The sequence below is a fragment of the Lonchura striata genome, chromosome 32 (genome assembly GCF_050655825.1).
Source record: "Lonchura striata isolate lonStrDom1 chromosome 32, ASM5065582v1, whole genome shotgun sequence".
NCBI classification, from domain to species: Eukaryota; Metazoa; Chordata; class Aves; order Passeriformes; family Estrildidae; genus Lonchura; species Lonchura striata.
This window is the reverse complement of record NC_140734.1, coordinates 4746101-4888066: the sequence shown is the minus strand read 5'-3', so window position 1 is coordinate 4888066 and position 141966 is coordinate 4746101. Positions and strand designations below refer to the sequence as shown.

Genomic DNA, 141966 nt, shown 5'->3' with positions numbered 1-141966 from the left:
CCAGACTATCACACTTCAGCTGGGAGAGTATAAAAGCCCAAAGGTTCTTTGTTCAGGATCCGCCAGAGGCACCAGCTCAAACTGCCACTGTTCCAGCACAATAAAATTGTTTTAAGGATCCAGAGGTCCAACACTCTGCTATGGAGGACATTCCACATTTCCAATCTTTCAGGCACTTGGAACCTTCTGATTTTGCTTTGCATGCAAGACAAATAAACCCCCAAATGTGCACAAATCACTCCTTTAGCCTTTCCGCCTTTTATTTTCAGCCAATTTTTACTTTGTTCTCTGCTATCATGTCCTTATCTTCCCAAAATTCCTGTGCCTATTTAAATCCAGCCACCAGGGATGGTGCACACATTTTTTTTAGCTCTGCAGAGATTTATCCCCAGCAATCCTGCCAACCACACACACTTCAATGTTGCAAAAACCTAACTCTGGGCTGCAGTATGTGAATCCCACTCTGGTGTGTGAGATGGCAGAGCACCAGACCAGGCACTGTAGAAGGGGCATTCTGTAGATTAGTGAAGTCACTACCAGAACTCAGTCTAGCTCTTAGAACTCTGGCACCACACCAGGAGTGGGGAGCTGCCTCGGAGCAGCACAATGTTCTGTGTTGGAAGGCCTCCACCGAGCCCAGAGGCTGCCTCAGCCCCAGCCGCCATCCTGTGCATGGTGGCAGCGCTGAGGGCTGTGGCAGGGACACTCTTCCCCAGAACTGTTTCCCAACTTTTCCTGTCCCAGCAGGGGACTTGGAAATGTTTCTTCTGTCCTGACTTACCCTGTTTCCACCTTATCAATACACAACTTGCTGTCTTACTCGCTTTATGCTTAGAAGGTTCTAAGAAGAAAATGAGAAACATACTGTGATTATGACACCCAAAAAGAAGGCCAGAAAACAGTACTCCATGGTGTAGGGCCTTAGAGAGCGGCTATTTGGTTTATTTGACAGCAGAGTGAGGGCAACAGCTCCACCAAAAACACACTTGTCCATTCCTTGCACACTACAAGCTTTTAAACTTTTTAACTTAATGTACACATTATACTTTCCTAACCTTCATATTGCAACATGTATACTAATTACATCATTATATGAGCCCTTGTAGCACATGTGCAGTTTCTGCACGAGGTGGTCATCTGTGGATGACAGCCTGGCCAGAGAGGGAGACACGACATTCATTTTTCACAGTGGCTTGTGAGACCTTTTAGGGAGTTGCAGAAACGATGATAACTTGTTAGTATAAACAACCAGCAGGTGGTGTTTTTCTATTCTGATTTTCTGTTCTTCTTAAGGACTGTTTGTGAGAAAGATGTTTTTGTTAAATAGCCAGTCAAGTAGAAGGTGTCAAACCTGTCTATAAAAGAGAGAGTTTCTGTATTAAACTTTCATCTTCTGCAATTCAGTCTCCTGGTGAGCTTGTGTAACTCTGGGCTTAATGATGACAGTTGCCAGCCTCCTGCTGGTCATTTTGGATGAAGGCTCAGAAGGCTTCCTCAGGCTTCAACTTTTTTACCTCTGTTTCTGCACATGCTTTACAAGACTGTCTGCTCAAATAGCCAGTGGTTAATTAGCCTTTTGCAGTTAGCTTGTTCTGCTAAATTTGCTGATTTCTAGAAAGTGCTTCATTCCCATCCCCTTGTACAAAGTAACTACTTCTTTCTGCACAGCTTTTTGTGGAAAATGACAGGAGACAAGCACATTTTATAATGTTCAACAACTCTCAGTTTATTCCAAGCACGTATGTACAGTTATACCCGTTATAATCAAGCTCATACACATTGCAAAATTTAAGCTCCTTATTGGTGTATCTAAAGGGGTCAACCCCGCCTTTGGGAACTTTCTATGCTTGCTTCGTTTTTTTGGGGGGACTTTCTACGTTCAGTTATACTTATCTTTTTGCTGACCGTTTTGCTGCTGGGAACTAGCTTACCCAAGGACATATGATATTGTTGCTACATCCACTATTGCTGCACTATGCAATTTTCAGCTATTGCTTCACTAACTGCACATAGTCATGGCCTCTCTCCTGAAGACACTTATCCACAAAACTCTCCACACTTCCCCTGTTTCTGTTTTGAACCATTAAATTAGTTGTCCACATCTTTGAATCTACTAGATGCTGAAGACAGCTAAACAGGCAGGGCAAGATTAACAAGAGCAGTAAAACAACAATCAAGATTCCCACTGCATACATAATAAAGGTTCTTAGACAAGGACCAATTCCTAAGCTTTTAAGCCATTCTTCTATCCCCAGACCATCTTCCTCTTTTAATTGATGAAGGCCCTGTTGTAGTTCTTTAATCTTAGCATGTATTGATACAGAATTGTCAGAGATTCATGCAACACATACCTTCAAATTCCTCACATCCATGTCCATGGGCCAATAAAAAATCAATGGCTGCTCTGTTCTGCAGTACTGCATGATTTACACTTTGTACATCCATAGCAAGCATGGCTAAAATCTCTGATGTTTTATTAAGTTCATCTTTAGCCCAGCATCCCAATTGTTCAGCTAAAACCATAGCCTTTCTGGCGGCTCCTCCCGGTAACAGGGTTGCCACTATTACCTGTTTAAAGGTACTCCAAAACTGAGGTTGTCCAACCTGATCACATTGTAAGTCGTGCACGCCACGCTTTTTTCTTGTCTTCCCTAACCTGTCCCATTGCACTAGCAAGGGCATATTAGGATGGAACAGCGCTAGTTTTCCTAGGTAACAGGGTCCCCCTTGTGGTTTTACCGGTATTCCATTCCAAGCTCTATCTCCACAGATCAAAAATACGCCTTTTGACAACCTTAAGGGTTTGGTTATCTTGGAACCATCACAGTTGGAATATAACTGTGATGCTACCCTACCTTAGTCCAGTGAAGAGTCTAGAGAAGCCCATTTTTCTCTTGGGTTATTTAAATTCTGCAAGTTCAATGGAACAAAGCTAAACCATCCTCCTGTCGAAACATTTCCTAAACTAGCATTGGCACTTCCAAAGAGATCTAATTCTTCTGGTGGAGATTGTAATGTTTCTTTAAGTGAAAGTACCAACAAACATTGCCTATAGCCATCTCTCTGAGCTTCTGTGTAACCCATGCTCTTGTCTGGCCCTTTCACCTTTGCAAAGTTCTTGCAAAGCATTTGGTTCTTTATCAACCCGCAAAATTCCTCTGGTCTCCAGACAGGAACACCTGTTAAGCAGGTGCGAAATGGACTTGTCACCCCTCCCGAGCTAAGGCATAGCAAACTTTGATTAGTCATGTTAGCCAAGGTTACCCAAATATTTTCTCTGGGCTGATTAAATTGCATTATTTCACAACAAAGATTAGTCAAAGGAACAAGATAGATTATCCATCTTATCACCCTCATGATTACTTCCACTTTGATTTTAATTTTAATGCCTGCACATTTTCAATAAGCCTATCTAACTCTAGGTCTGGATTTCCTACTATTGGTCTTCTTAAATAAGGTCTTATAGAAACCTTCACCTGCTTTTGGCACCTTGTTGATAAAATTTTTGAATTTGCCTGTCTAATCAACCTATCACGAGCGTGTTCTGCTTCCCACCTAGAAAAAGCTAATATATTTTGTTCTGGCACTTCAAATAACTGCAAAGCTAAAGCAACTCCTAAGCTTGTATCTTGTATTAAATCTTTCTTCCAAGTCTCTCCCTGTGTTGAAAGGCACAATTTCTACACCACAAATGTAGTTTCAAAAATACTTGGTCTTCCCAGTACGTTTTTCCACAACCCCCACAAATAAAAGCAACCCAACTGTTACAATTAAAACTCCCACAACCAAGGCACTCGGGATTCTTTGGTCCCGGTATATGAGCAGTCTGTAAAGCTTCAATACTCATAACAATTGCCAGAAAAGTTGACTCTGAAGGCAAAAGTTGATCGATCACTGGGGAAAGTCCTCTTATCTCTTGAAGAAGGTGTCCCACTATGTGGATCAGCTTCTCTTCAATTCTCCTCTGATCCTGATCCGCCAGGGGGGCTGCGAGATGAATCATCCAGAGCCAGTTTGGTCCACTTCGCTGGCACCCAGAGTGAACCTGTAGGGGTGGAAACACAAAGATATCCCCTTCCCCAATATAGGACCTTTGCTGGGTTCTGCCAAATACCTGTTTTAGGTCCCTATACCTGACCCATACTTCCTTGTCCTTTTTGCTCATTTCTTTTTGTCCATAATGTACCATTGCAGTTGGTACCTCCGAATCCCCAAATATACACAAATGATTAAGAACAAAGAGCACTTTCATTAGCCTTTCCTGCACATCTCCAACTTCCCTATGTTTTTCCAAATATCTCTTCAAAGTTCCATTTGCTCTTTCTACTATTGCTTGTCCAGTGGGAGAATGTGCTATTCCTGTAATGTGCTTGATCCCCCATGATTTCAAAAACCTATCCACCCTGCCACCAATGTATGCAGGACCACTGTCTGTCTTGATCTGCTTTGGCACTCCCATTACTGCAAAAAAACTACACAAATGCCTTATAACATGTAATGCCTTTTCCCCAGCTTGAGCCGTTGCCCAGAGATATTTGCTATATGTAGCTATAGTAACATGAACATATTTTAGGCGACCAAAGCTATTTACATGAGTAACATCCATCTGCCAAAGTTCGTTAGATGAAAGACCTCGAGGGTTAACTCCCCATCCCATGCCATGACCCCCATTATGATGACTACATATAGGACAAGCTCTCACTATAGAAGTAGCATCTGCATGGGATATTCCAAACTCCCGTTGTAACCCTTTTGCATTCTGATGTCAGGGTGTCAGACCCAGCCAGCAGGGGTTTAGGAGGTGTGAGTCGTGTTTGACCAACCTGGTCTCCTTTCATGACCAGGTGACCCTCCTGGTGGATGCGGGACAGGCTGTAGATGTGTCTATTTGGACTCCAGCAAGGCCTTTGGCACTGTCTCCCACAGCACACTCCTGGAAAAGCTGCAGCCCACGGCTGGGACAGGAGCACTCTGTGCTGGGCTCAGAACTGGCTGCATGGCCGGCCCAGAGAGTGGTGGTGAGCGGTGCTGCATCCAGCTGGGGACAGTCACCAGTGGTGTCCCTCAGGGCTCTGTGCTGGGCCAGCTCTGTTCAATGTTTTTATTGACGACATGGATGAGGGGATTGAGCCTTTCATTAGTAAATCTGCAGATGACACTAAGCTGGGAGCGTGTGTCCATCTGTTGGAAGATAGGAGGGCTCTGCAGGGAGACCTGGAAGGGTTGGAGGGATGGGCAGAGTCCAGTAAGATGAAGCTTAGTGAATCCAAGTGGCCATCCCTGCATTTTGACCACAAACACCCCCTGCAACATTACAGGCTGGGGATGGTGTGGCTGGTCAGTGCCCCGGCAGAAAGGGACCTGGGGGCACTGGTCTAAAGCCGGTTAACATGAGCCAGCAGTGTGCCCTGGTGGCCCAGAAGGCCAATGGCTCCTGGCCTGGATCAGGAATGGTGTGGCCAGCAGGAGCAGGGCAGTGATTCTTCCCCTGTGCTCGGCACTGCTTGGGCAGCACCTCAAGTGCTGTGTCCAGTTCTGGGCCACCCAGTTTGGGAAGGTCATGGAGGACCTGGAGCATGTCCAGAGAAGGGCAGCAAGGCTGCTGAGGTGATTGGAACACAAGTCCTGTGAGGAACAACTGAGGGAGCTGGGGTTGTTTAGCCTGGAGAAGAGGAAGCTCAGAGGTGACCTTATCACTCTACACTCCCTGAAAGGTGGTTGCAGTCAGGTGGGGGTTGGTCTCTTTCTCCTCATAGCAGCTGACAGAACCAGAGGACATAGTCTTATGCTGCACCAAGGGAAATTTAGATTGGCTATTAAGAAAATTGTTTTCTATGGAAAGGGTGATAAAGTACTGGAATTGTCTGTCCAGGGAGGTGGTGGAGTCAGCATCCTTGGATATGTTTAAAAAAAGACTGGATGTGGCACTCAGTGCCATGGTTCAGCTGAAGTGGTGTTAGGGCATGGATTGGACTTGATGACCTTAAAGGTCTCTTCCAACTCAGTAATTCTATGTTTCTGTGATTATGTGACATCACAGAGAAGGCTCTGACATCGCAGGATGCCTGTAGGACATCACAGAGCAGGCTGTGAGGTCACAGAGCAGGCTGTGAGGTCACAGAGTGTGCTGTGACATTATACGGTGGCTGTGTTACATCACTGAAGGTGTGACATCAAAGGATGGGTCTGTGAGGCCAAGAGGTGCTGTGTGACATGATGAGTTTTGCCATCACAGAGCAGGCTGTGACATCACAGAGGAGATTGTGATTTCATAGGAGAGGTTGTGATGTCACAAAGTTGTCTGTGACATTTCAGGCTGGCTGTGTGATGTCACAGAATGGGCTGTGAGGCTACATAGGAGAATCTGCCATCATAGAGAAGGGCTCTGTGACATCACAGAGCAGCTGTGTGATGTCACAGAGAAGGCTGAGACAATAGAGAGTGGGTTGTGACATCACAGAGCTGACTGTGAAATCACAGAGCAGGCTGTGACATTAAAGGGTGACTGTGACATTAATGGGTGATTGTGACATCACAGGTTTGGCTGTGACACCACAGGGCAGATTTTACGACATCACAGAGCAGCTGTATGAAATCCCAGGTGGCCTGTTACATCTCAGAGTGGGCTGTGTGACATCACAGAGGCTGTGTGACATCACAGGAGCTGTGTGATTTCACTGAGGAGGTCACTCTGCCCCAGTTCCCCCCAGAGAAGTCCAACACTGCTCATGCACAGGGGGGTCCCCTGTCCCCCCGGGCCCCCCCGCCCCCGTCGCCGCAGCCTCCCCCAGAGGATGTTCCACGAGATCGACCCCAGAGCCCGACACAGGGACGGGGGCTGGGGCTGTGGGGGGTGGGACGGGGGGACACGGACCCCCTGGCAGTGTCCCTGTGTCCCCCAGGGCCAGAGCCTGGGCCACGGCTCCTTCACCCTGTTACCAACGAGGGCTTGAGAGCGCTGAAAAGTCCCCGGCAAGGGAGCAGCAAAAACCAGATTTAATATTAAGCGACAGCACCACAAAGTTCCCTGGCAAGAGTCACTCTGCTCCTGACTGAACACTTCACACTTAAGGAACACCTAGGAAACAAATCAACCACAAATCCAAACAAAATTCAGGCAATCGAACCAGAAATGATCAGGGAACTGTCCCTTTATGCGGCATAGGGACACATAGAACAGTGAGGGCAAGGATAAAAGGAATATGGCCCAAAACTGAACAGAGGTCAAATTTAACAGGACTTATACCTTAACCTTAACTTCTACCTTCAACTTCAAAATTTAGCAAAAGAACAGATATGAACAGCATTTAACATAACTTTTAACCTACGACTTTTCAATTTAACAGAGGAATATCATTTAATACTCTTTAGCTCAGCTTATAACTTATAGCAAAAGAACAACTCTTAGCAGCATTTAACGTAGCTTAGGCTGCATCACTTGACCTCACTTACAGGCCTGACTGGCTCAGCTATCCAGGGCACTCAGAGCCCTCAGAGAGCAGCATTTCTGCCACATTCCCCAGCACAGGCACTCCTGTGTGCACACAGACACAGAGAGTCAGTGCAAGGCACCTGTGAGAAATTCCCCTGAGGGCAGGGAAATGCTCCCTGAGGATGCTTTGGCATCTCCCCAGCAGGGAAGGGTTGAGCCTGGAGGAGTGGGGGGATCGGCCCAGGCTCCCTCCTTGTTCGGGATCCCCGAGTGCAGCAAACGGGAGAGTTCCCGGCTCGGAGAGGCCCCACTCAGAGGGAGTCGCTGGCCCAGGAGAGCTCCAAGGGCTCCTTTTGGAGCGTTGTTTGTAGGGCCCCAAGAGAGGGGCTGCAGTCTCAGCCATGTTTCATCCTGGCCGCACTTGGCATCAGCAGCTTTCTTTGGCAGGGTGAGAACAGGGATGTTGTGCCACTGAGGGGACACAAACAGTTCCCAGGGCTGCTCCTAAAGTAACCAGGAGCTGGCTGGGCAGCAGCAGTGCCTGGAGCAGAGCGTGTTTGTGATGAGCTCCAGAGGAGCTGAGCCCAGGGGCTGCTGGCCAAGGCCGAGGCCCAGTGAGGATTTCTCAGCTGGCAGGGCGGCCTGAGAAGGGGCGGAGGGAATGCACCAGCACAGGAACCATGGAACCAAGGGAGCATTGTGATATTGTGGGGCCTGTGAGACCTAGGGACCATTGTGACACTGTGGGGCACCATGGAACCATGGAACCATTGTGACACTGTGGGACCTGTGACACCAAGGGGCCATTGTGACACTGTGGGACCAGTGACACCAAGGGGCCATTGTGACACTGTGGGGCCTGTGACACCAAGGGGCCATTGTGACACTGTGGGGCACCATGGGACAATAGACACTATTGTGACACTTGGGGGACAGATTGGATCATGGAGACCATTGGGATACTATGATGCCCAATGGAATCAGCAAAGCATTGTGACACTGTGAGGCCTCATGGAACCAGTGAGACCATTGTGACCCTGGGGTCCCCACAGAACCAAGAGGACCATTGTGACACTGTGGGGCCTTGTGTCATCAGTGGTCCATTGTGACACTGTGGAGCCAAAGGAGACCATTGTGACACTGCAAACCCCCATGGTCCAAAGGTTCATTGTGACATTGTGGGTTTCATGGATCAGAGGACTCATGTGTCATTGTGGGGCCTGGGGAACCATGGAAACCATTGGGACACTCCATGACCTCATGGAATCGTTGGAACCATTGTGAAACTAGGAGGTCTCATGGAACCCAGGGGCTATTGTGACACTGTGGGACCCCATTGAACCAAGGGTCCATTGTGATACTGTATGTCTTCTTGTAATTAAAGAGCAATTCTGACACTGTGGGGCCCCATGCAACCAAAGGAACACAGAACAGGTCTGGCTGGTTTGGCCTCCCTGGACTGCCTGACTGGTCCAGCTGACCTTGGCATGTTAAAGGTCTCTTCTCCTCTGCTACTGGGGCTCACTGGGACAGAAAACACTGGGGCTCCCTGCTTTCCTTCCAATGGAAAAGAACTGTCCTTCTCCTCCAAGTGCCCATGGCCAGAATTGGGATTTTACGTCCAAATGTCCTTTTATCCAGGGATTTTTCCCATAGGAATATTGCCAGGACAAGTCTGGTTGACAGTGGTTTCATGAGGGTCACCTCTCATCTGTGCCCAAAACACTGGGGAAGGCTCCATGCTTTCCTTCCTATGGGAAAGAATTGTCCTGTTGTGTGTTTTTCTTTAGTTTGATATTTGTTCTGTGTATGTTCAACCTCCCCCACTAGTCTCCTCCTTTGCCCAGTTGTCAATCTTCCCAAGCTCTTCCCTACCCCCCTCCTCTCCAAGTTGTCAATCCTCCCTTTCCCTGCCCCTTTCCCCAGAACATTCCCTGTCACTCCTCGTAGCCTCCTCCCCTGCTTCCAGAGCATTCCCTGTCTATTTAGTGAGGCTCAGCACCCTTTTGGTTACTTTGTGTAACTCCACTGCCCTGTTTCCCCTGATAGTTTTGTGCTATGTTAGTTCCTCCTTAGACTCTTCCCCAGGCGTACCCTCAGTGGTTGCTGTTCCTATACCCCGCCTCTTGAGTTCTGGTATAAAACCTTTGTTCGCCCTCCCCAGAGGGTCTTGGGGCTCACTGAATAAAACCTTCCTGTTCGCCCCCAAGTCCCGTGTCGCCTCCCCATGCCAAGTGGGACAGCAGAGCTTCACAGGGGGAGCAGCCGCCCGTTCTCTTCCCTCTCACCGCCCAGCACTCCACTGCTCGGGGTATCGCGGCGAGAGAGGCTGCCCACATTACAACACTGTCCTGCTTCTCCAGGTGCCCATGGCCAAAATTGGGATTCTGTCTCCAAAATTCCCTATATCCAGAAGCTGCCTGCAGACAATCTCCATTCCTGACAAGTCTGGCTGACCTTGGCCTTGTAAGGCTCTCATCTGCCTTCCAAACACTGGGGCTCTGTGCTTTCCTTCCTATGGAACAGAACTCTTCTTATCCAGGTGCCTATGTCCAGAATTGGGATTACACCTCCAACATTGCCTGGTGTGAAAGACTGGAGGAGATTGTTGGCTGGGAACATTTTGTGTGTGGGGGAGGAAGGGGCAGGTCCAGCCCTGCCCGGCCCTGGAACCCCAGCACTGCCCTGCCCTGGAACCCCAATCCCCCCAGAGCCTCTATCCCAGCCCAGCAGTGTCTTCCAGTCCCTGGCACAGTACAGGCAATGCTCCACAGTCACCTCTGGAGCTCCCAACCCAGCTCCTGAGTGACCAAATGACTCCAAGTCCTCCCTGGGGCTGGGGCAGCAGAACTCAGAGGCACCAGCAGCTCCAGCTGTGAAATGGAGTGTGGGATGGGGCTGTGAAAGCCCTGCCTGGGCTGTGCCAAGCAGGACACACAAGCCCTGACGCTCATCCCCCAAGCAACTCTCTCAAGGAGACATTTAAAAGGAATTACAATAATTTGTGTACTCTGAGTTAGATTCACTAGAGAAATAGTGCCCCAAAGCTCATTAACATTCAGAATACTTGAACAAGTCAAGCCTCTGGGAATAATTTGATTTAAGTTTTAAGTCCTCATGCAGTTGGAATAGATATGAAAATCAAGACCCTTGATGGCTGACAATCCATCAGACGCTGTCCCTACCCCCACCACACCATTTCCCCCATCCAAGCCCTGGCACTCAGAGCAGCCTTGTGCAAATCTGAGCTCCCTCCAGCCCAGGCTGCACCTGCAGGTTTCAGCTCCTTGGCTCCAACCCCCACCTGCTTTCCTTGGAGTAAGAGCTGCCTGAAAACACAGAGGGATGTTCAATTCTTGTCAGCCAACAAAGCCAAGGGAAGACACAGCTCCATCAGATGCAGAAGTCATTCCTCTGCTGGCTATTAAATCCACTTTGCACAGTAGTCAGTATCAGAGCAATGGAAAACACTTTCTGTGCCCACCACAGATCCCAAGGTCCCCCCAAACCCTCCCTGCCCCGATTCTGCCCAAATTTGCTCTTTCCACACACGAGTCACGTGCTGAAGTCAGGAGCTCCCTCCATGCCCAGAGGGGGGAAAAGAGAGAAAGTGGATGAAGAGCTCTCCTGTTCAGAGCCAAGGTCCCAAGTGCCCCTGCAGTGGGAGCCACAACTCATCAGGTTTGTGTCCTTTGGGCTCAGGGATGGTGACACTCAGAGGCACAGAAAGGTTTCTTGCCAACAAACAGGAGTTGAACATTTGAACAATTTAATAACCATCACAGACTTTCCTTTTTCTTGGAACTGTTTAAACCTGCTCTGGACTGAAAACCCAGAAAAACACCAGCAGCTCACACCTGTGGCCCACCGAGGTCTGGGAAGCTGCATTCCAGTGCCAGAGGGACTGAGAAGAGACCGAGTGAGCCAACTACAACCCACAAAAAGGACTTTCTGAATTGCCATCTCTTCAGAACTCTGAGGGGGTTTATTTCATATTATTCATGCTTGTGAACACTATACTTGTTAAATAAACTGATTTTTTCCACTTTTCTCCAGGGAAGTCTTCTCCTGAAATAGTAGGGAGAGGGGCCGCTTGAACTTGATTTGTAGACGGACTCCTTTTGGAGGTTTCCTCACAAAATTTGCCCTAAACCAGGACAAACAGTCACAGTTGTGCCACTTCACCAGTGGCACAACTCCCCAGCCCCCCAGGAAAAGAAAGGACATGTAAAGTTCTCCAAACATTTGGCCTGCTTTGCTGCAAAAGTCGTGCTGCACACACAGTGCAGTGTGGAAAGCCAAGAGAAGCTGCAGCAGGTGGCAAATCTTGGGATAGATGCTCGACCTTGTTCTCCATGAGAGGTTCTTGTCAAGAGCAGACAGGAGAAGATTCCTGGAGAAGTGGAGCAGCTTTGCAGAAGTGCAATGAAAATGAAAGAAAGTATCTAAGATGTTTTCCTCTTTCTTTCTATGCTTTCCTTTGCCATGTTGCACGACTTCTCCATGCCATGAATTCCAAATGGATCTCACCTCTAAGATGGGCCACTTAGCAATGTAAAATACCATGAGCTACACGCAGTTTTCCTTCCCCTGTTTTTACTGGAAAGCAACGCTGGAGACATAAGTGCAGTGCTTGGGTCAGGTAGGAATCCTACAGCAAGGGAATGTGCCCCAAGGGTGTTTGAGCCTCAGCAAGGACAATGCACAGCAGCGACACAGCAGAGGGGATTCCTCTGCCAGTGTGCAGGAGTCAGGACTCTGGATCTGGGCTCCACACTGCAAAGTTCCCGTGTCTGGACAGACGAAGGGGCTGTCCCCGGGGCGCGCGGGGCTCGGCCGTGGGGCTCGTGGGGCGAGCGGGGAACGGACACGCGGACAAACGGCCTCGGTGCTTCAGTTGCAGAGGCAGCAGCGGCGGCGGCGGCAGCAGCGGCGGCAGCAGCGGCAGCAAAAGCAGTTTTTCTCTCTCTTTCTCTTTTCTCTCTCCCGCTGTCGGACACCTTCCCCTCGGTGTCCTTCCCCGGTGTCCCTCTCCTCTCCCCGCCTCCTTCTCCCCATGCCGGGCCGGGCCATGCCCCCGGCCCGCCCCCGGCCCCGGGCGGGGCTGCCCCGTCCCCGGCCCCGCCCGCCCCGCCCGCCCCGCCGCGGTCTCGCCTCCGCCCGGCTCTGGCCGTGCTGGCGGTGGCGCTGCCGGGCGGGCATCAGTGCCTGGGGCTGGGCCGGCATCGCCGCCCTTTGGCTCCGCCTGGCCCGAGCCCGGCCCCGGCCCCGCCGCAGGGTCCGGCCCCGGCGCCGGCGCCTCCCGGGCCCCGCGGAGGACACACGCGGCACGGCCGCTCCCGCCGCCCCCGCTGCGGCTTCCCCGGCCCGAGCTCCGCCGCTCGGCAGCGCGGCCGCCGGCCCCGAGCCTCCCGTGTCCCGTTGCCGAGACCGAAGGCCTGGGGATGGCCGGCCCGAGGCGCTCGGGGGGCGCTCGGGGGCCGCTCCTGGCCCCGGGCCGAGCGCTGACAGCCGCGTCCCGCCCGCAGGGAAGGCGCAGGAGGCCCTGCAGGAGCGGTACCGAGTGGGTTCGCTGCTGGGGCGCGGCGGCTTCGGCAGAGTGTTCGCAGCCACGCGGCTCTCGGACGGCGCCCCGGTGAGCGGCGGGGCCGGCGGCGGGCATGGAGGAGGAGGAGGAGGAGGAGGCGGAGGAGGAGGAGAGGGAAGCAGGAGGATGGGGCTCGGCAGGGCGGGCGGCGAGCTCAGCCCGCTGCTGCCTTTGGCTTGCAGGTGGCCATCAAAAGGGTGCCACGGAACCGCGTCCGGCGCTGGGGCGAGCTGGTGAGTGAGCGGGGCCAGCGGGAACAGCCGGGCCGTGCCGGGCGGGGATGAGGCGAGGCCCGGCATGGGGGAAGCCACCAGGACGCCTCGATGGGGAGCGGGCGTGGGGCCAGCGCAGGGCGCAGAGCATCCCGGGCTGGCTGAGGGGTTCCCCTGCCCTGGCACGACATCAGTCCCACTGGTGGCACCGTGGTCCTCCCGCAGCCCGACGGCACCAGCGCACCCCTGGAGATCGTCCTGCTGGACAAGGTGTCCACCGGCTTCCCTGGTGTGGTCCAGCTGCTGGAGTGGTTTGAGCTCCCCAACAGCATCGTGATGGTGCTGGAGCGACCGGAGCGGTCTCAGGACCTCCTGCATTTCATTCGGGCACGGAGGTTCCTGTGTGAAGAGGTGGCACGGGAGCTGTTCCGCCAGGTGCTGGAGGCCGTACGGCACTGCACCAGCCGCGGGGTCCTGCACCGTGATATAAAACCAGAGAACATCCTGGTTGACCTGGCCACTGGCCAGGCAAAATTGATCGACTTTGGCTGTGGCACCTACCTGCAGGACACAGCCTACACTGACTTTGCAGGTGAGCCCGGGCAGGGGTGTGCTCCCGGTCCCACCATCTCATGGCCCAACATCTCACAGGCCAAGCTGGGTGTGGCAGCGAGGATTCTCCCTTTTGCTGCCAGTCAGGGTACTGAGTCTTTACCTGAGTTGCTTTTGAGCGGGGCTGGGTGGGGAGGCATCTTCCAGCCCTGCTGGCGGCCTTTGCCCAGCACTCTGCCTGGGGCTGGGGTTGGAGCAGCAGCTGCCAGCCTGACAAAAGCACCCATGGGTGGGGGTAGCAGAGGAGGGGGCCAGGACCAGTGCACCAGCCAGTTTGGTGTGCAGGCAAGAGGAAGGGCTTGGACTGCTCCACTCACCTTGTTTTCATAATATTTTATGAAAACATAAAATATTGCCTTCATAATATCTTTGGGGCACTGCAGGTAGGGAAGATAAGGACCTGTTTTTTTCCCCCAGCCCTGAGTGGGTTTTTTCTTTACATGTCATGGTCAGGCCTTGCTGGGGCTTCTGCTGCCCTCTTCCAACACCAGTGGCTTCTTGTCCAGCCCTGAGTTTGTACACAATCCCAGGTGCTGGCGAGAGTGCAGCAGTCATCCCACGTGCCACTGGGGCAGCCCCTGCATGCCCAGGGATGCTGAGGCCAAGCTCTGGAAGCAGCAGCATCCCCCTGATGAACTCCATTTGTATTCCACAGGAACACTGTCATACAGCCCCCCAGAATGGACCAGCTTGGGCTGGTACCATGGCGAGGCAGCAACGATCTGGTCCCTGGGCATCCTGCTGCACCAGATGGTCTGCGGGCAGCACCCTTTCAGGAGGGGCCGGAAGATCAGCTGGGACCATCAGCTCTCGCTGCCACAGCGGCTCTCTCCAGGTGGATCCTCATCTCTGGCCACGGGGGAATACCAGTGCTGGGAGACAGCAGCGGGCTCGTGAGCATCTCGCTCTGGCAGCCGCTGAGGAGGTGGCACATGTCCTGCTCTCCTGCTCTCCTCCACAACAGGGAATTGATGGGAAAGTTTAGGCCCAGCTGGGAGCACAGAAGCAGCATGGCCTGGGCATGGGAAGAGTGGGGCAAAGCAGACAGGAGCCTTCTCTAGCTGACTGGTGGTTTCTGGTTTCTCTGCCCAGAGTGCCAAGAACTTATCAGGTGGTGCTTATCCATGCACTTCTTGGACAGACCTTCCTTAGAAGACCTGTTCTGTGAACCTTGGATACAGGATATTCACCTGTCATAGATGAAGGGAGAGAGCCTCATGCACACTTTGCTGCAGGGCCCTGGTAAGTTACAGCTCCACACATGCCCTGGCAATCAGAAGCAAGGAAACCCAGACTTTTTTCCTTGCCTTTATCAATGCACTGGGGTTGTTTGGTGGGAACATGCAGCCCTTGTGCTGGAGCGGAGCTGCTCTACCCAGCACTGGTGGCTGCCATCCAAGGTGGTTTTGCTTGTCCCAGTTGCCTGACAGCTGGGGCCCTGGGCAGAACCCTGACAGCCTGGTCTGACCCCCAGGGAAGGAGAAGGAGCCCCTGGAGAAGCTGTACCAGGTGGGGCTGCTGGAGACAGCAAGGACAACATCAAGGATGATAACCTCTTCCTCAACTTGGCTACTGGCAGCTGAAGATGATGAACTTTTGGCACCTTCTCCAAAGCCAGGCTCCACAGTGAATTTGCAGATGAGTCCACAGCCGGGGAAATGCTCCCAGATTTGTACATTGCTCAGACTGGCTGGGAACAAAAGGTTCCCCCTGTGCTGGGCAGATGCAACTTCAGTCGGCTGCCCACCTGCTTTTTGGCAGGGCTGGGGGCATGGGTTGGGGTGGATACAAAATGGGAGTTGGCTCCTGGCCCTGCTAACAGCCCCCACCACCCAACATGGCCTGGGCTGAGGCTGGGGCTGGGGCTGGGGCAGCCAGCCCGACACAAACAAACCCCCATGGTGGGAGCAGAGGTGGGACTCCAGAACCTGTGCAGGGGCTGCTGTGCTTTGCAGGCAAGGAATGGCTTGGGCTGCTCCACTGCCCTTGTTTTCTTTGGGATCACTGTTATTTTGGGAGGCAGTGCAGGAGGGAAGAGAGAAAGTGTGGGCTTCTCTCCCCCATGGGTGGGATTTTCCCTAGCATGAGGGGGTTGGGCCTTCCTCAGATCCCTGACAGAGATAAGAGTTTTTTTATTGCTTCCCCTTGTCTCTAATCACTTTTCAACAGTTTGTTGTTTGTTTTTCTCGAAGAAGCGTTCTCTGTATGGTCCAGTCAGGATTGGGAAGCGATTGGGAGCAGCTGCAGCGTGGATGGGCCGTGCCCTTGGAGAAGGCTGAGGACATCATTTGGGACCAGCTTTTCTCCCAGCGGAGGATGGCGTGAGGTGAGTCCCGGCCTGCTTGGCATGGTGGGATCAGAGCTTTTGGGAGATGGCAACAAGCACAAGGAGGCTCCTGCTCTGGGCAGCTGCTGAGGGCTGGATGTGCTGTGGCTGGCTGCAGGCTGGGAATGTCCTGCCCTCCTGCTCTGCTCCCAAAGGCAGCAGTGATGGGCAGCTCTGGGCACGGCTCTGGACACAGCCAGCATGGCCTGGGCTCTGTGGGCAGCTGGGACAAGGGGACAGGAGCCTTCAGCTGACGGGTGGTTTCTGGTTTCTCTCCTTGCAGCCGGGCTCTGCGGGTGCTGAGGCTGCTCTGGGCTCTGCCAGGGCTCTGCTGGGCTCTGCCCTGGGCACAGCTGGGCTGGTTCTGCCCTCACATTGCTCTGACAGCTTTGCATCAGACGAGCCCATTTGAGCACAGTGCCTGAGCTTTCTCCTTTGGCAGGTGAGTGAGACTCCCCTGCAGGCCAGGAGATTGCAGCTGGGGACACACATCCAGTTGGCAAGGACCCAGACTCTCCACAGTCCCAGCTGAACCCCTGAATCTCTGCAGGAATGCCTGGATCTCCACTATTCATTCTTCATTTCTTTTTGGCTGGAATTGTGCAGTTGCACTTTCTTCCTCCTCTAGAAGTGCCATGAGTGGCCAAAGCTGGCAAGTGAGCCGTGTTCCTGAGGCAGTACAGTCTGGAGCTGATGGATGGAGAGTTGCCCTTCCCACTTCCAAACCAGAGCAAAAGGCCGTAAGTGGGATTTTTCATCCGTAAGAAACCCCTGACAATTTCAGAGGGAATGTGCAGCTCATTCCCAGAGTGAGAAGGAAGGTCATCTTCTAAAGGATTTGGGGTTTGACAGAGTTTAGATTCCCAGTCCTGTCTGGAGTTGGAAGGGCCCCAATCAATTTCCTATTGCTTTGACCACAATTTAAAATAACAATGTTGGAAACAACCCCCAAAAACTTTAAAAAAGGCTGCTGAGGTCAGTAAGATGGATCCATGCCATCAGCACATTTACAATGTAAATAACTGAGTTCTCTTTTTAAAAAGATCATTTACCTCTTAATGCAAAGTTACAGAAGATGTTTCACTAACACTTGGATTTTATTTTTATCTTTTACAATTCATCTAATTGTTTTTTTTTTTCTTTTTCCTTTTTTTTTCCCTAAATAGAGGTCCTGGCCCTCTTCCAGCCAAAGGGGAAAGGGCCCCACCAAGCCTTGTTACCCACAGATAACATGGTAAAGCTGAACACTAAAGGACCTTGTGGGCATTATTCTGGAATTAAAAAGGTGCCAGCTCCATGGACAACAGAATTATTGTTCCTAACTTGAATGAGATTGAGCAAAAAGAATGAAGAATTGTGTCACTAAAGTACTACAGATGTCTGTAATTTGTACCTTGATAGTCAGCCAGAACCTTTGTTTGCCAAAACACTACAGAGTTTCACCAAGGGATCAGTCATCAAAGATGTTTTGAAAATGTAAAGACCAAGGTAGCCAAAGCAGTCAGTGTCACTAATTGCTGGGTATGTTCTCAGCTGAAGCTGGGAGGAATGGGGTTCCCTTGGAGGGCTCACCCTGTGGGGTGGCCAGAACTCTGTCAATGGGCTCTGCCTCGTAACGGAGTCAATGAAGGGACAGTTACAGAAAACTCTGCTGTGGGACACAGGAATACAATGATCAGTGAGACAGGATTCACTCAGATTTCCCGTCAGGAGAAACCCAACCCTGTTATAGTTCTAGAGGCAACAGTGTCAGAAGATTTCTGTGCTTTACCATCACTGCCAGTGTCAGTAGAACTTGGGGTGCTGCAGCTGGTCAGTGTCAGTGTCACACCACTCCCAGCTGCAGGGCCACCATTTAGGCTCCTTCAGCAACAAGCACACGGAAGACTTAGGGCCCAGAGAACATTTTCCACTCAAAGAGTGTCTTGGGTTTCAGAAAGCAAAAGATTCTGGTTCGCCCTGCGCCCCATGTGTGCTGCCCTGTCCTGTGGAGTTGACATGAAGGAGCTGAATGGATTATTAGAATAGGTAGCAAATGATGCTGTTAAAATGTCCAATAGCACATCCTATGAGCTCCAACAAACACAAATGGGGACTCCAGAGAACTACACGGCCTCGGATTATCTACTTGCTGGCCAAGGAGGAACCTGGGCTATCAGGGGATGAGGATGTTGCACTGCTAGCCGTGATGGGTTTGAAGGCCAACAGCCAGGAATCACCTTGGCAGAAAGAGCAGTAGAAGAGTGGCAGAAAGAAGAAAATTCTTTTTGGTGGGATTGGCTTCATGGCTGCCAAATTAGAGGCTGCTGTGAAATGCATTCGTGGCAGGGCCTGTCATCATTGAAGTGTGTGCACTTGGTGAGTTGCTGGGACACTTTGTGCTGGGAAGTGGAGTATTGAGACCTTCCTTAAAAGATACAGTGTCAAGAAAAGAGAGGCATTTGGTAAATAAGGGAGAATGGCAACAATTTAGGCATGTTTTAAAAGGAATGTGAATAGTTCTGAGTAATAAACTGCACTTAATTGTAGAACAAGAGGAGATGCCTTTTTGCTTAATACTTAAATGTAAGCTGTGTTACTGAAAGAATTGTTACGAAGGTTGTAGTTGATTGTAGGTCTCAGGACCAGTCAAAGTACCAAGGCCTGAACAGGCTCTGAGGCAAAGCTCACCTTTAGATGAACCTTCCAAGCAAATGTTGTATTTGTATCCACTCATTTAAGAAGCATGATTAACAACATGATCAATGTATGTGTTCCTTGATAAAACATGGATTTATCTTTCTGTATTTAGAAACAGACAAGGCCCCATCTGGCCTTGTTTGGGGGTGAAGGATCAAAGTCAACTCCCTTGGTTCCTCCTTCAGCCCTGGCCAGGCTTTGGGAGAAAGCAGTCAGGAGAATGAAAGCAGATGTTCTCACACTAGCAGTGATGCCAGCTTGTTTGTTAAACAGTGTAAAAGCTGTGTCCTCTCACAGCTTTGGGGTTGGAGCTTCATTGGCTGCAGAGGTGGAGGCACCTGCAGGAATTCCCAGTGTCTGGGAGTGGCTCTCCAGTCCTTGGCTTTCCCCAGCTGATGTGTGGCTGTGGATGATGCTAAAACCTGAGGCTAACTGGTGATGGATCTTTCCTTAATCACTCCAGGCAATCTCTGGTAACAATGACTGGATGCATTGCTGAGCTTTTTTGTAATGCTTTGCTAATGATGATGTGCTTTGCTGAGCTTATCCTTTTGTAATTCTTTGCAGCTGTGCATGATATAAATGACACAATTCCTTCACTTGGTGTCTGTGTCTTTGGTGCTGACCCTGCCCACTGGTGAAACAGGGCCCCCTCCAGCCTAAGTGTTACCTGGGAAGAGAAAAGCCATCACTCCAAATGTCCCCCCTTCCTCCTTGTTCCCCCCACTTTATACCCTGAGCGTGATGCCCTATGGTCTGGGGTATCCCCGGGGTCAGTGGGGGCCACCTGTCCTGGCTGTGTCCCCTCCCAAGCTCTTCCGCAGCCCCAGCCCCTCTCCAGCGTGGCCAGAGGAGGGGCAGGCCAGGCTTTGGCTCAGTGGGAGCTGAGCAAGAGCAAAAGCATCTCTGTGTGCCCAGCCCTGTGCTCAGCACCCGGCCCAGCAGCGTCTCAGTGCCAGGGTCTGTGCCATCAGTCCCTGCCAGGGGTTTCCATGGCACCTGCCAGGCCAGGTGACCCAGGTGTGGTGTCCCAGTGAGGGCTGCCATGCAAACAGTGCCCAGCACTGCCCCTTTCTGTCTGCCTGACCCGGCCTTGGCCCTGGCCCTGGTGTTTGCTGCTGGTTCCGCGGCGCCTGACCGGCCCGCGCGGCACAGGGCAGGCGGCCACGGCACAAACCCACAGCAAGGGCTCCCCTCTGGCTCTGGGCAGTGACAGCAGCCCTGAGCAATGGGCTGGCGCAGTGGGGTCGGTGCAGTGTCCATGGCAGCAGTCCCTTGCAATGGCCAGTGCAGGTTGGGATGATGATCCACCCTCACAGCCGGCCCAGGGCAGGTGTGCGGTGCCCTTCCCCACAGCCTGTCTGCACAGAAGCACTTCCAGGGCTCTCTGCATTTCCCTTCCCTCACTCCTGAGTCACTCACACACCTCCCAAGGACCCACTGGGAGCTTTGAGCTGCAAGGAGTGCAAAGCTGGTCTGTCCTTCAGGAGTTGCTCTCATTCTGCCCTGAGCCAACTCTGGATTTGTGTTCATTGCAGAACTTCCTGTGTGTCTACATCATTCCTTGCAGGGCTCTGCCTTGGGGAAGGGGAACCTCCTTGAGGTACCTAGGGCTTGGGACACACTTGAGGAGTGTGTCTGTTTTAAATGGGGAAGCTTAGGAGTTTTAGATTGCTTCAAAAAATAAAAGAAGAAAACCCCTCTTTGCCTGAGTGCAGCCATTTCTCCAAGCACAGCAGGTCCCAGGTGACTGAGCAGAGACAGGACGGGCTTGGGCTATGTGGAGCAAGGTTGTCCACACTGCCTCAGACCTCAAGGCACAGCTTCTCTGACTAGGCCAGACATCCTCAGGAGAGTCCCTGGGCCAATATCAGTCGCTGAATGCTGCAGCCACCTCTGCTCTAAATAGAACAATCATAAAATATACTCTTCAAAGAGGAATGTGGATTTTTTGGAAGCTCTTGCAAATAGTTTTCCATCAGTATTGTAGGAAACCTTCCTAATGGACTGCACTAGAGCAGAGGGAGATCTGGGCAGAGCCATGGTTTGTCAGGACTTGCTTGATCCCAGTGAGCCCTGTGGTGCATTTAGAGCTGAGCCCTGGAAGCTCAGGGCCTGAGAGGAGATTGCGCCAACCTAACCAGGAGTCAAAGTCCGAGGGAAAACCCAAAGTGTCTCAAAGCATGAATGGGTCCCCTGAGGTCCATCCACAACACAGACCCCTCATGGACTCGTTGGAGGAGAGAATTGGAGGCCAGGATGGCACAAACCTCTCAGAGACTCAGTGTGGGAAGGAAAACGGGAAGTACCTTAAAAGAACTGCAGCACCTTTAAGCATTATTGAGCCCCATTGAGTGTTGTTACTGACAGAGAATCTCCAGGGACTAATTCCAGCAGATAATTGGAGGCCATGGTTGCACAGAGCTCTCAGGACTCCAAGGCAAAGCCCAAGTCCTTGGAAGAAGCTGCAGTCCCTGGGAGCATGAAGGAGGGCCCAGGGCCATTGCTGCCCAAGGCTGCCCAGGCCAGGAGTGCAGGGAGGCAAAGGCTCTGTGTGGGCAGCTCAGCTGCTGAGCAGAGCCTGGGCTGGCTGGAGGCAGCAGAAAGGCCAAGGCCTGAGCCCCAGCCCAGGGAAGGCAGATCCTGTCCCTGCCCGCTTGCTCAGGGCTCTGCCGGGAGCACTGGCACATGGAGGGGTGCTGAGGGCAGGACAAGGGATGGCAGTGCCCAGCCTGGCTGGGGCTGTGCCAGGAGGCCCCAGTGCCTCAGGACAAGGTGTCTCCTCCTCACAGCCCTTGGTGGCAAGACGCTGCTGGGCCCCAGGGCACCAAGGCTTGGCTTCTCCTGGCCACTGCCAGCCTTGCCAGGGCCCTTGGCCATGTCCAGCACAGCTTGTCCTGCGCTGTCCCACAGCTCTGCTGTGTCCCTGCAGGCTGCACACTCCCATCTCGCTGCCCCCGGGCCCTGCCCTGCCATATCCAGCCCTGCCCTGCCCCTGCCATGCCCAGGCCATGTCTGCAGTCCCCCCAGCCAATGGGTGGGGGTGGGCAAGTGTTCCTGAGGGCACAGGGAGGGGACAGCTGGGCTGGACTGACCCAAGGGATCTCCCATTCCGTGCAATGTCACGGTCAGCAATAAACTGAGGGAAAGGAAGGGGATAGGGCTGGCAGGGAGGGCTGTGGATGCTTTCTACCAAGACATTTCTCACACAAAACACAAAGTACATGTTCTTGATCCTGTCCTGCCAGGAGGTGGCTGGACATTGTCTGCTGATGGGAATCAGCAATAGGGGATTGATTTCATTTGTTGTTTCTTTGCTTCCACCTGTGGCCTTTGCCTTTTGAGGCCCTTGCTGAGGAGGGTGTAGAAGCCCAGAAGATCAGGACCTGGTTTGCCTGTCCCAAACATCAAAAACTGGATGGCTGTGAGACCAACCAAGGATTGGTAAGAACAGCCAAGATTTCTTGGCAATAACACACTGTGAGGAAGAACAGGCTGTGGCCATGGCTGGGGCCATGCAGATAAAGGCAGAACTTTTCCAGAACAAACATCCTTGCTCTGGCTCCTGGGCATAAGCAGGACATGGCCCAAGTGCAGGAATGAGAAGTGGGCATGGACTGTGGGGGGATCAACACCACCAAAGACCCCCAAAGCCTCTGAGCCATTTCCAGAAATATTTAGCAGAACAAACTGCACGTGAGAAGTCATTTGTACAGAAAGTGAGACACTTATTGCCAGGGCAGGGAAAAGTGATCAGTGAAGAGGTCCTCCCACCAAGCCCAGGCACATTTGTGCCTCAGCACCCTGGACATCCCAATGGCTGGATCAATCCTGGAACCAGGACTGGTGATCTCCTCTCTCTATAATTTCCTTTCTCTCTGCCCCTCTGATTCATGTGTCTGTCTCTGTCTCTCCTGTCTGTGTCTCTCTTCCCTTTCACCTTTCCTCTTGTGCCTTTATACAGAACCTACTGACATGCCCTTTTATAGCTCAGGGACTGACATCCCAGTGTCTATGCCAAATGCATAATAAATTAATAAAACTTTATAGGCCTTTGTGGACTCTCTGAGCTTTTTATTTTCTTTCAGCCACGAGCATCTACAAAACTTGGGTGTCTCCTTCGCCTTAAGTTTGGGAGATCACAGAGAGAGAAGGAGAAAGAGGCTCGCTGGGCGCCTGATGGCCGCACACATTTAACCCGCCAGTGTTGTTCTGCTCAGCTTTTCTCTAGCAGGCAGCATTAACCAGATGCAGCTGCGCAAGGGTTTCCAGCAATTTGGCATCATCCACAAAGGACTTGGAAGTGCATTTTGTCCCATGGCACAGGGAATATATGAATATTCCATTGTAGTCAAGGGCTGGTCACTGCGGGATGTCACCAGGGTGTGGCTTCCAGGAGGACTCTGTTCCATGGACAACATTTGACCCTCATTGTTCAGCCAAATTCCCACTCACCCCACATTCCATTCCTTCAGCCCATCTCTCTCTAATCTGGCTTTGAGGAGACCCAGCAGACCATGTCATAGACCCTGCTAAGGTCTGGGCAAACAACATCCCCTTCTTTTCCCTGCCACGTGGGTTCTGCAGTCCCTGCCTTGTGCTGCCAGTGCGTGGAATGTCTGCAGGAGGATTTGCCACATCCCCTTCCCTGCTGAGCCTGACCAGGCTGTGACTGTCCCCATCCCCTCCCTGCCTTGTTTGCAGACTGGTTCTATGTCTGCCCTTCCCAAGTGCCCAGGACCCTCTGGGATGGCTCTGGCCTTTCCAGGGGCTTTGAGAGAGGTCTCACCGTGACACTGCCCAGCCTTCTCAACATCCCTGACACCAAAGGCCTCTGCCACATCCCTCAGTTCCAGGTCAGTGCCCAGGGCAAGGCACGGCCCTCTCCAGGTCCTCAGGGTGGTTCAGAAGGGAGGCAGCTGTGACTTCTCCCTGCAGACCCACCACTCTAATGTCCCTCTGTGCAGTCTGTGGCTGTCCTGAGCATTTCCCCTGGAGCCTCCCTGCCCTGGATGTTTCTCTCCATGCAGCCCTCAGCACATTGCAGGAAAGAACTTAGGTGGTTTCACAGAGGATGCTACTCTCTGAGTTGTGAGAAGTGACATTCACTTTTAAGGATTTTAAAGGTTTACTAAAAATTTTAACAAAATACAACAAAGGTCTGAATAAGAAAAAAGGACGGTGCAATGCTGGGAGTTGGCAACCCCGGCAGCCATGAGCTCATCTAGAAATTGGCTGCTCCCATTTTTGTACCCCTGGGGGTTGCCTCAGGCAACCCTGGCCCCTGCCAAGGTCTGTCAGTCGACTCTTCTTTGCCGTTCATCCGTGGAGGTTTCTTTCCTGCCACTTGATGGGAGGTGAGGTGTTGTCATGCTGCACTTCCTAGTAACAAGCTCGCCCTTTTCTCAAATGTTTTATGCACAGGCACAGGTACACACCCTCCTTCCTCATGCCTGGACTACTGAGGCCCTCTCTTGGCAACTGTACGGGCTGGGGAAGATGGACTATGGAGAGAACAGAGGACATCTAAACAACAAATCACAACAACGCAACTATAAGTCAATAAAATTTCCTTAACATACATATAATATTAATCTCTGAATTGCAAGAGCCAACCATTGCATTAGGCATTTATAACAGAGTGAAGTGGCCTCAAGGCACTGTTTGTGCTACTGGAATTGTGCCACCCCCAAGTGCTGATGATGGTTTTCATAGTAAAAGGATTTAAAATCCTGGGGATTTAGGGTTAAAAGGAAAATTAAGCTTAGTAAGCCCTGAAAAAAAATACCCTAGGTACATGTAGGCCTTGTACCTTGCTAGAACTGCACCTGTGTAGCTAGTACATGATAAATGATATACTTGTTAGATGTGATGATTGTTTAGTAACTAAATATAATTACTGTTTAATCATAAGAATAATCATGAGAAACTGTGGTCAGGGGCCTCAGAAAGATCATGAGAAACTCATGCTTGAATAAAGTCAATGTATACAATAGAACAATTTAAGTTTAATAATTAATATGTAAGTTATATAATGATAGAATATAAAATACATTCAGCTCAAAAGCTATGTGGAGTCAGATTTGGGTCTGTACCCCTGATTCCCAGACCTCTCAATAAAAGCACCTGCATATAATCATATCCTGTGATTATGTGTGTTCCTGAATGCTGATAATCTGTTCTATGGTCCTTATCAAGTCCCCCCTTTTCTTGAGACAAACTTCCGTATGGGAACTAGTTTCTTAATACCTATATTTCATTTTGCAGCATAAGAAAACTTCGGTTTCTAACATTATTTCTAACGTGTCTTCTTCTGCACTCTCGTTGGCTAAGTGTTTCCCCAATTCCAGTTTGGTCTTATCCACTTGGTGTGCTCTGCAATGCCTGATGGCAACTTCCTCTTGTTTCTAGATACTTTCAAGTGAACCCAAGATTTGTCCTCTGTTTTTGATCGGAGCTTTGATATGTCAAAAGGTATTTTTCTTTCCAGAAGTCCCATGTGCATGTACCACTCCAAAGGCATATTCTGAATAATTTCAAATGTAACTCATTTTTCTGTACTCGATTCCAAAGCTCAAGTGACTGAAATTAGTTCTACTTTCTGGGCTGAAACACCAGAGGCGAGTGCCCCCAGTTCGATTACATCGGGTTGTGGAGTCACTGTGTATCCAGATATTTGGATAGGAAGTTTAGGGGCTTGGTGCTCTGACAGACCAGCTGCTCCTGCTGCCTGCTCTGCCTTTGGCATCTGCTCTACTGAGGGTATGGCAGCTGCAGCAGGATTTCCTGTGGGAAGAGGTACCACTGCTGACATAGCCCTGGGACTCCAGGGGCCCGTGGCTGTGCCCTCCAGCACAGGGGTGTCACCCACAGCGGGGCACGGGGGGAAGGTGAAGGGCATTAGAAGGGAGAGAATCCAGTGTCTAGGGACTGTGTGAGGGAAATAACAATTTATTTCCTTTTCCTTGAATAAAGAATTGCAAGAGCCCTGCTAGAGCTGCTGGGGGATTGGCCTCTTGCTGAGGCCCCTCCTCTTTTTGGGACACCATGTCCCCCTGGGCAAGGAGCCCCTGTTCCAGCCAGGAGCAGAGGTGCTGTGCCTTCTGCCCCGGGCAGAGGGACCTGCTGCTGTCACCACCTCTGGCCACAGGTCCTCCTGATACTGGTCCTGCCCTGCAGGGATGGGCACAGGTGGGGAGTGGCAGTGAAACCCAGGGCAGGGGCTTTAACATGGACTGCTGTCAATGAGTTGTCGAGAAATTACAGTTTTCCTTTTCCTGCCAACCAAGGCTGTCAGTGTTTCTGTGTTTGTATTAATGAGAAGGGTTAGGGTTAGGGTAGAGTGTGGGTTTAGGGTTAGGATAGGGTGTGGGTTTAGGGTTAGGGTTAGGTTGGATTGTGGGTTTGTGGTTAAATGGAGAGCAAAGTGATGTCTGCATTGAATTGATTTTAATTTTTTCTTTCATGGTATTTTGTCTGAGAAAAGTCTGAAAATTAAGGACCTCTTTTTGGAATCTGCTATCTTTGCCCTTGATACTAGCTGAGTGACCCTTCAGAACTAAGGGAAAGCATGAACTCTTTTGGCCACTTTTAGAGGGAGAAAATACCAAACCCAGACCTGTTTTCTGAATCCTCTGGAAAATCTGACTTATCCAAAAAAACATGATTAGGTATGTATGAATTTTCTGTTTGTCATTCATTCAGACACCTGTGAAGCCAGATCAGTAATGGTCTCTTTAATGATTTAACACAGCTGATTGCCATTAAATCACTTGAAATTATGGCCTCAGCTTTCAATGGTATTTTGAATATGAGAATTTCCATTTCAGGGAGGAACAGAATACATTTGCACAGTTCCATTATGGGTGGATTTTTTTTTTCAATACACAGATTCTCTCATTTCCCCTTCTTTAGCCTTAAGCATTAAAGTCAACCATCTGCTTTGGAAATGCAACTCAAATGTAACTCTTTCTACTATTTTGCTTAACTTATTTTTAGAGGCTGAAAACATTCAATTGTAATTTGCTTTATAGAATACTTAGTCATTGTGGGACTGGAAAAAGATTACAGGAATTTCTCCCATCATAGATTTTAAAATATTTTAAAACGCTATTATAAAGACTATTTATCAATATTTAATTTTTGCTTTCTGTGTAACCTTATTAAAACAAGCATTACCTAGCAGGTTTTCAGTTCAATTACAGCAGTTGCTTTTCAGCAGGCTAATTTTCCTGTAGGACTAGACAAGAAAAGTAACTTAGGAAATTGATTTTTCCACATTGTTGCAGTGTAGGAATGGTATTCCCCAGTTTTGTGCTCACCCTGATACAGCTCAGACCATGTGCCACTCACTGACTTCCCCACCACTTTTCCTGCGGCAGGAGGAGAGAAGAGCACAAGTAGGTAAAGATCACAGGTTGAGCTAAGAACAATTTACTAGAAACAGCAGTGAAAAAAACCCACAAGTGGTAATAACAACACTAAAAGGAGAGTGTACAAGAGGTGAACGAGTCACACGTGATTGTTCACCCTACAGAACTGGGCACAGCCCACGATTTACGGCACACCGGCGGAGGAAGAACAAGCCCCTTCCATTTCCCCCTGCCACGTGGCAGGTGATATCCAGTTACTCCAAGGTCCTGGCCGTGCTCCTCCTGGCTGCTGCAAAAATTACCCCTGTCCTGGCCAGATCCAGGACACGGGATCTGCCCTGCGGGTCCTGGCTCTTCCTCTGGGTGAGAGCCCCCCATGGCATCTGCCTAGCAAAAGGGACTTCAGGACAACCTATGACTTATGGACATTCCCCCTTCTGCCCCTGTCCCAGCTCCCTTTTTGCCTCCAGGAAACTTTGAACAGAAGTAGCACTTAGGTGCAGTTCTGCACATTCTGAACTGGCAGGAATGTGCCCCACATGTCACTCTAGGCACACGTGCAGCAAGGACAAAGAAAGTTTTTGAGGGGCCTGGGTCTCAAGGTCTTTTGTTCCAGGAGTACCACCTGTTACTTTCAGATTCTGCTCAGGGATAACCAGTGACCTTCTTTTTGTTCTACATGAGACATAACCATGTGTGGCACATCAACTGTCACTTTTTTCCCCATTTATTTTCAACCATATCCTATCAATCAGGACCATGGTGGCTCCTGCTCTGAGGTGCATTGGCCATTTCTGTAGTACATTGTTTGGTTGTCTTTTGAGAAATAGGCTCAAAATACCACAGGGTTACTTCCCTTACTCCCATTCTTGGAGCTAAAGATGGAGTTATTGTGCAAGGCAAAGGCACTCACATATGAACAGTGCAAAGGGGTCAGTCAAACCTGGTTACTCCAGAGCAGGGGTTGTCATCAATAACCTAAAAAATATATAGAAAGGCTGCTGGACATTCTGGAGTCCAGTGTAACACCTCCATGGATTTCTTTCATGATTCATACACAGGCTTTTCCAATAGTTCATAACTGGGGATCCATCATCAGCAGCATCCAGTCATTCCCAAAAAGGGACACAGATGTGGGCTCTGGTGTTTGACAAATTGCTTCCTCCCTTTCTTTCCCCAAACTTTCTTTCCCTTGTGAGTGGGGCAGCCAGGAGATAAAACATGGGTAGATATAGACATGGTCTTGAAAACAAACACAAGATGTCATAGAAAATGTGCTTTGGATGGTAATATTCAACATTCTCAACTACATGCTCTTCTTTTCTCTCCCTGTAATGACTGGACAACACTTATTTTTGGTGCCAGCTGACTTAAATCAGGAATAATCTTGGGCATGGGGAGAATGACAATAAAACCATCATAAACTGAGTATAAAATGTTTATCTACATGTGTCTATAATTTCAATGGCCAGCTGCATTCAGCTCAATTATCAGCCTATAATTGTGCTCAGGGACAGTGTGGGCCTTTCCTTGTCAGCTCCTCCTGCACAGCACATGAGGGCCTAGGCATGCTGCTGGCTTGTTTCCTTTTAGGAGACTGGGATGAGGAAAGGTCCAGGGGTTTTGTCAAAGAGATGATATTTGAGTGACTGTGCATGTGCTGGAAGCCTCGCAGACTGACTGGCCCATGACAGGATGGCCCAGTGCTGGGGAGACAGCACCTTGCTGCCCTGGTTAGGGGTGTTAAGTTGCTCCTTTGCCTCAGAGAGAGCCAAGTGCAGCACTTTTGTGCAGAAACACTTCATTAGCCCTGGTTTGCAAAGCTACTGCAGCAACTGGTGTGGCCAGAGCAGCCCTTTCTGCACTTGGAAATGAGCTGAGTCAGTCATGGGCTAAGGCAGGGCATTCCCCACGTGTGCACATTTGAACTCCCTGTGCCCCGACTGTGTCGCATCCCGCTCCTCAGTGACATCCCGCCCAGCCTGGAACATGGAACTCCCCGTTTCCAAGGACACGTGGCCATTGTCACCAGCACACAGCAGGACCGCTCAGACCCTTCGGCAGCTGCGGTGAGAGCGGAGGTGTCAGAGCGACAGCGAGTGTTGGTCCAGCTTAGCTGGTTCTAGCACACGTTGGTCAAGAGGCTGATCCACACACTGAGTGGAGGTAATTATTTACAGTTCTGTGCAGAAATGGGGGGCTCAGGGACAAATTGACAAAGCCAGCACCACAAGAAGTACAGTGTCTTTAGTATTTCTACATTTTAGCAAAGAAAGGAATTAGTGTTCATTGACTGCAAGTTCCCAAGTTCTCTTCATAATTAGTATTTTGTCTGCTGTTGGGTAATAATCATCCTCTCATTTGTCACGTTCATTAGACTGCATGCTCAGTCTCTCCCTTCTTTTATGTCAATGGTTTCTTGAGCGCATGGCCATGGTCTGCCCCTGCTGGAATGGCCTTTTATCTCACAGGAGGTGATTCAGCACAGTTTCTGCATTGGCTTTATCAGTTTGTTCCTTTCCTTGGGGGTTCTGCCAAATGTCCTTGTGCCCCTAAATTCTGCATTCTTTGTGCCCACCATCAGTGGTACATCCTTCTTCCCAAGCCTTGCTAACCTCCCTGGTGTCTGAGGCAGCTGAAGCCTGTCAAGCCCTACACCTCAACAAGGCAATTCAGCCAAGAAGTAACCTGCCTTTCAAAGGCCTGGCCATCACTCCTTGGCTACTTCTTGTTTCAGGGGAATAATCTCCCTTCTTGTTGATGAGCCTTGAAAGCCACAAAGGACAAACATCAAAGAGCACATTTTCCTTCCAAACATTTTGCATTTTGCAGATTCTCCAGCAGGACCAGTGGCTGTGTGGGAGCCGGAGCAGCCGAGGCAGAGCAGGATGGCGGAGCTGTGGGCCTGGGCACGATCCAGAGCGTTCCCCAGGGCCCCGGTCTGCACTGCGTCCCGCAGGGCCCCCGACAGCACTGCCGTGCCCGTCAGGGTGACCCAGAGGTGCCAGGACCAAGAGGTGAGGGGCAGGTGTCGGGCTCTGCGGGCTGCCAGCGGGTGGGGGCTTGGCCATGGTGTTGGTGTCAGTGCTGCCAACCCCGCGGGACCTGTTGGGCAGGGCTGGGGCCCCACTGGTGCTCCAAGGGCCCCTTTGAGGCAGCTGCCCGGGGGAAGCCACTCACAGGGATGACACGGAAGAGGTGCCAGTGGAAGGGGGAAGTTCTCTGATGGATGTGTTTCTCAGGGATGACACTGAGGAGGTGCCAGTGAAAGTCAGATGTTCTCAATGCTGGGACACTCAGGAAATTCATGCTCTGGGCATGGCTCTTGGTCAAAATGCATGGATTTCTCATTGCTCCATGTTTGCACTGCACTCACCAAACATGTCAGGATAAAGGAAACTCTCTAACAGTATTTTTTAGCATTACGAATAACCATTTCTTTATTCTCAGCTGTGATGCATAGTGGAGAACTCCAGCCACATGCACACCATTTACAAAGCTATTCCAAACAAAGAAATTTCAGCATTTTTTGAAAACAAAAAAATTAATCTTCATTGGTTCCAAATTACATAATTTCTTCAATTAAGTAATATTCTATCTTCTCTTTGGTATTGATGTCTCCCTTCTGGTGGTAATTCATTCACATCTTTCAGTCCATTCATCATAGCTTTTTAGATTTTATAACAGACAATTTTGCCTACAGAATGAAGCAGTTTGATGGCAGTAGTTGTTTTCATTAAAAAATGTACTTAGGCTGATGAACATTTTAGTAATTTTTAACCTCCCGCAGAATGTGATACATTCTGTATTAAATTATGAGATCGGCCAAGCAACACAAATTTTGTTATATCTGATTAACCTAGGATAAACTGCATCCATTTCACAGCTGCCAAGAATTGCATCTAGAGCTGAGGACAAGAGCAAGGGTTTTCATGCCTACTGCAAGTCAAAATTCACCTTATGCAGATTAAATTCTTCTTGGAGCTGACTCCAAGATGTGCTTCCTTAGTACCAAATAAGTCCCAGCATCAGGTCGTGTCCAAAATTCTTATCTTTTTGTGAACCACTCTCACCTGGATTGTTAGCTGAACACTGGCAGTTCAGTTCTACTCAGGTGCTTGATTTCAAGGGAAGCCTGTGCCTATAAATTCCAGAAATGGGAAAGGGTGACTTGCTACTTGAACACTTGGCTGCATTAGAGGCCAGGTGAGGGTTGCTCTCTCAGGGCAGTTCTGTAGCTGGCTGCTTGCAGAGGGAGAACTATGTCAAAGCAGCACTTTCTAGTGATGTGACAGCAAACCTTCGCAAATACAGCTCTTGTTTAAAACAAAGGGCCTAGTTAATCAGCAGCAATGGAGAGTAGGCTGAAGTTTTTACAGAAAATATCTTTTTCCTTTTAGCCAAATGCCAGGGAGGCATCGCACAATGGAAGTGCGCAGAATGTCAACTTGTATAACCCAGATGGAGGTATGATTGCCTTTCACATTTTGCTCAATGTCTGTAAGATTTTCAACTTGGTAATTCATTTTTGCAGCATATTCTTGGGACAGGGGATCTCTTGTGTTCAGAGATCTCAACTGGAGCTGGGATGCCCTCAGGTCAACCTTGCAGTCTCTTGTCACTGCACTTAGCCACTGGTTTGTTTTTGCCCTGTGAAAACCTGCTAGTCCTTCCTTGTTGGCATATTGGTTGATGGGACGCAACTTGGAACATTGAGGTCAAGGTTTAGACTACTCCTAAATTCACAGCCTTGGTAGCTAAGGTTTTGCTTTTGGAGTATCTAGGCAGTGTCATTATCCTTTAAATTTAAATGGGTAAACCTATGCAACCTTGAGAATGTTGCATAGAGAATTTCATAAGGTCAGTGTGGGAAACTTTGCTTGATTTAATTTTTTTCTCTCGGTCATTAATACATGAGTGTTGCCACAACACTGTGTTGGGTTTTTGTCAAGGAAATTGAAAGGAAGATATTGATGTCATCTTCCCCACTGATTCCATCATTTCCCCCAAAGCACAATGCACTTAGGTGATGTCATTTGTTATTAATCTGTTCTCAATGCTGTTTCCCCAAGGAGCCTGGCTTCAGGCAGACTCGAGGTGCACATTCCCCTTACAGGCACTCAGTGGTGCTGCCTGCAGCAGTGAGCTGAGCCAGGTACAGCCAGCTGCCCTGAGAAAAGCAGGCTCTCACCTGGCTGTGGCTGCAGGCACCTGCCAGCTGGGACTTCCCTGCCACTGCAAGTGCAGCTCTTGCTCTGCCTTAGCCTACTGCAGAGCATTTTAAACTAGTGCCATGGTGGCTTTTTGCAGAGACAAAACTAAACTTCACATTTCTCATTGGGGACATTCTGTTTCGCATGTGAATGATGATTTGTGTGATTCTTGGTGGTGGTGTGCACAGATCCTAAGGGAATATTTAGCATTCGGTAACTGAGGGACTGGCAGTAGTGAGACAATTGTGGAACTTGGCACCGCTTTGGCTTTAGGCTGGCACAGAGAAACTTAGGTGAGACAGGTCTGGTTGCTGCTACGGTACAGGGTGCCTTTGCAACATGCTCCATGCTGTACCAGTTAGGGACTGGCCTTTGTCACAGAATCAGAGAATCAGAATCAGACTTGGAAGGGATCCACAAGCATTTGCAAGTGCAGCTCTGTCCCCAAGAATCCCACCAGGTGCCTGTGGAACTTGTCCAAATGTTTTCCGAGCTCTAGTGGACTTGGGACCATGAGCAGTCTTGTGGGGAGCCTGTCCCAATGCCTGATCACCCTCTGGGTGAAGACCTCTTACCTAATTTCCATCTTAATGCTTGCTTATGGCTTCAGGTAATTTTCTTTAGAAGTCATTCAGGGGTATGGTTTTAGGAGGTTTTTTGTTTAAATGCTGTGGGAAGATTCTCTATCCACATTGGATTGAACTTCTCAGAACATTAGCAGTGTCTACACTCGACAACTGGCATGTTCACCGTGTTCTAAATAATTGAATCCTTTGATGTTTGTGCAATTAGGTTTGCAGACAAATATCAGAGAGGCATGGTCCAAGGAACAGGAAGTGGAGAAGGGCATTAAAAATTTGAGCTACATTGAAAGACTGAAGGAGCGTGTCAAGAAAGGTCAGTCTCTGTGTGTGTGACGGAAGAGACAGAGCTCCCAGATTTCTCACCAATATGCATCAAGTCTCCATCAGCCACTAAGCAGGAGTTCCTGGTTTCAAAACAGTGCTTGCTGTGTCATATCCCCTCCCTTGACCTGCTGGCCACGCTTCACCTGATGCAGCCCAGGACACGGTTGCCTTTCTGGGCAGCCAGCACACGCTGCCAGCTCATGCCCAGCCTCTCATCCACCAGCACCCCCAAGTCCTCCCCACCTTCATCCCAGGCTCCTCATCCCATACCAGCATCCATGCCCAGCTGGGATAGGGCATGTCCCAACCCCAAAGATGCAGCACTTTGCACTTGGCCTTGTTGAATCTGATGAGGTTCCCAGGGTCCTACTTGCCAAAGTTCTCTATGTCCCTCTGGATGGCATCCCAGGCCTCTGGTGTTGGCAAACTTGCCAAAGAAGCATTTAATCCCACTGTCCATATCATTCTTGACATAGCTTAGTGCTTGAGCTTACAAACTGGAGAAATCAAATGAAAACCACCATGCATATAAAGAGTTTTTCATCAATACCTCACCTCCAGTACCACTCCTTCACAAGACATTTTTAATGTCTGTTTCTTCCTAGTGCTTTACTGTCTGGATTCGTAATGATCTATAAATTCTGAACAAATAGAGTTTCAACAGTCTCGGTACATCCTTTTGCATCAACTACCTTGTTTCCTCCTACTCCCCATTTGACAATTTGTTTTCTGTTTTTTTCTTTACTGAAGTGAAAATACCAGAGCTCAGGAGAGCCCCACACAGCTCTCCAGATCTTGTGCCCGAGAGGAAGAGAACGACACCCATGAACCCTGCAAAATACATCCGGAGACTTTTCAGTGCTGTTTCTCAACGACCCATCAGAGACAGGGTGATTCATTTACTGGCTCTGAAGAATTACAAGAAGTCAGAGCTACTCGCCTGCTTAGAGAGAGAGGGAGTTGTGGAAAAGGACAAGGATTCCCTTGGAAAGATCCTTCAGGAGGTGAGATCCTGGAGCTGCTGCCAGCAATGCTAACTCTTAGCAGTCTTACTTCAGGGTTTCAATTAGAATCTAATGAGAAGTTTAGGAAATGCTCTTTGTTTGCATTTTTCCATCAACTTTACCCAGTTTCCACCCAACTGCAAGTCCATGTGACAAAAAGAAAGAAATCTTCAAAACTTTGGAGGCCTTGTTGCTGTTTTTCTAGAATAGCTTACAATGTAAATTCTTTGTAAATTCGTTGCTTCTCATGCCTTATTTTAACCCTCCCTCTTTTCCTTGCACTGGTAAACTGCTTCATGAAGTAACTTCAAAGGGTGAAACCCTCAACTGGGTGAAACACTTCACTGAGGTCCTTAAAATACCCTGGGACAAGTTTCAGAGGAGAGAATTTTGGTAGCTGCATAGGGCAGTATTTCATTTGAAGGGACATGGTGGCCTCTCAATGGTATTTGCTTCTACTGGGGTCTGTGGGGATTGCCTTCCAGGGAAGGGTGTTCCAGGCAAATCCTACATGATAAAGATGGTGGCCCAACTTTGAACACAGATTTTCATTCCTGTTGTGTGCATTGAGTCTTTGACTTCCGAGGCACCTATTATTTCTCATAATTTTCCAGTTGTCTTTTTAGTGCCACTGGTATTTCTTTATTACAGCCATTCATATGATTCACATGGACTGAAGGATGCAGTGGCTGTTTGCTTCCTTTTTCAATATTCCCCATCAATGTAGGCTGTTGCTGAATTATGCAAGCATTAACATAACAAGTAGCAATATTTCCTTTTTAGCTATGAAAGAGGTGATGATAAGATTTCAAAGCTCAGCTCCTTCGAGGGTAAGAGATGAAAAAAATGTCTCCTTTCTTTTTATTCTTGTTGATGTTTAAGGAGATTTTGAAGGAGTATTTTCTTGTTTGCAGTGTGAACTGCCTGGTGATACTGGTTTGCATTCTGAAAGGGCTGTGTGACCAGCACTACATCCTGAAAACTGTTACTCACATTTCTCTTAACTTCATAGGGAGGTGGTGTTGTTTTTTGCTATACATGAAAAACCAGTAGGGAGAACTTGCTGAGCTCTTCTATTCACAACCTTCCTTCTCTTCCAACATGGCCTTAGTTCTGCTTTTAAAAAGTGATATCCTGATTCTGGGTACCTTTGCTACATTTAAGCTGTTGAAGTGTAGCTCTAGGTAGGTTATCTCCTATAAGTGTTCTATAGGAAGCTGTAGTTTCCTCTGAGCAGACACCTGAGAAAGAAAAGCAGTTCTGTTTGCAGAGACAAATGCCAACATCCTGTGGTGCTTCATGGGATGATGAAAACATGCCATGTTACAGGTCCAGGTTGTGTTCTGCCATGGCAATGTAGCTGGGTGAAACAAGAGGGCAGCAGGTGTCCTCTGGAGAGTGGAAAAATATGGACTTGCTCATGGAGATGATGTTGTTCAGGTCCTCCTCAAAAGAAAAGGAAAACAGAAAGGAAAAACCTGGTCTCTCCATGTATTTCAAATGGTGAAGACTGAGAGTTCTGGCATAGTGTACCTTGATTCTCAAAGCTGCATTAAAGGTGAAAAAACCTGAATCCCTGGTGCAGGGAGAGGTTTTCATAGTGTCCATTTCCTCCATGCTTGCAGCAGTTTGGAATTTACTTACATCCAAATTTCTACAGCCCAAATGGACCACACCTCCTTAATATTGCTGCCTCTTACATGACAGCTGCTTTGTTCTTCACATCACACAAAAGGCCTGGAAAACTGGTGCATGATTTTCTTTTCAGCTTTGCTTTAGCTTTATACTACCAGTTTTACATCTGTAGTCTGCCCTTTGGTGTAATGAATATTGATGTTTTAAATGTCTGCCCGTAGGTAGCCAACCTGGATGCAAATGACAATTCTTTCAGTCTGAAGGAACATTTCTTCAAAGACATTCAGGTTGATTGGCCTGGCTTCAGTGAAAGAGATAGAAAGACATTGGAGGTGACCCTTTTTCAGTAAGTTCAGCCAGGACAACAACCATTTCAAAAAACCTTCTGGGAAATGAAGGTCTGTTTTTGCACTGAGGAAAGAACAATTACTGTTGATATTTTTGCCTTGTAACCTGAAATGCTGGACCATCCTTACAGAAAAACAGCCTCATCTCCACATGCCACCAGCGGCACCAAGTCACTGTCTCTGGGACCTTCTGAAAGAAATACTCCACTGAGAACTGCTCAGGTATTTTGTGAATTTTTAAACATTCTCTACCATATATGATGTTTTATCCCACTTGTTCTTGGTGTCCAAGCTGTGATATGAAGCAGTAGTGCTGTCTGTACATCATATAAACCTGAAGTGTGTAACTTCTAACAGGATTCCTGTATGGTTTTCAAGATGGTTACAATGTCAAAGCCTGCAACAAGCTTGCACCCATGATTTGTTTCTCATGGTGCATAGGAAACTCTGCTAAGGACAAGGTGTGGACATGGTTTTGGTACCTAGCTATGTCTGTGCAGTGTTCTTGATGATATGGCAGCTCTAGTACCTAAATCATGCATGGTAATGCCAGTGCTACTGTTTGAAGAGAAATCTTAGGGAAGTCTAGCATAAGGACAAATTCCAGTACTGAGGCATTTGTAGGAAACTTGTTTTACTGTCCTAAGAAGCATTTAGGCTCCCATTTTGATTCAGGCTATCCCATGTGTGAGGAGGGGACTCGGAATCATTAGGGAATACCTTGGACTTGTCAGGCTAAACACCAAGAGATGGCCAATACAAGAGGGCAAGGAAAATGTTTTGAAAGAATCTTGGAAAACACTGCATGCAAGGTATATTTTCTGTATCTTAAAGAATTTTTTTTAAACAGCCCTGGTTTTCCCTAGCTCTTTTCCCAGCCAGAGCAGGAAGTGCTGCAGGGCCCAGCATCCTCTTATGTCCTACCTCCATGCCTACAGAACTTGTGTCAGCAGGCTGGCACAGAGCTGTGTCTGGCAGTCCTGCTCTGAGCTGCTGATGGTGGGAGCAGTGTGTGCTTGGTAGGGAAGAGGCTGTGATCCAGGCTTTCCTCTGGAGAACAGCAGGAATGAGACCTGCAGCCAGGCTGGGGCTTCTCTCTGTTGTTATCATCTCTGCACTGGACACGCTGCGATCAGCACCGCACCGGCGGCTTCTTGGGGCCGCTTTAGTGAATCGTGTGGCTGTGTGACAGCAAGAGCTGAGTGTGTTCCTGGTGTGTCTAAGCAGAAATAGGGAGCAAGATAAAACCAGCCTGAGCTCCTCATTTTGGGTGAGCCTTTGATAGAGGCGCTGAAGGGAATGTCTTTCTCCCAAAGCCATTTAGCTACAGAGTTGGAGGAGAACTTGCTGAATACTCAGGTGAGAAAGTAGGAATGAAATAGAGAACATATTGAGTTGCAGCACCTCCTTGTATGACAGGCCGTTTTAAGTAAGAAAGGTGTGTGTTCAACCATTGCCAAGTCAGAAATGCTGCTTTTTCAGAGCAAAACTAATTGGCATCATCTTTGCAGAAACGGCCTCTGGCTTCTGCCTTTATCAATCCTGTGATGACCAAGAAGCAGAGGACTGACCAAGAGCCCAGTGGTATCCAGCCAGCAACTGGTGGCCGCTCTCCTTCTTCCTTGGACCTGCCTTCCACATCCTGCTCAACTCTGAACCTGTCTCCAAGTGTCAGCTCCATTTCCACATCCACCCGTCAGCTACAAGAGAAAGATAAAATTCGGATTCCATCTGGAATCCCTGCGTCTGTCAGGGTGCAGGGGAAGATTCCCTATTCCAAAGGTGAGAAAACAGAGTTAGACACGGGGAAAAAATCCCATCCTTTGGATTTCGATAAAATGCTTGCCACAAGCAACGCCAAAGAGATGAGCAGAGAGTGCAGGACACAAGCAGAAAAGGAGTCACACAGTCCAAGTGCAAAGGGTATTAAACTGATGGACCACTTTTAGATATGCTTCCATTTCATTTTTTACTGCATATCTGTATGGTTTTTTTAGTCATATTGAGCCTCCCATCCATCGGCACCACCAAGTCCTCCCCACCTTCATCTCCAAGCCTGTCTTGGTGTCAGGGAATGTCCCAAACCCAAAGATGCAGCCCTTTGCACTTGGCCTTGTTGAATCTGATGAGGTTCGAAAGACCCCACTTCTTGGTCCTTCCAGACAGCATCCCATGCCTCTGGTTTGGGCAAACTTGCTGAGGGTGCACCTAATCCATTCTAGAGGATGCACTTGCTGAGGGTGCACTTAATGTCATTCTAGACATAGCTGAATGCTTGAGCTTACCAACTGGGGAAATCATATAAAAGCAAAATGCATAAACATAGTTTTCCATAAAAACTTCCCATCCAGTATCACTCCTTTACCAGCTTTTAATGACTGTTTCTTTATGATGCTTTACTGTTTGGATTCTTGGAGATCTGTAAATGATGGGCAAATAGAGGCTCAAAAGTCTTGGTACATCCTTTTGAATCAACTTCCTTGCCTTCTCCAAACCTCCAGTCTGAACTATTTGTTTCTGGTTTTCCCTCTCTTTAGGTGAAAAAGCAGAGGTCAGAGGAGCCCAACAAAGCAGTTCAGGTCCTGTGCCTGAGAAGAAGAGGATGATGTCTGTGAGACTTGCAGACATTGACTGGAGCGGTTGCGCTGCTGTTTACGGCCGACCCTACAGGGACAGGGTGATTCATTTACTTGCTCTGAGGGATTACAAGGAGCCAGAGTTACTTGCTCGGCTGCAGAGAGATGGAGTCAGGCAAAAGGACAAGGATTCCCTTGGAAAAATCCTTCAGGAGGTGAGATCGTGGAGCTTGTGCCAGCACTTCTTCCACCATGCTATTCTGCTGCTCATAATTTTACTAATTCCTCACATGTTTAAATTAGAGACTTTTCCAATACTCCTTCGAGTCAAGTTCTACTGGGATGTCTTTCTCATAGGCTTTCTTAAAATGCACACCCACTGAAAGATGCAGTAGATTCTTCCTTCCTTTTTAAATATTCCCCATCCACATAGGCTTTTGCTGAATAATGCAAGCATTAATAGATCAAATAGGAATATTTCCTCTTTAGCTAGGAAAAAGCATTTTGGAACCTAGTCAAAGGACTCAAATTCAACATGGATACACTTTCAATTGATCCTACAGTGACTTTAAGGAACTGATTCCCTTAACCTGTGAGGTCTGTGGCTGTGTTTGCCCAGGGCAGTGGCAGGGATTTTTCACCCTGAAGACATTCACAATATAATGAGAGCCACGTTTTGCCATCCCAATTGAAGTAGCCCATTTAGGTTTCTGTAGTTTGCATATACAGGTGTAATGAACATTTGTTTTCCAAAATGTCTGCCTGTAGGTTGCAGACCTGAATGCAAAGGATAATTCCTTCAGTCTGAAGGAACATCTGTTTCAAACCCTTCAGACTGATTGGCCTGGCTACAGCAAAACCGAGAGAGCGAAATTGAAGTTAATACTTTCTAGGTAAGTTCAGTCTTTTAGGGAAGGAAAAGAGCCTCTTCAGAAGAAAGCCCTGGGAAATGAAGCCTAGGTTCTTAGAATATGCTGAGGCAGCAGGGACCTGCCAGGATCCTGGCCCTGCACAGGACACCACAAGAATCACACCAGGTGCTCAAGAGTGCTGTCCAAACACTTCCTGAAGCCTTGCTGCAGGGACCACTGGCCTGGGGAGCCTGTTGCAGTGCTCAAGCACCCTCTGGGGCATGAATGTTTTCCTGATATCCTGCCTAAAGCTCCCTCAACTCAGCTTCATGCTGTTTCCTTGAGTCCTGGCACTGAAGGTCTGCAAGCAAAGGACTATGACAGTTGATATTTAGGCCTTGTAACTTCAAATATTGGACCATCCTCACAGAAAAACAGCTCCATCTCAGGACCCCACCAGCAGCAGCCAAGCAACATCTCCAGGGCCTTCTGAGAGAGATGCTCCAGCAAGACCTGCTCAGGTATTTTGTACATTTTAAACATTCTGTACTCTGTATTAAGTTCCAGCAGACTTGCTGGTGGTATAAAATGCTGGTGATGTGAATGTGCAGGACCAGGCCTAATTATGGTTTGCCTCAGACATTCCAAGTGCTGTGACAGGAAGGCTATGATGAGAAGAGAGGATCCTGCAGGGCTGGAGCAGCACTGTCCTGAGCCAGAGTTCTGCTCTGCCTGAAGGCTTGAGCTCAGTCCCCACCCTCAACTCATTCCCTGGAGGAGGCCTCAAAGGGCTGGCTCTGCAGGAAAAATCTCCTGTACATAAGAGGCCGCACCAGATTGGGGCAGATGGGGCCTTCTCGCTCTCTTGTCCCTCTGTCTGTCTGTCACTCTCATTGCTGACTCCAGCTCTGCACTATCCACGTGGCTGCACCAACACAGGAGCTACAGAATGGTGATATTTCCTCAGTCCTTCCTCTGCCTCTATTTCTCTCCTCCCTCACTCTGCCTGGGCACACACGGCTGTCCTGTTCTGCTCCATCCTCAGTTTGGAAGTTTGCTGTGGGTGTGGGGAGCTTGTGGCTCTGTGTTGTGGCTTGTGAGTCAGCAGCTGTGAGAAGGTCCTTGGGAGGAGCTGAGAGATGATTGAAGGGCACTGAGCAACAGTGAGGGCTTGTTGGTAACCACTTGTGACACTCTTGTACGAATTCAAGGGTTTTTTAGCCAAGAGCTTTTGAGTCTGCACAGCAGGTAGCCTGCTGGATTGAAGACAGCTGCTCCTAAAAGCATAAGAGTTCCTTGACATGTGGCTGCTGTCTTTGTTCATCCTGATGAGAATTCACAACCAAGCATCACCCCCTGTACTCCTGGATTCTAAGAGTGAAGCACTAATCTCATTTTTAACACATAAAACTCTAGCCAGGTGCCTCTTCAGTAAATCATGAGGATGTTTGACAGCAAAAGCTGAGTCTTTTCCTGGTGTGTGCAAGCAGAAATTGGGACCCAGATAAAACTTACTGGACCTCCCCTTTGGGGAGGCTTTGCTGGAGCTGCTGAAGGGAGTGTCTACTTCCCAAAGCCTTTTAGCAGTCGACTTGGAGAAGGACTTGCTAAGTCCTAAGATGAGAAGCCCGGAATGCAATAGAGCAGATATTTACCTGGAGGTCCTCCATGTTTGACAGGTCTTTTTATTTAAAAAACATGTGTTTTCAACCTTTGCCAGTTCACAAATCCTGCTTTTGTAGAATGGGAGCAAAACCTGATCCGGGTCAGAGATTAATGAACTGTTTTGTTATTGTTGTAGAGACGGCCTTGGGCTCCTGGCTTGACCAGTCCTGCAATGAGCAAGATACGGAGGATTGAGCAGTAGCTCAGTTACCTCCAGCCAGCACCTGGTGGCCACTCTTCTTCTTGGGTGCTGGCTGTGACATCCCATTCTACTTCCTACCTGTCTCCAAATGTCGGCTCCATTTCCCCTGCACCCTTTAGGCTTAAGAAAGACACAAATTTCTGAGTTCTGCAATGACAGCACTCGTGTGTTGAAGACTACCATGTCAAAAAGGATGTGAAGAGAATTCAGGAGGCTGAAGCAGTAGTGTCCCTTGGATTTCAATGAAGGTACCAATGTGCAGCTTTTCCTAACTCCAGTGCGGATAATAATGGAGTAAAGATTTGATGATTAAGAGAAGCCTCTGCATGAATTAAGGTGCAAGAAAGACCATATTCCAGAGTCAATAGTACAGACATTATTAATAGTAAATGTCAACTAAGGAGGTAGAAAGCTAAAGGAGGAGATGGGCCAGGTGGGGAGAAGTGCTGAGATGAACATTGAGGTGGGTTAGGCCCGGATGGGCCCTCCCTTCCTGCAGTGCAGCTGCACAGGCTCAGCTGCAGCAGTGCTGCTGCATCCCCTCATCGTATTTGCAGTGCAGGAGGGGAGGGAGAAATGTGTGTGGGTGTGTGTGGTATAAAACACTGGGAATTGCTCCCAGCGTGTCTCAGAGCAGTGATGTTGGCAAGGGCAGGCAGGCTCCTGCAGCTCTGGGGCTCTGGGGCAGCTGTGGCCTTTGGAGCAGGCAGGGCCCTGGGCCCCGCTGGGTACAGCCAGGGATGCTCTGGGGAAGGCTGAGGGCAAGCCTGGCCCTGCAGGGCAGCAGTGCAGTGAGGCCTGTGCTCGGGCTCTTGCTAGCAAATGTCACTGGGCAGAGGCCAGTGGACGAAGCTACTGCTTCTTGGGAACCTCTCAAATTGTTGAAAGGCATCTGTAGTTTTATTTTCAAACTTATCCTGCACACCAGTCAGGTGCATCTGGCCTGGGATGCATCCCTGGCATATGTTGTTGTCTGTCCTTGTACTGAATTTTAACTTGTTAAAGATTTATTCCTTGTAAATATTTATCTCAGGATGGTTTGAAGTGTTTATTCCCATGTGGAATGAATTTTTGTCATTGCAAAGAGAACCAGATCTTCAGTCCCAGAGGAGCAGAAGCTTTGGTGTGACAGTGTTGGGATGTGGCATCTATTATTCTCATTGCCACCTCATCTTGGGTTTGTATCATGAGCTTGATAAACCTCACACCTGTTGATTTGAGGGAGAGGGATTGAAGAAGGTTTGACTCCCTTCAGTGGCTTTAAGCATTAATGAGTTTTGCCCTCTTTAGGAGCTGCTGTGCTTTGGGTGGTTGTTGTTGTTGTTGTTGTTGTGTTTTCAGACTTGTCTAGAGTTTGTTTTTAGGTCTGTAATACACAACGGCCCAGAAGGATGGTGGCTCACATAGAAAAATACGTCCAAAGTCAAACTGAGAGTAATTTTTTTTTTTTTTACATTAATAAAACCAGACTGGCCTGGCTTGGTAGCCTCTGAGCCTGCCTCAAGGCGATTGTAAAGAAAAGGTAATGAAATTCTAAACTCTTCAGAAATGTTGACATGCCCTAATTTTCTTTTGATTTCTCCTTCCTAGGGTAGCCCCAGCTACTCTGAGATGAAGAGCAGATGCCAATACCTCCACAAAAAGCTGTCCCACATTCAGCAATGAGTATCTGAATTTGGCAAGCAGCAAGTGGAGTCCTGGCACCAGTTGTCTGCTTCAGCAAAGAAGCATCTATGAATCTGGGCTGTTTTATTTTAAAAGAAGATTAAGGTTTTAGGATTCTTCAGGTTAGGATTGAGTAGATGATTATTTCTTAAAAGCATAGGATTAGTTAGCCTAAGATTACAGAATTTAGTATTGAACATTAGCAATAAAGAAGTTGCATTCTTGTTAACTCCTTCTCTTATTGCCACTTCTCTCCAAAGAAGTATTTTTTCCCATACCAGTTGGGGGATGGGCCAATTAAATCTGCTTTCTAAAAAAAACACTGCAAAAGTTGTCTCCCAAGTTTACCCTAAACCAGCCATTTCTGGCACCCCATGTGAGGCCCAAGAAAGAAGAAAAAACCTGTAATGATTGGATTTTGGTTGTGCTTACTCTGTAGTGGTGCAAAGCTGTCAGTAACCATGTTACTTGAAGTGGTAATGTCTCTCGGGGTGGGGGCCTTCATGTGTTTCTAGTCCCAAGGCTGTTTTGAAGCTGTAATAGCTTTCTAGTCACTAGGATTATTTTCTTACCCCAAAACAGCTCCACTATTGTACTGTACTTACTGTTTTCTAGTTCATTGGAGTAATTAGGTCATCATTCACTATATCAAATAACTGGAATAAGCTCTGGAAAAGGAGCTTTATTTAAAACTAAGACTGTTAAAACTACGTTTTTAAAAAGGGAAGGAATTCCATTAAGAAAACGATGTGGTAAAAATAGAGTTATTTAAACTTCTCAAAGTCCTTGGATAATGGAGCCCTGAACCCCCGTCATGTGCACTGCAGCCTTGGCGGTCCCTTTGAGCCCAGAACTGCCAATGGTCAGGGCTGGGATAAGCCTTCACCCCAGACTGGCTCCAAGACTGAGTGGGAATCAATCCAGAACAGCTCACACAAAGAGCAAAGACTCAAGGCCAAAGCCAAACCTTCATCAGGTTGGATTTCTTTAAACATGGAACTGGAACAAATTTGCTTGTGCGGTAACATCACTGTTACCATGAAACTTTACATGAGCTACTAAATACGCAGTGTCCTGTCCTGATGTGTGTTGCCCAAATACTGTTGAGAACTTGCTGTGCCTCTGCCCTGTGCCCCTGGGGCTGCTCCTGGCCAGGCAGCCTCAGGGGGAGCCAGCACTGGCTGCAGCCCCAGCGGCCCCCCAGGACAAGGCCCAGCAATGAAGAGGCCAAGGAAAGCACTGGGCAGCAGCAGAACCCTCAACAGAGTTCTTTGCACAGCCATGGACTGGCCACAGCTCCACTGCAGCATGACTACGAGTCAGGCTACCAGTGCTATGAGCAGAGCTACAAGAAAAGTGGAGAGAAAAATCAGCTACTGACCATCTGCTCTCATACAGCTTCCGAATGCCAAGATAGCAGCCCATCAGCACAAGTGGCACAGTGAACAGTGTCACCACCGTGCCTATCACGCAAGACCTGTGCACATGCTGGGGGCAGACAATTCCTGGGGTTCTCGGTGGATTCAGAGTATTTGTACTGCACTTGCTAAGCATTTCTGTGGGAGCAATGGGCAGCGTGAGCCCGCGCTGTGCTGCACTGCTGAGCTGGCAGCACGGTGGATACGGCCAGGACGTTCTCTGTTTCCCCAGAGCTGGTGCCTGCAGGCACCTTGCCGCCCCTTGGCACAGGCTGTGCCCCCCAACAAAGCCCAGCAGGCCGGCAGGAGAGCCCGGGGCCAGCGCAGCTGCTTGGGCCGTCGCTGCTTGGAGGGACAGGGGCCAAACCCATCCCTGAGCAGCCCCTGCCAGCCCTGGCCCTCCCTGCCCTGTGACAGCTCCCCCAGCCCCAGGGGGACAGACCGTCATCAATTCTACAGCCAGAAAAGAAATCGTCCCTGTAACTGTGTGCTGCTTTTCTTCCCTGCAGTTGGTCCCAGAAACATCCCTCACACTGCTGGAAATGCCTACACATTGTCTGATCAGTCCCTATGGTTTTCCAGTGTGCTCTCAGAAATTTTTCCAACAAGTCCACCAATAAATTCCAGGTTACCTCTGTGAATTGCACACTACCGTTTCCTTCATTTTTTTCTCAATACCTGGAAGTTCCTGTATCTAGTAATGGCCTTGAGGATCTCTGATTCTATTCAATCATGTTTTTTTGTATTGAGACAGATGAAACAGCCTTTTTGGTTTTGGTTTTGCCAGGTCTGGTTTTTCTCTTAGCATTACGGTTTACTTATTATCTACATGTAAACTTATTTTTATTTATGGTTTTTTTTTTTTTGTTTCCCAAGCAGTTATTTTGACAATCTGTCATTCACGTCTTAGTTAACGTTCCAAATATGAACAATTCTGATTCTCTTTTTCTAGGAATATAAAGATCTCCGAAAGCTGCAGATTTAATTTTGAAGACACTCTCAGTCCCCACTCCAAGCTTTGACAAGGGGGTGATCCTTTCTGAAACTTCCACTGCCAACTTTTATGGTGATCCATTTGGAAACGTCCCTGAGGATAGGTAGAGTTATTAGGGAAGTGCTTGGCTTAACCTGGGTAACGGATTATTATTTTTAGTGATATAAACCTGTATTGCTTCAAGATTCACAATCACAGTCCTGATTTGTGGCTCACTGCATGGATGCCTGTCTGAATTAAAACAATGTTTGTGAGGCAGCTGAAGAGCTTAGACCTCAGAGATCAAAATTCCTGGGAGGAGGAGGAGGAAGGAAGGATAAAATCTTGTTTCAAAGGCTGTTTCTTCAATCCTAGGATGCCAGAAGTATGGTAGACTACACCTGTCTCCAAATGTCATTCAATTACAGAAAACCCCTCTGCAGTGCCAGACACCAGGACAAATTACTCAACACTTTGCCTCACAATGCATCAACATTAATTCTAGTGAGAGGTAGGCCTTAGGTGCAGTCTGATTAGAGCAAATCAACATGGTGTCAATGGCGACAAGAATTTGCTTCTGAACAGATGATTATGTCCCACTCAATAATGAGCAAAATCTGCCTTGACTTGGAAGAAAGGTGACAGGGAGCAATGCAGTATTTGGGTTTTATCCAGTGATAAAATGGGGCAAGAAGCTGTAGCAACTTACCTGTTCTACAGAACACAAGTACTGATACAGCCAAGAGTACACCCACACAAGAAAGGGATTTTCAGGACATTCCTTTATTTCTAACATGGAACGGTCAGCAAAATGCTGGCATTGGTCTGAACTGGAAGCCATGTTCCTCTCCTGTTTCTCCTTAAGCACACTGTGTGTTATTTGCAGACTTCACTGCCCAGCCCATCAATCCTCTCTTGGCCATTTGCTAAATGGCACAACTACCAAAATACAGGTGCCAGCATAATCAGCCCAGAACTAATCCAGCACTGCTTTGATGCTGCACAGGAGCACAGAATGGCTTGGGTTGGAAGGGACATTTAAAGGCCATGTCGTCCCATGCCCTGCAGTGAGCAGGGACACCTTTAACTAGGTCAGGCTGCTCAGAGCATGAGCCCGAATGTCTGCAGCGTTGATGTCTACCTCTCTGGGCAACCTGTGCCAGGGTTTCAAAACCTCCAATTTTAAAGAATGGGTTTCTTTTGTCTAGTCTGAATCGACCGTCTTTTAGATTAAAACCAATCCCCCTTGCTCTGGTCACAAAAGGGCCCTAGTAAAAATTCTGTCCCATCAGGTTTACCCTGAAGGTACTAAAAGGCAGCAATCAGGTCTCCCTGGAGTCTTCTCTCTTCCAGGCGGAACAGCCCCAGGTCTCCCTGGAGTCTTCTCTCTTCCAGGAGGAACAGCCCCAGCTCTCCCAGCCTATCTCCAAAGCAAAAGGGCTCCAGCCCTCACAGCATTTTGTCCCTTCTCTGGACTAGACCCAACAGAACCATGTCCTTAATGTATTGGGGACCAGAGCTGGATGCAGTACTCTTGTCGTGGTAGAGATGGAGACAATGCAAAGCAACACACTCCATTTCCAGAAGGCTTCAAAGCCTGTTTATATTCTAGCATGCATGCTTTTCCTACATTCTTACAAAGCGTGTAAGTTTACACTTTACTCATTGGTCACAAGAGACAAGCAAAGTACTTATTGGAATAGGCAGTTGCAGGTTTCTCTTATTCATCATTCTTTCTTCGTTTGTATGTCAACGCCCTTGGTAGAAAATTCTTTTGGGGTAAAAATGGATCCTCTTATCAAACTTCTCTCTGGCTCACCAAAGTTGCTGTAAATTGCGTGAATCTTTTAAATTAGAGGGTTTTGGGAAAGCTGCAAAAGGCAGGCCTCAGAGACAGCAAAACTGCGACTAAAGCTAAGCACTAAGATTTCTCAGCAAAAAAATTATGTAAGAAGTAGAAAAGCTAGGACAAATGGAACAATGGTCTGTGTATTAACATGTGGCTAGAATAACTCGCTAAGCTACAGAAAAGTATATCTAGCAAGATATTAGGAAGTTCTAAGCTTACTAATGGAGCTCTGGGCATTGGGTTTTAAGGCTTAAAATAAAAGTAGGTATTGTATTGTATTGGAAAGAAGCAAAGATTTTTTTAAACAAAGGTACATGTGCTTATAGTGGTTGGATAAATCTATTGTCAGTATGCTTTTGCTTTGTATGACTGGTCAAAATCTTTTAAAGTATGTTGTAACATTAAGTTCTTTGTCTGCTGCCGGGGATGTGAGTTGCTGGCATCTACCCATTGTCACAACCATGTAATGAGACTGATGCTAGAAAAGAAACAGCTTGAGACGTGTTCCTCAGCAGCCCTGTTCCGTTCCTGATTTGTGCATAGACCCCGGCCAGCAATATAAAACATCTTCTACAGTACTCCAGGTGGAGTCTCACCAGAGCAGAGCAGTGCAATCACCTCCTTCAACCTGCTGGGCATTTTCCTTTGGATACACATGGCTGCCTCATGTCCAGCCTCTCATCTAGCAGCAGCCCCAAGTCCTTCTTGGCTGGGCTGCTCTCCATCCCTTCATGCCCCAAGCTGTGAGATCAGCTGGGCTGGGACTGTGTCACAGCCCTTGGGCAGAGCTGCTGGGCAGGATGAGCTCACTCCCAGAGAAGGCAGAACCCACTCCGCAGGCAACTCCAGCCTGGCCATGAGGTCACAGCAGGCTCTGGGGTCACAGCAGGCTGAGCTCACAGCAGGCTCTGAGGTCACAGAGGTCTCAGAGCCCCGTGGTTGCAGAGCACCACAAGGCCCCAGCAGGCAGTCCTTGAGCACAACTGCTGCGGCAGCAGCGGCGGTGGCAGCAGTGGTGCTGACATTGGGACAGCGGCCTCAGGACAGTGGTGGCAGCGAGAGCGGCGGGACTGGCACAGGGCAAGGCACCATGGCCCTTGCTCTGCGCCTCCTCCTCCTGCTCCTCCTGGCCGTGGCCCTGCCTGCCAGGGCTGCCCAGGCTGCTCCGCTGCAAGCGCGGGGCGCAGGTGAGCCGGCAGCCTGGCTGCCCTTTCCCAGGACAGCGCTCCCTGCTCCCCGGGAAGCGCTGGGGATGGTTTTCCCTGGGCTTTAGGGAGGGTTTCCTCTGATGGAGGGAGAGAGCCCCCCTGGGCCCTGAGCTGTGCCAGCCACCCCTCCAGGGATGTTGCACAGCGTCTGCAAAGAGGGTGGGCAGTGACCAGGTGCCAGCCCAGAGTTCCCAAGTCTCTTTCCAGCTTTGGCTGTGTCCATTGCCACCTGGCTCCCACAGCCTTACTGATCCCCTGTCAGTTCCCAGTTCCCTGAGGCACAAGGGGATCCCAGCACACCATGGAAATGGGGCTGATCTGTGCTTCCTTCCAGATTGGGATCATGACTTGGGTGATTTGGAAATGCTGCTAAATGACGACTTCAAGTCCTTTCCAGATGCTGAAGGCAAGTTCTCAATGTACCTTTCCTGACAGAATAATCAGTGTCAATCTGGCAAGAGCTCCCTTCTGTCCTAAGTTCCTCTGAAGGTTGATGGATTCAGGAAAATTTGCCCTGCTCCTTTCTCAAGCCCTGAGTTATCCCACAGGATTGCTGTCAGTAGGAGGAAGTAGCATTTAGCTGTCCATCTTCCTCCTGTGTGCAATGCCAGAGTGTCCTTCTGTGTGCTCTGTGCAGCCCCAGAGAAGAGCAGAGAGGGAAGGGGCCGGGCCCAGGGCTGTGCCCCGGGGCTGAGCCTTGGGTGCAGCCTGAGGATCTCCTGCAGCACCACGGGAGCTGTTCTGTCCTGCCTTTCTTACAGCTGAACCTGTTGGTGAAGGTGGTGCAGCTTCCCAACCCATCCCCATCACTGAGCCTCTGGGAGATGCTGAGGGTAGGTCAAGGCCTTTCCCCCTGCGAGAGCTGCCAGCTCAGAGCCCAAAGCTCGGGCAGGGGGGCATTGCTGCAGGTGCCAAGGCAGAACCATGCACGTGTGTGCCCTGGCCCTGGGCCATCCCCTCACCGCTCCTGGGGCTCAGTGCTGCCTGTGCAGATCTGCAGCGATGACAGAAGCTCCTGTGGCTGTTGAGTTACAGGTGTGGCTGCAGGGAGGACTTCTCCAGCTCCTTTTATGGCTACTGCCCGCAAGCCCAGCTCCCATCGCAGGGGTGAGTAGTGTGTCTCTGCTGACTCCACAGGCTGAGGACTGGTTTTGTGGGATCCACTGAGAAATGGAAATGTTTTGCACTAAGGTCCTCCAACAGGGAACATAAAAGCTCCAGGATACAAGAAGCACCATGAGCCATCTGAAAACATGAGGCAAATGCTGAAGGAAATGGAACAGGCAGGACAAGGTGGGTGATTTCTCTCAGGCTTCCCCTGGGACCCAGCAGCCAGGGGCGTTCCCTGCACATCTGGACAGGCTGTGCCCGACACAGCTGGAAAAGATTCATGGCAGCCTCGCTGCCCCGCTGCTGCTCTCATGGCCTGCAGGGCTGTTTCCCAGCCTGGGCTGGCTGCAGCTTCTCCCCAGCCTCTGCAGGAAGGCATTTGGCACCAGCTGACAGGGAGCCCAAACTGCAGCACGGGCCTGACATGCCCTGCAATTTCCCATTCTCTGGGTTGATCAGAAAGGGCACCTCTTTGGAGAGCAGAGAGCTGTGGCCACCCAAATAGTTTTTAGAGATTTCCTAATTCTTAACCATTACTTTGACATTCACTGCCTACTGAAGATGCCACCTTCCTACTGGTGAACAGCCCCACCTGATCCAGCTGTCCCTTTTCCTTCCTCTAGAAATGGAAGGAGAGGCTGTGCTGAAGGCTGAGTTTCCCAGAGGAAGCAGTGGCTCATTGGCAGCCTCTGCTGCAGGAAGGGAGGTGCTGCCAGGCACAGTCACAAGAGGTAATTGCTGTGCCTCTGGGCCTGAGCCCTGCTGAGCCTTGAGCTGCCCTCTCTGCTACTTGGCAGAGCCGGCACAGCCCGGACAAGGCTGGCACAGCCCAGAGGAATTGTTATGCTCAGGGCACTTGGGTACTGAGCAGTCCTGCTGGGGTCCCTCCATGGGAGACACATCCCCAAACCTGGGAGTGACTGCACGGGGTGCCCATGGTGGGGAAAGGGCAGAGGGGGAGAGGAAAGCCTGGGTATGGCCCTTGGGCTGGGGGAGCAGTTGCAACAGAGGGAGGGAGAGAGGGAGTGCAGGAGGGAAGGAATGGTTCTGGCACTACATGCTGCACTTATCCCCAGGACTTTAGGGATGTTTCCCTCTGTGGGAGGGAGAGGGCCCCGTGGCCCTTGGGGTACTCATGCCACCCCTCCCAGGGATGTTGCACAGGGCCTGAAAAGAGAATGGAGAGTGGCCAGGAGCCAGCCCTGAGTTCCCCAGACCCCTGTGCAGCTTTGGCTGTGTCTTTTCACATCTGGATCCAATGGCCTTACCTGAACCCCTTGCAGTGCCCAGTTCCCACAGGCAGAGAGGGATCCCAGCACATCAGGAACTGGTTCTGGTCTTTGCTCCCTTCTAGATTGGTATCATAAGATGGCTTATATGGAAAATCTGGTGAATGATGGTTTGGAGAATCTAGATCGTGGTGGAGGCAAGTACTCCGTGTGTCTTTCCTAAAAGAATAATCAATGTCATTCTGACAAGAGCTCACTCATGATCCATTTACCTTAACATTATCTCAGGGCTGAAAGATTCTGGAAAACTTGCCCTGCTCCCTTCTAGAGCCCAACAGTGATTCCACAGGATCACTGTCAGTGGGAGGAAGGAGCATTTAGCTGCCCATCTTCCATCCATGTACAATGCCAGTGTGTCCTTCTGTGTGCTCTGTGCAGCCCCAGAGAAGAGCAGAGAGGGAAGGGGCCAGGCCCAGGGCTGTGCCCCGGGGCTGAGCCTTTCACAGCTCCTTTGCTGGCCCCAGGGAGCCTGAGCTGCTCCTGCTGCTGCTGCCAAGCCCTGGCCTCCACTGGGGCTGGGTTTAGAGCTGCTGGCAGCTCCAGGGAGTCCTTTCTCCCCTGACTGCCCCGCAAGGAGCTCCTTCCTTCCCAGTGTGGGCCCACTGCAGGCTCGTGGTCCCCCTGCCCCTGCTCCTGAGTGGAAGACAGAGCTGAGGGAATGCCTTGGAGGGCACCACTCACCCAGGGCCACTCACTGCCACTCCAACCTGAGGGAGACGTGCCACACCTTTCTGTTAAGGTCCTCCTAGAGAGAAGAACCAAGGCAGAGGAGACAGGAAATCCCTGGAGGCTGCCAAACATCTGGACCAAATGCTGAGTGATCTGGAGAGACAGCGTGGTGGGTGCATTTCCCTCCCCCTTCCCCTGGGACTCAGCAGCCAGGGGCATTCCCTGCACATCTGGACAGGCTGTGCCTGGCACAGTGGGAAGGGATCCATGGCAGCCTCGCTGCCCTGCTGCTGCTCTCATGGCCTGCAGGGCTGTTTCCCAGCCTGGACTGGCTGCAGCTTCTCCCCAGCCTCTGCAGGAAGGCATTTGGCACCAGCTGACAGGGAGCCCATACTGCACCATGGCCCATGCACACCCTGACATCCTCTGCAATTTCCTGGTCTCCAGGCAGATCAGGAGGGGTGGTGTTTTGGAGAAGGGAAGGTTCTTTCTAATCCCAAAAACTCATCTGATTTCCTGATCATTCTCCATGACTTTGACCAGTATTGTGTCATGAAGATGGCACCTCCCCGATGGGGAACAGTCCCATCTCATCCAGCTGTGCCTTTTCTTTCTCAAGCGATGAACCAAAAGTCTGTACAGAAGGTGGCTGTTCCAGAAAGAAGCAGTGGCCTAGTGCCAGCCTTTACTGCAGGAGGGCAGGCAGTTCCAGGCACTGGCACAGGAGGTAATTGCTCCAGTGTGTCCTGACAGGGCCTGACTCTGTCCCCTGGGGCTGGGGGAGCTGTCACAGGGCAGGGAGGGCCAGGGCTGGCAGGGGCTGCTCAGGGATGGGTTTGGCCCCTGTCCCTCCAAGCAGCCACGGCCCAAGCAGCTGCGCTGGCCCCGGGCTCTCCTGCTGGCCTGCTGGGCTTTGTTAGGTGGCACAGCCTGTGCCAAGGGGCGGCAAGGTGCCTGCAGGCCCCAGCTCTGGGCAAACAGAGAACGTCCTGGCCGTATCCACCGTGCTGCCAGCTCAGCAGTGCAGCACAGCGCAGGCTCACGCTGCCCATTGCTCCCACAGAAATGCTTGGCAAGTCCAGTACAGATGCCCTGAATCCACCGAGCACGCCAAGAGTTTTCTGCCCCCCGGATGTGCGCAGGTCCTGCATGATAGGCACGGTGGTGACACTGTTCACTGTGCCACTTTCTGTGGTCCTGTGCTATGTCGGGTTCCGCTGGTGGAAGGAACAGAAACCGTAAGTTGTTACGGATTTCTACCCTCCAGCATCTTCAAAGGCTGCTGATAGGGAAGATTCCCAGTGAGGCTGCAGTGGAGTTGTGGCCAGTCCATGGCTGTGCAAAGAACTCTGCTGAGGGTTCTGCTGCTGCCCAGTGCTTTCCTTGGCCTCTTCATTGCTGGGCCTTGTCCTGGGGGGCCGCTGGGGCTGCAGCCAGTGCTGGCTCCCCCTGAGGCTGCCTGGCCAGGAGCAGCCCCAGGGGCACAGGGCAGAGGCACAGCAAGGTGGGGAGGAGAAAGAGCGGGGACGAGATGGCCCCTGAAAGGCAGAGGCGCTCTGGGGCCCGCTCCTGGCCAGGGAGCCTGCCCAGAGCCGTCCCCTGCTCGCCGGGGCCTCGAGGGGCAGCTGTCCAGCTGGGCCAAGGTGTGCCAGCCGCTCCAGCCGTGCTGGGGAGCCTTGCCAGCTCTGGGCCCTGCTGTGCAGGAGGGTCCCTGTGTGCCTCTGGCAGCTGGGGCCTCAGCCACTGCTCTCTCCACAGCAGCGCTGCCGCAGCTCCAGCATCCCGGCCGAGAAGGCGTGACTCCCCCTCGCCCCCAGGGAGCCCAGAGAGCGACGGGTCTGGCAGCTCTCAGACATCGCCTCAGCAGCAGCAGCTGCCCAAGAAAGCAGAGCCCCAGCGCTCCGTGCCTCCCCCACGGCCTCCCAGACCGGTTGTGATGCAGAAGCTTCCCGAGATCCCCCCACCTCCTCCCCTCCCGAGCCCCCCGCCCTGGTCCATCTAGGACTGGATGTGGGCCAGCACGGCAGGGCATGGGCCACCAACAGCTTGGGGCACCTGCTCTCCTTTACAAATAACACCCTTACCTATGCACAACAGCCAGAGTCTCTTTTCATACTGTTCTACCTTCAACAGGAAGGGCTGAAGATTCTTCCCTGTTCTGTTTCATCCTTTACCACTTAGATTTTCATACAGTTGGCTGCTGGCTGCATCTCTTAAAGGCTTTATTAGCACTGCATGTTTTACCCCACCTATCAGGGGAAAAAAAATTAAAAAAAATATTCAGTTTACACTTTGTTTTTAGTGTGGTTGGGCCACTCACATTTTGAGCAATTAATTTTCCATAGTACTTCTTCCCTTTTCCTTACTATTCATAAAAAGTTCATCTGGACTTAAAAAGCACCAGAATTACTGAGATTTCCCTCAATGCCCAGAAGGGAATCTAGCATAAAATATTCTCCCTGTGCACTGCACAACAAGAAATATTCAGAGGAAAATAGAGTGGCAGCTGAGGCTTGTGGAACTCCCAGAATACTGAGCCTGCAGAGGAGGCAAACAGCTTTGGCCTTGGTTGAGGGAACTTCTCCTCACAGATTCCTCTGAGAATGTGGCACTCCAAGAGGGGAAAGCTTTTAAACCTTTGCCTTACCTTCCTCCTGTGCTAAAATGTAAGGCTCTTCCTGAGAAAAAACTGAGCTACAAACAATTCTTCATTCTTCAACAAAGCTACTCAGGTTCTGGATTTATCTTAAAAGAGCAAAACCAAATGGGGTCAGAAATTTCTCATCAAAGCCTGTTTGCAGAGAAACCCCACCATATGAAAGAAAATATTTATTAGCATCAGTTCATTCAAAAGAAACCCAGCCCTGGATTGAGCAGCACTTTAAATGAACTTGAATTCACTTTCCTCACATATCAGCTGGTTTGGTTTGCTTTTTTTTGCCATAGAGAGAATATTCAAACTATTTGCTCTTGACAGGACTCCTTGGCTGGTCCCCAGACCCGGCTCCTCATGATGCCTTTCCTGGGCTGTTAATGCAGCCTGTTAGCAGCACCTGGCTTTGCCACCCTGATCATGGTAATGGGGCACAGCTGGTGCCACGGTCCCCTCAGGTGCCACAGTCCCTCTGGTGCCACGGTCCCCTCTGGTGCCACAGACCCCTCTGGTGCCCGTCCTGGTTTGTGGCATGTCCGTGCTGGTGGAGGATCCCTGCTTGTGCTGCTGCCTGTATTCAACAAGGCCAGTCCTACTCGCCAGCCAAAGAGAGAGCAAAGTCACTGCTTTGGGCAGCTCCTTTGAGGAGTTTAACGCTCACTCATCTCTATGCCAGACCCCTGAAAAGCCACACAGCAACACATAAAGTCAGCTCATCGACAGAGGTGAGCAGGTCTGAGTGAACGGAAGGTTGGCTTTCAAGCACATTGGGTTTTTAATTTAGTGTAAGCACTCACTCGTTCACGAGCCTTACTTGCCCAAGTGGATTCTGCGATGCTGCTGTCTTGCTTGCGTTCAAGAGAAAGCCGAGGGGAGAAAGGAGTTAAGAAATGAGAGACGCACCTGGGGCGCAGGCTCGGCAGCCAGACGGAGCAGGGCGGCACCGGGCCGCTTTGCCGGAATCCCTTTTGGTGCCGGACAAAGGCGGACGCTGCTCGGCGAGCGGCGCTGGAGCGGCGGCGGCCCCACCCCGCCCGTCCCGCCCCGCCGCGGGCCGGGGCCGAGCGCTCGGCCGGGCGGGCGCTCGGGATGCTCGGGCAGCGCCGCGGGCCGGGCGGGCGCGATGGAGCCGCCGGAGGGCTGGGACCCCTACGGGCGGCCGGCCCGGCGCACGCAGTGGCTGGTCAGCGCCCTCGCCTCCCACTACGGGCTGGAGCGCGGCGTGGAGAACGAGATCGCCGTGCTGGCCACCGGCGATAACAATAACAATCATATCTATCTATCCTCTGCAACAATTGCCCTTTTCGTTAAACTTTTTAAAAGGTAAATATTGACTTAATTACTATTTTTGCACAACTTGGGGTATATAATGTTGCAGAGGATAGATATGATTGTTATCTTAGCTAGCCGAATGTCACTTCTGCCCTTGGATGAATCCTGGAGTGAAATGGCCTGTTCCATCCTACCCCCCAAAAGATTGTGGCTCATCCCGCACCTCTGTACCTGCCCCTGAAGCATCAGAGTCTGTAACCCCATTGGCCCATGCCTTGTCCCAGCCCACCTAGGAGCCCCTGATAAGGGGGCTCCGAGCAGCCATGCGGTCTCTTGGACTTTCTCCCCCGCTCTTGGACTTCCTCCCCTCCTGGGGCTTCCCCTCTCCTAAACCCTCCGTTTCTCCCTCCCCTCCCCCGTCCTCCTAAGCCCGGCCACGTGCTACGCCTGAGAGCACGAGGCTCGGGCATTCCTGAATCCTCCAATAAACCTCTCCCCGCAAGAGCAAGCTTCAGAGATCTCTGCCTCCCTACACCCCCACCGTGCAGGAGAATAATCATCCCACAATATAACATATTGGTACTGAAACTACACTTACTACTCTAAAAACAATCAGGCTTATTTTACAGAGTTCCTTTAGCCAAGATGCAGAGCTCAAACCTTCAGATAAACTGTTTAGCTAGATTATTAATTGTAATCGAGGTGGCATTTATTTCTTTACTGATTGAGCATTTTAACCTGTTGACTGCTTTAGTCTAATGGAAGAATTTAACTGAGGTATCTTTATCGGAACCTTCTGGGGAAGGTTCTATAAGTGACTAGGTTGAAAAGGTCTATTAGGGCTTTGTATCAGCTAGAGATATGGTACCAGAGCTTGCAGTCTTGGCTAGAGCAACCCAGGCATTTGTCTTTGCTTAACCTATAGGTGAAAATTCAATACAAAATTTGAAACAAGAGAACACTGTAACAACAAGGGTACAAAAGTAACATGCATGTGAAAAAAAATATGTCCATAGTCTGGGGTTGTTTCTGGTGGGCAGTTTTCTTCTTGGCTTTGCAGTTTAGGTCTGAGCAACTGCCTCCTGGTTTGCACCTGCAAAGTCACTGCCATTTGTGAGGGTACTGCCAGATTCTGATGCGTGGTAGGACTTTACATTCTTTGCTGGGACCCATCTGAGTCCTTCGCCTGTAGAGACACAAGCAAACCCTCTCTCCCATGTTACAAGGTTGCATGGGCTTTCTATTTGTCCTGTGACTGAGGTTTTGATTAAGACTTTTATTTTTGGTTTTTTGTTGTTCAGAAAGTGTCTGTAAATGGGGATATCAGGCTGTCCTATACAGCAATTTGAAAAACTGTATGCGTATGGGGCTTTGCTGAACCTGTTTTGGGGTGTGGCCTGATATATTCCCCTCTTCTGTTTTAATAAGCTGCATTCTAGGGCCTCAGACGTCTTTTCTATGGTACTTCCCAACAGCTGGTAACCATAGGAAAAAGGGAAACTACTATCTTTTGCTGCTTTTAGGAATTTTCTCTCGTCCAGAGATGGGACAGCTGTCCATTCTCTGGGACTATGAGGTTTGGATATATGCCTGTCTATCAGTTGGAGGTTATCAGTGCTTTTCTGGGCATTTTGGGAAACTGGGGTAGCAGGGCTGGTATTGGTAGGGGTAGTATAGTTCTTTGTGGATCCTGTATTCGTCAAAGCAACTGCCAGGTGCTGTTCCTCTTTCCCTGGCTGCATGCTAAGCTGTAAGTCAGATGCAGCAGCTGCTGATAGCTGGGGTAGAGGGGCAGGAGGAGAGGTGTCTGTAAGCAAAGCCATCAGAGAGGAACCAGCGCGTGTGGAAGGACGTATCAAGGATGGGGCTGCAGCTGTGGAATGTGGATAAAGCATAGGAGAGGAAGCGGAGGCGTCCAGGGGCGGCGGGGGCGGTGGTGTTAGGGGAACTATTTGTTGCACGGCTGGAAGGAGTTCCGGGCGGGTATCCAGCGAGGAGGGCTTTAGCGGCTAACCCGGAAGTGACTCGGGACTCCCCGGCCGCGGCAGCAGGGGTGGAACTCCTTCTGGCGGCTCTGGGGGTCCCACTGTTGCCGCCTCTGAGCTCGAGGGTTCTGGTTGATTGCAGACCGTGGCACGGGCCGCGGGGGGAGTGGCGGGCTCCATCGGCGGCGCGGCAGAGGCGGCAGGAACTGGCCAGACCGGGGGCACCGCGAACCGCGCATGCATGGGGCGCACCACGTGTTCCGCCGGCCAAGCCAAGATGGCGGCCGCGTCTGCCGCCCCGCCGGGGCCCTCTGATGTCGGGCCCGCGCCGCGGGGAGGTTGCCAGGGGGCGGGGGGTGGCGGGGTGGCGGCGCGGGGCCCCGGGGTGTCCCCCCACGGCCGGGGCTCAGGCTGGGGTGGGGACACCGGTCTTCCCGGTGGATTTTCCCACGTGGCTGGGATTGAGGGCGTGGCCACACGCTCTCTCGGCGCGGGCGGCGGCGGCAAGGCGGCCGCGGCAAGCGCCGGTTCGAGTGTTTGTAGAAACGCGGCGAAGCCTCTTTGTAACAGGCCAGCAAAAGTAGCAACCACCACTACTAGAGGGGTTTCGGGGGGAGCCGGGGCGGGCAGGAGCCCCGCGGGGTGCGGCAGGATCAGGGCAGCCCCGGCCGCCGGGCCCGCAGCCGCCGAGCCAACGCGGGCCGGCACAGAACGGCGCGGGGTGGGGATTGGGGGGGTGCAGAGGGGGGTCGCGGGGGCGAGGGCGGGTGATGGGGGCATGCGGCGCGGGGATGGAACGGGGCCGGGGCCGGCCGCGGTGGTTGGGGGGAGGGTCGCGGCGGAAGCGGCAGGGGTGGGGGCGGCCGCGGGGGCCGGCGCCCGGCAGCGTGGGGCGGGGGTTGGGCGGGTTGCGGGGGGGGTCGCAGGGGCCAGGGTGGGGGCGGCCGCGGCGGTTAGGGATGGGGTCACGGCAGGTGGGGAGGGACGGGGTGGAAGGGGATCGCGGTGGGTCGTCAGCAGCCGCGCAGGCCGGCCACATGGCTGGGACTGGCTTTCACGGAACAAACAATTCGGCCACCGCTCTAAAAGCTGGGAGCAAATCACAAGCATTGGGGTCTCTTCTGTAAATGTCAATAAAAAGCTTATCACCTACTGAGTCCCAGAATTCTTTGGTAAAGGCGGCTGACCGTTCAGCATGAGGGAAGTGGGGCAGGACCCATTCCAGGAGATTTTTTAACTCTTTCTTAGGCAAAGTACTGTCATGACTACGTAAAAGATGGTTAAATTGCTTATAGAGATCTCTATCTGGAGCAGAGTGGGATTGTCCCATATTTTAGACCTGTGTAGCTCACCTCGAGTTCGCAAAAGAGAGACCCTCTCCTCAGGGGTCTGCACAGGCCCCCTCAGAGCTCCGGACATCTCTCCGGACGGCTTTTCCATGCTTGGGACATTCAGACCTCCGCCCTCGGGGCTTCCAGCGCAGGCAGTGCTAGGCAGTGCTCTGTGCGCTCTCTTAACGTGGCCACGTGCCACCAGCTCACAGCTCGGGTTTGCTGCAGCTCCGCAGCAGTTCCTTGCTCGGGCAGTTCCAAGAGCTCCAAAAGCTGGCTACTCATGGGCTATGGTGCTCGAGGGTAAATTGCCTCAGCAAATCTTTAAAGAGATAAGGCTTCTATGTTGCTTAGCAACGACAGAATGTGCTCAGAGCGAAGAGGAGGCTATCACAGGTAATTACCATGCATGGAGGTGTCGAGATGCGTGGATTCCTTTTCCTTCCAGGTTGGACGCCAGTTGTGAGAAGAGTAATGTCCTGCACAGTGGGGGTGTAGGGAGGCAGAGATCTCTGATGCTTGCTCTTGGGGAGAGAGGTTTATTGGGGATCCAGGAATGCCCGAGCCTCGTGCTCTGTGGCGTAGCACGTGGCCGGGCTTAGGAGGACGGGGGAGGGGAGAGACAAAAGGAGAAGGGTTCAGGAAAGGGGAAGCCCCAGGAGGGGAAAAGGGGAGAAAGTCCAAGAGAGGGAGGAAGTCCAAGAGCGGAGGAGAAAGTCCAAGAGAACACATGGCCCCTCGGAGCCTCCTTATCAGGGGCTCCTAGGTGGGATGGGACAAGGCATGGGCCAATGGGGTTACAGACTCTGATGTTTTAGGGGCAGGTACAGAGGTGCAGGATGAGCCACAATCTTTTGGGGGGTGGGATGGAACAGTCCATTTCACTCCAGGATGACAAGGACAGAAGTGACATTCAGCTAGCTAAGAAAACAATCATATCTATCTATCCTATGCAACAATGTAGGAAAGAAATTAGGGAAGCTGAAGCTCAGTTTGAACTTAAAATGGCAACTTCAGTAAAGGCTAATAAAAATTGTTTTTATTAATATATTAATGGTAAAAGGAAGGGTAAGGTCAACCTTTGTTCTTTATTAGATGTGGAAGGGAATTTAATAACTGCAGATGGAGAGAAGGAAGAGGTGCTTAATGCCATCTTTGCCTCAGTCTTTAGTGAGAAGACGATTTGCCTTCAGGACAATTGTCCTCCTGGGCTGGTAGATGGTGTCAGGGAGCAGAGTGGGCCACTGTTATCCAGGGGGAGGCAATCAGAGAACTGCTGAGCTGCTTGGATGTTCATAAATCCATGGGACCAGATGGGATCCACTCCAGGGCGATGAGGGAGCTGTCAGATGAGCTTGCCAAGCTGCTCTCCATCATTTTCCAGCAGTTCTGGCTCACTGGGGAGGTTCCAGATGACTGGAAGCTGCCCAATGTGATGCCCATTCACAGCAAGGGTGGGAAGGAGGATCCTGGTAATTACAGGCCAGACAGCCTGACCTCAGTATCCAGTAAGGTCATGGAGCAGTTAACACTGAGTGTCACCACACGGCACTTACAGGATGGCCAGGGTGTCAGACCCAGGCAGCAGGGGTTTAGGAGGGGTAGGTCGTGTTTGACCAACCTGGTCTCCTTTCATGACCAGGTGACCCTCCTGGTGGATGTGGGACAGGCTGTAGATGTGTCTATTTGGACTCCAGCAAGGCCTTTGGCACTGCCTCCCACAGCACACTCCTGGAAAAGCTGCAGCCCACGGCTGGGACAGGAGCACTCTGTGCTGGGCTCAGAACTGGCTGCATGGCCGGCCCAGAGAGTGGTGGTGAGCGGTGCTGCATCCAGCTGGGGACAGTCACCAGTGGTGTCCCTCAGGGCTCTGTGCTGGGCCAGCTCTGTTCAATGTTTTTATTGACCACATGGATGAGGGGATTGAGCCTTTCATTAGTAAATCTGCAGATGACACTAAGCTGGGAGCGTGTGTCCATCTGTTGGAAGGTGGGAGGGCTCTGCAGGGAGGCCTGGAAGGGTTGGAGGGATGGGCAGAGTCCAATAAGATGAAGCTTATTAAATCCAAGTGCCCATCCCTGCATTTTGACCACAAACACCCCCTGCAACATTACAGGCTGGGGATGGTGTGGCTGGTCAGTGCCCAGGCAGAAAGGGACCTGGGGCACTGGTCTAAAGCCGGTTGAACATGAGCCAGCAGTGTGCCCTGGTGGCCCAGAAGGCCAATGGCTCCTGGCCTGGATCAGGAATGGTGTGGCCAGCAGGAGCAGAGCAGTGATTCTTCCCCTGTACTTGCCCTGGTTGGGCAGCACCTCAAGTGCTGTGTCCAGTTCTGGGCCACCCAGTTTGGGAAGGTCATGGAGGACCTGGAGCATGTCCAGAGAAGGGCAGCAAGGCTGGTGAGGTGCTTGGAACACAAGTCCTGTGAGGAACAACTGAGGGAGCTGGGGTTGTTTAGCCCAGAGAAGAGGAGGCTCAGAGGTGACCTTACCACTCTCTACACTCCCTGAAAGGTGGTTGCAGTCAGGTGGGGGTTGGTCTCTTTCTCCTCACAGCAGCTGACAGAACCAGAGGACACAGTCTTATGCTGCACCAAGGGAAATTTAGATTGGATATTAGGAAAAATGTTTTTTATGGAAAGGGTGATAAAGTACTGGAATTGTCTGTCCAGGGAGGTGGTGGAGTCAGCATCCTTGGATATGTTTAAAAAAAGACTGGATGTGGCACTCAGTGCCATGGTTCAGCTGAAGTGGTGTTAGGGCATGGATTGGACTTGATGACCTTAAAGGTCTCTTCCAACCCAGTAATTCTGTGTTTCTGTGATTATGTGACATCACAGAGCAGGCTGTGACATCACAGGATGCCTGTATGACATCACAGAGCAAGCTGTGAGGTCATAGTGTGCTGTGACATTATAGGGTGGCTGTGTTACATCACTGAAGGTGTTGTGACATCACAGGATGGGTCTGTGAGGCCACAGAGGTGCTGTGTGACATGATAAGTGGGTTTTGCCATCACAGAGCAGGCTGTGACATCACAGAGGAGGTTGGACATCACAGAAGAGGTTCTGATGTCACAAAGCTGTCTATGACATTTCAGGCTGGCTGTGTGTCATCACAGAATGGGCTGTGAGGCTACATAGAAGACTCTGCCATCATAGATAAGGGCTCTGTGACATCACAGAGCAGCTGTGTGATGTCACAGAGAAGGCTGAGACAATAGAGAGTGGGTTGTGCCATCACAGAGCTGACTGTGAAATCACAGAGCAGGCTGTGACATTAAAGGGAGACTGTGACATCACAGGCTGGGCTGTGACGCCACAGGGCAGATTTTGTGACATCACAGAGCAGATTGGGACCTCAAAGAGTAGGCTGTGACATCACAGAGCAGCTGTATGAAATCCCAGGTGGCCTGTTACATCTCAGAGTGGGCTGTGTGACATCACTGGGGCTGTGTGACATCGCAGGGCCTGTGTGACATCCCAGGGGTCCTGTGACATTACAGGGGCTGTGTGACATCACAGGAGCTGTGTAACATCGCAGGGGCTTTGTGACATCCCAGGGGCTGTGTGACATCACTGGGGCTCTCTGACATCACAGGGGCTGTGTGATTTCACTGAGGAGGTCACTCTGCCCCAGTTTCCCCCAGAGAAGTCCAACACTGCTCATGCACAGGGGGGTCCCCTGTACCCCCGGGTCCCCCCGCCCCCCTCGCCACAGCCTCCCCCAGAGGATGTTCCACGAGATCGACCCCAGAGCCCGACACAGGGACGAGGGCTGGGGCTGTGGGGGGTGGGACGGGGGGACAGGGACCCCCTGGCAGTGTCCCTGTGTCCCACAGGGCCAGAGCCTGGGCCAGGGCTCCTTCACCCTGTTACCAACGAGGGCTTGAGAGCGCTGAAAAGTCCACGGCAAGGGAGCAGCAAAAACCAGATTTAATATTAAGCGACAGCACCACAGAGTTCCTTGGCAAGAGTCACTCTGCTCCTGACTGAACACTTCACACTTAAGGCACCCCTAGGAAACAAATCAACCACAAATCCAAACAAAATCCAGGCAATCAAACTGAAATGATCAGAGAACTGTCCCTTTATGTGGCACAGGGACACATAGAACAGTGAGGGCAAGGATAAAAGGAATATGGGCCAAAAGCTGAACAGAGCTCAAATTTAACAGGACTTAACTTATACCTTAACCTTAACTTCTACCTTCAACTTCAAAATTTAGCAAAAGAACAGATATTAACAGTATTTAACATAACTTATAACCTACGACTTTTCAATTTAACAGAGGAATATTGTTTAACAGTATTTAGCTCAGCTTATAACTTATAGCAAAAAACAACTCTTAGCAGCATTTAACTTAGCTTAGGCTGCATCACTTGACCTCACTTACAGGCCTGACAGGCTCAGCTATCCAGGGCACTCAGAGCCCTCAGAGAGCAGCATTTCTGCCACATTCCCCAGCACAGGCACTCCTGTGTGCACACAGACACAGAGAGTCAGTGCAAGGCACCTGTGAGAAATTCCCCTGAGGGTGGGGAAATGCTCCTTGAGGATGCTTTGGCATCTCCCCAGCAGGGAAGGGTTGAGCCTGGAGGAGTGGGGGGATCGGCCCAGGCTCCCTTGTTGTTTGGGATCCCCGAATTCAGCAAACGGGAGAGTTCCCGGCTCGGAGAGGCCCCACTCAGAGGGAGTCGCTGGCCCAGGAGAGCTCCAAGGGCTCCTTTTGGAGCGCTGTTTGTAGGGCCCCAAGAGAGGGGCTGCAGTCCCAGCCATGTTTCATCCTGGCCGCACTTGGCATCAGCAGCTTTCTTTGGCAGGGTGAGAACAGGGATGTTGTGCCACTGAGGGGACACAAACAATTCCCAGGGCTGCTCCTAAAGTAACCAGGAGCTGGCTGGGCAGCAGCAGTGCCTGGAGCAGACAGTGTTTGTGATGAGCTCCAGAGGAGCTGAGCCCAGGGGCTGCTGGCCAAGACCGAGGCCCAGTGAGCATTTCTCAGCTGGCAGGGCAGCCTGAGAAGGGGAGGAGTGAATGCACCAGCACAGGAATCATGGAAACAAGGAGCCATTGTGACACTGTGGGGCCTGTGAGACCAAGGGGCCATTGTGACACTGTGGGGCCTGTGACACCAAGGGGCCATTGTGACACTGTGGGGCACCATGGAACCACGGACACCATTGTGACACTTGGGGGACAGATTGGATCATGGAGACCATTGGGATACTATGATGCCCAATGGAATCAGCAAAGCATTGTGACACTGTGAGGCCTCATGGAACCAGTGAGACCATTGTGACCCTGGGGTCCCCACAGAACCAAGAGGACCATTGTGACACTGTGGGGCCTCGTGTCATCAGTGGTCCATTGTGACACTGTGGAGCCAAAGGAGACCATTGTGACACTGCAAACCCCCATGGTCCAAAGGTCCATTGTGACATTGTGGGCCTCATGGATCAGAGGACTCACGTGTCATTGTGGGGCCTGGGGAACCATGGAGACCATTGGGACACTCCATGGCCTCATGGAATCTTTGGAACCATTGTGAAACTAGGAGGTCTCATGGAACCCAGGGGCTATTGTAACACTGTGGGGCCCCATGCAACCAAAGGAACACAGAACAGGTCTGGCTGGTTTGGCCTCCGTGGACTGCCTGACTGGTCCAGCTGACCTTGGCATGTTAAAGGTCTCTTCTCCTCTGCTACTGGGGCTCACTGGGACAGGAAACACTGGGGCTCCCTGCTTTCCTTTCAGTGGAAAAGAACTCTCCTTCTCCTCCAAGTGCCCATGGCCAGAACTGGGATTTTACGTCCAAGTGTCCTTTTATCCAGGGATTGTTCCCATAGGAATATTGCCAGGACAAGTCTGGTTGGAAGTGGTTTCATGAGGGTCACCTCTCATCTGTGCCCAAAACACTGGGGAAGGCTCCATGCTTTCCTTCCTATGGGAAAGAATTGTCCTGTTGTGTGTTTTTCTTTAGTTTGATATTTGTTCTGTGTATGTTCAACCCCCAACCCCTAATCTCCTCCCTTGCCCAGTTTTCAATCTTCCCAAGCTCTTCCCTACCCCCCTCCTCTCCAAGTTGTCAATCCTCCCTTTCCCTGCCCCTTTCCCCAGAACATTCCCTGTCACTCCTCCTAGCCTCCTCCCCTGCTTCCAGAGCATTCCCTGTCTATTTAGTGAGGCTCAACACCCTTTTGGTTACTTTGTGTTACTCCTCTCCCCTGTTTCCCCTGATAGGTTTGTGCTCTGTTAGTTCCTCCTTAGACTCTTCCCCAGGCGTACCCTCACTGGTTGCTGTTCCTATACCCCGCCTCTTGAGTTCTGGTATAAAACCTTTGTTCGCCCTCCCCAGAGGGTCTAGGGGCTCACTGAATGAAACCATCCTGTTCACCCCCAAGTCCCGTGTTGCCTCCCCACACCAAGTGGGACTGCAGAGCTTCACAGGGGGAGCAGCCGCCCGTTCTCTTCCCTCTCACTGTCCAGCACTCCACTGCTCGGGGTATCGCGGCAAGAGAGGCTGCCCGCATTACAACCTTCTCCTGCTTCTCCAGGTGCCCATGGCCAAAATTGGGATTCTGTCTCCAAAGTTCCCTATATCCAGAGGCTGCCTGCAGACAATCTGCCATTCCTGACAAGTCTGGCTGACCTTGGCTTTGTGAGGCTCTCATCCGCCTTCCAAACACTGGGGCTCTGTGCTTTCCTTCCTATGGAACAGAATTCTTATCCAGGTGCCTATGTCCAGAATTGGGATTACACCTCCAACATTGCCTGGTGTGAAAGACTGGAGGAGATTGTTGGCTGGAAACATTCTGTGTGTGGGGGAGGAAGGGGCAGGTCCAGCCCTGCCCGGCCCTGGAACCCCAATCCCCCCAGAGCCTCTATCCCAGCCCAGCAGTGTCTGCCAGTCCCTGGCACAGCACAGGCAATGCTCCACAGCCACCTCTGGAGCTCCCAGCCCAGCTCCTGAGTGACCAAATGACCCCAAGTCCTCCCTGGGGCTGGGGCAGCAGAACTCAGAGGCACCAGCGGCTCCAGCTGGGAAATGGAGTGTGGGATGGGGCTGTGAAAGCCCTGCCTGGGCTGTGCCAAGCAGGACACACAAGCCCTGACCCTCATCCCCCAAGCAACTCTCTCAAGGAGACATTTAAAAGGAATTGCAATTATTTGTGTACTCTGAGTTAGATTCACTGGAGAAATAGTGCCCCAGAGCTCATTAACATTCAGAATACTTGAACAAGCCAAGTCTCTGGGAATAATTTAAGTTTTCAAATCTTTTGTGATTAATTAGGCAGGCTATAATAGTGTATTCAAAGTGAATGCTTTATTTTTACAAAGACACAGAAAAAATTTGTTAGGTCCTGTTTCATTTTTTTACTCCACATAAAAGAATATGTGCAATCTCCACTTGACACTGAATCCAAGTAGCTCCTCATGCAGTTGGAATAGATATGAAAATCAAGACCCTTGATGGCTGACAATCCATCAGACTCTGTCCCTACCCCCACCCCACCATTTCCCCCATCCAAGCCCTGACCCTCAGAGCAGCCTTGTGCAAATCTGAGCTCCCTCCAGCCCAGGCTGCACCTGCAGGTTTCAGCTCCTTGGCTCCAACCCCCACCTGCTTTCCTTGGAGTAAGAGCTGCCTGAGACACAGAGGGATGTTCATTTCTTGTCAGCCAACAAAGCCAAGGGAAGGCAAAGCTCCATCAAATCCAGAAGTCGTTCCTCTGCTGGCTATTAAATCCACTTGGCACAGTAGCCAGTCTCAGAGCAATGGAAAACACTTTCTGTGCCCAGCACAGATCCCAAGGTCCCCCCAAACCCTCCCTGCCCCGATTCTGCCCAAATTTGCTCTTTGCACACACGAGTCACGTGCTGAAGTCAGGAGCTTCCTCCATGCCCAGAGGGAGGAAAAGAGAGAAAGTGGATGAAGAGCTCTCCTGTGCAGAGCCAAGGTCCAAGTGCCCCTGCAGTGGGAGCCACAACTCATCAGGTTTGTGTCCTTTGGGCTCAGGGATGGTGACACTCAGAGGCACAGAAAGGTTTCTTGCCAACAAACAGGAGTTGAACATTTGAACAATTTAATCACCATCACAGACTTTCCTTTTTCTTGGAACTGTTTAAACCTGCTCTGGACTGAAAACCCAGAAAAACACCAGCAGCTCACACCTGTGGCCCACCGAGGTCTGGGACCCTGCATTCCAGTGCCAGAGAGACTGAGAAGAGACCGAGTGATCCAACTACAACCCACAAAAAGGACTTTCTGAATTGCCATCTCTTCAGAACTCTGAGGGGGTTTATTTCATATTATTCATGCTTGTGAACACTTTACTTGTTAAATAAACTGATTTTTTCCACTTTTCTCCAGGGAAGTCTTCTCCTGAAACACTAGGGCGAGGGGCTGCTTGAACTTGATTTGTAGACGGACTCCTTTTGAAGGTTTCCTCACAAAATTTGCCCTAAACCAGGACAGTCACAATTGTGCCACTTCACCAGTGGCACAACTCCCCAGCCCCCCAGGAAAAGAAAGGACATGTAAAGTTCTCTAAACATTTGGCCTGCTTTGCTGCAAAAGTCGTGCTGCATACACAGTGCAGTGTGGAAAGCCAAGAGAAGCTGCAGCAGGTGGCAAATCTTGGGACCTTATTCTCCATGAGAGGTTCCTGACAAGAGCAGACAGAAGATTCCTGGAGAAGTGGAACAGCTTTGCAGAAGTGCAATGAAAATGAAAGAAAGTATCTAAGATGTTTTCCTCTTTATTTCTATGCTCCCCTTTTCCATGTTGCACGACTTCTCCATGCCATGAATTCCAAATGGATCTCACCTCTAAGATGGGTCACTTAGCAAGTTATAAACACTGTAAAATACCATGAGCTACACGCAGTTTTCCTTCCCCTGTTTTTACTGGAAAGCAACGCTGGAGACATAAGTGCAGTGCTTGGGTCACGTACGAATCCTACAGCAAGTAATGTGTCCCAAGGGTGTTTGAGCCTCAGCAAGGACAATGCACGGCAGCGACACAGCAGAGGGGATTCCTCTGCCAGTGTGCAGGAGTCAGGACTCTGGATCTGGGCTCCACACTGCAAAGTTCCCGTGTCTGGACAGACGAAGGGGCTGTCCCCGGGGCGCGCGGGGCTCGGCCGTGGGGCTCGTGGGGCGAGCGGGGAACGGACACGCGGACAAACGGCCTCGGTGCTTCAGTTGCAGAGGCAGCAGCGGCGGCGGCGGCAGCAGCGGCGGCAGCAGCGGCAGCAGCAAAAGCAGTTTTTCTCTTCTTTCTCGTTCTCTCCTCCCTCCCCCGCTGTCGGACACCTTCCCCTCGGTGTCCTTCCCCGGTGTCCCTCTCCTCTCCCCGCCTCCTTCTCCCCATGCCGGGCCGGGCCATGCCCCCGGCCCGGCCCCGGCCCCGGGCGGGGCTGCCCCGTCCCCGGCCCCGCCCGCCCCGCCGCGGTCTCGCCTCCGCCCGGCTCTGGCCGTGCTGGCGGTGGCGCTGCCGGGCGGGCATCAGTGCCTGGGGCTGGGCCGGCATCGCCGCCCTTTGGCTCCGCCTGGCCCGAGCCCGGCCCCGGCCCCGCCGCAGGGTCCGGCCCCGGCGCCGGCGCCTCCCGGGCCCCGCGGAGGACACACGCGGCACGGCCGCTCCCGCCGCCCCCGCTGCGGCTTCCCCGGCCCGAGCTCCGCCGCTCGGCAGCGCGGCCGCCGGCCCCGAGCCTCCCGTGTCCCGTTGCCGAGACCGAAGGCCTGGGGATGGCCGGCCCGAGGCGCTCGGGGGGCGCTCGGGGGCCGCTCCTGGCCCCGGGCCGAGCGCTGACAGCCGCGTCCCGCCCGCAGGGAAGGCGCAGGAGGCCCTGCAGGAGCGGTACCGAGTGGGTTCGCTGCTGGGGCGCGGCGGCTTCGGCAGAGTGTTCGCAGCCACGCGGCTCTCGGACGGCGCCCCGGTGAGCGGCGGGGCCGGCGGCGGGCATGGAGGAGGAGGAGGAGGAGGAGGAGGAGGATAGGGAAGGAAGAGAAGGAGGAGGAAGGAGGAGGCGGAGGAGAAGGAGGCAGGAGGATGGGGCTCGGCAGGGCGGGCGGCGAGCTCAGCCCGCTGCTGCCTTTGGCTTGCAGGTGGCCATCAAAAGGGTGCCACGGAACCGCGTCCGGCGCTGGGGCGAGCTGGTGAGTGAGCGGGGCCAGCGGGAACAGCCGGGCCGTGCCGGGCGGGGATGAGGCGAGGCCCGGCATGGGGGAAGCCACCAGGACGCCTCGATGGGGAGCGGGCGTGGGGCCAGCGCAGGGCGCAGAGCATCCCGGGCTGGCTGAGGGGTTCCCCTGCCCTGGCACGACATCAGTCCCACTGGTGGCACCGTGGTCCTCCCGCAGCCCGATGGCACCAGCGCACCCCTGGAGATCGTCCTGCTGGACAAGGTGTCCACCGGCTTCCCTGCTGTGATCCAGCTGCTGGAGTGGTTTGAGCTCCCCAACAGCATCGTGATGGTGCTGGAGCGGCCGGAGCGGTCTCAGGACCTCCTGCATTTCATTCGGGCACGGAGGTTCCTGTGTGAAGAGGTGGCACGGGAGCTGTTCCGCCAGGTGCTGGAGGCCGTGCGGCACTGCACCAGCCGCGGGGTCCTGCACCGTGATATAAAACCAGAGAACATCCTGGTTGACCTGGCCACTGGCCAGGCAAAATTGATCGACTTTGGCTGTGGCACCTACCTGCAGGACACAGCCTACACTGACTTTGCAGGTGAGCCCGGGCAGGGGTGTGCTCTCGGTCCCACCATCTCATGGCCCAACATCTCACAGGCCAAGCTGGGTGTAGCAGCGAGGATTCTCCCTTTTGCTGCCAGTCAGGGTACTGAGTCTTTACCAGAGCTGCTTTTGAGTGGGGCTGGGTGGGGAGGCATCTTCCAGCCCTGCTGGCAGCCTTTGCCCACCACTCTGCCTGGGGCTGGGGTTGGAGCAGCAGCAGCCAGCCTGACAAAAGCACCCATGGGTGGGGGTAGCAGAGGAGGGGGCCAGGACCAGTGCACCAGCCAGTTTGGTGTGCAGGCGAGAGGAAGGGCTTGGACTGCTCTACTCACCTTGTTTTCATAATATTTTATGAAAACATAAAATATTGGCTTCATAATATTTTTGGGGCACTGCAGGCAGGGAGGATAAGGACCTGTTTTTTCCCCCAGCCGTGACTGGGTTTTTGCTTTACATGTCATGGTCAGGCCTTGCTGGGGCTTCTGCTGCCCTCTTCCAACACCAGTGGCTTCTTGTCCAGCCCTGAGTTTGTACACAATCCCAGGTGCTGGCGAGAGTGCAGCAGTCGCCCCGTGTGTCACTGGGGCAGCCCCTGCATGCCCAGGGATGCTGGGCCAGGCTCTGGAAGCAGCAGCATCCCCCTGATGAACTCCATCTCTATTCCACAGGAACACTGTCATACAGCCCCCCGGAATGGACCCGCTTGGGCTGGTACCATGGCGAGGCAGCAACGATCTGGTCCCTGGGCATCCTGCTGCACCAGATGGTCTGCGGGCAGCACCCTTTCAGGAGGGGCCAGAAGATCAGCTGGGACCATCAGCTCTCGCTGCCACAGCGGCTCTCTCCAGGTGGATCCTCATCTCTGGCCACGGGGGAATACCAGTGCTGGGAGACAGCAGCGGGCTTGTGAGCATCTCGCTCTGGCAGCTGCTGAGGAGGTGGCACATGTCCTGCTCTCCTGCTCTCCTCCACGATAGGGAATTAATAGGAATGTTTAGTCCCAGCTGGGAGCACAAAAGCAGCATGGCCTGGGCATGGGAAGAGTGGGGCAAAGCAGACAGGAGCCTTCTCTATCTGACCGGTGGTTTCTGGTTTCTCTGCCCAGAGTGCCAAGATCTTATCAGGTGGTGTTTATCCATGCACTTCTTGGACAGACCTTCCTTAGAAGACCTGTTCTGTGAACCATGGATACAGGATATTCACCTGCTGTAGAAGAAGGGAGAGAGCCTCATGCACACTTTGCTGCAGGGCCCTGGTAAGTTACAGCTCCACACATGCTCTGGCAATCAGAAGCAAGGAAACCCAGATTTTTTCCCTGCCTGTATCAATGCAGTGGGGTTGTTGGGTGGGAACACGCAGCCCTTGTGCTGGAGCTGAGCTGCTCTGCCCAGCACTGGTGGCTGCCATCCAAGGTGGTTTTGCTTGTCCCAGTTGCCTGACAGCTGAAGCCCTGGGCAGAGCCCTGACAGCCTGGTCTGACCCCCAGGGAAGGAGAAGGAGCCCCTGGAGAAGCTGTACCAGGTGGGGCTGCTGGAGACAGCGAGGACGACATCAAGGATGACAACCTCTTCCTCAACTTGGCTACTGGCAGCTGAAGATTATGAACTTTTGGCACCTTCTCCAAAGCCAGGCTCCACAGCGGATTTGCAGATGAGTCTACAGCCTGGGAAATGCTCCCAGATTTGGGCATTGCTCAGACTGGCTGGGAACAAAAGGTTCCCCCTGTGCTGGGGCAGATGCAACTTCAGTCGGCTGCCCAGCTGCTTTTTGGCAGGGCTGGGGGCATGGGTTGGGGTGGATACAAAATGGGAGTTGGCTCCTGGCCCTGCTAACAGCCCCCACCACCCAGCATGGCCTGGGCTGAGGCTGGGGCTGGGGCAGCCAGCCCGACACAAACAAACCCCCATGGTGGGAGCAGAGGTGGGACTCCAGAACCTGTGCAGGGGCTGCTGTGCTTTGCAGGCAGGGAATGGCTTGGGCTGCTCCACTGCCCTTGTTTGCTTTGTGATCACTGTTATTTTGGGGGGTAGCTCAGGAGGGAAGAGAGAAAGTGTGGGCTTCTCTCCCCCATGGGTGGGATTTTGCCTAGCATGTGGGGGTTGGGCCTTCCTCAGACCCCTGACAGAGATAAGAGTTGTTTTCTTGTTTCCCCATGTCTCTAATCACTTTTCAACATTTTGTTGTTTGTTTCTTTCGAGGAAGCGTTCTATGTAAGGTCCAGTAAGGATTGGGAAACGATTGGGAGCAGCTGCAGCGTGGATGGGCCGTGCCCTTGGAGAAGGCTGAGGACATCATTTGGGACCAGCGTTTCTCCCAGCGGAGGATGGCGTGAGGTGAGTCCTGGCCTGCTTGGCATGGTGGGATCAGAGCTTTTGGGAGATGGCAACAAGCACAAGGAGGCTCCTGCTCTGGGCAGCTGCTGAAGGCTGGATGTGCTGTGGCTGGCTGCAGGCTGGGAATGTCCTGCCCTCCTGCTCTGCTCCCAAAGGCAGCAGTGATGGGCAGCTCTGGGCACAGCTCTGGGCACAGCCAGCATGGCCTGGGCTCTGTGGGCAGCTGGGACAAGGGGACAGGAGCCTTCAGCTGACGGGTGGTTTCTGGTTTCTCTCCTTGCAGCCGGGCTCTGCGGGTGCTGAGGCTGCTCTGGGCTCTGCCAGGGCTCTGCTGGGCTCTGCCCTGGGCACAGCTGGGCTGGCTCTGCCCTCACATTGCTCTGACAGCTTTGCATCAGACGAGCCCATTTGAGCACAGTGCCTGAGCTTTCTGCTTTGGCAGGTGAGTGAGACTCTCCTGCAGGCCAGGAGATTGCAGCTGGGGTCACACATTCAATTGGCAAGGACCCAGACTCTCCACCGTCCCAGCTGAACCCCTGAATCTCTGCAGGAATGCCTGGATCTCCACTATTCATTCTTCATTGCTTTTTGGCTGGAATTGTGCAGTTGCACTTTCTTCCTCCTCTAGAAGTGCCATGAGTGGCCAAAGCTGGAAAGTGAGCCGTGTTCCTGAGGCAGTGCAGTCTGGAGCTGATGGATGGAGAGTTGCCCTTCCCACTTCCAAACCAGAGCAAAAAGCCGTAAGTGGGATTTTTCATCCATTAGAAACCCCTGACAGTTTCAGAGGGAATGTGCAGCTCATTCACAGAGTGAGAAGGAAGGTCATCTTCTAAAGGATTTGGGGTTTGACAGAGTTTAGATTTCCAGTCCTGCCTGGAGCTGGAAGGGCCCCAATCAATTTCCTATTTCTTTGACCACAATTTAAAATAACAATGTTGGAAACAAGCCCCAAAAACTTTAAAAAAGGCTGCTGAAGTCAGTAAGATGGATCCATGCCATCAGCACATTCACAATGTAAATAACTGAGTTCTCTTTTTAAAAAGATCATTTACCTCTTAATGCAAAGTTACAGAAGTTGTTTCACTAACACTTGGATTTTATTTTTATCTTTTACAATTCATCTAATTGGATTTGTTTTCTTTTTCCTTTTTTTTTTTTTTCCTCTAAATAGAGGTTCTGGCCCTCTTGCAGCCAAAAGGGAAAGGGCCCCACCAAGCCTTGTTACCCACAGACAACATGGTAAAACTGAACGCTAAAGGACCTTGTGGGCATTATTCTGGAATTAAAAAGGTGCCAGCTCCATGGACAACAGAATTATTGTTCCTAACTTGAATGAGATTGAGCAAAAAGAATGAAGAATTGTGTCACTAAAGTACTACTGATGTCTGTAATTTGTACCTTGATAGTCAGCCAGAACCTTTGTTTGCCAAAACACCTCCAGAGTTTCTCCAAGGGATCAGTCATCAAAAATGTTTTGAAAATGTAAAGACCAAGGTAGCCAAAGCACTCAGTGTCACTAATTGCTGGGTATGTTCTCAGCTGAAGCTGGGAGGAATGGGGTTCCCTCGGAGGGCTCACCCTGTGGGGTGGCCAGAACTCTGTCAATGGGCTCTGCCTCGTAACGGAGTCAGTGAAGGGACAGTTACAGAAAACTCTGCTGTGGGACACAGGAATACAATGATCAGTGAGACAGGATTCACTCAGATTTCCCGTCAGGAGAAACCCAACCCTGTTATAGTTCTAGAGGCTACAGTGTCAGAAGATTTCTGTGCTTTACCATCGCTGCCAATGTCAGTAGAACTTGGGGTGCTGCAGCTGGTCAGTGTCAGTGTCACACCACTCCCAGCTGCAGGGCCACCATTTAGGCTCCTTCAGCAACAAGCACATGGAAGACTTAGGGCCCAGAGAACATTTTCCACCCAAAGAGTGCCTTGGGTTTCAGAAAGCAAAAGATTCTGGTTCACCCTACGCCCCATTTGCGCTGCTCTGTCCCGTGGAGCTGACATGAATGAGCTGAATGGATTATTAGAATAGGTAGCAAATGATGCTGTTAAAATGTCCAATAGCACATCCTATGAGCTCCAACAAACACAAATGTGGACTCCAGAGAACCGCATGGCCTCGGATTATCTTCTTGCTGGCCAAGGAGGAACCTGGGCTATCAGGGGACGGGGATGTTGCACTGCTAGCAGTGATGGGTTTGAAGGCCAACAGTGAGGAATCACCTTGACAGAAAGAGCAGTAGAAGAGTGGCAGAAAGAAGAAAATTTTTCTTGGTGGGATTGGCTTCATGGCTGCCAAATTAGAGGCTGCTGTGAAATGCATTCGTGGCAGGGCCTGTCATCATTGCAGTGTGTGCACTTGGTGAGTTGCTGGGACACTTTGTGCTGGGAAGTGGAGTATTGAGACCTTCCTTAAAAGAGACAGTATCAAGAAAAGAGAGGCATTTGGTAAATAAGAGAGAAGAGCAACAATTTAAGCATGTTTTAAAAGGAACGTGAATAGTTCTGAGTAATGAACTTAAACTGCACTTAATTGTAGAACAAGAGGAGATGCCTTTATGCCTAATACCTAAATCTAAGCTGTGTTACTGAAAGAATTGTTACGAAGGTTGTAGTTGATTGTAGGTCTCAGGACCAATCAAAGTACCAAGGCCTGAACAGGTTGTGATTAAAGCCTGAACAGGCCCTGAGGCTAAGCTCACCTCTAGCTGAACCTTCCAAGCAAATGTTGTATTTGTATCCACTCATTAACGAAGCATGATTAACAACATAATCAATGTATGTGTTCCTTGATAAAACATGGATTTATCTTTCTGTATTTAGAAACAGACAAGGCCACATCTGGCCTTGTTTGGGGGTGAAGGATCAAAGTCAACTCCCTTGGTTCCTCCTTCAGCCCTGGCCAGGCTTTGGGAGAAAGCAGTCAGGAGAATGAAAGCAGATGTTCTCACACTAGCAGTGATGCCAGCTTGTTTGTTAAACAGTGTAAAACCTGGGTCCTCTCCCAGCTTTGGGGTTGGAGCTTCATTGGCTGCAGAGGTGGAGGCACCTGCAGGAATTCCCAGTGTCTGGGAGTGGCTCTCCAGACCTTGGCTTCCCCCAGCTGATGTGTGGCTGTGGATGATGCTAAAACCTGAGGCTAACTGGTGATGGATCTTTCCTTAATCACTCCAGGCAATCTCTGGTAACAATGACTGGATGCATTGCTGAGCTTTTTTGTAATGCTTTGCTAATGATGATGTGCTTTGCTGAGCTTATCCTTTTGTAATTCTTTGCAGCTGTGCATGATATAAATGACACAATTCCTTCACTTGGTGTCTGTGTCTTTGGTGCTGACCCTGCCCACTGGTGAAACAGGGCCCCCTCCAGCCTAAGTGTTACCTGGGAAGAGAAAAGCCATCACTCCAAATGTCCCCCCTTCCTCCTTGTTCCCCCCACTTTATACCCTGAGCGTGATGCCCTATGGTCTGGGGTATCCCCGGGGTCAGTGGGGGCCACCTGTCCTGGCTGTGTCCCCTCCCAAGCTCTCCCGCAGCCCCAGCCCCTCTCCAGCATGGCCAGAGGAGGGGCAGGCCAGGCTTTGGCTCAGTGGGAGCTGAGCAAGAACAAAAGCATCTCTGTGTGCCCAGCCCTGTGCTCAGCACCCGGCCCAGCAGCGTCTCAGTGCCAGGGTCTGTGCCATCAGCCCCTGCCAGGGGTTTCCATGGCACCTGCCAGGCCAGGTGACCCAGGTGTGGTGTCCCAGTGAGGGCTGCCATGCAAACAGTGCCCAGCACTGCCCCTTTCTGTCTGCCTGACCCGGCCTTGGCCCTGGCCCTGGTGTTTGCTGCTGGTTCCGCGGCGCCTGACCGGCCCGCGCGGCACAGGGCAGGCGGCCACGGCACAAACCCACAGCAAGGGCTCCCCTCTGGCTCTGGGCAGTGACAGCAGCCCTGAGCAATGGGCTGGCGCAGCGGGGTCGGTGCAGTGTCCATGGCAGCAGTCCCTTGCAATGGCCAGTGCAGGTTGGGATGATGATCCACCCTCACAGCCGGCCCAGGGCAGGTGTGCGGTGCCCTTCCCCACAGCCTGTCTGCACAGAAGCACTTCCAGGGCTCTCTGCATTTCCCTTCCCTCACTCCTGAGTCACTCACACACCTCCCAAAGACCCACTGGGAGCTTTGAGCTGCAAGGAGTGCAAAGCTGGTCTGTCCTTCAGGAGTTGCTCTCATTCTGCCCTGAGCCAACTCTGGATTTGTGTTCATTGCAGAACTTCCTGTGTGTCTACAGCATTCCTTGCAGGGCTCTGCCTTGCAGAGGGGGAACCTCCTTGAGGTGCCTAGGACTTGGCACACACTTGAGGAGTGTGTCTGTTTTAAATAGGGAAGCTTAGGAGTTTTAGATTGCTTCAAAAAATAAAAGAAGAAAACCCCTCTTTGCCTGAGCGCAGCCATTTCTCCAAGCACAGCAGGTCCCAGGTGACTGAGCAGAGACAGGATGGGCTTGGGCTATGTGGAGCAAGGCTGTCCACACTGCCTCAGACCTCAAGGCACAGCTTCTCTGCCTAGGCCAGACATCCTCAGGAGAGTCCCTGGGCCAATATCAGTCGCTGAATGCTGCAGCCACCTCTGCTCTAAATAGAACAATCATAAAATATACTCTTCAAAGAGGAATGTGGATTCATTGGAAGCTCTTGCAAATAGTTTTCCATCAGTATTGTAGGAAAACTTCCTAATGGACTGCACTAGAGCAGAGGGAGATCAGGGCAGAGCCATGGTTTGTCAGGACTTGCTTGATCCCAGTGAGCCCCGTGGTGCATTTAGAGCTGAGCCCTGGAAGCTCAGGGCCTGAGAGGAGATTGCACCAACCTAACCAGGAGTCAAAGTCCGAGGGAAAACCCAAAGTGTCTCAAAGCATGAATGGGTCCCCTGAGGTGCATACACAACACAGACCCCTCATGGACTCGTTGGAGGAGAGAATTGGAGGCCGGATGGCACAAACCTCTCAGAGACTCAGTGTGGGAAGGAAAAAGGGAAGTACCTTAAAAGAACTGCACTACCTTGAAGCATTAATGATCCCCATTGAGTGTTGTTACTGACAAAGAATCTCCAGGGACTAATTCCAGCAGATAATTGGAGGCCATGGTTGCACAAAGCTCTCAGGGACTCCAAGGCAAAGCCCAAGTCCTTTGAAGAAGCTGCAGTCCCTGGGAGCATGAAGGAGGGCCCAGGGCCATTGCTGCCCAAGGCTGCCAGGCCAGGAGTGCAGGGAGGCAAAGGCTCTGTGTGGGCAGCTCAGCTGCTGAGCAGAGCCTGGGCTGGCTGGAGGCAGCAGAAAGGCCAAGGCCTGAGCCCCAGCCCAGGGAAGGCAGATCCTGTCCCTGCCCGCTTGCTCAGGGCTCTGCCGGGAGCACTGGCACATGGAGGGGTGCTGAGGGCAGGACAAGGGATGGCAGTGCCCAGCCTGGCTGGGGCTGTGCCAGGAGGCCCCAGTGCCTCAGGACAAGGTGTCTCCTCCTCACAGCCCTTGGTGGCAAGACGCTGCTGGGCCCCAGGGCACCAAGGCTTGGCTTCTCCTGGCCACTGCCAGCCTTGCCAGGGCCCTTGGCCATGTCCAGCACAGCTTGTCCTGCGCTGTCCCACAGCTCTGCTGTGTCCCTGCAGGCTGCACACTCCCATCTCGCTGCCCCCGGGCCCTGCCCTGCCATATCCAGCCCTGCCCTGCCCCTGCCATGCCCAGGCCATGTCTGCAGTCCCCCCAGACCATGGGTGGGGGTGGGCAAGTGTTCCCGAGGGCACAGGGAGGGGACAGCTGGGCTGGACTGACCCAAGGGATCTCCCATTCCATGCAGTGTCATGGTCAGCAATAAACTGAGGGAAAGGAAGGGGACAGGGCTGGCAGGGAGGGCTGTGGATGTTTTCTACCAAGACATTTCTCATACAAAACACAAAGTACACGTTCTTGATCCTTTCCTGCCAGGAGGTGGCTGGACATTGTCTGCTGATGGGAATCAGCAATAGGGGATTGATTTCATTTGTTGTTTCTTTGCTTCCACCTGTGGCCTTTTCCTTTTGAGGCCCTTGCTGAGGAGGGTGTAGAAGCCCAGAAGATCAGGACCTGGTTTGCGTATCCCAAACATCAAAAACTGGATGGCTGTGGGACCAACCAAGGATTGGTAAGGACAGCCAAGTCTTCTTGGCAATAACACACTGTGAGGAAGAACAGGCTGTGGCTGCAGAAGGGGCCATGCAGATAAAGGCAGAACTTTTCCAGGACAAACATCCTTGCTCTGGCTCCTGGGCATATGCAGGACATGGCCCAAGTGCAGGAATGAGAAGTGGGCATGGACTGTGGGGGGATCAACATCACCAAGACCCCCAAAGCCTCTGAGCCATTTCCAGAAAGGTTCAGCAGAACAAACTGCATGTGATAAGTCATTTGCACCGAAAGTGAGACACTTATTGCCAGGGCAGGGAAAAGTGATCAGTGAAGAGGTCCTCCCACCAAGCCCAGGCACATTTGTGCCCCAGCACCCTGGACATCCCATTGGCTGGATCAATCCTGGAACCAGGACTGGGGATCTCCTCTCTCTCTAATTTCCTTTCTCTCTGCCCCTCTGGTTCACATCTCTGTGTCTCTCCTGTCTGTGTCTCTCTTCCCTTTCACCTTTCCTCTTGTGCCTTTATACAGAACCTACTGACATGCCCTTTTATAGCTCAGGGACTGACATCCCAGTTTCTATGCCAAATGCATAATGAATTAATAAAACTTTATAGGCCTTTGTGGACTCTCTGAGCTTTTTAATTTCTTTCAGCCACGAGCATCTACAAAACTTGTGTGTCTCCTTTGCCTTAAGTTTGGGAGATCACAGAGAGAGAGGGAGAAAGAGGCTTGCTGGGCCCCTGATGGCCGCACACATTTAACCCGCCAGTGTTGTTCTGCTCAGCTTTTCTCTAGCAGGCAGCATTAACCAGATGCAGCTGCGCAAGGGTTTCCAGCAATTTGGCATCATCCACAAAGGACTTGGAAGTGCATTTTGTCCCATGGCACAGGGAATATATGAATATTCCATTGTAGTCAAGGGCTGGTCACTGCGGGATGTCACCAGGGTGTGGCTGCCAGGAGGACTCTGTTCCATGGACAACATTTGACCCTCATTGTTCAGCCAAATTCCCACTCACCCCATGTTCCATTCCTTCAGCCCATCTCTCTCCAATCTGGCTTTGAGGAGACCCAGCAGACCTTGTCACAGACCCTGCTAAGGTCTGGGCAAACAACATCCCCTTCTTTTCCCTGCCACGTGGGTTCTGCAGTCCCTGCCTTGTGCTGCCAGTGCCTGGAATGGCTGCAGGAGGATTTGCCACATCCCCTTCCCTGCTGAGCCTGACCAGTCTGTGACTGTCCCCATCCCCTCCCTGCCCTGTTTGCAGACTGGTTCTATGTCTGCCCTTCCCAAGTGCCCAGGACCCTGTGGGATGGCTCTGGCCTTTCCAGGGGCTTTGAGAGAGGTCTCACAGTGACACTGCCCAGCCTTCTCAACATCCCTGACACCAAAGGCCTCTGCCACATCCCTCAGTTCCAGGTCAGTGCCCAGGGCATGGCACAGCCCTGTCCAGGTCCTCAGGGTGGTTCAGAAGGGAGGCAGCTGTGACTTCTCCCTGCAGACCCACCACTCTAATGTCCCTCTGTGCAGCCCGTGGCTGTCCTGAGCATTTCCCCTGGAGCCTCCCTGCCCTGGATGTTTCTCTCCATGCAGCCCTCAGCACATTGCAGGAAAGAATTTAGGTGGTTTCCCAGAGGATGATACTCTCTGAGTTGTGAGAAGCGACATTCACTTTTAAGGATTTTAAAGGCTTACTAAAAACTTTAAAAAAATACAGCAAAATACTGAATAAGGAAAAAGGACGGTGCAATGCTGGGAGTTGGCAACCCCGGCAGCCATGAGCTCATCTATAAATTGGCTGCTCTGATTTTTGTACCCCCGGGGGTTGCCTCAGGCAGCCCTGGCCCCTGCCAAGGTCTGTCAGATGACTCTTCTTTGCCGTTCATCCGTGGAGGTTTCTTTCTTGCCACTTGATGGGAGGTGAGGTGTTGTCATGCTGCACTTCCTAGTAACAAGCTTGCCCTTTTCTCAAATGTTTTATGCAAAGGCACAGGTACGCACCCTCCTTCCTCATGCCTGGACTACTGAGGCCCTCTCTTGGCAACTGTACGGGCTGGGGAAGATGGACTATGGGGAGAACAGAGGACATCTAAACAACAAATCACAACAACGCAACTATAAGTCAATAAACTTTCCTTAACATACATATAATATTAATCTCTGAATTGCGAGAGCCAACCATTGCATTAGGCATTTCTAACAGAGTGAAGTGGCCTCAAGGCACTGTTTGTGCCACTGGAATTGTGCCGCCCCCAAGTGCTGATGATGGTTGTCATAGTAAAAGGGTTTTAAAATCATGGGGATTTAGGGTTAAAAGGAAAATTAAGCTTTGTAGGCCATGAAAAAAAAAATACCCTAGGTACATGTAGGCCTTGTACCTTGCTAGAACTGCACCTGTGTAGCTAGTACATGATAAATGTTATACTTGTTAGATATGATGATTGTTTAGTAACTAAATATAAATACTGTTCAATCGTAAGAATAATCATGAGAAACTGTGGTCAGGGGCCTCAGAAAGATCATGAGAAACTCATGCTTGAATGAAGTCAATGTATACAATAGAACAATATAAGTTTAATAATTATATATGTAAGTTATATAACGATAGAATATAAAATATGTTCAGCTCAAAAGCAATGTTGGAGTCAGATTTGGGTCTGTACCCCTAATTCCCAGAGCTCTCAATAAAAGCACCTGCATATAATCATATCCCGTGATTATGTGTGCTCCTGAATGCTAACACTCTGTTCTATGGTCCTTATCAAATCCCTCTTTTTCTTGAGACAAACTTCCATATGGGAACTAGTTTCTTAATACCTATATTTCATTTTGCAGCATAAGAAATCTTTGCTTTCTAACATGTCTTCTTCTGCACTCTTGTTGGCTAAATGTTTCCCCAATTCCAGTTTGGTCTTATCCACTTGGTGTGCTCTGCAATGCCTGATGGCAACTTCCTCTTGTTTCTAGATACTTTCAAGTAAACCCAAGATTTGTTCTCTGTTTTTGATTGGAGCTTTGATATGTCAAAAGGTCTTTTTCTTTCCAGAAGTCCCATGTGCATGTACCACTCCAAAGGCGTATGCTGAATAATTTCAAATGTAAACTCATTTTCCTCTACTCGATTCCAAAGCTCAAGTGACTGAAATTAGTTCTACTTTCTGGTCTGAAACACCAGAGGGGAGTTCCCCCAAGTCGATTACATCGGGTTGTGGAGTCACTGTGTATCCAGATATTTGGATAGGAAGGTCAGGGGCTTGGTGCTCTGACAGACCAGCTGCTCCTGCTGCCTGCTCTGCCTTTGGCATCTGCTCTACTGAGGGTATGGCAGCTGCAGCAGGATTTCCTGTGGCAAGAGGTACCACTGCTGACATAGCCCTGGGACTCCAGGGGCCCGTGGCTGTGCCCTCCAGCACAGGGGTGTCACCCACAGCGGGGCACGGGGGGAAGGTGAAGGGCATTAGAAGGGAGAGAATCCAGCATCTAGGGACTGTGTGAGGGAAATAAAAATTTATTTCCTTTTCCTTGAATAAAGAATTGCAAGAGCCCTGCTAGAGCTGCTGGGGGATTGGCCTCTTGCTGAGGCCTCTCCTCTTTTTGGGACACCATGTCCCCCCGGGTAAGGGGCCCCTGTTCCAGCCAGGAGCAGAGGTGCTGTGCCTTCTGCCCCGGGCAGAGGGACCTGCTGCTGTCACCACCTCTGGCCACAGGTCCTCCTGATACTGGTCCTGCCCTGCAGGGATGGGCACAGGTGGGGAGTGGCAGTGAAACCCAGGGCAGGGGCTTTAACATGGACTGCTCTCAATGAGTTGTCGAGAAATTACAGTTTTCCTTTTTCTGCCAACCAAGGCTGTCAGTGTTTCTGTGTTTGTATTAATGAGAAGGGTTAGGGTTAGGTTGGAGTGTGGGTTTGTGGTTAAATGGAGAGTAAAGTGTTGTCTGCATTCAATTGATTTTAATTTTTTCTTTCATGGTATTCTGTCTGTGAAAAGTCTGAAAATCAAGGACATCTTTTTGGAATCTGCTATCTTTGCCCTTGATACTAGCCGAGTGACCCTTCAGAACTAATGGAAAGCATGAACTCTTTTGGCCATTTTTTAGAGGGAGAAAACACCAAACCAAAACCTGTTTTCTGAATCCTCTGGAAATTCTGACTTATCCAAGAAAACATGATTAGGAATGTATCAATTTTCTGTTTGTCATTCATTCAGACACCTGTGAAGCCAGATCAGTAATGCTCTCTTTAATGATTTAACACAGATGATTGCCATTAAATCACTTGAAATTATGGCCTCAATTTTAAATGATATTTTGAATATGATAATTTCCATTTCAGGGAGGAACAGAATGCATTTGCACAGTTCCGTTATGGGTGGATTTTTTTTCAATACACAGATTCTCACATTTCCCCTTCTTTAGCCTTAAGCATTAAAGTCAATCATCTGCTTTGGAAATGCAACTCAAATGTAACTCTTTCTACTATTTTGCTTAACTTATTTTTAGAGGCTGAAAACATTAAGTTGTAATTTGCTTTATAGAATTCTTTGTCACTGTGGGACTGGAAAAAATCACAGGAATTTCTCCCATCATAGATTTTAAAATATTTTAAAATGTTGTTCTAAACACTATTTATCAATATTTAATTTTTACTTTCTGTGTAACTTTATTAAATCTGTACTTTAAAACAAGCATTATCTGGTAGGCTTTCAGTTCAATTACAGCAGTTGCTTTTCAGCAGGGTAATTTTCCTGTAGGACTAGACAAGGAAAGTAACTTAGAAAATTGATTTTTCCACATTGTTGCAGTGTAGGAATGGTATTCCCCAGTTTTTTGGTCACCCTGATACAGCTCAGACCATGTGCCACTCACTGACTTCCCCACCACTTTTCCTGTGGCAGGAGGAGAGAAGAGCACAAGTAGGTAAAGATCAGAGGTTGAGCTAAGAACAATTTACTAGAAACAGCAGTGAAAAAAAACCCACAAATGGTAATAACAACACTAAAAGGAGAGTGTACAAGAGGTGAACGAGTCACACGTGATTGTTCACCATACAGAACTGGGCACACCCCACGATTTACGGCACACCGGCGGAGGAAGAACAAACCCCTTCCATTTCCCCCTGCCACGTGGCAGGTGATATCCAGTTACCCCAAGGTCCTGGCCGTGCTCCTCCTGGCTGCTGCAAAAATTACCCCTGTCCTGGCCGGATCCAGGACACGGGATCTGCCCTGCGGGTCCTGGCTCTTCCTCTGGGTGAGAGCCCCCCATGGCATCTGCCTGGCAAAAGGGACTTCAGGACAACCTATGACTTATGGACATTCCCCCTTCTGCCCCTGTCCCAGCTCCCTTTTTGCCTCCAGAAAACTTTGAACAGAAGTAGCACTTAGGTGCAGTTCTGCACATTCTGAACTGGCAGGAAGGTGACCCACATGTCACTCAAGGCACACGTGCAGCAAGGACAAAGAAAGTTTTTGATGGGCCTGGGTCTCAAGGTCTTGTGTTCCAGGAGTACCACCTGTTACTTTCAGATTCTGCTCAGGGATAACCAGTGACCTTCTTTTTGTTCTACATGAGACATAACCATGTGTGGCACATCAACTGTCACTTTTTTCCCTATTTATTTTCAACCATATCCTATCAATCAGGACCATGGTGGCTCCTGCTATGAGGTGCATTGGCCATTCCTGTAGTACATTGTTTGGTTGTCTTTTGAGAAATAGGCTCAAAATACCACAGGGATACTTCCCTTACTCCCATTCTTTGAGCTAAAGATGGAGTTATTGTACAAGGAAAAGGCACTCACATGTGAACAGTGCAAAGAGGTCAGTCAAATCTGGTTACTCCAGAGCAGGGGTTGTCATCAATAACCTTTAAAATATATAGAAAGGCTGCTGGACATTCTGGAGTCAAGTGTAACCCTTCCATGGATTCCTTCCATGATTCATACACAGGCTTTTCCAATAGTTCATAACTGGGGATCCATCATCAGCAGCATCCAGTCATTCCCAAAAAGGGACACAGATGTGGGCTCTGGTGTTTGACAAATTGCTTCCTCCTTTTCTTTCCCCAAACTTTCTTTCCCTTGTGAGTGGGGCAGCCAGGAGATCAGACATGGGTAGATATAGACATGGTCTTGAAAACAAACACAAGATGTCATTGAAAATGTGCTTTGGATGGTAATATTCAACACATTCTCAACTACATGCTCTTCTTCTCTCTCCCTGTAATGACTGGACAACACTTATTTTTGGTGCCAGCTGACTTAAATTAGGAATAATCTTGGGTAGGGGGAGAATGACAATAAAACCATCATAAACCGAGTATAAAATGTTTATCTACATGTGTCAGTAACTTCAATGGCCAGCTGCAGTCGGCACAATTATCAGCCTGTAATTGTGCTCAGGGCCAGCGTGGGCCTTTCCATGTCAGCTCCTCCTGCACAGCACATGGGGCCCTGGGCATGCTGCTGGCTTGTTTCCTTTTAGGAGACTGGGATGAGGAAAGGTCAGAGGGTTTTGTCAAAGAGGTGATATTTGAGTGACTGTGCATGTGCTGGAAGCCTCACAGACTGACTGGCCCATGACAGGATGGCCCAGTGCTGGGGGCCTGCACCTTGCTGCCCTGGTTAGGGGTGTTAAAGTGCTCCTTTGCCTCAGAGAGAGCCAAGTGCAGCACTTTTGTGCAGAAACACTTCATTAGCCCTGGTTTGCAAAGCTACTGCAGCAACTGGTGTGGCCAGAGCAGCCCTTTCTGCACTTGGAAATGAGCTGAGTCAGTCATGGGCTAAGGCAGGGCATTCCCCACGTGTGCACATTTGAACTCCCTGTGCCCCGACTGTGTCACGTTCCGCTCCTCAGTGACATCCCGCCCAGCCTGGAACATGGAACTCCCCGTTTCCAAGGACACGTGGCCATTGTCACCAGCACACAGCAGGACCGCTCAGACCCTTCGGCAGCTGCGGTGAGAGCGGAGGTGTCAGAGCGACAGCGAGTGTTGGTCCAGCTTAGCTGGTTCTAGCACACGTTGGTCAAGAGGCTGATCCACACACTGAGTGGAGGTAATTATTTACAGTTCTGTGCAGAAATGGGGGGCTCAGGGACAAATTGACAAAGCCAGCACCACAAGAAGTACAGTGTCTTTAGTATTTCTACATTTTAGCAAAGAAAGGAATTAGTGTTCATTGACTGCAAGTTCCCAAGTTCTCTTCATAATTAGTATTCTGTCTGCTGTTGGGTGATGATCCTTTCACTTCTCATGTTCGTTAGACTGCATGCTCAGTCTCTCCCTTCTTTTATGTCAATGGTTTCTTGAGCACATGGCCATGGTCTGCCCCTGCTGGATTGGCCTTTTATCTCACAGGAGGTGATTCAGCACAGTTTCTGCACTGGCTTTATCAGTTTGTTCCTTTCCTTGGGGGTTCTGCCAAATGTCCTTGTGACCCTAAATTCTGCATTCTTTGTGCCCACCATCAGTGGTACATCCTTCTTCCCAAGCCTTGCTAACCTCCCCGGTGTCTGAGGCAGCTGAAGCCTGTCAAGCCCTACACCTCAACCAGGCAATTCAGCCAAGAAGTAACCTGCCTTTCAAAGGCCTGGCCATCACTCCTTGGCTACTTCTTGTTGCATGGGAATAATCTCCCTTCTTGTTGATGAGCCTTGAAAGCCACAAAGGACAAACATCAAAGAACACATTTTCCTTACAAACATTTTGCATTTTGCAGATTCTCCAGCAGGACCAGTGGCTGTGTGGGAGCTGGAGCAGCCGAGGCAGAGCAGGATGGCAGAGCTGTGGGCCTGGGCACGATCCAGAGCGTTCCCCAGGGCCCCGGTCTGCACTGCGTCCCGCAGGGCCCCCGACAGCACTGCCGTGCCCGTCAGGGTGACCCAGAGGTGCCAGGACCAAGAGGTGAGGGGCAGGTGTCGGGCTCTGCGGGCTGCCAGCGGGTGGGGGCTTGGCCATGGTGTTGGTGTCAGTGCTCTCGACCCCGCGGGACCTGTTGGGCAGGGCTGGGGCCCCACTGGTGCTCCAAGGGCCCCTTTGAGGCAGCTGCCGGGGGAAGCCACTCACAGGGATGACACGGAAGAGGTGCCAGCGGAAGGGGGAAGTTCTCTGATGGATGTGTTTCTCAGGGATGACACTGAGGAGGTGCCAGTGAAAGTCAGATGTTCTCAATGCTGGGATACTCAGGAAATTCATGCTTTGGGCATGGCTCTTGGTCAAAATGCATGGATTTCTCATTGCTCCATGTTTGCACTGCACTCACCAAACATGCCAGGATAAAGGAACCTCTCTAACAGTATTTTTTAGTATTAGAAATAGCCATTTCTTTATTCTCAGCTGTGATGCATAGTGGAGAACTCCAGCCACATGCACACCATTTTCAAAGCTTTTCCAAACAAAGAAATTTCAGCATTTTTAGCAAACAAAAAAATTAATCCTCATTGGTTCTAAATTACATAATTTCTTCAACTAAGTAATATTCTATCTTCTCTTTGGTATTGATGTCTCCCTTCTGGTGGTAATGAATTCACATCTTTCAGTCCATTTATCATAGCTTTTTAGATTTTATCTCAGACAATTTTGCCTACAGAATGAAGCAGTTGGATGGCAGTAGTTGTTTTCATTAAAAAATGTACTTAGGCCGATGAACATTTTAGTGATTTTTAACCTCCTGCAGAATGTGATACATTCTGTATTAAATTATAAGATCATCCAAGCAACACAAATTTTGTTATATCTGATTAACCTAGGATAAATTGCTTCCATTTCACAGCTGCAAAGAATTGCATCTAGAGCTGAGGACAAGAGCAAGAGTTTTCATGCCTATTGAGAGTCAAAATTCACCTTATGCAGATTAAATTCTTCTTGGAGCTGACTCCAAGATGTGCTTCCTTAGTACCAAATAAGTCCCGGCATCAGGCCGTGTCCAAAATTCTTATCTTTTTGTGAACCACTCTCACCTGGATTGTTAGCTGAACAATAGTTCAGTTGTACTCAGGCGCTTGATTTCAAGGGAAGCCTGTGCCTATAAATTCCAGCAACTGGGAAAGGGTGACTTGCTACTTGAACACTTGGCTGCATTAGAGGCCAGGTGAGGGTTGCTCTCTCAGGGCAGTTCTGTAGCCAGCTGCTTGCAGAGGGAGAACTGTGTCAAAGCAGCCCTTTCTAGTGATGTGACAGCAAACCTTTGCAAATACAGCTCTTGTTTAAAACAAAGGGCCTAGTTAATCAGCAGTAATGGAGAGAAGGCTGAAGTTTTTACAGAAAATATCTTTTTCCTTTTAGCCAAATGCCAGCAAGGCATCGCACAATGGAAGTGCGCAGAATGTCAACTTGTATAACCCAGCTGGAGGTATGATTGCCTTTCACATTTTGCTCAATGTCTGCAAGATTTTCAACTTGGTAATTCATTTTTGCAGCATATTCTTGGGACAGGGGATCTCTTGTGTTCAGAGATCTCAACTGGAGCTGGGATGCCCTCAGGTCAACCTTGCAGTCTCTTGTCACTGCACTTAGCCACTGGTTTGTTTTTGCCCTGTGAAAACCTGCTAGTCCTTCCTTGTTGGCATATTGGTTGATGGGATGCAACTTGGAACATTGAGGTCAAGGTTTAGACTACTCCTAAATTCACAGCCTTGGTAGCTAAGGTTTTGCTTTTGGAGTATCTAGGCACTGTCATTATCCTTTAAATTTAATTGGGAAAACCTATGCAACCTTGAGAATGTTGCATAGAGAATTTCATAAACTTTGCTTGATTTAATTTTTTCTCTCAGTCATTAAGAAGTGAGTGTTGCCACAACACTGTGTTGGGTTCTTTTCAAAGAAATTGAAAGGAAGATATTGATGTCATCTTCCCCACGGATTCCATCATTTCCCCTAAAGCACAATGCGCTTAGGTGATGTCATTTGTTATTAATCTGTTCTCAATGCTGTTTCCCCAAAGAGCCTGGCTTCAGGCAGACTCGAGGCGCACATTCCCCTTACAGGCACTCAGTGGTGCTGCCTGCAGCAGTGAGCTGAGCCAGGTACAGCCAGCTGCCCTGAGAAAAGCAGGCTCTCACCTGGCTGTGGCTGCAGTCACCTGCCTGCTGGGACTTCCCTGACACTGCAAGTTCAGCTCTTGCTCTGCCTTAGCCTGCTGCAGAGCATTTTAAACTAGTGCCATGGTGGCTTTTTGCAGAGACAAAACTAAACTTCACATTTCTCATTGGGGACATTCTGTTTCGCATGTGAATGCTGATTTGTGTGATTCTTGGTGGTGCTCTGCACAGATCCTAAGGGAATATTTAGCATTCGGTAACTGGGGTGTGAGGACTGGCAGTAGTGAGACAATTGTGGAACTTGGCACCGCTTTGGCTTTAGGCTGGCACAGAGAAACTTAGGTGAGACAGGTCTGGTTGCTGCTAGGGTACAGGGTGCCTTTGCAACATGCTCCATGCTGTACCAGTTAGGGACTGGGCTTTGTCACAGAATCAGAGAATCAGAATCAGACTTGGAAGGGATCCACAAGGATTTGCAAGTGCAGCTCTGTCCCCAAGAATCCCACCAGGTGCCTGTGGAACTTGTCCAAATGTTTTCCAAGCTCTAGTGGACTTGGGACCATGAGCAGTCTTGTGGGGAGCCTGTCCCAATGCCTGATCACCCTCTGGGTGAAGAAGTCTTACCTAATTTCCATCTTAATGCTTGCTTATGGCTTCAGGTAATTTTCTTTAGAAGTCATTCAGGGGTATGGTTTTAGGAGGTTTTTTGTTTAAATGCTGTGGGAAGTTTCTCTATCCACATTGGATTGAACTTCTCAGCACATTAGCAGTGTCTACACTCGACAACTGGCATGTTCACCGTGTTCCAAATAATTGAAGCATGTGATGTTTGTGCAATTAGGTTTGCAGACAAATATCAGAGAGGCATGGTCCAAGGAACAGGAAGTGGAGAAAGGCATTAAAAATTTGAGCTACATTGAAAGACTGAAGGAGCGTGTCAAGAAAGGTCAGTCTCTGTGTGTGTGACGGAAGAGACAGAGCTCCCGGATTTCTCACCAATATGCATCAAGTCTCCATCAGCCACTAAGCAGGAGTTCCTGGTTTCAAAACAGTGCTTGCTGCATCATATCCCCTCCCTTGACCTGCTGGCCACGCTTCACCTGATGCAGCCCAGGACACGGTTGCCTTTCTGGGCAGCCAGCACACGCTGCCAGCTCATGCCCAGCCTCCCATCCACCAGCACCCCCAAGTCCTCCCCACCTTCATCCCAGGCTCCTCATCCCATCCCAGTATCCATGCCCAGCTGGGATAGGGCATGTCCCAACCCCAAAGATGCGGCACTTTGCACTTGGCCTTGTTGAATCTGATGAGGTTCCCAGGGCCCTACTTGCCAAAGTTCTCCATGTCCCTCTGGATGTCATCCCAGGCCTCTGGTGTTGGCAAACTTGCCAAAGAAGCATTTAATCCCACTGTCCATATCATTCTTGACATAGCTTAGTGCTTGAGCTTACAAACTGGAGAAATCAAATGAAAACCACCATGCATAGAAAGAGTTTTTCATCAATACCTCACCTCCAGTACCACTCCCTCACATGGTATTTTTAATGTCTGTTTCTTCCTAGTGCTTTACTGTCTGGATTCGTAATGATCTATAAATTCTGAACAAATAGAGTTTCAACAGTCTCGGTACATCCTTTTGCATCAACTACCTTGCTTCCTCCTACTCCCCATTTGACAATTTGTTTTCTGTTTTTTTCTTTACTGAAGTGAAAATACCAGAGCTCAGGAGAGCCCCACACAGCTCTCCAGATCTTGTGCCCGAGAGGAAGAGAACGATGCCCATGAACCCTGCAAAATACATCCGGAGACTTTTCAGTGCTGTTTCTCAACGACCCATCAGAGACAGGGTGATTCATTTACTGGCTCTGAAGAATTACAAGAAGTCAGAGCTACTCGACTGCTTAGAGAGAGAGGGAGTTGTGGAAAAGGACAAGGAGTCCCTTGGAAAGATCCTTCAGGAGGTGAGATCCTGGAGCTGCTGCCAGCAATGCTAACTCTTAGCAGTCTTACTTCAGGGTTTCAATTAGAATCTAATGAGAAGTTTAGGAAATGCTCTTTGTTTGCATTTTTCCATCCATTTTACCTAGTTTCCACCCAACTGCAAGTCCATGTGACAAAAAGAAAGAAATCTTCAAAACTTTGGAGGCCTTGTTACTGTTTTTCTAGAATAGCTTACAATGTAAATTCTTTGTAAATTTGTTGCCTCTCATGCATTATTTTAATCCTCCCTCTTTTCCTTGCACTGGTAAACTGCTTCATGAAGTAACTTCGAAGGGTGAAACCCTCAACTGGGTGAAACACTTCGCTGAGGTCCTTAAAATATCCTGGGACAAGTTTCAGAGGAGAGAATTTTGGTAGCTGCATAGGGCAGTATTTCATTTGAAGGGACTTGGTGGCCTCTCAATGGTATTTGCTTCTACTGGGGTCTGTGGGGATTGCCTTCCAGGGAAGGGTGTTCCAGGCAAATCCTACATGATAAAGATGGTGGCCCAACTTTGAACACAGATTTTCATTCCTGTTGTGTGCATTGAGTCTTTGACTTCCTTGGCACCTATTATTTTTCATAATTTTCCAGTTGTCCTTTTAGTGCCACTGGTATTTCTTTATTACAGCCATTCATATGATTCACATGGACTGAAGGATGCAGTGGCTGTTTCCTTCCTTTTTCAATATTCCCCATCAATGTAGGCTGTTGCTGAATTATGCAAGCATTAACATATCAAGTAGCAATATTTCCTTTTGAGCTACGAAAAAGGTGATGATAAGATTTCAAAGCTCAGCTCCTTAGAGGGTAAGAGATGAAAAAAATGTCTCCTTTCTTTTTATTCCTGTTGATGTTTAAGGAGATTTTGAAGGAGTATTTTCTTGTTTGCAGTGTGAACTGCCTGGTGATACTGGTTTGCATTCTGAAAGGGCTGTGTGACCAGCACTACATCCTGAAAACTGTTACTCACATTTCTCTTAACTTCATAGGGAGGTGGTGTTGTTTTTTGCTATACATGAAAAACCAGTAGGGAGAACTTGCTGAGCTCTTCTATTCACAACCTTCCTTCTCTTCCAACACAGCCTTAGTTCTGCTTTTAAAAAGTGAATTCCTGATTCTGGGTACCTTTTCTACTTTTAAGCTGTTGAAATGTAGCTCTAGGTAGGTTATCTCCGATAAGTGTTCCATAGGAAGCTGTAGTTTCCTCTGAGCAGACACCTGAGAAAGAAAAGCAGTTCTCTTTGCAGAGACAAATGCCAACATCCTGTGGTGCTTCATGGGATGATGAAAACATGCCATGTTACAGGTCCAGGTTGTGTTCTGCCATGGCAATGTAGCTGGGTGAAACAAGAGGGCAGCAGGTGTCCTCCAGAGGGTGGAAAAATATGGACTTCCTCATGGAGATAATGTTCTTCAGGTCCTCCTCAAAAGAAAAGGAAAACAGAAAGGAAAAAACTGGTCTCTCCATGTATTTCAAATGGTGAAGACTGAGAGTTCTGGCATAGTGTACCTTGATTCTCAAAGCTGCGTTAAAGGTGAAAAAACCTGGATCCCTGGTGCAGGGAGAGGTTTTCATAGTGTCCATTTTCCCCATGCTTGCAGCAGTTTGGAATTTACTTACATCCAAATTTCTACAGCCCAAATGGACCACATCTCTTTAATATTGCTGCCTCTTACATGACAGCTGCTTTGTTCTTCACATCAAACAGAAGTCGTGGAAAACTGGTGCATTATTTTCTTTTCAGCTTTGCTTTAGCTTTGTACTACCAGTTTTACATCTGTAATCTGCCCTTTGGTGTAATGAATATTGATGTTTTAAATGTCTGCTCATAGGTAGCCAACCTGGATGCAAATGACAATTCTTTCAGTCTGAAGGAACATTTCTTCAAAGACCTTCAGGTTGATTGGCCTGGCTACAGTGAAAGAGATAGAAAGACATTGGAGGGGACCCTTTTTCAGTAAGTTCAGCCAGGAAAACAACAACCATTTCAAAAAAACCCACTGGGAAATGAAGGTCTGTTTTTGCTGTGAGGAAAGAACAATGACTGTTGATATTTTTGCCTTGTAACCTGAAATGCTGGACCACCCTTACAGAAAAACAGCTCCATCTCCAAATGCCACCAACACCAGCCAGTCACTGTCTCTGGGACCTTCTGAAAGAAATACTCCACTGAGAACTGCTCATGTATTTTGTGAATTTTTAAACATTCTCTACCATATATGATGTTTTATCCCACTTGCTCTTGGTGTCCAAGCTGTGATATGTAGCAGTTGTGTTGTCTGTACATCATATAAACCTGAAGTGTGTAACTTCTAACGGGATTCCTGTATGGTTTTCAAGACGGTTACAATGTCAAAGTCTGCAACAAGCTTGCACCCATGATTTGTTTGTCATGGTGCATAGGACTCTGCTAAGGACAAGATGTGGACATGGTTTTGGTACCTAGCTGTGTCTGTGCAGGGTTCTTGATGATATGGCAGCTCTAGTACCTAAATCATGCATGGTAATGCCAGTGCTACTGTTTGAAGAGAAACCTTAGGGAAGTCTAGCATAAGGACAAATTCCAGTACTGAGGCATTTGTAGGAAACTTGTTTTTCTGTCCTAAGCAGCATTTAGGCTCCCATTTTGATTCAGGCTATCCCATGTGAGAGGAGGGGACTCGGAATCATTAGGGAATACCTTGGACTTGTCAGGCTTAACATCCAGAGATGGCCAATACAATGGGCAAGGAAAAAGTTTTGAAAGAATCTTGGAAAACACTGCATGAAAGGCATATTTTCTATACCTTAAAGAATTCTCTTTAAACAGCCCTGGTTTTCCCTAGCTCTTTTCCCAGCCAGAGCAGGAAGTGCTGCAGGGCCCAGCATCCTCTTATGTCCTACCTCCATGCCTACAGAACTTGTGTCAGCAGGCTGGCACAGAGCTGTGTCTGGCAGTCCTGCTCTGAGCTGCTGATGGTGGGAGCAGTGTGTGCTTGGTAGGGAAGAGGCTGTGATCCAGGCTTTCCTCTGGAGAACAGCAGGAATGAGACCTGCAGCCAGGCTGGGGCTTCTCTCTGTTGTTATCATCTCTGCACTGGACACGCTGCGATCAGCCCCGCACCGGCGGCTTCTTGGGGCCGCTTTAGTGAATCGTGTGGCTGTGTGACAGCAAGAGTTGAGTGTGTTCCTGGTGTGTCTAAGCAGAAATAGGGAGCAAGATAAAACCAACCTGAGCTCCTCATTTTGGGGAAGCCTTTGATAGAGGTGCTGAAGGGAATGTCTTTCTCCCAAAGCCATTTAGCTACAGAGTTGGAGGAGAACTTGCTGAATACTCAGGTGAGAAAGTAGGAATGAAATAGAGAACATACTGAGCTGCAGCACCTCCTTGTATTACAGGCCATTTTAGGTAAGAAAAGTGCGTGTTCAACCATTGCCAGGTCAGAAATGCTGCTTTTTCAGAGCAAAACTAATTGGCATCATCTTTGCAGAAACGACCTCTGGCTTCTGCCTTTATCAATCCTGTCATGACCAAGAAGCAGAGGACTGACCAAGAGCCCAGTGGTATCCAGCCAGCAACTGGTGGCCGCTCTCCTTCTTCCTTGGACCTGCCTTCCACATCCTGCTCAACTCTGAACCTGTCTCCAAGTGTCAGCTCCATTTCCACATCCACCTGTCAGCTACAAGAGAAAGATAAAATTCGGATTCCATCTGGAGTCCCTGCTCTTGTCAGGGTGCAGGGGAAGACTCCCAGTTCCAAAGGTGAGAAAACAGAGTTAGACACGGGGAAAAAATCCCATCCTTTGGATTTCAATAAAATGCTTGCCATGAGCAATGCCAAAGAGATGAGCAGAGAGTGCAGGACACAAGCAGAAAAGGAGTCACACAGTCCAAGTGCAAAGGGTATTAAACTGATGGACCACTTTTAGATATGCTTCCATTTCATTTTTTACTGGATATCTGTATGGTTTTTTTAGTCATATCGAGCCTCCCATCCATCGGCACCTCCAAGTCCTCCCCACCTTCATCCCCAATCCTGTCTTGGTGTCAGGGAATGTCCCAAACCCAAAGATGCAGCCCTTTGCACTTGGCCTTGTTGAATCTGATGAGGTTCGAAAGACCCCACTTCTTGGTCCTTCCAGACAGCATCCCATGCCTCTGGTTTGGGCAAACTTGCTGAGGGTGCACCTAATCCATTCTAGAGGATGCACTTGCTGAGGGTGCACTTAATGTCATTCTAGACATAGCTGAATGCTTGAGCTTACCAACTGGGGAAATCATATAAAAGCAAAATGCATAAACATAGTTTTCCATAAAAACTTCCCATCCAGTATCACTCCTTTACCAGCTTTTAATGACTGTTTCTTTATGATGCTTTACTGTTTGGATTCTTGGAGATCTGTAAATGATGGGCAAATAGAGGCTCAAAAGTCTTGGTACATCCTTTTGAATCAACAACCTTGCCTTCTCCAAACCTCCAGTCTGAACTATTTGTTTCTGGTTTTCCCTCTCTTTAGGTGAAAAAGCAGAGGTCAGAGGAGCCCAACAAAGCAGTTCAGGTCCTGTGCCTGAGAAGAAGAGGATGATGTCTGTGAGACTTGCAGACATTGACTGGAGCGGTTGCGCTGCTGTTTACGGCCGACCCTACAGGGACAGGGTGATTCATTTACTTGCTCTGAGGGATTACAAGGAGCCAGAGTTACTTGCTCGGCTGCAGAGAGATGGAGTCAGGCAGAAGGACAAGGATTCCCTTGGAAAAATCCTTCAGGAGGTGAGATCGTGGAGCTTGTGCCAGCACTTCTTCCACCATGCTATTCTGCTGCTCATAATTTTACTAATTCCTCACATGTTTAAATTAGAGACTTTTCCAATACTCCTTCAAGTTAAGTTCTGCTGGGATGTCTTTCTCATAGGCTTTCTTAAAATGCACACCCATTGAAAGATGCAGTAGATTCTTCCTTCCTTTCTAAATATTCCCCATCCACATAGGCTTTTGCTGAATAATGCAAGCATTAATAGATCAAATAGTAATATTTCCTCTTTAGGTAGGAAAAAGCATTTTGGAACCTAGTCAAAGACTCAAATTCAACATGGATACACTTTCAATTGATCCTACGGTGACTTTAGGGAACTGTTTCCCTGAACCTGTGAGGTCTGTTGCTGTGTTTGCCCAGGGCAGTGGCAGGGATTTTTCACCCTGAAGACATTCACAATATAATGAGAGCCACATTTTGCCATCCCAATTGAAGTAGCCCATTTAGGTTTCTGTAGTTTGCATATACAGGTGTAATGAACATTTGTTTTCCAAAATGTCTGCCTGTAGGTTGCTGACCTGAATGCAAAGGATAATTCCTTCAGTCTGAAGGAACATTTATTTCAAACCCTTCAGACTGATTGGCCTGGCTACAGCAAAACCGAGAGAGCGAATTTGAAGTTAATACTTTCTAGGTAAGTTCAGTCTTTTGGGGAAGGAAAAGAGCCTTTTCAGAAGAAAGCCCTGGGAAATGAAGCCTAGGTTCTTAGAATATGCTGAGGCAGCAGGGACCTGCCAGGATCCTGGCCCTGCACAGGACACCACAAGAATCACACCAGGTGCCCAAGAGTGCTGTCCAAACACTTCCTGAAGCCTTGCTGCAGGGACCAATGGCCTGGGGAGCCTGTTGCAGTGCTCAAGCACCCTCTGAGGCATGAATGTTTTCCTGATATCCTGCCTAAAGCTCCCTCAACTCAGCTTCATGCTGTTTCCTTGAGTCCTGGCACTGAAGGTCTGCAAGCAAAGGACTATGACAGTTGATATTTAGGCCTTGTAACTTCAAATATTGGACCATCCTCACAGAAAAACAGCTCCATCTCAGAACCCCACCAGCAGCAGCCAAGCAACATCTCCTGGGCCTTCTGAGAGAGATGCTCCAGCAAGACCTGCTCAGGTATTTTGTGCATTTTTAACATTCTGTACTCTGTATTAAGTTCCAGCAGACTTGCTGGTGGTATAAAATGCTGGTGATGTGAATGTGCAGGACCAGGCCTAAGCATGGTTTGCCTCAGACATTCCAAGTGCTGTGACAGGAAGGCTGTGATGAGAAGAGAGGATCCTGCAGGGGTGGAGCAGCACTGTCCTGAGCCAAAGTTCTGCTCTGCCTGAAGACTTGAGCTCAGTCCCCACCCTCAACTCATTCCCTGGAGGAGGCCTCAAAGGGCTGGCTCTGCAGGAAAAATCTCCTGTAAATAAGAGGCCGCACCAGGGTGGGGCAGATGGAGCCCTCTTGCTCTCTTGTCCCTCTGTCTGTCTGTCACTCTCATTGCTGACTCCAGCTCTGCACTATCCACCTGGCTGCACCAACACAGGAGCTACAAAATGGTGATATTTCCTCAGTCCCTCCTCTGCCTCTATTTCTCTCCTCCCTCACTCTGCCTGGGCACACACGGCTGTCCTGTTCTGCTCCATCCTCAGTTTGGAAGTTTGCTGTGGGTGTGGGGAGCTTGTGGCTCTGTGTTGTGCCTTGTGAGTCAGCAGCTGTGAGAAGGTCCTTGGGAGGAGCTGAGAGATGATTGAAGGGCACTGAGCAACAGTGAGGGTTTGCTAGTAACCACTTGTGACACTCTTGTACGAATTCAAGGGCTTGTTAGCCAAGAGCTTTTGAGGCTGCACAGCAGGTAGCCTGCTGGATTGAAGACAGCTGCTCCTAAAAGCACAAGAGTTTCTTGACATGTTGCTGCTGTCTTTGTTCATCCTGATGAGAATTCACAACCAAGCATCACCCCCTGTACTCCTGGATTCTAAGAGCGAAGCACTAATCTGGTTTTTAACACATAAAACTCTAAAACAGCCAGGGGCCTCTTCAGTAAATCATGTGGATGTTTGACAGCAAAAGCTGAGTCTTTTCCTGGTGTGTGCAAGCAGAAATTGGGACCTAGATAAAACTTACTGGACCTCCCCTTTGGGGAGGCTTTGCTGGAGCTGCTGAAGGGAGTGTCTACTTCCCAAAGCCTTTTAGCAGTCGACTTGGAGAAGGACTTGCTAAGTCCTAAGATGAGAAGCCCGGAATGCAATAGAGCAGGTATTTACCTGGAGGTCCTCCATGTTTGACAGCTATTTTTTTTTAAAAAACATGTGTTTTCAACCTTTGCCAGTTCACAAATCCTGCTTTTGTAGAATGGGAGCAAAACCTGATCTGGGTCAGAGATTAATGAACTGTTTTGTTATTGTTGTAGAGACGGCCTTGGGCTTCTGGCTTGAGCAGTCCTGCAATGAGCAAGAAGCGGAGGATTGAGCAGTAGCTCAGTTACCTCCAGCCAGCACCTGGTGGCCACTCTTCTTCCTGGGCGCTGGCTGTGACATCCCATTCTACTTCTAGCTGTCTCCAAATGTCGGCTCCATTTCCCCTGCAACCTTTAGGCTCAAGAAAGACACAAATTTCTGAGTTCTGCAATGACAGCACTCGTGTGTTGAAGACTACAATGTCAAAAAAGATGTGTAGAGAATTCAGGAGGCTGAAGCAGTAGTGTCCCTTGGATCTCAATGAAGGTACCAATGTGCAGCTTTTCCTAACTCCAGTGTGGATAACGATGGAGTAAAGATTTGATGATGAAGAGAAGCCTCTGCATGAATTAAGGTGCAAGAAAGACCATATTCCAGAGTCAATAGTACAGACATTATTAATAGTAAATGTCAACTAAGGAGGTAGAAAGCTAAAGGAGGAGATGGGCCAGGTGGGGAGAAGTGCTGAGATGAACACCGAGGTGGGCCCTCCCTTCCTGCAGTGCAGCTGCACAGGCTCAGCTGCAGCAGTGCTGCTGCATCCCCTCATCGTATTTGCAGTGCAGGAGGGGAGGGAGAAATGTGTGTGGGTGTGTGCGGTATAAAACACTGGGAATTGCTCCCAGCTTGTCTCAGAGCAGTGATGTTGGCAAGGGCAGGCAGGCTCCTGCAGCTCTGGGGCTCTGGGGCAGCTGTGGCCTTTGGAGCAGGCAGGGCCCTGGGCCCCGCTGGGTACAGCCAGGGATGCTCTGGGGAAGGCTGAGGGCAAGCCTGGCCCTGCAGGGCAGCAGTGCAGTGAGGCCTGTGCTCGGGCTCTTGCTAGCAAATGTCACTGGGCAGAGGCCAGTGGACGAAGCTACTGCTTCTTGGGAACCTCTCAAATTGTTGAAAGGCATCTGGAGTTTTATTTTCAAACTTATCCTGCACACCAGTCAGGTGAATCTGGCCTGGGATGCATCCCTGGCATATGTTGTTGTCTGTCCTTGTACTGAATTTTAACTTGTTAAAGATTTATGCCTTGTAAATGTTTACCTCAGGATGGTTTGAAGTGTTTATTCCCATGTGGAATGAGTTTTTGTCATTGCAAAGAGAACCAGATCTTCAGGCCCAGAGGAGCAGAAGCTTTGGTGTGACAGTGTTGGGATGTGGCATCTATTATTCTCATTGCCACCTCATCTTGGGTTTGTATCATGAGCTTGATAAACCTCACACCTGTTGATTTGAGGGAGAAGGGATTGAAGAAGGTTTGACTCCCTTCAGTGGCTTTAAGCATTAATGAGTTTTGCCCTCTTTAGGAGCTGCTGTGCTTTGGGTGGTTGTTGTTGTTGTTGTGTTTTCAGACTTGTCTAGAGTTTGTTTTTAGGTCTGTAATACACAACAGCCTCAGTTTGCAAATTTCCCAGAAGGATGGTAGCTCACAAAGAAAAATACATCCAAAGTCAAACTGAGAGTAATTTTATTTTTTTACATGAATAAAACCAGACTGGCCTGGCTTGGTAACCTCTGAGTCTGCCTCAAGGCTAATTTAAAGAAAAGGTCATGAAATTCTAAACTCTGCAGAAATGTTGACATGCCCTAATTTTCTTTTGATTTCTCCTTCCTAGAGTAGCCCTAGCTACTCTGAGATGAAGAGCAGATGCCAGTACCTCCACAAAAAGCTGTCCCACATTCAGCAATGAGTATCTGAATTTGGCAAGCAGCAAGTGGAGTCCTGGCACCAGTTGTCTGCTTCAGCAAGGAAACATCTATGAACTCGGGCTATTTTATTTTAAAAGAAGGTTAAGGTTTTAGGATTCTTCAAGTTAGGATTGAGTAGATGATTATTTCTTAAAAGCATAGGATTAGTTAGCCTAAGATTACAGAATTTAGTATTGAACATTAGCAATAAAGAAGTTGCATTCTTGTTAACTCCTTCTCTTATTGCCACTTCTCTCCAAAGAAGTTTTTTTTCCCATCCCGATTGGGGGATGGGCCAATTAAATCTGCTTTCTAAAAAAACCACTGCAAAAGTTGTCTCCCAAGTTTACCCTAAACCAGCCATTTTTGGCACCCCATGTGAGGCCCAAGAAAGAAGAAAAACCTGTAATGATTGCATTTTGGTTGTGCTTACTCTGTAGTGGTGCAAAGCAGTCAGTAACCATGTTACTTGAAGTGGTAATGTCTGTCGGGGTGGGGGCCTTCATGTGTTTCTAGTCCCAAGGCCGTTTTGAAGCTGTAATAGCTTTCTAGTCACTAGGATTATTTTCTTATCTAAAAACAGCTCCACTATTGTTCTAATACATAGCTTTTACAGTAGAGGGGCATGGGTTTGAATAGCTATTGTGCTAGGCACAGTAATAATAATTTATAGGGATTTTACAAAAGTACTGAAGTCTGTTCAAGATATATTTGGTTTATAGTTTCTCCATCCTACCCTATGTCCCAGTTCCAGTAGCATGTTTTTGGGATTTATTAGAAATTACACCAGTTTATTAGAGGAAAAACATGGGCTGAAGCTTTCCAGCCTTTCCTTTCCTTCTTCTCCTTAGGATCTGTGCTGTCCCTTTTTGAAAATGTTTGGCTTCCCTTGAATGTTAAAGAGACCACTTTCCTCATATTTAATCTAGTAAACTTCCTCTATATAGTCTACAGCTTCTCGAGACTGAGGGCTAAGATGTCCAGAGGAGCTGATGAGTCCCCTAACCCAGAAGCAGACCCAAGCAGGGAGAATTCTGAGTAGTGTAGAAAGAAAGAGAGAATTAGTCAAACCCTGAAAGAATTTTCTGATCCCCCAGCCTAGGAAATTTCATATGAACAAATTCAGAACCCAGATGAGGTGGGGAAATATCTAGGAAGAACTACCATGATGACTTTAAGGAGAAAAAGCTCATTGCAATAAGCTAGGCCCTAGCCTTTGCTTATCACAGACTGCTAAATACTGTAGAACAGCAGACAGAAGCAGGGGGCAGGGAGATAAATCAGCAGCTACCCCAGTAACTCAAGCTGCAGTCAACAGCCCAGCTACTCAGGTTATAGCTAAACCAAACAGTGAACCTAAGTCTGCAGATAAACAACAATAACCCTTAACCCAATCAATACAAGACCAAATGTGAAAAACATACTCTACAGCTGGGAGCCAAAATCTGGCCTAAAACCTTTAACAAAAACTACCACTAATTGAATCTGCTTTCTACAAAAACCCTTTAAAAGTTCTCTTCCAAATTTACCCTAAATCAAGACAACTTGTCTTGATCTACTGTTTTCTGCCTGTTTTCCCCTGACATTTCTTCACCCATCGGTTCCTCTCAGTGGCTGTTTCTCTTCAGTAGTTGATGGACTTCTCTTCTTTTTTCCTGCAATCCCCTAATCAAAATTATGGGTGCCAAAGCAGTGGCCCAAGAAGCCCCTGCCTGTGCATATGCTGAACAGAAAGTCTGTGCTCAACTTGAATATTCTCATTAAACCCCTTACAGACTTCCTGCTGCAGTTTGTGGGTTTTTTTCCCTTCCTATGTAGTCTTCATAGTGCTCTAAATAAATAGGTACCCTGAGGGAGTGCACATTGCAGGTGAGCACCCACTCCACAGCCTGTTTCAAGTAGATCTCATGGATCTTGTCTCCATCTTCATCACTTCACAGTCACTATGACTCCTGCGTGGAAGAGACAGGCTGCCATGATGCTTTCTGCTTTTGGTCCTTTTTTGGCAAATAAAATATTTTATTTTAGAGCATTCAAACCCTGGAGTTTCTTCCTGCTTTCACCTATTTGAATTGCCTTGACATCAAAGCACTGCCCCCGGACATGACAGCCTGGCTGGTGCATGTTTGTGCTCACAGCCCAAAGGTGCCACGTTGTGTCCGTGTCCCGGCTGTCTGTCCATGTCCATTGAGGCAGACGGTGGAACGGGGGGACTCTGCCAGCTCTGTGCTGCTCGGGGGCCGGAGCAGCACAATGTTCTGTGTTGGAAGGCCTCCACCGAGCCCAGAGGCTGCCTCAGCCCCAGCCGCCATCCTGTGCATGGTGGCAGCGCTGAGGGCTGTGGCAGGGACACTCTTCCCCAGAACTGTTTCCCAACTTTTCCTGTCCCAGCAGGGGACTTGGAAATGTTTCTTCTGTCCTGACTTACCCTGTTTCCACCTTGTCAATACACAACTTGCTGTCTTACTCACTTTATGCTTAGAAGGTTCTAAGAAGAAGATGAGAAACATACTGTGATTATGACACCCAAAAAGAAGGCCAGAAAACAGTACTCCATAGTGTAGGGCCTATAGAGTGGCTATTTGGTTTATTTGAGAGCAGAGTGAGGGCAATAGCTTCACCACAAACTCACTTGTCCATTCATTGCACAGTACAGGCTTTTAAACTTTTTAACTTAATGTACACATTATACTTTCCTAACCTTCATATTGCAACATCTATTCTAATTACATCCTTATATAAACCCTTGTAGCACATGTGCAGTTTCTGCACGAGGTGATCATCTGTGGATGACAGCCTGGCCAGAGAGGGAGACACGACATTCGTTTTTCACAGCGGCTTGTGAGACCTTTTAGGGAGTTGCAGAAATGATGATAACTTGTTAGTTTAAACAACCAGCAGGTGGTGATTTTCTATTCTGATTTTTTGTTCTTCTTAAGGACTGTTTGTGAGAAAGATGTTTTTGTTAATTAGCCAATCAAGTAGAATGTGTCAAACCTGTCTATAAAAGAGAGAGCTTCTGTATTAAACCTTCTGCAATTCAGTCTCCTGGTGAGCTTGTGTCACTCTGGGCTTAATGATGGCAGTTGTCAGCCTCCTGCTGGTCATTTTGGATGAAGGCTCAGAAGGCTTCCTCAGGCTTCAACTTTTTTACCTCTGTTTCTGCACATGCTCTAAAAAACTGTCTGCTCAAATAGCCAGTGGTTAAACAGCCTTTTGCAGTTAGCTTGTTCTGCTAAATTTGCTGATTTCTAGAAAGTGCTTCATTCCCATCCCCGGGTAAAAAGTAACTACTTCTTTCTGCACAGCTTTTAGCATAGCTCAAGTATTACTCGTTTCCTTGGCACCTAAAAGAAGGAAGGGAGGTAGGGGCAAACCAATGAGAGTGATGGGTCATTATCTTGTTAGCCAGGTATCAATTATTAGATTAAGTAAGGGGTATTCTTGTCCATAAAGTACGTGTGGGGATACCATAGCGACAGAGCCAACGTGTGGATTTGGAGCGTTGGGGCTGGTGCCAAAGTCCTGCTCTTGAGAGGGGTGCAGGGACATAGGCAATGTCAGAGGACAATGAGAGACAGGGGACATGAGGCCATAATGGGCCAAGCATGATCCTGCACAGGATGGCAGCAAAGACACTTCCTCAGCGTGACCTTGGCAATCCAGGGCACCCCAGAAAGGGCCGAGGAGTCCTGTGTGTAACCAGGAGGGATGACTGCCATCACTGTGGGTCCCAGCCTTCCCCAGTCCCTTGCTGGCCATTCAGTTCACACTGGGAACCAATTGTGCAGGGACCTCCTTTGAGTTTAGAAGGGATACCAGACCAGGCATGATCTCCACAGATGAGAAAGTACCCAGTGGGTAGCTGCAGTGGAGAATTGGAAGAAACTGAAACATGTGCTGAAGTGTAATTACACCAATAGGAAGAATTTCTCTATATTGGGAGACTGGAATTTACTGATACTGGATACTTGTTAGGATTTTGTTGCTGCATACTAGTCCAATTAAAAACAATGCATGCATCAGCTTGAATTGATCCCAAAAGTTTTAACTCTTGTGGTTCAAGAGGAGCAGGGGGAAGGTGAGGAACCCAAGAATCCCAATTATCCACATTATTTTGGGGATTTGTCACCTTGCAAGATGGTATGTTCTGAGGGCAAGGCCAATTGTCAACAGGTATCCCTACCAGAGAGGTAGAGAATGGATTTCCAGGGGAGGCTAGAGACAGACAAATAGCACTCTGATTTGTCAGCTTAGCTAAAGTAACCCATGTGTTTGTTCTTGGTTGTGCAGGAGCCCAAGCATTAACTTGCAACAAGATTGACAGTATCAATATCAAAAGTATCGTTTTGTTCCCTAGAACATTATTTATTTCCTGTAGAATAGGCTCAAGCCGAAGTCGTCCTCTGTGGAGTCTTCGGTCTTCGGCAGAGGTGTCGGCAGCCGTGTTGAAACAGGACGTGTCCACTTACTGGGAACCCACAAGGGACCTGTAGGTGTAGACACACACATATGACCTCTACCCATATAATTTACAGGTGCTGGTCCTGACCATATCCCTGTAGCAGGATGCCTATACATTGCAGTCATTGGCTTATCAACATCTTTCTGTTTTGCAAGTATCCCATGTGCATAGGCAGGTGACATATCGTGAACACCAAATATACAAAGATGATTTAAAGTAAACAATGCTTTTCCCAATCTTTCCTGAGGATCAGTAATTATCTTAAAATTTGCAAGATACTGTTTTGGAGATTGATTTGCCCTTTCTACTATAGCTTGTCCTGTGGGAGAGTGTGGTATTCCTGTCATATGCTTAACACCCCACAGCTGCATAAAGCGATTAACTTTCTTCCCTACATATGCAGGACCATTATCTGTTTTAATAACTCTAGGTGCCCCTAAGGTAGCAAAGCACAGTGTTAAATGTCGAATAACATGAACTGCTTTCTCTCCAGCTTGTGGGGAGGCCCAAATGAAGTGACTGTAGGTGTCAATGTCTACATGGATATTATGTAAATGCCCAATTCATTCACATTAGTCAAATCCATTTATTGCAACTCATTGGGGCCTAGACCTCGGGGATTTACCCCCAGGCTAAGGCCTGGTCAATTGTGATGACTGCAGTCTGGACATTCTCTGATAATTCCTCGGGCTTCCTCCATGGTAATATCAAAGCAACATCATAGCCCTTCTGCATTCTGATGAAATGAGGCATGGGCATTGTGTGCTTTTGTAAAATTGTCCATGGGTACAGTCACTGATACCATCTGATCAGCACAAGCATTGCCCTCCCCTAATCCTTCCATCCACTTATGACTCCTGATGTGAAAAATAGCATAGGGAGCGGATCTCTGTCTAATAGCTGATTGCAATTGTGCAAAAACTGTATTCAGGCGTTGATTCTGTACTTCTCGCAGCAATGCATCTTGAATATGCTGTGCTACTCCAACTGCATACAAGGAATCAGACACAACATTTATAGGATCATGCATCCATCAACAAAATGCACAAAAATAGCTAAAAGTTCTAAATTCTGCAAAGTGCCTGATTTCTGTCCCTCTAACATGATATGATTCCATTGTCCTTGCTCATTCCAGGTGAGAGCAGCTTTTCGAGACTTGGGGCCCGCATCTGTGCATACAGGGATAGCATCCATCAGTGGTGTTTCACTATATTTTGGTTGTGACAGCCAAGTCTGTGATGACATCCAGTGTAAAATAAATGAAGATAGTGGAGACAATTGCATTTCTGCACCAGATTCTAAAATGGTAGCTTGTAACTCAGGAGAGTGTTGCAAAAACCAGTCCAGATCCTTCTGTTTTACTGGAAAAAATATTCTTTGTGGCTCTTCTCCAGTGACCTGTAACACATGCTTCTGACTTTTTCAAATTAACAGTGCAAGTATATCTCTACGTGGCTGGATGAAATTACAAGGTTGTATAGGTCCAAACACCCATTCTAATACCTTTATATCCTCCTTCTTTCCCCCTCTGTCTTTTAACTGCTGAATGAGAGCACCTAACAGGTGTTTTGGCTGAGACAGAATAGTAATGTCTATGGATAAGTCAGGATCTCTGTGATCCACAGCTCTCTGTACTACAGCAGTAGCAATATCCAGTACAATTGTGCATTGTTTGTCAGCTAAGTGAATTGGTGTAGCAGGATTTGTGCCTTTCAGCAGTGGTCGCAGTTCATCAAGATCAGCATTAGAAATACCAACAACAGGACAAAGCCATTCTATATCTCCTATAAATCGTTGCATGTCATGTAAGGTTTTTAACTACAGCTGCAAATCAACTTTCTGTGGCCAAATATGCATGTCAGAAATCACCCAGCCTAAATATTTCCAGGGAGCAGAGCGCTGTACTTTCTCCGGAGCAACACACAAGTTTTTACTCAGTAACTGCACAAGAATGAAAGCCTCCTGCTGAGCAGCGAACGAGCTTTCTTGTGCCAACAGAATATCATCCATGTAGTGATATATCACCATGTCAGGAAAAGCAGCTCCAACAGGTAACAGAGCAGCATCCACAAAATGTTGACACAGCACAGGACTGTTGCTCATTCCCTGGGGAAGGGTCGTCCACTGATATCTGCTCACTGGTGCCTCACGATTTAAAGAGGGTAAGGTAAATGCAAATCTTTTGGTATCCTTTGGATGAATGCCAATTGGAAAGAAACAGTCTTTTAAATCAATTATAAGGAGATTCCAATCCTCAGGCAGCATAGCTGGATTTGGGAGACCTGGCTGTAAGGCCCCTATTGCTTCCATCTGGGCATTGACTGCACGTAAATCATGCAGCAGACAAAATTTTCCTGATTTTTTCTTAATAACAAATATTGGAGTATTCCAGAGACTAGTAGAAGGTTTAAGTGACCTTGCTGGAACTGTTCAGTAACAAGGCAATGAGCTTGTTGTAGGCTTTCCCTCTTTAATGGCCACTGCTTGATCCACACTGGATCATCAGATTTCCAGGTTAGGGGGATCGGGAAAGCCCAAGTAGTGACTGCTACTAAAAACGATCTTTTGTCACAAGGAGAGCACCTAATTGCATGAGAATGTCATGGCCAATTAATGCTTGAACATTGTGTGGTAATGACATAAGAGTAACAAATTGTACACAAGTGGGACCATCCAGTGATAAACAAATTTTGTCTTGCTCTTACAAACTGAAGCTGAACCTTCTACTCCCTCTACACCAGAGAGCATTTGGAGCAGAGGCCAGCTGGCAGGCCAACAGTCCTTGCTGGCAATGGTGATGTCAGCTCCAGTATCCAGGAGTGCAGATAGCTGCAGTCTCTGTTGGCCATTTTCCAAAAGAACAGGAGCTTTTGGCTGTTCCTCCATCAGCAAACATAGTCAAGCAATACCTCCTGTAGATCCAAAACCCTATGGTCCCCTCTGCTGTTGCATAACGGAAGAGGCAGCTTCTGTCAGCTGCAGCGTAGGTACAAGCTGAGCAATTTTGCTGCCATCAGGAATAATCAGAGGTAGATAAAATGTCACAGCAACAATAAGGATTTCACCTGTAAAATCAGCATCAATTACTCCAGGTAATATGAAAAGTCCTTTTAAACCTGCTGAAGAATGACCCGAAAGAAGTGCACCACAAGGTTTTCTTTATGCATCGCTGGTCCTTGGATCCCGGTAGGGATCTTTACAGGCTTTCTATCAATTAACGTAATGTCTATTGTGGTTGCCAGGTCCAGGCTGAGGCTTCCACTTGTGGCTGGCCAGAGGCAGCTGGCTGGCTGTAGTTGTTTGGGGCCTGCCACACAGGAGCCACTGCTGGGGTCTTCGTGCCACAGCTCTTCACGCTCCTCACCGTGTTTCCCGATTCTCTGCAGGCTTCAGTGGAGTGGGAGTTCATGGAACATTTGTTACACCACACTGTCCCTTCTCTGCAGTTACGATGAAAATGTCCTATTTTCCCACACCTGAAGCACTTTGGACAAGGTTGTTGTTGCTTAGAATTATTTATGGGTTGCAATGGAGTCAGAGCAGCAAAGGCTTGCGTTTGGCCTTGCACCAAATCTTTCCCTACATCCCTGAGTGCCTCAACTAACATTGCCTGTCGACCTGCAGGAACTCTCAACATTCTCTCTAGCATTTCCTCTACTGATGCATCAATGCTCATTGTATTAAGAACACTTCTGGTAGAAGCATTGCAATTTTCTAGAATACACTGTCGTAATAGACTTCCTTTCATAAAGTCTTGTACACAGGCTTGGTTAATAGCTTCAGTTACCCTATCAACAAAGGGGGCAAAAGATTCCTCTCTGCCTTGCTTTATGGACATATAGGATGGAGACACTGGTGTTGTTCTAACCTTGGAAATTGCTTCTTTAGCTAATTGCATAGCAGCTTTTAATTTCTCAGCCCCTACTTGTGCCTGCATCTCAATCGTGGCAAACTGTCCTGTACCCATCAACTGTTCAACTGTCACCCCTTTTAAAGGATCATTTGGCTGTCGTAGAATTCCAGCAAAACGATCACTCAATTGAAGCCAGTGAGATTGCCACAGCATCAACTGAGACTGTGTCATAATCATTCTCATGATACCCTTAATGTCTTCTGGAAGAAGCAAACCTGAGCCCCATACGTAACCAAGCATTTGCTTTGCAGGCTCCCCGTGTAACCCACATTCATTAACTGTTGCTCTTAATTATGAAAGCAATTTCCAATCTACAGGATGATAATTAGTTGTCATCCCTCCTGCTGGATTTGGTGTACAGACAACAGGGAAAGCCTGAAAATCTGTGTCAGTAATAGCAGAATACATGTCATTATCCTTATTACTTATTGCTTCTTTTTAGATACTTAACCAATCTATTCCGTGTATTATTGGTCATTCTTTAGAAGTTTCTTGTTTAGAAAGAGCACCAGTAGGTATCATTAGTGTGGGAACTCAAAATGTCTCTCAGTCATTTTTAGAGGTTCCAGGCCTTGGTCAGAAGCATTCTAGACCCTGGCAGGCAGCTGAAAAACAACTGTGATTTTGAGTTTGAGCCATGGAATGAATTGCCAACTTTGGAGGTGGAACAAGCAGTCACAAAAGGTTAGATAGTATAGTAAAAGTAGTTACAAAGTAGAGGGGAAATTTTTTTAGTATTGTACAGGGGGGTTTTAGCACATGTACAGGGGGGTTCTCACTTTTTACATGGGGGTCAAAAGTTCTAAGATGGAGGAAAGTGGGCTGATCCTGTTCTTCCTCCTCCTTTTTCCTTACCTCCATGTTCTTGGTGATGTTGGCACTCACAGATTGGTTTAGAGTAGAAAAACACTTGGCAACGTAGGTAGTAGGTACTGGGGAATAATTGTAAACATGTTATACGTAATATATCATATAAAAGATAGCAGCAGTCCTGGGCGGGGGGAGAGACGAAGAAGACAGCAGATAGAGAGGATGTCAGCGTGTGTGTGTGCCTCTACCCAGGACGCTGATCAAATAGCCGAAGCCCAAGAACATAATCTGTTAGATAACTAGCAATAAACTGCCTTGAGACCAAACAGCTAAAGCCTGCGGAGTTTTTCTATGGAAGCATGGGTTGGAGGAGGAATTTCACCACCATATGAGACCCCAGAGCAAGGCTGGGGTTCTCACACATTAGAGCTCCTTTATGGTGGTTCTGAGCAATTTCATCCTGCAGCTGCTCTGCCTTGCTGTCTGGGAGTCTCTCATTCCCTGTTGCAAATTGTTCACTCCCGGGGAGGGGATCTGTGGGCAATTGAGCAGAACTAGAGGCAGGATTAATAGCAGGAAGACCAGTAGGTTTTTTCTCATTTGGTCTGCTCCTTATCTCAATAATGTTCCCTACTGGAGGAGTGGGATTGTAGTCTACCCCGAAGGAATGCATTCCTGGTTTATTAACTCCTTCCAAGGTTGCAGTAGTGACAGCAGCAACTTTCTTTTCTGCCTGATACCTCTGCAAACAATTTATGACTGAACACCAAGCCTTCATTAGCTTTAGGGCAGCCTTATCATCATCAATCACCTTAAACCAAAGGAAGTTCCCTAATTCACTCCATTCTTTCTCATCAAAGAGATCCCCTGAGGCTTTAAACAAGCCTTGAGCTTGGCCATATTATGCCAGTGGATCTTTATCAAGATCTATATCAGCTAATTCACATTTCTTTAAGAAACTAGTTAACAACTGAAGAGTTATTTTGCTTTCCATTATAATCTATCCCTTTTTAGTGCAGCCTTTTGCACTTTGTAAGCAGGGTAGCTCCTCCCAGATGGCGAGTTTTGAGTTTTGCAGACTCAGGCACCAGAGTGACTCCTTATGCCAGCATCTGTCTCCTTTTAGCCTGCTGAATGCTGCTTTTTGGTGTGGTACTGGTCTCACCGTCCTGGTCACAGAGCGACTGGGCAGAGACCAAGTCCCTGGGGCGGAGACCAAGTCCCTGAGTTTGGGCACCAATATGATGCTGGTGGTGGGAAAACAAGCACGCAATCAATATGATTGATACCAAACTCCCCTTTAATCAAAAAGCCACTTAACTTATAAAGGTATTTTACAAGCATAATCAGCAGTAAGCTCTCATTAGTTAATTTACAAAGGTCTTTGTTTTATTTGTCCTACTTGCGGTTACAGCTGTAGCTAAGTTTTCAAGCCAAGTTCTCATCTCTAAGTCATGTCTTCCAAGGACATTTCATCTTTGTTGAGCATATCTTCAAGGCTATGCCTGTCCTTACTATCTCATTCCCAGACCTTATACAACTATGCAGTTTCCCAGGCCTAGACACATAGCCGGGTTTCCAAGCTCTGTTCCCAGGCCAGACATAGCGTGATTCTGGGGTCTTCAACAGAGGTTTTTAGGAACAGGTATTCCATAGAATCATGGCCTTGTTCCAACAACTGTTCTCCAACAATCCAGCTGCAACCACACTTGATTTCCAGGTCAAAACACTTGGCGTCGCTGCCCCGGGCTTCCCCATAAGGCACGTGGGGGCTTTGGAGACCCCATAAGGTGCACGAGGGGCTTGGGTCCCTTTTGAGACACACAGGGATATTTTAGGTTCCCTATGAGACATGGAGGACACTGGGGTCCACGGAAAGTCATGCATGAGATTTGGAATCCTGTGTGGGCATGCAGGGGGGTTGGGATCTCTGCCAAGGTGTGCAGGGTGCTGGGGGTCTCTGCTGAGCACAGGACGGGGTTTGGGGTCTCCTTTCAGGTGTGGAGAGGGCTGTGGGCTCTCCTAAGCGTGCCGGTGCTTTGCGTCCCTCCTGCTGCAGGCAGTGGGGCTGGAGTCTCTTGTGAGGCTCGCATGGGACGGAGCCCTCCCGGGTTCCTGCCGGGCCCGTCCGGCTCGGGGCTGCCGCGGCCCAGGGGCAGCCGCCGTGCCGGGACGGCTGTGGCGAGGGGCCGAGGCGGAGCTGCCCCGCCGGGTCGCGCTGCACGGGCACGGCACGGGCGGTGCTGAGCGCCGGGCAGGCGGCACCCCGAGCCCAGGGGCCACAGCCGCGGCCCTGCCTCCATCGGGGCCGGGCACAGACAGCCCCGCAGGCAGAGCGGCGGCACCGGCACCGCTCAGCGCCCGAGGGGACGGAACCGATGCCAGAGGAGCCCGGGGGGCCCTGAGCGGGGCCCTGGCGCTGCCCGCCCGGCTCTCCCGGGCCTGTGGCCATCCCGGGCGCCAAGGGCTCGCTCTGTGCCGCGCTCTCCCTGCCCAACGGGGCTCCGGGTCAGCACCCGGCTCCTGCCACTGCCTTGAGAACGCTGAGGGGCATTCGGGGGCGGAACTGAACTTGCCAGGGAGAGAATTCATAGGAGACTTGTTTAGCCCTTCTACAGACTTGTTTAGGCTGTCTTCAAGTTGAGAAACAACTTAAAATCCCAGGCTAAATCATGTGGTTTAACCTGTGGGGATTCCTTGAAGACGCTTTGTAACTCCCAGTTGTGCCGGGCCATGTCCCAGTGAGCACCAAGGCCCAGGAGCTCTGATGCATGCAGCAGGGCTGGCACCAGGGAAACGAGTCAACATCCCTACAGCTGCCCGCTCTGCCTGCAGGGTGTCACGCAACAGCAATGTTCCAGCAAGAACAGGCATTTGTACATCCTCAGGACGATGTGCACTTGTGGTCCTGGTGGTGGATCAGAGACAAAAGCCAAAAGTGACAGACTAAACTTGATTGCAGGAGAGGGATGGCTCAGCAGAGGACCTGGGGACCTGTGGTGCCAGCCAGTGACCGGCCACTCGGACACAGCAGGAAGGCCCCAGACTATCACACTTCAGCTGGCAGGGTATAAAAGCCCAGAGGTTCTTTGTTCAGGATCCGCCAGAGGCACCAGCTCAAACTGCCACTGTTCCAGCACAATAAAATTGTTTTAAGGATCCAGAGGTCTAACATTCTGCTATGGAGGACATTCCACATTTCCAATCTTTTGGGCATTTAGGACCTTCTGATTTTGCTTTGCACCCAAAAAAAATAAACCCCCAAATGTGCACTCCTTTAGCCTTCCCTCCTGTTATTTTCATCTGATTTTTACATTGTTGTCTGCTACGTTGTCTTCATCTTTCCAAAATACCTGTGCTTATTTAAGTCCAGCCTGGGATGGTGCACACATTTTGTTTAGTTCTGCAGAGATAGATCCCCAGCAATCCTGCTGACCACACCCATTTCAATGTTGCAAAAACATAACTCTGGGCTGCAGTATGTGAATCCCACTCTGGTGTGTGAGATGGCAGAGCACCAGAGCAGGCACTGAAGAAGGGGCATTCCGTAGATTGGTGGAGTCACTACCAGAACTCAGTCTAGCTCTTAAAACTCCGAGACCACACCAGGAGTGGGGAACTCCCTCGCTATGGGCATTTACCAAAGCAGAACCTTTAGAGCCACTTGCTCTAAGGTGCCAGACATAAGCCACAACAGGGACCGGGCAGAGGAGAGAGGAGGCAGCTCTCTGTCTTGAGGCTCCACAAGAAAGAGTTCATTTCAGGTGAAGAGAGGAGAAACAAAGAGCCCCTGGCACTCCTGTGCAAGATCCAAGTCAGGGGGTGGATACAAACAGCTCACCAAGAGGGAATCCGCAGGCGAGGAGTGACGGGATCACATCCAGTGTCTGGAGCCCATTGGGGTAGGAGGGTGGAGAGGATGGGTCACAGGGGCCAGTGGGGCCTTGAGGAATTGGGGCATCCCAAAGGGGTGTTGCAATCAGGGATTGGCCCGATGTGACAGTGACAGGGAAGGTTCGGGGACCAAGGGGCTGGGTTGCTGTGACAGGCAGGGAAAGAGCTGGAACAAGGGGTGGGGAATGGCATGAGGGTCAGCTTTGAGGGAGGGTAAAACCCAGGGGTCAACAAACTCGGGGAGAACATGGGGGTACAACAGAACGAACCACCTAACAAGGAAACAATAAAATAAATTTGTACGTCTACAATCAAGAACATCTGCAGGGACAAAGTCTGACCAGCAATGTCAGCAGGCAAAGAAAGGTTTTGCTGAGCAATGGCCCTTGGATGAAACAAAACATTTACAGACAGGGCAGTCCATTTGTAGAGAAGGGGGTGCACTCTGGGGGTACAGCTAAGGCCATGAGGTCACAGCAGGCTCTGGGGTCACAGCAGGCTGAGGTCACAGCAGGCTCTGAGGTCACAGAGGTCCCAGAGCCCCGTGGTTGCAGAGCACCACAAGGCCCCAGCAGGCAGTCCTGGAGCACAACTGCTGCGGCAGCAGCGGCGGTGGCAGCAGTGGTGCTGACATTGGGACAGCGGCCTCAGGACAGTGGTGGCAGCGAGAGCGGCGGGACTGGCACAGGGCAAGGCACCATGGCCCTTGCTCTGCGCATCCTCCTCCTGCTCCTCCTGGCCGTGGCCCTGCCTGCCAGGGCTGCCCAGGCTGCTCCGCTGCAAGCGCGGGGAGCAGGTGAGCCGGCAGCCTTGCTGCCCTTTCCCAGGACAGCGCTCCCTGCTCCCCGGGAAGCGCTGGGGATGGTTTTCCCTGGGCTTTAGGGAGGGTTTCCTCTGTGGGAGGGAGTGAAGACTCATGGGCCTTGGGTTGCTCCAGCTGCCCTCCCAGAGATGTGGCCCAGGGCCTACCAAAAGTATGGAGACTGGCGAAGATACAGCCCAGAGTTCCCCAGGCCCCTGTGCAGCTTTGACCTTGTCCTTTCACATCTGGATCCCATGGCCTTGCCCGAGCCCCTTGCAGTGCCAAGTTCTGACAGGCAGAGAGGGATCCCAGCACATCAGGAACTGGTTCTCATCTGTGCTCCCTTCTAGATGAGCATGCTAGGAAGGCTTCTCCAGCACCTTGGCTCCATGAAGATTTCCTGCCTCTTAAGTCCTGTGCAGGTATACTGGTAATGTTCCTAAAAGAATAATCACTGACAACCTGGCAGGAAACAGCTGACAGAAGCTTCTGTGGCTATTGAGTTGCAGGTGTGGCTACAGGGAGGACCTTTCAGGCTCCTTTCCTGGTTGCTGAACACAAGTCCGGCTCCCATCGCAGGGGTGAGTTGTGTGTCCCTGATGACACCACACGCTGAGCCATGGCTTTGTGGGATCCATCCATCTGAAATACAAATATTCCTCTTAAGGTCCTCTGAGAGGGAAGAACAAACCTCCAGGAAACAATAAGGCTCTAGAGACATACAAATACATAGAGCAGAAGCTGAGTGATCTGGAGAGACGCCGTGGTGGGTGCATTTCCCTCCCCCTTCCCCTGGGACTCAGCAGCCGGGACCTTTCCCTGCACATCTGGACAGGCCGTGCCCGGGACAGTGGGAAGGGATCCATGGCAGCCTCGGTGCCCCGTTGCTGCTCTCACGGCCTGCAGGACTGTTTCCCAGCCTGGGCTGGCTGCAGCTTCTCCCCAGCCTCTGCAGGAAGGCATTTGCCTCCAGCTGACAGGGAGACCCAAGTGCACCATGGCCCAGGCACACCCTGAGATCCCTTGCAATTTCCCAGTCACTGAACACATCTGGAGAGGCAGATGTTTGGAGGAGGGTGGGCCCTGGAGCAGCCCCAATAACCTCGTCTTTATCCTGAATCTCATCCATGACTTAGACAAGCTTTGCCTCCTTTAGATGCCCCCTTCCTGCTGGGGAACAGCCCCACCTGATCCAGCTGTCCCTTTTCCTTTCCCCAGAGATGGAAGGAGAGGCTGTGCTGAAGGCTGAGCTTCCCAGAGGAAGCAGTGGCTCACTGGCAGCCTCTGCTGCAGGAAGGGAGGCGCTGCCAGGCACAGTCACAGGAGGTAATTGCTGTGCCTCTGGGCCTGAGTCCTGCTGAGCCTTGAGCTGCCCTCTCTGCTGCTTGGCAGTGCGGGCTCACAGCATTACCTGAGCCCCTTGAAGTGCTCACTTCCCCATAGAAAGGGGGATCCTAGCACACCGTGGAACATTTCCCATCTGTGCTCCTTTCTAGGTTGGGACCGTGACTTGCAGCGTTTCGAAAGACTGGTAAACCACGGTTTAAGGATCTTGGAGTCTGGTGAAGGTAGGTTATAAGCAACCCTTTCCTAACAGAGAAATAATTGTCCAGATAAATATTTATGTGAGATTTCCTTTAAGATCCTTTGAAATTTGATGGATTCTGGAAATCCTCTCCCCCAAATTCCTACTCCTGTGCCCAACAGCAATGCCACAGAAGGATCGCTGTCAGTGGGAGGAAGGAGCATTTAGCTGTCCATCTTCCATCCATGTACAATGCCAGTGTGTCCTTCTGTGTGCTCTGTGCAGCCCCAGAGAAGAGCAGAGAGGGAAGGGGCCGGGCCCCGGGCTGTGCCCCGGGGCTGAGCCTTTCACAGCTCCTTTGCCTGCCCCAGGAAGACTGAGCTGCTCCTGCTGCTGCTGCCAAGCCCTGGCCTCGGCTGGGGCTGGGTTTAGAGCTGCTGGCAGCTCCAGGGAGTCCTTTCTGCCCCAACTCTCCCACAAGGGGCTCCTTCCATCCCAGTGCGGGGCCACTGCAGGCTTGTGGTCCCCCTGCCCCTGTTCCTGAGTGGAAGGCAGAGCTGAGGGAATGCCTTGGAGGGCACCAATCACCCAGGGCCACTCACTGCCACTGCGGCCTGAAGGAGAATCTTCAGCAGTGTCACCGGAGCTGTTCTGTCCTGCCTTTCTTTGCAGCTGAACATGAGGATGAAGAGGATCTGGATTCAGAACCCATAGTCATTACTGAGCCTCTGGGAGATGGTGAGGGTAGGTCAAGGACTTTCCCCCTGCGAGAGCTGCCAGCTCAGAGCCCAAAGCTCGGCCAGGGGGGCATTGCTGCAGGTGCCAGGACAGAACCATGCAAGTGTGTGCTCTGGGCCTGGGCCACCCCCCCACCACTCCTGGGGCTCAGTGCTGCCCATGCAGATCTGCAGAGATGACAGAAGCTCCTGTGGCTGTTGAGTTTCAGGTGTGGCTGCAGAGAAGACTTTCCCAGGTCCTTTGGTGGATGTTGCTCGCAAGCCCATCTCCCATCACAGGGGTGAGTAGTGTGTCCCTGCTGACTCCACAGGCTGAGCATGGGTTTTGTGGGATCCATGCCTGGGAAATGGAAATATTTCTCTTAAGGTCCCCTGAGAGGAAAGAACAAACATAGAGGAAGTAGTAAATCCCGACAGGAATCCAAACATCTGGAACAAATCCTGAGTGATCTGGAGAAACAGCATGGTGGGTGCATTTCCCTCCCCCTTCCCCTGGGACTCAGCAGCTGGGACCTTTCCCTGCACATCTGGACAGGCCCTGCCTGGCACAGTGGGAAGGGATCCATGGCAGCCTCGCTGCCCCGCTGCTGCTCTCAGGACCTGCAGGGCTGTTTCCCAGCCTGGGCTGGCTGCAGCTTCTCCCCAGCCTCTGCAGGAAGGCATTTGGCTCCAGCTGACAGGGAGCTCAAATTGCACCATGGGCCTGAGGTGCCTGCAATTTCCCACTCTCTGGGGAGATGCAGAGAGGCAGCTGTTTGCTGGAGGGTGGAGTTTTGGAGCAGCTCCAAAACTCTGGGCATTTTCCTTGTCTTTATCCACCTCTTTGACAAGTATTGCGGGGAGCAGAAGAGCACAGCCGAGAGGAATTATGGCATGCAGGCTCAGGGCTTTGGGCACTGAGCAGTCCTGTGCCAAGAGGTGGCAAGGTGCCTGCAGGCCCCAGCTCTGGGGGAAACAGAGAGTGAGAATGTGCTGGCCATATCCACCGTGCTGCCAGCTCAGCAGTGCAGCATAGCAATGGCTCATCCTTCCCATTGCTCCCAAGATGCAGCTGGCACCTCAACACGTGCTGACAAAATCTGGAAAAGCATGAGAAAAGATTTCTGCTGGGGAACATCTTGTTTGATGAAGTTGATGGCCATTGTGGCTGCTGCAGCACTTGGCCTGATGATGTGCTCGGCTGGAATCTGGTATTTCTGCATGAGAAAATGGTGAGTGTTTTGCTGATCTCATTCTCCAAGAGCTTCCTTTAAAGGCTGCTGACAGTCAGGGAAGATTCCCAGTGAGGCTGCAGTGGAGTTGTGGCCAGTCCATGGCTGTGCAAAGAACTCTGCTGAGGGTTCTGCTGCTGCCCAGTGCTTTCCTTGGCCTCTTCATTGCTGGGCCTTGTCCTGGGGGGCCGCTGGGGCTGCAGCCAGTGCTGGCTCCCCCTGAGGCTGCCTGGCCAGGAGCAGCCCCAGGGGCACAGGGCAGAGGCACTGCAAGGTGGGGAGGAGAAAGAGCGGGGACGAGATGGCCCCTGAAAGGCAGAGGCGCTCTGGGGCCCGCTCCTGGCCAGGGAGCCTGCCCAGAGCCGTCCCCTGCTCGCCGGGGCCTCGAGGGGCAGCTGTCCAGCTGGGCCAAGGTGTGCCAGCCGCTCCAGCCGTGCTGGGGAGCCTTGCCAGCTCTGGGCCCTGCTGTGCAGGAGGGTCCCTGTGTGCCACTGGCAGCTGGGGCCTCAGCCACTGCTCTCTCCACAGCAGCACTGCCGCAGCTCCAGCATCCCGGCCGAGAAGGCGTGACTCCCCCTCGCCCCCAGGGAGCCCAGAGAGCGTCGGGTCTGGCAGCTCTCAGACATCGCCTCAGCAGCAGCAGCTGCCCAAGAAAGCAGAGCCCCAGCGCTCCGTGCCTCCCCCACGGCCCCCCAGACCGGTTGTGATGCAGAAGCTTCCCGAGATCCCCCCACCTCCTCCCCTCCCGAGCCCCCCGCCCTGGTCCATCTAGGACTGGATGTGGGCCAGCCACGGCAGGGCATGGGCCACCAACAGCTTGGGGCACCTGCTCTCCTTTACAAATAACACCCTTACCTATGCACAACAGCCACAGTCACTTTTCATACTGTTCTACCTTCAACAGGAAGGGCTGAAGATTCTTCCCTGTTCTGTTTCATCCTTTACCACTTAGATTTTCATACAGTTGGCTGCTGGCTGCATCTCTTAAAGGCTTTATTAGCATTGCATGTTTTACCCCACCTATCAGGCGAAAAAAATAAAAAAATATTATTCAGTTTAGACTTTGTTTTTAGTGTGGTTGGGCCACTCACATTTTGAGCAATTAATTTTCCATAATACTTCTTCCTTTTTCCTTACTATTCATAAAAAGTTAATCTGGACATAAAAATCACCACAATTACTGAGACTTCTCTCAAAGCCGAGGGGAACCTAGCACAAAATATTCTCCCTGTGTACTGCACAACAAGAAATATTCAGAGGAAACTAGAGTGGCAGCTGAGGCTTGTGGAACTCCCAGAATAATGAGCCTGCAGAGGAGGCAAAGAGCCCTAGCCTTGGTTGAGGGAACTTCTCCTCACAGACTCCTCTGAGAATGTGGCACTCCAGGAGGGGAAAGCTTTTAAACCTTTGCCTTACCTTCCTCCTGTGCTAAAATGTAAGGCTCTTCCTGAGAATAAACTGAGCTATAAAATATTCTTCATTCCTCAACAAAGCTACTCAGGTTTTCGATTTATCTTAAAAGAGCAAAACCAAATGGGGCCAGAAATTTCTCATCAAAGCCTGTTTGCAGAGAAACCCCACCATAGGAAAGAAAATATTTATTAGCATCAGTTCACTCAAAAGAATCCCAGCCCTGAATTGAGCAGCGCTTTAAATGAACTTGAATTCACTTTCCTCACATATCAGCTGGTTTGGTTTGCTCTTTTTTTGTCCTAGAGAGAATATTCAAACTATTTGCTCTTGACAGGACTCCTTGGATGGTACTCAAACCTGGTTCCTCATGATGCCTTGTCTGGCCTGTTAATGCAGCCTGTTAGCAGCACCTGGCTTTGCCACCCTGCTCATGGTAGCGGGGCACGGCTGGTGCCATGGTTCAATCTGGTGACACGGTCCCCTCTGGTGCCACAGTCCCCTCTGGTGCCCGTCCTGGTTTGTGGCATGTCCGTGCTGGTGGAGGATCCCTGCTTGTGCTGCTGACTGCGTTCAACAAGGCCGGTCCTACTCGCCAGCCAAAGAGAGACTAAAGTCACTGCTTTGGGCAGCTTCTTTGAGCGAGTTTAACGCTTACTCATCTCTATGCCAGACCCCTGAAAAGCCACACAGCAACACCATAAAGTCAGCTCATCGACAGAGGTGAGCAGGTCTGAGCAAACAGAAGGTTGGCTTTCAAGCACATTGGGTTTTTAATTTAGTGGAAGCACTCACTCGTTCACGAGCCTTACTTGTCCAAGTGGATTCTGCGATGCTGCTGTCTTGCTTGCGTTCAAGAGGAAACAGAGGGGAGAAAGGAGTTAAGAAATGAGAGACGCACCTGGGGCGCAGGCTCGGCAGCCAGACGGAGCAGGGCGGCACCGGGCCGCTTTGCCGGAATCCCTTTTGGTGCCGGACAAAGGCGGACGCTGCTCGGCGAGCGGCCTGGAGCGGCAGCGGACCCGCCCCGCCCGTCCCGCCCCGCCGCGGGCCGGGGCCGAGCGCTCGGCCGGGCGGGCGCTCGGGATGCTCGGGCAGCGCCGCGGGCCGGGCGGGCGCGATGGAGCCGCCGGAGGGCTGGGACCCCTACGGGCGGCCGGCCCGGCGCACGCAGTGGCTGGTCAGCGCCCTCGCCTCCCACTATGGGCTGGAGCGCGGCGTGGAGAACGAGATCGCCGTGCTGGCCACCGGCCTGGACCGCTACCTGCAGGAGATCTTGCAGCGCCTGGGCCGCGCCGGGGCGGGCCGCATCCCCGGCGAGGACTGCCGCACGCTGTGCCGGGTGCTGGGGCTGGAGGAGGCGGCGGAGCCCGAGGAGTGCGCGGGGCTGTGGGACGGGCTCTCGGCCGAGCTCACCTTCCGCCAGTTCCACGCGCGGCTCTGCGGCCACTTCAGCACCCGCGCGGGGCCGCGGCTGCCGCCGGGCCGGGAGAGCGAGCACATCGAGACCCAGATCCGCCTGCGCAGCCCCCGCCGCCGCCGCCGCCGCCGCGCCGACCCCGCCGGCCGCGGGGCCGCGGGCAGCGCCGAGCGGCGGCCGCCGGGGCCCCGCTGCCGAGAGCGCTGCGAGGAGATGGTGGCGCTGGAGCGGCCGAGGAGCGCATGGCCAGGCTGCGGGAGGAGAACGGCACCTGCGGGAGCTGCTGGAGCACATGCGCGCCGCCCTGCAGAGCAGCGGGGCGCGGTGCCTGGCGCTGCAGGTGAGTCCGGGCCGGCTTCTGCACCGGCCTCCCGGGGGCGGCTCGGCCGGGCCCGAGTGCTGCAGGAGAGATGCTGCTCTCGGAAAGTCAGTGCTATAAATTGAGGCGAATCATTTGATTCAGCCTTTTAAGATCAATTAATAATTTTATTAATTACAGCAAGCGATAGCAAGCAAACAGCGCTGGGTGCAGCTGGGGAGTCTGCGCTCTGCCATGGGGTGACACCCTTCCTTCTCTTCAGTCCCTTTTTATACTTTCCTTTTTCGTATCTTCTCTGCGTTGTGCTGGCAACAGTTGATTTCACAAGAGGGGTGATGGGTCTCCTCTGCTGCGGTTATCCAGCCAGTTCCAGCCAGTCCTGCAAGATCTTTCTTTTTTTTTCCATACATAGTTATCACATTGTTTTACAGTATTTGCTTGCGGTTACCTAGCCTTGCCTAATCTTGCAAGTTCCATGCCCCGACCCCCACCCTTTTCCTCTACCCTAATTTTCACACTCTTGATGAACAAACAAGGCAATGCAGTTTTTCACATTCCCCCGTTTTTTTTTCTTCTACCATTTTGTTCATCAAATCGTTTTATTTCTTGGTGGGCTAGAATTAAAGTCTCTCCTACTTCAGGATTTCTAGGGAGAGTTTCATATTTGGCTTTGATCAGCATCAGGTGTGCTGCCTTCAATTTTCTTTTTGCTATTCCAATTTTATCTCCTGCTGTTTGCCAATCTGAGGCTATTGTTTTACACTCTCAGTACCTACAGAAATATTCCCTAGGTTAATTGCAATACCCTTTCCCTGGGTTTGATGCTGGACGCATATAAAATCGTATGTTATTAAAACAGGGCTCTACAGGGGCTAGTTTGCATAACCGTGGGGTAAATCTAGGGGGTCTGGATGTTATCTGACTCTGAATTACTCTACTATGTACTCCAGTTATTGTCTACTTAAAGGGTTGGTGCAAAGCTGGGGAATCCTCTCTTTGGTATACAGTACAAAGCACTAACATATTATTTTCCAATAAGGGTGAGGTTATGACCTTGTTTTTATTGCATAATATCTTGTTTTCCCCTCTTGGGTTTGTTGCCTTTCTGGTGTTTCAGAGGCAATCAGACCGGTCGTCTGGGGGAGCCTAGTACTCGGTTGGCAATAGTTGGAGCATTTCAGCATTATTCTATTTGGGGGGGACCTGGCTTTTTCCCCTCTGCCTCGCTCGCCGTCTCCGGTGCTTCAAGCCGCGAGGTGAATTATCTCCTCGGCAGCAGCAGTACTCGCCTGGGCGTCCTTTCCCCTGCTCCCGCCTAACTTCGTACTGTTCCCAATTTTTATCTTTGACAGGGGGTGGGTCGCACGGGACCCCCTTTAGTTCCCTCTGACAACACCTTTTTAGAATTTGGGCAACAAATGGAGTGGGTTCGTTAGTATGGAAACAAAAGTTTCCTGATGCACTCCTTTGGTGTATATTTTTTACCAGTCCTCAGACTCGAAACAAATCTACTGATTTTTCAATTTTCTTGATTTTAACACAATTTCTGTTCAGACCCCAGTTGGCGGCCTACCCCCTTGGCAATGGACCTGCCACCGTTCTTGGCAAATTTTACATGCAAAGCACCTGAAAGGACAACAATCACAATCTACCTTATTACAAATTATCAAATAATCATTAAAATAATTACTAACACACACAAAAGGATAATAAGTATAATCTACCTTATTATAAACTACTAAAAAATTACTAATAAGTAGGTAATTATATCCCTTTTTGTTCTCCTTTGCAACCGACTTAAATGATGCACACAGAGTTCCTAGATTTTTCTTAATGGTAACCTTCAAATTCCTAGGCTGGCTGTCTACTTTCCACTGGTCATCCATGGTGGCTGGACTTTTAACTCGACTGGTATGCGTCCACTCTTTCTCGGCCGTCCGTATCACAGTTCTTGTGGTTTTCTTTCTTCTCAGATTTTACTAAAAGTAGGAACTACTTCATAGGCATATTTAGAATTAGTAAAAATAATCCCACTTTTTCCTTTCAATAAATTTAGAGCTTTAAGCACAGCATATAATTTGCATGCTTGGGCTGACCAGCTGGGGCTAAGGGGACCAGATTCTACTGTCTTAAATGTTTTCTCATCTATTATAGCATACCCGATTTTTTTTTTTTAATTTTTTTTTTTTTTTCAGAACTCGAGAGAACTTGTCTACATATAATTGAGCTTCTTCTTTTAGTTTTTCTTCCTCATGATCTGGCTTTATTTTTGTTTGTTCCTTTATCTGTTGGAGGTAAACATGTGTTAGTTCTGTAATTGGTTCTTTATATAAAAAAACACTGGGCCGGGTTTTTCAGGCCCGTGGTTTCTTAACTTAGGAGAGGAGACTAGGATGCCTTCATACGTTAGGAATCTGGCATCCGTTATCTATTTGTCGGCCTTCTGTTGCAAAACTCCATGAATGTTATGGGGAGATAAGACTTTTAGCTCACTTCCAAAGGTTATCTTCCCAGCTTCCTCTATCAGAAGAGCAGTGGCTGGCTAATGGGATCAAGGAGTTTGGAGAGATATGCTACTGTTTTGGTTTTTTTTTTGTTTTGTTTTGTTTTGTTGTATGTGTTGGGGTATTTTTGTTTGTTTGTTCGTTTGGGTTTTTTTTTTGCAATTAATAAATCATCCACATATTGTAATAACACTGTCCCTTCCCCTAAAGAATAACTTGCCAGTATTTGTTCTAAAACTTATCCAAACAGATTTGGGGATTTTGTAAATCTCTGGGGAAGGACTGTCCATCTAAATTTTTTTTTTTTTTTGTTTCAGTCCTTGCCTCCCCTCCTTAGGTATAGGATATTGCTTAATTCTGACAGGTATCTCCGGGTTCCTAATAGTTACTTCAAAGGGTTCAATGTTTAATTTTCCTGTACTATTAGGGGAGTACCAAACCTCTGAATTAATCTTTTTCTCATCCTCAGCCTGGAGAGGACACAATTTTACTGTTAGTTCTCCCTTGCTAATCTCTATCCCTATCCCAAATTTAACTATCAAATCTCTTCTCAGTAAATTATAATCTGCTTTTGGAACTAATAAAAATTACTCAATTACTAATTTGGAGTTACTTTCTAAAAGGACATCCTTGATTACAGGTACTCCAAAGGGTTTCCCTTTGGCTCTAATCACTTGTATTATTTCAGATGAAATCTTACACCCTTGGGGAAGGGTCCGGACACTCGGTCTTTCCGCCCCTGAGTCCACAAGGAACTCATATTCTTGCTTCTGGGGACCTATTTTTAATTTTACCAGGGGCTCTGTTCTTTCTCTTGTCCCCAGCAGATAGAGCCCCTGACACCCCTAATCTTCCTTAAACTGCTCTTCATCAGCCATCCTTTGTCGGCATTCCCGCTTCATATGTCCCTTTTTCCCCCAGTAAAAGCAAACAATCCTATCTCCTCTACCTTGTCTTCCTTCATTCACCTGCCGACCAGCTCCCCTCAAACCTCCTGGGTGGCCACCACCCCTTCTTTGGGGAGATTGCCTCTGTCCTTCCCTTACAGCTGCTAACATAATCTTAGACTGCTTCTTGTAGTTCTCATCCTCCCTCCTAACATAAACCTTCTGAGCCTCCCGCAGTAACTCATCCAGCCCCCTCGCTTGCCTCCCTTCTAACTTTTCCAACTTCTTTCTAATATCCATCCACGAGTTTACCACAAAATGAACTTTCAACAGTGTCTCCCCTTCAGGAGTGTTAGGGTCCACTCCTGAATATAACTGAAAGGCTTTTCTCAGCCTCTCCAACAACTCAGTTGATCTTCATCCTTTTTCTGTTGTTCCTTGAATGCCTTTTGTACATTCTGTCCATGAGGGACAGCCTTCCTTATTCCCTGTATTATTATATTTCGCAAATCGCCCATATGGGTATGGTGTAACGGGTCTTGATTATTCCACTGGGGATTCTGTAGGGGCCATTTAGTATCTGCTAATGGTCCCTGCTGATGTTCATCATCCCAGATTCTCATGCCCGTTTCCCTAATCATTCTCCTTTCTTCTGCAGAAAACAAAATCCCTAACATGGATTGCATCTCCTCCCAAGTATAAATATTAGGTCCCAAAAAATGATCCAACCGCTCCACCACCCCTAAAGGATCTTCTAACAAATTTCCGAGTTCCTTTTTAAATTCCCTAGCATTCCCCGAGTTTAATGGGACGGATATGTACCCTATTCCTAGAATCTGGGCAGGCTGTCCTGGTTGCGCTGCATTTGGGTTAGGCACCATTCCCATTCCATGCTCCCTAAGGGGAAATATAGCCAATTCTTGCTTTCCCTTTTGTCGGGTCTGGCTTCGGGTTACTCGCCGAGAACCCTCAGGGATACTTTCCTCCAACCTTTCACCTTCTGGACCCTCATCCTCCGATAATTCTTGGGTGGGTGCTGAGGGACCCGGGTGGTCTACTAGCAAAGGATCCGGGGGCGGGGGGTATAAAGGTTGTGGCGGTGGAGGTGGCAATGGAAGAGAGGGTGGTGGTGGCGGTATATAGGGAGGGGGGATACCTGGGGGTAATTCAATTTCTTTTGGCCTCTTTTTCTTCCTCTCGATATTGAGAGCAAATAATTTTGTCCTTGTCTATCCTCTTATCTAGAGGACTGCATATTTACTTTTTTCTAAATTAAGGGGTTCTTTTGAATTAATGTAAATATTTAAGGCCTGACAGATCCAATCCTCAAAAGACCCAAATATCGGCCAATATAACTGATCCCCTCTTAATTGTTTCCCCCCCCAAACTTCCATGCAGTAATGAGCCATTTTTTCTTTATCTTTTCCCTTCCTAGAAGGAAAGGCATTCCAGTATTTAATCATTGAGCCTAATGGACTATTCTCTGAAATATGGGGAAGTTTTACAGGGATTCCCCCACCCATGGGTTCAGCAGGCTTGCTTTTCCTCTGACCCATTTTCTGGAGTGCCTTCTAACACACACACACTTGCTTCCCTCAATTCGTGGCCCAGTCCGTCGCCGGATATGGGAACCGCACTACTATGAGGTCCGCACTTGCCTGGGGAGTCCGAGCTGCCGGCCCCCCTCTCATACACCACACTCGTCACACTGCAGGATTCCCGACCCCCGACCAGGCGGTCCTGTTCTCCCAGAACAGGCCTCCTCCGGACACCAGGTCCTTCGGAAAATACTTACACCATCCGGTGTCTTTGCCCGGGGCTTCGTGCACAAAGATTAAGGGGGTCGCCGGCAGTTCTTTGCTTGCTATCGGATTTTAGGTTCATCGGTCGGAGTCCGGGGAGGAGTGTCCCCGTAAGGCCACTGTTAAAGCAAAGGCAGTGGGGCGCCTCCTTAGCGAGGCCCCCTCTCCAGGTGTTCCGATCCGAGTCACGGCACCAAATTTGTTATAAATTGAGACGAATAATTTGATTCAGCCTTTTAAGTTAAATTAATAATTTTATTAATTACACCAAGCAATAGCAAGCAAACAGTGCTGGGTGCAGCTGGGGAGTCTCCGCTCCGCCAAGGGCTGACACCCTTCCTTCTCTTCAGTCCCTTTTTATACTTTTCTGTTTCGTATCTTCTCTGAGTTGTGCTGGCAACAGTTGATTTCACAAGAGGGGTGATGGGTCTCCTCCACTTGAGGTTATCAGTTCCAGCCAGTCCTGCAAGATCTTTTTTTTTTTGTTTCCATATATAGTTATCACATTGTTTTACAGTATTTGCTTGCGGTTACCTAGCCTTGCCTAATCCTGCAAGTTCTATACCCTGACCCCCACCCTTTTCCTCTACCCTAATTTCACACTCTTGATGAACAAACAAGGAAATGCAGTTTTTCACAGTCAGTGTTTGTCACCCCTCCACTGCTGGACCGAGACCGCAGTTGTTCATTCAGCCTTGGCATTAACTTTTTTTTATAAAGTTGAGTTACAGGGAGGCTTTAAGGAGCAAGGTATGGCACCGGTGTGCCATTAACTATAGTTATGGATAGCACTCTATTTAAAGTGTAGGGGAGCTCAGCTAAACAAACCCACGTGTACAATGCTGCTGCTTCTTCTACTGCATATGCAGTCAGGATGTGCTGATAGCATTTGCTGGATGTGCACCACCACAGGGTTTTTCCTGAAGTAACAACTTTTGGATTCTTACCTGCACAAGCAGATGCAGTGTCTCCGTCAGAAGTGCCTATAAGAAATATTGGAAGGATGTTTTCTTCAGAGTGTGGTCACAAGAGTTCAGAGTTGGAGCCAGTTCTGCAGGCAGACTGATTAATAGTCTGGGGCTCCTCTGCAGAGCCCCATTAATTCTGGGGCTGGCTTCTGCTGGTTCTGCTATCCTGGCTCGAGTGACACACTTAACAGCAGTTCCATTACTCTGTCATGAAATAGCGTGGAACAGGCAGAGCAGGGAAGGGCAGCATGAACCGATTGTTCTGGCAGCTCTGACCAGGTCTGACCAGGTCTGATTTGATACTCAGCACTCACAGAACCCTGCTCCACCTGTGACACTTCCACTTGCAGTAGATGACTGTTCTCTTCACAATGTCCAGCAAGGCAGGTCAAAGACACTTTCACCATTTGCATCTAAAAAAGGGAAAGGAAATCAGCAGCAGCCATGAAGTCACCAGTCTGAGGTCCCAGGAAGAATGAAAACTACAAAGAGGAGAGCCCCAGAACACCCCCAGCTGCTCCCTGCCCTCTTCTTCTGAACACAACTTCATTGGAAATCTTTTTCAGCAAACTTCTTGACTCCTAAGTACAGACCATAGTGATGACATTACAGGTATACAGAAACTTGTGCAATAACATAATAGTGAGTAGTTTGAAAAGTGAATGCATAGCTAGGTATTAAAATCTACTTTCCAGATATTGTTTCCTTGTCCTCAGTATTTGGCAAAGGTCAAGTAGCATTAGTTGCTGATCAACTCTATGTGATCAAAAAAAAAAAAAGCCAACAAAGCCCAATCCAGCTACTTTCAGTCTTAATTAAAATCTATCAATTTCTCCCTGCTTTGTGCTCCTGGTCATTACAGGTGGGGCTGCAGGGAGGACTTTCCCTACTCCACGGCTGGATGCTGCACACAAGTCCAGCTCCCATTGCAGGGGTGAGTAATGTGTCCTTGCTCACCCCACAGGCTGAGCTCTGGTTTTGTGCAATCCATTCCTGGAAAATGGAAATATTTCTCTTAAGGTCCCCTGAGAAGAAAGAACAAACCTACAGGAGAGAGTAAGTCCCTGGAGGAATCCAAACATCTGGAACAAATCCTGAGTGATCTGGAGAGACGCCGTGGTGGGTGCATTTCCCTCAGCCTTTCCCTGGGACTCAGCAGCTGGGACCTTTCCCTGCACATCTGGACAGTCCCTGCCCAGCACAGTGGGAAGGGATCCATGGCAGCCTCGCTGCCCCGCTGCTGCTCTCACGGCCTGCAGGGCTGTTTCCCAGCCTGGGCTGGCTGCAGCTTCTCCCCAGCCTCTGCAGGAAGGCATTTGGTACAGGGAGCCCCAACTGCACCACGGGCTTGCAATCCCCGGCAATTTCCTGGCCTCCAGGCAGTTCAGGCAGGGCGCTGTTTGTAAAACAGTGGGTCCTGTGGCAGCCCCAAGAGCCTTGGCCTCTTCCTGACCCTTATCCATGTCTTTGACAAGTATTGCATCCTGAGGATGCCACCTCCCCAGTGGGGAATGGTTACACCTGATCCAGCTGACCCTTTTCCTTTCTCCAGAGATGGACCACAGGGCTTTGCTGAACGCAGCACTCTCTGGAGGAAGCAATGGCTCCATGCCAGCCCCCGATGCACGAATGAGGGAGATGCCAGACAGTGCCACAGAAGGTGATTGCTGTGCCAGGCTCAGCCAGCCTGAGCAGTCCTGGTGGGGTCCCTCTGTGGGAGCCACATCCTGAAACCTGGGAGTGGCTGCACGGGGTGCCCAGGATGGGGAAAGGCCGGAGAGGGAGAGCAAGGCTCCAGTGTGTCCTGACAGGGCCTGACTCTGTCCCCTGGGGCTGGGGGAGCTGTCACAGGGCAGGGAGGGCCAGGGCTGGCAGGGGCTGCTCAGGGATGGGTTTGGCCCCTGTCCCTCCAAGCAGCCACGGCCCAAGCAGCTGCGCTGGCCCCGGGCTCTCCTGCCGGCCTGCTGGGCTTTGTTGGGTGGCACAGCCTGTGCCAAGGGGCGGCAAGGTGCCTGCAGGCCCCAGCTCTGGGCAAACAGAGAACGTCCTGGCCGTATCCACCGTGCTGCCAGCTCAGCAGTGCAGCACAGCGCGGGCTCACGCTCCCCATTGCTCGCACAGACGTTATCACTGAAACAGGAATATATGTCCTGGATCCAGTGCGCATCCCAAGAATGCCTGCCCCCAGCATGTGCACAGGTCCTGCATGATAGGCACGGTGGTGACACTGTTCACTGTGCCACTTGTGCTGATGGGCTGCTATCTTGGCATTCGGAAGCTGTACGAGAGCAGTCAGTAGTTCATTTTTCTCCACAGTTTTCTTGTAACTCTGCTCATAGCACCGGTACCGAACTTGTAGTCATGCTGCAGTGGAGCTGTTGCCAGTCCATGGCTGTGCAAAGAACTCTGCTGAGGGTTCTGCTGCTGCCCAGTGCTTTCCTTGGCCTCTTCATTGCTGGGCCTTGTCCTGGGGGGCCGCTGGGGCTGCAGCCAGTGCTGGCTCCCCCTGAGGCTGCCTGGCCAGGAGCAGCCCCAGGGGCACAGGGCAGAGGCACAGCAAGTTCTCAACAGTATTTGGGCAACACACATCAGGACAGGACACTTCTTATTTAGTAGCTCATGTAAAGTTTCATGGTAACAGTGATTTTACCGCACAAGTAAATTTGTTCCCGTTCCGTGTTTAAAGAAATCCATCCTGATGAAGGTTTGGCTTTGGCCTTGAGGCTTTGCTCTTTGTGTGAGCCCTGTTCTGGATTGATTCCCACTCAGTCTTGGAGCCAGTTTGGGGTAAAGGCTCATCCCGGCCCTGACTCTTGGCAGTTCTGGGCTCAAAGGGACCATCAATGCTGCACTGCACATGACGGGGGTTTAGGGCTGGATTATCAAAGGGCTCTGAGAAGTTTAAATTACAGTCTTTTTTTCTACATCGTTTTCTTTACGGAATTCCTTCCCTTTTTTAAAACTTGAAAGTTTGAAAAAGTTGAAAACTTGAAAGTTTGAAAATAACCTTATTTTCCAGAGCTTATTCCAGTTATTTGATAAAGTGAATTATGGCCTATTTACCCCATGGCTGAATTAGAAAACAGTAAGTACAATAATATGAAATAATATTTACACTCCTATGTCTTTCACAGACTCATGAAACTTATGTTGGCTTGATGTGACCAACAGAAGAGTTTTGCTCTGCTTTTAGTTCAAAGAAGAAGCAGCCTCGGAACCTGTTGAGAAGACTCTCTTCACTTCATAGCTGAAGCAAACTTCCAGGGTTCTTTATTGAGGAATATAAAATCTATCTTTTCTGTATATATTCCTGACAAGTAACCGATGGAAATTAGGGATTTGGACTCTTTGGGAAGTACTGACCAGTTGGACATTGGCTCTCTGAAGCTCACTCTGTAATAATCAGTCTTTTTCAGAAGAGAATGTTCAGTATCTTCCTGGCATTACATTTATATTTGTATTCAAAAAGACATCTTGAAAGAGATTTACAACAGCTCTTTACGGTGCCTTAGTTGACTTCTATCTCTTTCACCATAGGTGCCGATGAAAACCTGGAGGGCTCCATTAAAAAAGCTGCAAAGCAGATCCTGGAAAAGGGCGCATACATCTGCTCCCACCCTCTAGACAGGAACTTCTGATCCCTCCCTGACAGCAGGCACTCATGAATGGAAATCAGGGACGAATTTGCTGCAGTTCCTGTATTGGACACCTTAAAAGCATCTGTTATTTAATGTCTTTACTAAATGTATCTGTATAAAATAAAACTTCTTTCTAACCACAATTCATAGGAAAAGGATAAATGAAGAGATTTTATTTAAAGCTGAAGTGACTTGATTATAGACATAGATTAGATTGATACAGATATAGATATATAAATTAGATATAGATATAGATATAGATATAGATATAGATATAGATATAGATATAGATAGATATAGATATAGATATAGATATAGATATAGATATAGATATAGATATAGATAGATATAGATATAGATATATCCAGTGTGGTGGTGTCTGTAGCTCTTCTCTTGAGCACTGAGGTCTTGAGGTGTTGTTTCTATTGTGTTTTCAATTGCAATTCTGTTTCAATGCTCGGTTCTATAAACCTCCCACTTTTGTGTTGCTATAGCATATTTTATCCTTAATGGATTGTTCCTTTCCCCTTGTGTTGTTGGTTTTGCCCTGGTTGTCCAACTTCCCAAAGACCTGCCCTTTGTAGCCGAATGTTCCCTGTTCCTCGTGCCACTGAATGTCAATCCCTTCTCATAATTGCCCCTTTCTCCAGAAACTTCCCTGTCCTTTTTGTATCCTTCGAGGCTCCATTGGTTTGTTTCAATTGTTTCCCTCCCCTCTAATTCCCTATTGGTTTAAACATTGTAATCCCCGCCTTGTGCTCCTCCCCAGGATTCTCCCAGTTGGTTAAAGCTCTGTACCCTCTCCTGTTTAAAAACCCTCCCGCAGCCTGCATTTGTGTGTTTCTGTCACTGACTCTCCTGGCAATAAACGCAGTTAGCAATCATACAGAAGACCTCTCCTTATTCCTTGTCCCTGCTCTTGACACTTTGCTCCTGTGCCATAGAGCAGTTGTGCCCTACAGCCGCACCCTGAATTGCGTGGCTGGAGAGACAGCATGGTGGGTGCATTTCCCTCCCCCTTCCCCTTGGACTCAGCAGCTGGGACCCTTCCCTGCACATCTGGACAGGCCGTGCCCGGGACAGTGGGAACGGATCCATGGCAGCCTTGCTGCCCCGCTGCTGCTCTCAGGACCTGCAGGGCTGTTTACCAGCCTGGGCTGGCTGCAGCTTCTCCCCAGCCTCTGCAGGAAGGCATTTGGCACCAGCTGATAAGGAGCTCAAATTGCGCCATGGGCCTTAGATGCCTGCAATTTCCTGCTCTCTGGGGAGATGCAGAGAGGCAGCTGTTTACTGAAGGGTGGAGTTTTGGAGCAGCTCCAAAACTCTGGGCATTTTCCTTGTCTTTATCCACCTGTTTGACAAGTATTGCTGGGAGCAGAAGAGCACAGCAGAGAGGAATTATGGCATGCAGGCTCAGGGCTTTGGGCACTGAGCAGTCCTGTGCCAAGAGGCGGCAAGGTGCCTGCAGGCCCCAGCTCTGGGGGAAACAGAGAGCGAGAACGTCCTGGCCATATCCACCGTGCTGCCAGCTCAGCAGTGCAGCATAGCAATGGCTCACTCTTCCCATTGCTCCCAAGATGCAGCTGGCACCTCAACACATGCTGACAAAATCTGGAAAAGCATGAGAAGAGATTTCTGCTGGGGAACATCGTGTTTGATGAAGTTGATGGCCATTGTGGCTGCTGCAGCACTTGGCCTGATGATGTGCTCTGCTGGAATCTGGTATTTCTGCATGAGAAATTGGTGAGTGTTTTGCTGATCTCATTCTCCAAGAGCTTCCTCTAAAGGCTGCTGACAGTCAGGGAAGATTCCCAGTGAGGCTGCAGTGGAGTTGTGGCCAGTCCATGGCTGTCCAAAGACCTCTGCTGAGGGTTCTGCTGCTGCCCAGTGCTTCCCTTGGCCTCTTCATTGCTGGGCCTTGTCCTGGGGGGCCGCTGGGGCTGCAGCCAGTGCTGGCTCCCCCTGAGGCTGCCTGGCCAGGAGCAGCCCCAGGGGCACAGGGCAGAGGCACAGCAAGGTGGGGAGGAGAAAGAGCGGGGACGAGATGGCCCCTGAAAGGCAGAGGCGCTCTGGGGCCCGCTCCTGGCCAGGGAGCCTGCCCAGAGCCGTCCCCTGCTCGCCGGGGCCTCGAGGGGCAGCTGTCCAGCTGGGCCAAGGTGTGCCAGCCGCTCCAGCCGTGCTGGGGAGCCTTGCCAGCTCTGGGCCCTGCTGTGCAGGAGGGTCCCTGTGTGCCACTGGCAGCTGGGGCCTCAGCCACTGCTCTCTCCCAAGGTGCTGCTGCTGTGCATCTTCAGAAGACGAGCCTAACAACTCAGGCAGACAGAACACGACCCGTGTTCCCAGCTCTTCACATCTGTCCCCATCTGCCCTGCCACAGCTTCTGGACCACCTTGAGCCATTCCCAAAACACACCCGTCCACAACGAGACCCTCTGCCCCTGAGCCCCCTGGCCCTGTTCCCCTACCATGTCTGAAGGTTGGCAGGACCCCTCTGCCAGGGCAGGACTTGGCCCACATTTTATGTTCAAATAAATGATAAGAGTTGTCAGAGATATGCCCAGGTGTTTCCACCAGCAAAGCCCAGCCGGCACCAGCCCTGGCTGAGCTCCATGGCCAGGAGCAGCCGTGGATGCCCACGGTGAGGGCAGGCAGGAGCCAGGCAGGGGCTGCTGTGACCTGCGGCGGGGCCCCGAGGGGCTGGGGGAGCCCATGCTGAGCGTCCCGGGGCTGAGGGCACATCTCCTTCAGTGGGATCATCTGGGCCTGGGCTTCATGAGGCACTCAGGGATATTGTGGGGTCTCTCCTGAGCTGTGCAGGGATCCCTCAGGAGGCACTCAGGAGTATTTATGGCCTCTCCTAAGGTGTGCAGGGATCCCTCATGAGCTGTGCAGCAGCAGGGTAAACTTGAGGGGTTTTTTCCCTCTTCTCAGCACAGCAAAGGGACACTTGGCCAAGGTTTTGCAAAGCTGGGAGAAAGCCTCTTGCAAACCTTTGGGCCCTGCCTGTTCATGGGGAGGATCCAGAGTCTTGTACGTTGGCCTGATGGTGCAAAAATCCTCCCAACATCCCTCTGTTTGCAAAAATCAAGGCTTTGTGCTCATTAATAGGGAAAGTTGTACGGGTGGCCTGCAGCTAATGTTCTTTTGTTGGCTGCACCCCAGTCCTTGCTCAGGTCTAAATAACTGACACAGCCTCGAGCTGCTCTTAAGACTGATTTGATCAAAGGCACTGAAGCTCTGCTGACTACAAATTGTCCAGGAAAACAAGCACAGGAACTTGGCTAATGTTGGTGAAAAAAGCAGAGTGCAGAGTTGAACCTGTGAGGCCACCTCACTGCCATCTTCCCCCACCCTTTTATTTTGAATTGATTTAATATTCGGAGTGCCGGTTCTTGCATGAAATGGGCCCTCAGCAAAGAGCTGCTGGGCCTCCTCGTGGTAAACAGGCAAAATGAAATTAAAAGGAGGCTGATGGCTTTAAAAAAATTGTGCCTGTTTATTAAAACTTAGAACAACAGAGGAGGAGGCCTCAGGGTAAGCCGAGGGCCTGCGTGACAAGCCAGAGGTAGCTCTAACAGTGCTGCGTAACAAGGTGTTCCTGTGGACACGAGGTACCCTCGAAAGAGCCCGGGGGCTCCGCACCCAGGGATTTTTTAAACTCTCCTGGGGGTGCTTGGTTGGTGCGCTTTGGATCCTCTGGCCCACTGGTCCTTGTCTGGGTCACTGAGAGCTCTGTAAGATGGTGCAGTCCTGACCAATCATTTTGGAACACAGCAATCTTACTGGGTGGCTCATTTCCCAGTCGTAGTTCCAGTTGCTGTCATCACACCAGAATGTGACTTTTCTAGAAGATTCTTACTCTAGCACCTTCTTACCACCCCCCTTTCTCTGTTTAGTAGCCATATACATACACTTAAACAACTGTACATTCAACTCAATAATTTACCATATTAATCATATAACAACTCATTATATTATTAACAATCCATAATAACTTATAATTAACCATCAATAACTCCGCCTGTGAAAGTGAATTTATTTATAACATCCTGGGTGTCTCCCTTTGTGCTCCCAGTGCTTCTGGTCTGGTTTGGCTGAGAAATTTGTCCATCATGCCTCTGTGTCTGTTTCCTGTCATTCCAATGCGTGGCCCTTTTCCCACTGCTTGGCATTTGAATACTCTGATTATTTGACTGGATAACTTACATCTTGCACTTCATCACATTCAATTGTGTTAATCAGACTCTGTCCTGTCATGACTTTCTGGAACACATTTCCAAGCCTTCCAGCTGTAGCCCAAGGGAAGCTGTTTCTGTCTTGCATCACAAAACTGGCTGTTTTATTTCAAAGACAGCCCTTTACAAAGGACTTGCTGCATGCAATAACATCTGAGGTGCTGTTTTCCAAGACAGACAAAAAACCCATGAACAAACAGCAATCCAACCAAACAACATATTTAAAAAAGGTACTTTCTTCTTAGCTCGTGCTTTCAGTGTTTTCCAAGCTGGCTTCTTTTTCCACTGCAGTATTTTTCTTTGCACAGAAACAACCCCTTGCCAGATGATGTGACGTAACAAGGAAAACACAACTCACACGCAATGGAGATATTAAAGCTAAACATGCAGACTCCCCTTATCACAATCATCATCATTTATGTTGCTGTTCATTTTTATGTCAGATTGTTTTCAGAAGGGTGAGAAGAGTATCTCAGGTCCCCTGGCTAGTTTGAAACCATAGTCACTTCTTATGTCTCTTATTAGCTGTCCTTCCTGTAGTTCCTCTGCCTATTTGTTGCTCCTGGATCTCTGCCTCCTTCACCTGATTTTTATATTTTTCTGCATTTGTGGGGATTATTGTGTTGGTGGGTTTTTTTGCTGTTGGTTTTTTTTTTTTTTCTTGGTGCTTGTTTTGTTTGCCTGTTTTATTTGGTCACAGTTTTACTTTTGTTTTCTGCTTTTTGGGTTTTTTTTTAATCCATTTAACAGCAGAAATGACCTTGTGATTTGTATGGTGAAGTTTTGATACACAGGTGTTGCACATAAAGGTTGTTTTTGTTTTTAAAAGTAATCTCAGACACACACCTGCAAGCCCCTGTGATTGGAGACCTGAGTGCTCTCAGACAGCAAATTGTGCATGAACAGGAAATTTGTAGTTCCTATCTCCATTACACATGACAAAATGTAAAGTGGCTGGAATGGTGCCAATTCTAGCCTTGCTTTTGCCTTCTTTTGCTGCCGTGCCATAAAACTGTGCCAGAGTCATCAATGAACTGGGTTCTCCCAGGATGGGGTGTGCAGGGATGATCCCTCAGCTCCTGTGTGCACCTGGTGTGCACCAGGCCAGGCACGCGACCGTCATCCACAGCCAGCCTCTGTCTGCAAAGAGAGCAGGGAGCTGCAGCTCTGAGGAGCTCCGGGCTTAGGGAGCAAACAGACCAAATCCCTCATTCATATCAGTCACTTCACTTGAGGGTTTTCTGCTGATGGATTTTTATCTTCCTGCCCAGAGCTGGAAAAAAAGAACCCTGGCAGTTTGCTTTCGCTGTGAAGAGACTCCTGTCAACAGGTTCCAGGGCTGCTTCTTCTTTGAACTAAAAGCAGAGCAAAACTCTTCTGTTGGTCACATCAAACCAACATAAGTTTCATGAGTCTATGAAAGACATAAGAATGTAAATATTATTTCATATTACTGTCCTTACTATTTTCTATTTCAGCGGAGTAATTAGGTCATCATTCACTATATCAAATAACTGGAATAAGCTCTGGAAAAGGAGGTTTATTTAAAACTAAGATTGTTAAAACTACATTTCAAAAAAGGGCAGGAATTCCATGAAGAAAATGATGTGGTAAAAATAGAGTTATTTAAACTTCTCAAAGTCCTTGGATAATGGAGCCCTGAACCCCCGTCATGTGCAGTGCAGCCTTGGTGGCCCCTTTGAGCCCAGAACTGCCAAGGGTCAGGGCTGGGATGAGCCTTCGCCCAAAACTGGCTCCAAGACTAAGTGGGAATCAGTCCAGAACAGAGCTCACACAAAGAGCAAAATCTCAAGGCCAAAGCAAAACCTTTATCAGGTTGGATTTCTTTTAACACGGAACGGGAACAAATTTGCTTGTGCGGTAACATCACTGTTACCATGAAACTTTACATGAGCTACTAAATAAGCAGTGTCCTGTCCTGATGTGTGTTGCCCAAATACTGTTGAGAACTTGCTGTGCCTCTGCCCTGTGCCCCTGGGGCTGCTCCTGGCCAGGCAGCCTCAGGGGGAGCCAGCACTGGCTGCAGCCCCAGCGGCCCCCCAGGACAAGGCCCAGCAATGAAGAGGCCAAGGAAAGCACTGGGCAGCAGCAGAACCCTCAGCAGAGTTCTTTGCACAGCCATGGACTGGCAACAGCTCCACTGCAGCATGACTACAAGTCAGGATACCAGTGCTATGAGCAGAGCTACAAGAAAAGTGGAGAGAAAAATCAGCTACTGACCATCTGCTCTCGTACAGCTTCCGAATGCCAAGATAGCAGCCCATCAGCACAAGTGGCACAGTGAACAGTGTCACCACCGTGCCTATCATGCAGGACCTGTGCACATGCTGGGGGCAGACAATTCCTGGGGTGCTCGGTGGATTCAGGGCATTTGTACTGGACTTGCCAAGTGTTTCTGTGGGAGCAATGGGCAGCGTGAGCCCGCGCTGTGCTGCACTGCTGAGCTGGCAGCACGGTGGATACGGCCAGGACGTTCTCTGTTTGCCCAGAGCTGGGGCCTGCAGGCACCTTGCCGCCCCTTGGCACAGGCTGTGCCACCTAACAAAGCCCAGCAGGCCGGCAGGAGAGCCCGGGGCCAGCGCAGCTGCTTGGGCCGTCACTGCTTGGAGGGACAGGGGCCAAACCCATCCCTGAGCAGCCCCTGCCAGCCCTGGCCCTCCCTGCCCTGTGACAGCTCCCCCAGCCCCAGGGGGACAGACCGTCATCAATTCTACAGCCAGAAAAGAAATCGTCCCTGTAACTGTGTGCTGCTTTTCTTCCCTGCAGTTGGTCCCAGAAACATCCCTCACACTGCTGGAAATGCCCACTCATTGTCTGATCAGTCCCTATGGTTTTCCCGTGTGCTCTCAGAAATTTTTCCAACAAGTCCACCAATAAATTCCAGGCTACCTCTGTGAATTGCACACTACGGTTTCCTTCATTTTTTTCCCAATACCTGGAAGTTCCTGTATTTAGTAATGGCCTTGAGGATCTCTGATTCTATTCAATTATGTTTTTTTGTATTGAGACAGATGAAACAGCCTTATTGGTTTTGCTTTTGCCAGGTCTGGTTTTTCTCTTAGCATTACGGTTTACTTATTATCTACATGTAAATTTTTTTTTTTTTTTGTTCCCCAAGCAGTTATTTTGACAATCTGTCATTCATGTCTTAGTTAATGTTCCAAATATTAACAATTCTGATTCTCTTTTTCTAGGAATATAAAGATCTCAGAAAGCTGCATTTTTAATTTTGATGACACACTCACTCCCCACTCCAAGCTTTGACAAGGGGGTGATCCTTTCTGAAACTTCCACTGCCAACTTTTATGGTGATCCATTTGGAAAAGTCCCTGAGGTTAGGTGGAGTTATTTGGGAAGTGCTTGGCTTAACCTGGGTAACGGATTATTATTTTTAGTGATATAAACCTGTACTACTTCAAGATTCACAACCACAGTCCTTATTTGTGGCTCACTTCATGGATGCCTTTCTGAATTAAAACAATATTTGTGAGGCAGCTGAAGAGCTTAGACCTCAGAAATCAAAATTCCTGGGAGGAGGAGGAAGGAAGGAAGGATAAAATCTTGTTTCAAAGTCTGTTTCTTCAATCCTAGGATGCCAGAAGTATGGTAGACTACACCAGTCTCCAAATGTCATTCAAGTACAGAAAACCCCTCTGCAGTGCCAGACACCAGGACAAATTACTCAACACTTTGCCTCACAATGCATCAACATTAATTCTAGTGAGAGGTAGGCCTTAGTTGAAGTCTGATTAGAGCAAATCAACATGGTGTGAATAGCAACAAGAATTTGCTTGTGAACAGATGATTATGTGCCACTCAATAATGAGCAAAATTTGCCTTGACTTGGAAGAAAGTAGACAGGGAGCAATGCAGTATTTGGGTTTTATCCAGTGATAAAATGGGGCAAGAAGCTGTAACAACTTACCTGTTCTACAGAACACAAATACTGATACAGCCAAGAGTACACCCACACAACAAAGGGATTTTCAGGACATTCCTTTATTTCTTAAGATGGGATGGGCAGCAAAATGCTGGCATTGGTCTGAACTGGAAGCCGTGTTCCTCTCCAGTTTCTCCTTGAGCACACTGTGTGTTATTTGCAGACTTCACTGCCCAGCCCGTCAATCCTCTCTTGGCCATTTGCTAAATGGCACAACTACCAAAATACAGGTGCCAGCATAATCAGCCCAGCACTAATCCAGCACTGCTTTGATGGTGCACAGGAGCACAGAATGGCTTGGGTTGGAAAGGACATTTAAAGGCCATCTCGTCCCATGCCCTGCAGTGAGCAAGGACACCTTTAACTAGGTCAGGCTGCTCAGAGCACGAGCTCGAATGTCTGCAGGGTTGATGTCCACCTCTCTGGGCAACCTGTGCCAGGGTTTCAAAGCCTACAGTTTTAAAGAATGGGTTTTTTTGTCTCGTCTGAATCGACCGTCTTTTAGATTAAAACCAATCCCCCTCGCTCTGGTCACAAAGAGCCCTAATAAAAATTCTGTCCCATCAGTTTTACCCTGAAGGTACTGAAAGGCGGCAATCAGGTCTCCCTGGAGTCTTCTCTCTTCCAGGCAGAACAGCCCCAGCTCTCCCAGCCTATCTCCAAAGCAGAAGGGCTCCAGCCCTCACAGCATTTTGTCCCTTTTCTGGACTAGACCCAACAGAACCATGTTCTTCATGTGTTAGGGACCAGAGCTGGATGCAGTACTCTTGTCGTGGTAGAGATGGAGACAATGCAAAGCAACACACTCCATTTCCAGAAGGTTTCAAAGCCTGTTTTTATTCTAGCATGCATGCTTTTCCTACATTCTTACAAAGCGTGTAAGTTTACACTTTACTCATTGGTCACAAGAGACAAGCAAAGTACTTATTGGAATAGGCAGTTGCAGGTTTCTCTTATTCATCCTTCTTTCTTGGTTTGTATGTCAACGCTCTTGGTAGAAAATTCTTTTGGGGTAAACATGGATCATCTTATCAAACTTCTCTCTGGCTCACCAAAGTTGCTGTAAATTGCATGAATCTTTTAAATTAGAGGGTTTTGGGAAAGCTGCAAAAGGCAGGCCTCAGAGACAGCAAAACTGCAACTAAAGCTAAGCAGTAAGATTTGTCAGCAAAAAAATTATGTAAGAAGTAGAAAAGTTAGGACAAATGGAACAATGGTCTGTGTATTAACACGTGGCTAGAAGAACTCCCTAAGCTACAGAAAAGTATATCTAGCAAGATATTAGGAAGTTCTAAGCTTACTAATGGAGCTCTGGGCATTGGGTTTTAGGGCTTAAAATACAAGTAGGTATTGTATTGGAAAGAAGCAAGCATTTTTTTTAAGCAAAGCTACGTGTGCTTATAGTGGTTGGATAAATCTATTGTCAGTATGCTTTTGCTTTGTATGACTGGTCAAAATCTTGTAAAGTACATTGTAACATTAAGTTCTTTGTCTGCTGCCGGGCATGTGAGCTGCTGGCATCTACCCATTGTCACAGCCATGTAATGAGACTGATGCTAGAAAAGAAACAGCTCGGGACGTGTTCCTCAGCAGTCCTGTTCCGATCCTCATTTATACATAAACCCATGGCCAGCAATATAAAACATCATCCACAGTAGTACAGGTGGAGCCTCACCAGAGCAGAGTGGTGAAAACCCCTCCTTCAACCTGCTGGGCATTTTTCTTTGAATACACATGGCTGACACATGTCCAGCCTCTTCTCTAGCTGCAGCCCAAGTCCTTCTTGGCCGGGCTGCTCTCCATCCCTTCATGCCCCAAGCTGTGAGATCAGCTGGGCTGGGACTGTGTCACAGCCCTTGGGCAGAGCTGCTGGGCAGGATGAGCTCACTCCCAGAGAAGGCAGAACCCACTCCGCAGGCAACTCCAGCCTGGCCATGAGGTCACAGCAGGCTCTGTGGTCACAACAGGCTGAGGTCACAGCAGGCTCTGAGGTCACAGAGGTCCCAGAGCCCCGTGGTTGCAGAGCACCACAAGGCCCCAGCAGGCAGTCCTGGAGCACAACTGCTGCGGCAGCAGCGGCGGTGGCAGCAGTGGTGCTGACATTGGGACAGCGGCCTCAGGACAGTGGTGGCAGCGAGAGCGGCGGGACTGGCACAGGGCAAGGCACCATGGCCCTTGCTCTGCGCCTCCTCCTCCTGCTCCTCCTGGCCGTGGCCCTGCCTGCCAGGGCTGCCCAGGCTGCTCCGCTGCAAGCACGGGGAGCAGGTGAGCCGGCAGCCTGGCTGCCCTTTCCCAGGACAGCACTCCCTGCTCCCCGGGAAGGGCCTGGGATGGTTTTCCCCTGGGCTTTAGGGAGGGTTTCCTCTGTGGGAGGGAGTGAAGACTCGTGGGCCTTGGGTTGCTCCAGCTGCCCTCCCAGGGATGTGGCCCAGGGCCTACCAAAAGTGTGGAGACTGGCCAAGAGAAAGCCCAGAGTTCCCCAGGCCCCTGTGCAGCTTTGGCCTTGTCCTTTCACATCTGGATCCCATGGCCTTGCCCGAGCCCCTTGCAGTGCCCAGTTCCCACAGGCAGAGGGGGATTCCAGCACACCAGGAACTGGTTCTCATCTGTGCTCCCTTCTAGATGAGCATGTTAGGAAGGCTTCTCCAGCACCTTGGCTCCATGAAGATTTCCTGCCTCTTAAGTCTCATGCAGGTATACTGGTAATGTTCCTTAAAGAATAATCACTGACAACCTGGCAGGAACCAGCTGACAGAAGCTTCTGTGGCTATTGAGTTGCAGGTGTGGCTGCAGGGAGGACCTTTCAGGCTCCTTTCCTGGTTGCTGAACACAAGTCCGGCTCCCATCGCAGGGGTGAGTTGTGTGTCCCTGATGACACCACAGGCTGAGCCATGGTTTTGTGGGATCCATCCATCTGAAATGCAAATATTCCTCTTAAGGTCCTCTGAGAGGGAAGAACAAACCTACAGGAAACAATAAGGCTCTAGAGATATACAAATACATAGAGCAGAAGCTGAGTGATCTGGAGAGACGCCGTGGTGGGTGCATTTCCCTCCCCCTTCCCCTGGGACTCAGCAGCCAGGATCTTTCCCTGCACATCTGGACAGCCTGTGCTTGGCGCAGTGGGAAGGGATCCATGGCAGCCTCGCTGCCCACTGCTGCTCTCACGGCCTGCAGGGCTGTTTCCCAGCCTGGGCTGGCTGCAGCTTCTCCCCAGCCTCTGCAGGAAGGCATTTGGCACCAGCTGATAGGGAGCCCAAACTGCACCATTGTCCATGCATACCCTGACATCCCATGCAATTTCCCAGTCACTGAGCACATCTGGAGGGGCAGATGTTTGGAGGAGGGTGGGCCCTGGAGCAGCCCCAATAACCTGGTCTTTATCCTGAATCTCATCCATGACTTAGACAAGCTTTGCCTCCTTTAGATGCCACCTTCCTGCTGGGGAACAGCCCCACCTGATCCAGCTGTCCCTTTTCCTTTCCGCAGAGATGGAAGGAGAGGCTGTGCTGAAGGCTGAGCTTCCCAGAGGAAGCAGTGGCTCACTGGCAGCCTCTGCTGCAGGAAGGGAGGCGCTGCCAGGCACAGTCACAGGAGGTAATTGCTGTGCCTCTGGGCCTGAGCCCTGCTGAGCTTTGAGCTGCCCTCTCTGCTGCTTGGCTGTGCGGGCTCACAGCATTACCTGAGCCCCTTGAAGTGCTCACTTCCCCATAGAAGGGGGGGATCCCAGCACACCATGGAACATTTCCCATCTGTGCTCCTTTCTAGATTGGGACCGTGACTTGCAGCGTTTGGAAAGACTGGTAAACCACGGTTTAAGGATCTTGGAGTCTGGTAAAGGTAGGTTATCAGCAACCCTTTCCTAACAGAGAAATCATTGTCCAGACAAATATTTATGTGAGATTTCCTTTAAGATCCTTTGAAGTTTGATGGATTCTGGAAATCCTGTCCCCCAAATTCCTACTCCTTTTCCCAACAGCAATCCCACAGGAGGATCGCTGTCAGTGGGAGGAAGGAGCATTTAGCTGTCCATCTTCCACCCATGTGCAATGTCAGTGTGTCCTTCTGTGTGCTCTGTGCAGCTCCAGAGAAGAGCAGAGAGGGAAGGGGCCGGTCCCAGGGCTGTGCCCCGGGGCTGAGCCTTTCACAGCTCCTTTGCCTGCCCCAGGAAGACTGAGCTGCTCCTGCTGCTGCTGCCAAGCCCTGGCCTCGGCTGGGGCTGGGTTTAGAGCTGCTGGCAGCTCCAGGGAGTCCTTTCTGCCCCAACTCTCC

At 49.8% G+C, this 141966-nt stretch overlaps 3 protein-coding genes across 3 annotated transcripts in view; all 3 read left to right on the top strand.

Moving 5' to 3' along the window:
• Window positions 1-15042, top strand: part of LOC144247813 (serine/threonine-protein kinase pim-1-like) — a 17491-nt gene extending 2449 nt beyond the window's left edge. The window contains exons 2-6 of the mRNA XM_085564075.1: window positions 12961-13067; window positions 13202-13252; window positions 13457-13823; window positions 14499-14678; window positions 14936-15042. Coding sequence (XP_085420201.1) covers window positions 12961-13067; window positions 13202-13252; window positions 13457-13823; window positions 14499-14678; window positions 14936-15042 — 812 coding nt within the window. The remainder of the gene's footprint in view (window positions 1-12960; window positions 13068-13201; window positions 13253-13456; window positions 13824-14498; window positions 14679-14935) is intronic.
• Window positions 15043-60376: 45334 nt separating this feature from the next.
• LOC144247823 (serine/threonine-protein kinase pim-1-like) lies at window positions 60377-117323 on the top strand. The gene is given in 8 exon segments (XM_085564073.1): window positions 60377-60591; window positions 68556-68985; window positions 69155-69205; window positions 69410-69776; window positions 70450-70629; window positions 70887-71036; window positions 114575-114646; window positions 117139-117323. Coding segments are annotated over 8 exon segments (1650 nt in total).
• A 1096-nt stretch (window positions 117324-118419) lies between these two features.
• Window positions 118420-129499, top strand: LOC146764628 (EF-hand and coiled-coil domain-containing protein 1-like). The gene is made up of 7 exons (XM_085564072.1): window positions 118420-118542; window positions 118635-118684; window positions 118874-119600; window positions 119632-119721; window positions 124970-125003; window positions 127414-127521; window positions 129399-129499. The coding sequence occupies exons 1-7, from the start codon at window positions 118420-118422 to the stop codon at window positions 129497-129499; spliced, it is 1233 nt and encodes a 410-aa protein (XP_085420198.1).
• The last annotated feature ends 12467 nt before the right edge of the window (window positions 129500-141966 follow it).

What these genes read in the sequence shown, in the direction of transcription:
- LOC146764628 (XM_085564072.1), top strand. Translation starts at nt 118,420, where the DNA reads ATGGTTCAATCTGGTGACACGGTCCCCTCTGGTGCCACAGTCCCCTCT. An exon ending in AAGTCAGCTCATCGACAGAG is followed by an intron (nt 118,685 to 118,873) that starts GTGAGCAGGTCT and finishes CCTGGGGCGCAG; the next exon opens with GCTCGGCAGCCAGACGGAGC. An exon ending in GTCCGGGGAGGAGTGTCCCC is followed by an intron (nt 125,004 to 127,413) that starts GTAAGGCCACTG and finishes TCCTTTCTCCAG; the next exon opens with AGATGGACCACAGGGCTTTG.